At 32.5% G+C, this 144,179-nt stretch overlaps 4 protein-coding genes across 4 annotated transcripts; 1 reads left to right on the top strand and 3 right to left on the bottom strand.

The window, feature by feature from the left end:
- Positions 1 to 5,219: 5,219 nt before the first annotated feature.
- On the bottom strand, positions 5,220 to 6,011 carry Rsph9 (Radial spoke head protein 9). The gene is made up of 2 exons (XM_085960485.1): positions 5,636 to 6,011; positions 5,220 to 5,407 (listed from the first exon to the last, which is right to left on the bottom strand). The coding sequence occupies exons 1-2, from the start codon at positions 6,009 to 6,011 to the stop codon at positions 5,220 to 5,222; spliced, it is 564 nt and encodes a 187-aa protein (XP_085816611.1).
- A 1,369-nt stretch (positions 6,012 to 7,380) lies between these two features.
- On the bottom strand, positions 7,381 to 9,338 carry Coa8 (Cytochrome c oxidase assembly factor 8). Its single transcript, XM_085957333.1, has 2 exons — positions 8,825 to 9,338; positions 7,381 to 8,279 (listed from the first exon to the last, which is right to left on the bottom strand). The coding sequence occupies exons 1-2, from the start codon at positions 9,095 to 9,097 to the stop codon at positions 8,070 to 8,072; spliced, it is 483 nt and encodes a 160-aa protein (XP_085813459.1). The 5' UTR covers positions 9,098 to 9,338; the 3' UTR covers positions 7,381 to 8,069.
- Positions 9,339 to 9,829: 491 nt separating this feature from the next.
- On the top strand, positions 9,830 to 21,029 carry Dbp21E2 (putative ATP-dependent RNA helicase Dbp21E2). Its single transcript, XM_085960207.1, has 5 exons — positions 9,830 to 10,518; positions 13,492 to 13,763; positions 15,026 to 15,192; positions 17,040 to 17,316; positions 19,240 to 21,029. The coding sequence occupies exons 1-5, from the start codon at positions 9,972 to 9,974 to the stop codon at positions 19,540 to 19,542; spliced, it is 1,566 nt and encodes a 521-aa protein (XP_085816333.1). The 5' UTR covers positions 9,830 to 9,971; the 3' UTR covers positions 19,543 to 21,029.
- Positions 21,030 to 23,559: 2,530 nt separating this feature from the next.
- Positions 23,560 to 84,722, bottom strand: GABA-B-R3 (gamma-aminobutyric acid type B receptor subunit 3). The gene is made up of 14 exons (XM_085960206.1): positions 84,594 to 84,722; positions 75,687 to 75,799; positions 66,697 to 66,859; positions 65,032 to 65,097; positions 61,917 to 62,102; positions 61,275 to 61,670; positions 44,213 to 44,273; positions 33,991 to 34,231; positions 32,730 to 32,865; positions 31,165 to 31,253; positions 29,865 to 30,054; positions 28,388 to 28,706; positions 26,583 to 26,818; positions 23,560 to 24,823 (listed from the first exon to the last, which is right to left on the bottom strand). Exons 1-14 carry the CDS (start codon positions 84,672 to 84,674, stop codon positions 23,645 to 23,647), a joined length of 3,456 nt encoding a protein of 1,151 aa, XP_085816332.1. The 5' UTR covers positions 84,675 to 84,722; the 3' UTR covers positions 23,560 to 23,644.
- Between the last annotated feature and the right edge of the window lie 59,457 nt (positions 84,723 to 144,179).

Raw genomic sequence — 144,179 nt, forward strand, 5'->3', positions numbered from 1 at the left:
CGCATGAGGACCAAACGTCTATGAATATAGCCCCTCGGAATACAAAAGAAAGTTTGGAAAGCGCGGGAGTCAAAGACTGCAGCTTCGCGACCCCTCCGCTGACTAATAAAAAACGAATAAAATAACAAGAAAACATAATAAAAACAAAGTAACACAAAATAAATGTACTACATTGAAAATAAATCGAACTCTGACCTATTCAGAAGTATCGCGAAAGCATTGCTTTGAGCTGAAAATAATAATCCAAAATAAATATAGAAAATGATACGTAAAAATAGAGCTAAAGTATAGAGTTTTATGTTAGAATAGTTAGATTGTAGTTGAATTTTTTTTATAAACTGTTTATCATGCCATGTACATAACGGATGAACAAGGAATTGGATGGGTGGCCGATGAGATCAGGGCGTACCTTTTGACTTGAATCCAGATGGGGCTAATTGATACACCCCTGTTACAGGCGGGCTTCTCCCGGTGTAAAATAATCATTTAGTAGTCATAAGTCGAAACGAAACCCTGACCTTTAGAAACGGCTTCATAAAACATCTAATCTGATTCCTTGCTCAACTACGTAATTTTTTTTTTATTCATAAGTAAAGGCCTTCGTCCGGTGTGTGAAAATCATATACTGGGCGGAGGTGTAATTAAGATAAATTTAATTTGATTTAAAAAGTATAAATGATGATGGATGAAAGATATAATTTTAAGACTAAATATAATGTATAAAATATTAGTATTTAAATCTAATAAATTTTGCCGGCAACGTTAAAATCTCCGCGCGCCTGCGCCGAGGTGGTCCTCGTGATTCGTCAAATCAAAAGGATCACGCGATAAAATTTGGCCAATCACGACAGTTCTTTTTGCTGGTTTAAAATGGTGAATTTAAAAAGAGAAAAAAAAAGTTAGTAAGCGTCCCTTTTCCAATATGTACGGACCTGCGACTATAATTGTAAAAACCCAGATATAAATTTGTGAAATTAAAAATCAAAAAAAAAATATAAGACAAGACCACGTTACGAACACAAAAGACCTTGTTTTATTTCCACTCCAATCGTTTAACTTTTTTTGTGAATCCGGGGTTCGATCAACGCTTGAGCTAGCCGCTGGAACCCCGGACATCTCAAAAGGGCCCAGAAGAAATTTTGAGACTCCTTTACTCTCGGCTGTATGGATCTTATTCGTGGCTCTATCCGACTGACTTTCTCTTAGCTACGCTTACATACTGTAGCTTAAAGTTTAGAAGGGATGTTTATTTACTCGTAGCTACATATTTTTTCTGACATATACACGACATCAATGGAAACTGCCATTCTTGGTGGTATTGGCTTGTCTCTGATAATTATCTTAGGAATCGGGGCATCCGTTGTTTGTTCTTCCAAGGTGCAGAACTAACCTGCCATTAGTAATGCCAGTTGGGAGGACAATAACCATGTTTAATCAAATCGCTTTATATATTAATATAATCTACTTACGTGAGGGTGAATTTAGGTGGACGTTGTTTTGTAGGTCTTTAAGATAGGGTCTATCAACCTACTTTACTCTGTGGGCTTCTATTTACTTATTTCATTATTTACTCACATTGCCCTGTATTTTTATTTGAAAATTGTAATTAAAATTAATTTTGTATTGTTCATTATACTATCTAAAACTAAATAAATTTGAATATTGTTTTTCAATTTGTGTTTGGAGTATGGACCTAATAGGTTGAGCGAGTGGCCAACATCCATTTCTGGTAAAAACAAAATCTCTTAATACAAACTTCCACTTCGTGGATGCCCATATTGATCCTATTAGGATTGAAAATGGTTAAAGAAAATCTTTCGTTAGATGTTAGCACAGCAGGTGAATTTATTTGACGCACGTTTTATAAAACATTTTCCATTGTAGACATTAAAAAAATATTACAGGATTTTTATTCTTCAATAACTTTGTTCAACTTCCGAACAGTGCTCGATATAGAAAAGTATATGAACCGGAGCATTAAATGATTTTCGTTAAATATTAATGTGCCAGTGTTTTGATATAATATATTGAGGGCCTCCGACTTCCTGACTAGCTCAGGCACTTGGAAGTGGAGGTTCATTAATGTGGAAGAACAGGCAGGAACCTCATGGACGTGGAGTAACCAAGAAGTCACGGGGCATAAAGTCAATTAAACACCAGATGAAATCTTCAGAACTCGTATTTTATTGTTATTAGAATATGTTTGGCCTTATGGCATTCCTTCATCAAGGATTATAGTCCAAAGGTATCATTCACATTGGTATCGAAAGTCCCAAAGTTTATAATAATTAAAAGAAACTCGATTTATTGTTATTATCCATACACCACAATTAGTAAAAAAAAATAAAAGTCAAATCAATTAATATTCGAAGTCTCAATAAACAAGAGTCAACTAATATCCGAAGTCACAAAAATAGCCACATTTATTACTGATTAATTAAAAATTAATTCGAATATTATTATTTAATTATTTTAAAATTAACTTGATTATTATTAACTAATTATTTAACATTAACTTAATTATTTCTAATTAGTTATGCAGACGAGATCGTGAGGGTCCCGGGACAACAAGCCGTTGCAGAAGCGACTCCCGGAACCCACAAGTGACAAAACAGACTGATTTTGGATTTAATAATCTTGCCTTTTTATCTGTTAGGGGTGGTCGTATTTCTTACCAATTCACCGATCACCGATACCGCCATATGCTACACATTTATATAAGGTTGACGGATGTCAGTCTATCAACCAAACATATAATGATATCGATGTACATAATATGATTAATATTACTTTAATTACATTAATTCCTTAATTACTATATACCACTAACGCCCGTCTATACATCTCGCTTTATTATTTGACTAACCCATTGCATATCTATATTAAATTTACCTATTATATTACAATTTACATTACACATTACAATTACAAATCAAATCATATCTAACATTTAATCTAACTTATTTACCCTTTAACTTAACATGTATTTAATCTAAATTTAATCCTATTACCTTATATTTACATGGTCTGCGACCGACTTATCTTCCACAGTTCACTCTGAGAAGTGGTGGGACTTGCCAGAGCAAACTGCGGGACTTCTACATGTATTAAAATTGTTCTACTTTGTCGAGGGTCGTAATCATCTAACCGGTGGCACATTGACTACCAGGATCAGACCGAGCGGCTGGGAGGTACTACTCCTTATGGGAGCGCCCCCCACAGGGGCGGAAAATCATGTGTGTGTCAATATGTTACACCGAATGTGTGAAATTGCGTATTACACGAAATCGGCAATATTTTGCATAATTCATGAATAAGACAATGGGCTTGCATTATTCATGAATTAGGCAATTTATCTGCCGAGTGCGTGAATTTGGCACGGCATGGAATTCTTAAACTGTCAACATGACAGTAGAAAAAGTAAATTTTATACGGATGGTTTTATTAGTTATAATTGGACATACTATAATATTATTAGGTTATGTTAGGTTTTTTAATTCTGAATTCAACTGAATGACCATTTTGAGGTAGCTAACAAGTCTCAACAAACTATCACAAACAAACAACCGACCATTGCCTGAGACCCAAGCACGAATCAAATCGCGGAAAATCCTTTTAATAAATATCTTCCGTTATCATATTGTAGTCCTAGATTTTTTTTGGCATAGTAAATGAATATGAACGTCATCGTAGTTATTGATTGCTATATTTTTATATAATCAATGATGTTTGACACATTTGGTTAGTTTGATTAGTTGCAAAAAACACCACCGTAGCGCGATCATCTATTTTGACCAATGCATGAGCATTTAACACATTTGGTTTAGTTGCAAAAAACATCACCGTAGCGCTACTATCTAATTTACCCAATGCATGAACTAGGCAGAAAAATTACTGCCGAATTCACACACTCGGCAGATATTTTGCCTAATTCAAGAATAAAGCAAAGGGCTTGCATTTTTCATGAAATAGGCAAAATTTTGCCGATTTTAAATAATACGCAATTTCACACATTCGGCGTAACATTATACATACCTAATTGCCTTAGACCTACAAATGCAATAATAGTCTTCTACTAAAGATTTGGGCAGGACATTTTTTCAGAGCCACAGGTGAAATTTTTTTTTTTTACGAAATATGCTGTCAAAAATGATATTATTTCTCTTATGATACATATAAGCAGTGTATGGTCAGTCTGTCCTCGCGGGGTGTTATTGCTTTGTATTTATAAATAATGTATTATTTACAACAGTTTAATTAGTAAAATATCCAGATATTGAAAATGCCCGACTGTGAATCCTGGAATACTAAACTCAAATTCTAACCATATTATTGTTTGTACAAATAGGTGTGTACAACATGTCAAGTTTCTTATGAAACTTTATTAAAAAATGAAAATTAATGTAATGGTTGTCATGTAACTCCGGCGCATTCCAGTCCACTTCGAGCGCTGCTCCCGAAGATCAATTCACTTCGTTAAAATAATAAGTAGGTAGAATAAAATAAAAGTACATACTTGATGTATGTGGTTGAAACTAGTTGTGATCAAGAAACCTTGTCTCTAGAAATAATCAGTAAAGATGAATCTCAAGAAATTAATTCTCCAAAATTTTAATTCCAAGATCATTGAGAATCTCGAGATTTTTTACTATGAAAAAATAACAAAAGAAAGATGAAACAGAAAAAGAAAGCTGCCGACCGGAACCAGAATTTAAAAAAGACTTGATTTTTAACAGGAACCGAATCTCTTACATTTGCCGATGAAATATTTTTTGGTAAGAAAAAGTATCAGAGAATTTGATATCAAACAGATTCGGTCGTCTGAGAATTTGGACCGGATGGGTTAAAAAAAGAAATTTCTCGAGAATTCAATAAAGCAATATTCAATTCTGGAGAAAAAAAACCTTCTTAAATCTATAGAAACAAAAAAAAGTCGAGAAATCACAAGCTTTAGTTGAAACCAATTTACGTAAAAATAATGCTAAAATGTGTAAATAAAATAAACTTTATTGAAACACTAAAACATTTATCAATAGAATATGTCCTCAATAAATAATGAAGGACAATATAAAATAATAAATTATTTGATTTTATTGATTGTGTGAAACAAAATTAAATTACAATGGTTAGCAATCACATCATTCTCCCGATCCTACACTACACAAATAAAAGCAAGAAATGTAATATTTTAGAAAATATATACAGTGTAATGTATATTATTAAATCATAAAAGGCAGATCAAGATTCTTATTTCCGTGCCCAATGTATAAGAAACCAAAATTCATTGAATTGGGTTTCAAAAAAAATACCATTCCTGGCCACAGTAGGGATTTCAGGGTTACGATATTTTTTCCAATATCTGTATTCATTACCCAGCAACCTTTAGGTATATCCATATCGATACTATCTAAAAAATCAATAGGGTATTGGAAATCTTTTTTTGTCAAAGCGATCGTATTCCATTTGCATACAGGTTTTCTGTAATGAAAATAATTTACAAGACAAAGCGAGTTTTTATGATTGAGTCCATGAAATGCTCTATTTTCAGTAACAACATTATTAATCTTTATAAAAAAACCACGCGGTACTATCTCAGCCTCGTACGATATTGTGGCAATTATATTTGAAAGAAAACGTTCCTCCAAAAATTCCTCATTGTTCTGCGAATACGGCGACATCTTCAAATTTAACACAGGGTCTCCATTTAGAAAGATGAATGAGTTGTCCATTATTTTAGAATTCTTCTTTATTTTGTTCAGCATTACCCATTGTATTAAATCCGTGGAGTAAAAATATGTTTTATCCAAAATGCAATCGTCTTTGTGACCGAATGCAATGAAATAATTATTTTCGATACCAAGGATTTTCCCCCAAAAATAAATTTTTTTAAAATGATTTTCATGCCGTAGTAGCAAAAGGGAGTTCTTAATAATGGATAATTCTTCAAAATTCAATGTAAATCCGGCATCAGTTATGTGATTACTCAGTTCAAAGAGATTATCCAAATTCATTTTGAATTATTTCTTCATCTATTTCTCCAAACCAGTTTCATCAAAAAAATCAAAGATTCTATCTAGAATGTAATATAAAATAGTTATTATAACATAAATTGCCAATCACTGGATATGATATTCCTGGAAAACACTGTAGTAAGCGTCGATGACATTGAACTACTTTACAAGCTGCATGTTGGCGGATTTAAAAGCGGGCGAGACAGCTAGTGCGATTGTGATGATAACACACAAAACTTTCCACTCGCTCAGGAGCCACAACATAGAGGTATTAAATAAAGCCACAAGCGACTATTTTGACAGGATGTAGTTCGTTTTTTTACCAGGAGGTCGCCACCATCGCTCTACTGCACAGACGCATATCGGCCCACACGCCAGCGTGTAGCGTGTAAAGTAGACTGGCTTTCAACTTTTCTCGGTAGATTGTTTACAATCTGCTTGTTAGCTTGTTCGAGATGACACTGGGCGAGTTTACAAGCAGATTGTAAATTCGCCAACAAGTAGCTCAATGTCATTGACCCACTAGGTAAATATGTGGTTGGTGAGACTTAGATCACATAGGAGGTATGGGAAAACCAAAAAAGTCATAAATAGATTTGAATAACAGCAGATTTAAAACATAATTACGTCCAATGTGCTATAATAATATTGTGTAAAAATCTATAACACATACACTGCACTGATGCGATTGGTTATATCTCTTGAGTAGATGGTACAGAAATACTCCCACTATGTATTTGTCATCCAAATTCTAACTGGCGCATCAACAAGGATTCAACATCAATTCGCTTTTGTTTTTATATCCGAAATTGAACACCAAATATGCGTAAAATACACTGCAGATCTGCAAAAATTCAGTTTGAAATCTGCAGCTACAAAACCTGTGGTTGAGCTATTGGTCCCTTAGTCCCATGATAAATTGAGACCCATAGAAAAATATGCTGGACTTTATTGAGTCTTAGGTAAAAGATGAACTAAAGTTTAGAGTTCTGAGTGATTTCTATTCGAAATTATGTTTTTTTTACCAAATTTCTTTGTCTTACAACTTTAACACAAGAATCAGATAGCCTAGTATATAGTATATTAGTCTATGAGAATAAAAAGAAAATAGTACCACTTATACCAATTCAGAATTCTAGATATTATATTTTTTACTAATCAATTGTTTTTAATTAAAATTATTCTATTTTCAAATGGTTTATATTCACAAAATGTTGCATGTTGTATTATTTTGTTGGGATTTATAGCACATTTTGAATAAAAATGCTGTTATTTAAATATAGTAATAGATTTATTTAATTTATAACATAATTTAATTTACAAGAAAATTGTATATATTATTTCTAGTAAATTACTATTATAACACAAAATGTACAGCATGTTTGTCATCTGGTATAGAATTTAGTGGTCTAGTAATTTTTAATTAAAATTATATTTTTATCTACATAACCCCTGTACACGTGCATGGATTTACTGCCAGTAATAGTGTGCAAATTAAACATTCACGACAATAACCCTTTACACACAAAAATGCTGATTATCTCACTAATCTAATTTTTCAAATATAAGTGAGACGCACTTGTTGTGGTGTACTGTATTTTTTGTGCTTTGGTGTATTATTTTCATATATTTTGTCGCCACTATCATTCTATCGCACACATATTGCAACTATCGCGTGAAAAATCAGAAGCCGCTAAACTTTTTTGATCCATGTATGTTGCAAATTGCATGACAATTAATAAGTGTTTACACTTGTCTTTTATTTTTATGGTCACAGCAATAATTATGTACCTCCAGCAGTAAATCCACCTATATCTAAATGGGCTATTATTGCCAGTTAAGATGGTGCTTTAAGTAGTCCAGCATGTTTTGAAAATAATGTGAAAATTTTAGTCATAACTTATAGTCAAGTTAATATATTTTGTTTGCATGAAATATTTCAACTAAATACATCAGTTCTGCTGCTGTTGTTAGAGAAGAGGCTCCAAAACATCTTTATTACAGCATCAATGACAAGCATTGCAGAAAATATGTATATTTCACCGAAAAAAGTGTACATCATAAAATTTGCTTCTTTGTCAATCTCTCAATGCTAACTTGAACAGCTATGGAAAATATTTGAATATTCCTTTTGTACCATTCTAAGTTATACTTTGTATGTAATCTCCAATTATTATCCAAGAAAGACTTGTAAAACACACTCATTTCATCAGCATTAAGAGAGGTTCTATCCTCGGTCACATTTTTTGTGATAAATGCTTGTCGTTCCTGAAACAATGAAAATTTTTTGGTAGGGATGTCATGATTACGATATATTATTATCATAATAATATGTGGATATTGTCCAATTGGTGAATATAAAAATAACAGACCTACGTACAGTGTTGGGTTTAGGGTATCAGAGGCCCGAGGCAGTGACTGATTTTGAGCCCCCCCACAATAAAAAGTAAAAAAAAGACCGTGAATTCAAACTATCAACATACTAGTAAAAATAATAACAATATTTTTATTCCCTATTAAACTAGTATAGAAGATAACAGTGATGACTGACGATTTTAAGTATTCTCAATTTGTGAGAAATACATAGCAATAAAAATAGACAGAGGAAGACAGACTTGATATAAAAACTTTAATCATTTTGTGGGTAATTGGCAGCATCTTAACAATTTGTAAATATGATTTATTCTCATAGTGGAGCACTGAATTTGATTGTGTTCGGTTTAAAATTAGAATATCAAGAATTACTTTGTGCTAGCTGGAAATCAATTTGAATTGCGTTAAGGGAGCCATACATCGTGGTAAAAAATACTGACCTTTACAAATCTTTGATTATGGTTAGTCCAAAACTCCTGATTCCAATTTTGAGTTTCAGTTCTTAATTTTCTGTACGTTTGTTCTAAGGGTGTCTCATTTGGGTATTTAAAGAATTTTATTTTTCTTAAGTTAGAAATTGGGTCTGGAGGTCCTATTACATCGTATTGTGGTTCTCTGGAGACGGTTATATTTGCATACTTGGAATATGATATGGTTTGAAATTTATTTGAAAAAACGTTATAATATACACTCAATCGTTTAGTAGTATTCATATTGCTATTATTTATTATTAATAACAAAAATGTACTGCACTGACAGTACAAGAGTAATTATAAGTAGGTACAAATATAGATTAAAGCAAAATATTTGAATATTAGTATTAAATAATGAACTCTCGATCACTGATTCCTTGAATTTTTCATTAAATGTTACCTTAACCATCACAGTAGGTATAAAAATATAGTTAATACGTGAAACTTTAGTAAATTGGGATCAACGATCGTACATTAAAAGTCAAAGTCAAAATCATAGATTAATAATATACTTATCTTTGTCTATGGAGCTCAGTGTTGCCATATTTTTCTATGCTGATTATAGTACAAAGGCGTAAAAATTCTAGTATTTCTAAAAAATATAAAGTACAGGAACATTTTTCGTCTTGCATCCTTTAAAATTATAGTATTTTGGTATATTTGGCGTAAAATTATATTTTTACATTTTTCGAAGAATTAAAATTATAGTATTGTACTATAATTATAGTACGGTTGGCATCACTGATGGAGCTACCATAAACTGGGAGCAATCAAAAAATATTTTCCCAAGCACTGACTTAGTAGAATGTGATTATGGGAAATACTCTCTCCATCAACGGTTTTTTATGGATTTATTGGATCATGAATTAAAAAAATATGATATTAGTACATTTACATTATTATCAGAATATGTACCTACGAATATATCGAAATGTAGTTGAATAATTAAATAGGAGAGAATTCAATATTTTTGATAATAGAAACATTGCAAATCTCATAAACGTCAAAAAAGCCTGATGGTCGGTTTTTGTTGTGTATCTTTTTAGGTTATAAATTCCGTTTACATAAGTTTCTACTTTTTATAATGAAATAAAGAGACGTCACTTTCAAGAAAATGGGCGTAAAAGGATTTTGCAATACTTACCTATTATTACAACGCTTTAAATTAAGTCAATATCCAAAATCATATTCCACCAAAAAGATACCCATTATTAGTTGCAAGAGAAAGCAATACGACTTTTACAGCGACACACGATATAAAAATAACGAAGATGTACCGTTAGCTTCGAAGGGTTGGACTCACAAAGATTCGAGAGGGGACTATTTCATAATTCACAGGAATATTAATGATATGAATACCGTGGTGGAAGCGGAACATGACGAAACTCCAATAACTAAGAAAACATTCCTTGACTTAGGACTAAACGAAGACATTGTGAAGAGTCTCGGTAAAATTTCAGACCCCTCTGATATACAATCTCGTTGTATTCCGGTAGTATTATCTGGTAGAAATACTTTGATCGCAGCAGAGACCGGATGCGGCAAAACGTTAGCCTATTTATTACCAATTTTGCAGCAGATAATAGAATGGAAGAAAAGCGAAGGCAGACGCCCGTTGAACAGCCCTTTAGCCATAATCATTTTGCCAAGCAGGGAATTAGGTAAATATATTAAACATTGTATTATTATACTAATATCTAACAATGAATATACACATAGATCAGCAGATTGGACTCCTTTGAAAATGGCAGGTTCATGTACTTGTTCTTTCCAGATATTCAGTGGCGAATGGAGATAATTGCTTAGACTCATATCACATATTATAGACCATAATACGAGTTAATTACGGTTTGGTGGCAAACTTTTCCAGTTTGACCTTGTAGATCAGACTACACATCTCTGTGACGGTGAATCATAGGATGCCAACATCCCCTAAGATTCTTCGTAAATGTGTGCTGAAAGGGTGCAGTTATTCAAGTCAACCAACCAACTCCGTCCGACACGGTTGTCACAGAAGCCAATTAAAAAACTACATCATATAGCAAGCAGTCAGACTTAACTTCTTTGCTTTAGCTCTTTTAATATTCATTTTTATAGTTTTCCCACCACTTTCTTTACTCCTCTCACACCTTTTTAATAACCAAACTCAGTAAGCTCAGGTACATTTAAGCGGGTAACGATCTTAGTCTTAGGCAACTGCCCCCAAGACGTTCCCAGATCTAAAAAAACTGCACATGCCTCACATGCTATTTGTGTCTTGTGATACGCCCGATTTAGATTGGGTGTACATGTTGGTTGGATGACATTCTAGCAGTGGCGAAGGGTGACTTTTGGAAAGAGGTAGGCTGTGGAGATCAAAGAAAAAAAGCACACTTGTAGGGGTCAATACCCTACCATCTGCATGACTTAATTTATAATTACAATGTATCTTGCAACATAACACTGTTGAAATAGCAGAACAAGCGATTTATGTGAATAACTCAATTTTTTAACAGAAAGCTTATTTAGCAAAATAATTATATTAAACAATTATTTATAATTTACAAAACATCATGATATGCACAAAATTGTTTATATGAAAATCAATCGTGCCTAATAATTAAAAAGTGCTTAATTGTCTAAAATTAAAATCAATTATTTATAATTTACAAACAAGCCATGCATTACAAAATAAACCTAATAAGCATGATTATCAAAATATTCAAATAGTGATAGCAGCATTTTCTATTGTATCGAATCTGTATAAAACACTCAATTACATGAAATCAATATGTCAGTCAGTTATCAAAGATTTAACCGTAAGGTTATAGTTCCGCTCCGCCCGATCGACTTCGCAGTTTCTTATAACGTATACACGTGCTTCCACTCAGCTAAATTATAAATCTGTAAACTTACCTGTAATAATTAAATTGACATTTATTTGGAAGGAGATAATAAAACCATGGTTCATTTCATTCACGCACCAAATTCTGAGTTATTCATTTTTGGAGTCAACCTACCCTCCTGTTCCCTATACCATCTCACTTCCTCACACTTGTCAGGTATACTCACGGGAAATAAGACGATAATACGATATTACTACTGATGAATAGGTAAGTACACACTAATGTCAACGTCACATTAAATAGATGAAATTTCAATAGCTCATTTACTTATATGTTCTATGACTGAATTAAATGATGAATAATAATCACGAGATAAAATTATTAATTATTTTTAAAAATATTCTATTTTTATGAATGACGTTATTGAACAAATAGATTTTTTTTTTTAAATTATCGCATTATTAATTATTATATGAAGAAAGCGCCAAAGCGACAGTCCTCGACACTAAATATATAAGCGTTGCCTTATATGCCTATAGATTCGTATGAATAAAAGCAGACTTCCCCGATGCCCTTGAGAAGCAGTTCATACAATAAGCTCGGCAAATTATTGTCAAGTGAATCGATATTAATTCAATACTCGTTAGAGGCGCGGGTTTGTCACTTATTATTTATTTATTCTATATCATTCTGACGATAGATGGCTCTCATTTATATAAATATATTTTTTTAAATATTAGTTATTATTCTGACGATATATTCAATTGGTTCCCGCACATTTTTTTATTTAAGTATTTAAATTTAAATACTTTCTATCTATTTTTCTTAGAAGGTAGGCTTCAAATAATCACCTACTATGGAGGCTTCGCCACTGCATTCTAGGGAGGTTTTTTTTCCTATAGCTTATTCCACTTATACTTATTTACCTAATATTATACTATTATCACATGTCAGTATACAATTAATATACAGTAGACTCCTGATTTTCCGGCTTAATGATGGGGAGAGGCGGCACGGATAAACGAAAAACACGAATAACCTGAACTATGGTTTCTTCTTTTTAAAATACTACATAAATTATACATTTCTAAAGTAGACAATTATTTTAACACATTTAATACTCATTATTTATTAAGAAAATCTTTGATTTTGGTTTGTTTGCGGGAATCTTTCTAATATCAGTTGGAATTTTTGATTTTTTTTTAAATTAAATTTATGCACGGATAATCTGAAAACCTGATAATCTGCACACGGATAATCGGGAGTTTACTATACTTTCTATAATTTAACAGAGAGAAAAGGATACATTTCGCGGCCGCGTTGAGGTCTCCGGCTGTATAGTGTTACTCTTATATAATATATAGTATTTTAATATATTTGTATAGTAATATGATGATAATTTTGATTGATATTTGATTGCATATTGAATGTATTTAACATGTCAATGCTGAAAAGTGAAACTGACATTTCACCGCAGATTTAAATTAAAATGAGGGCACATACATAGTGCGAACCATCAAATTCTGCCTCTTTTAAGAGGTGGCTCATGTACATAAGTTGAACGAAGGACGCAAAAAGACTAACTCTCAGATGACCACAACGCAAATGAAAAATCAGTTGACCTCATACAAGATAGATGGTCATATTATTATAGTCAAATTTGATAGATTTTAGTACTCCTGTGGAGGCTTTGGACAGATCTGGAGAGAAGTGAATGCTAGAGTAAGCCAAGGATCATGAGGGATGTAGTGCTGAGAATACTTGTATTTATTTTTATTAGTGGTTAATAATGAATAAATATTGTTTTAGCTAATCAAATTGCCAATGTAGCTGAAGAGATCTGTCGGCCTTTATCGTTAAGTGTGAAATGCTTGATAGGCGGTAAAACAAAACAGATGATGTTGCATCCAGACTTTGACCAAGTCGACGTGCTCATATCGTCCCTCGGCGCTCTGAGCAAACTTGTGACGACGGGCGTTTACAAACTTAAAAACGTCCATCACATTGTTTTGGATGAGGCGGACACTCTGTTGGATGATAGTTTTAATGAAAAATTGTCATACTTTTTGAAAAATATTCAGGTAAGATATTAATGATACTTATTAGTCTAATTATCGCCCACCTACTAACCTAACCTAACCGAACCTTGCAGATATTACTTTAAATCACCAATATCTGAGGTTTTTAAATTCATAAATACTGGCTACCTAATAACCAATGAATTCCAAAGTTGTTAGCAGTGTAGCATGTACTGTCATCCATGTACTTATTATCGGCCCCTTAGGACCAAAGAAACATATCTCATTTTTCTCTACTTTACAGGAGACACCAAACACAAATAAATTTACATTCTATTGACATTAACAAGAAAGTGTTTTCAGCAGATACATATTGAACTATCTTTTATCTTTTGAATTTTTGTCAGTTTTCTTTGTCAGTTATCGTTACAGTGGAACCCCGATCTACTGTTTGTGAATTTCCATTACTTTCTGAATTTTTTTACAGAATTCTGTTTCACAATAATTGGATAATAATATAACAAACAAAAGTTGATAATTATTAGATGACAAATAACATAATTTATTATTCTTTTTCAATGAAGATTGATTTATTTTAGTTTATATAACAATATTAAATTTATTAAATTGTAGGCAGATTTAAGGTTTCCCAAGGACACAAGATATCAAATACCAGTGCCTCGTTGCAATATTTCAATATTTTTCAAGAATATCTTTTCAATACAGTAAAACCTTGATATGTATAATGGACGTTGAATATAATGGAAAAAAATGATCTATTCATCAGACAATGAAATTTAGCTATATTATACCCATTTTCGTAATTATAGAGATATTCTAAAAAAAAACTTCAAAAGTTAAAACAAAACTTGATGGGTTTTTCAAAGCAAGATTATCGAAAGCAAGTGCCTTGACATTGAACAGTAACGACGCGCCACATGTTGTGTCTAGAAATATCATCCGAAGTCGAATAAATAGGTAAACCTATTCCTCATCCAACTTAGTTATATTGAGGTTTTACTATACAAAGAATTTGAAATGTTATAATAGCCATGAATATTTGATTGTATGAAAATTTGAGGGAAGACTGTTTAGTGTAGCCACAAAGCTGACAAATAGATATTTTTTAATCAGCAACACAATGTATATATTTATGTTATGAACCAATTGATGAAGCATCGAGATGATCGAATTGATAACTGAATCATTTCATGTAATTACTATTTAGGTTGACGATTGGTCTCGATGATCGGTGTGACTCATCTCGTGTAATTAGAGCAAAAGATACAATTATGCATAATGAATGTATGTGTTTTTAATATTAGTTTCAGTACCAAATGGTGTCCCCACCTGTAGGAAGTCAGTTGACATTAGCCACTGCCACAATGCCTCATGAGCTTCCCGACGTTCTGCAGGATTTTGTGGACCCTTCCTCAATTGTGAAAGTTACGTCTAACAAGCTTCATAAAACTCTTCCAAATGTTCCTCAAAGGTTAGTTCATAATGTACTCTCCACTTCAAATTTAAATTCAAATTTAATCTTGAATGTATAAGAAAAAAGTAAATTACCATGATCGCTCCTAAGCGGAGCATATAGGTCTCCACAGAGAGGAGGTTGTATTAACAGACTTTTTTTACGAGATTTATACAAATGGTTGTTGGCCATTCGTCCAACCTGTTGAATCCTTGTACTAGATCAGGGGAGGGCAAACTGCGGCCCGTGGGCCGCATGTGGCCCGCCGGGTATTTTTTTGCGGCCCGCCATCATTAATTGTACTTCTGATTACGAATAACTTTTTTATATATTTTTTAAAAAATACTGACAATAGATTAAAATTTGAAGAATTTGTTGTTTCGTTAATGTATTATCTCAGTACATCTTACTTGCGTCTCGTCTTACACTATGTAGCCACTATTTTCTATGTTGAACATCGTGACACATTTAAATACTTTTAACTCTGCGTTGCAAGGAAAAAAATATATGCCCACGATATGGTGAGAGTTTTAATGGATTTCAATTAAAACTCAAGTTGTTCCTTCGACAAATATCGAATAACAACGTGGACCACTTTCCATCTTTGAAGTTGCTGAATATACCAGAATATAAATTTGAAGAATATGGTAAAATTATTAAAGCTCTGAATGACGATTTTTTACAAATATTTGGTGACTTCCGAAAAATTGAGACAAGCTTAGCAACAGTACGCGATCCATTTTCAATAGATATTGATAGTGTACTGACAGAGCTACAACTTGAGATTATTGGACTGCAGTGTGACACTGATTTAAGAGAATTGCATCGTCGTGAAGATATCTCCAAATTTTAATATGCTATTAATTCAAACAAATTCGACCAACTTAAAGATTATGCAAGAAAAATGTTCGTTGTTTTTGGATCAACCTATAAATGTGAACAAACATTTTCGATCATGAACCCCAATAAAAATTCTTTACGATCAAATATCTCCGATGCCCATTTACAAGCAGTTTTGAAAATATCAACCACAAAATTAACACCTGAATTTGAAAAAAATGTTGAAAAATGTACAACACTTTCATTCTTCTCATTATTTTTTTTGTAATGTTTATTTTTCGTGATAATAAATAGTGTATATCTAAAAATAGTATTTTACTTGCGGCCCGCCGCTCATTTTGAATTCTTGAATTTGGCCCTCCATCCAAAAAGTTTGCCCTCCCCTGTACTAGATCAAACAAATACTGAAGAAACAATATGCATTTTTTGTGTCCAGCCATGGGATCAAACCAGCTACCCATATCTTCATAGGAGAAAAGCATCGGAGTGCATTAGAGTGAGTGCATAGGAGAAAAAAAAATGAAACTACTATAAATAATAGTACCCACACCATAACTTGTCACAAATATTATTGTCATTCGACAAAACATTTATGAACGTAAAAAATAGAATATGTACTATGTATATTTTTTGAAAGCACATATAGTTTTTTATAATTTATAGATGCTCTCATCGTGAATGAGAACATTTGTTTCTTCAGGTGACATGTTATAAAAATTTTACTATAAGAGGCTATATGCATTTTTCGAAACGATTCTTTGCATAAATATTTATATACCTACCCTATGACTCAGGGAGGTATTAAGTGTTTCGTAGATATAAAATAAATACTGCATTTGGAAATTTTGTAGTAGGTGGTGATTTTATGTTTTATTTACAAACAAGCCAATGCGGATAATATATTAACTAGTTACCATTTAAACATTTGAAACCATGCTAATAACGTACCAAATGTAAATCAAAAAGTTCATAATACTCCCTCTATTATAGTAGTTTAATATCCTTGAAATATATCCTTTTTTTAGGTTTCTTCGTTTAGGACCCAGCCAGAAAGCCATAGAATTGCTTAAATTGGTTAGAATGGATGTCAGCAGAGGTGATCCTGTTATGGTTTTCACCAACCAGACGTCCACTTGTGACTGGGTGTCGATGTTTTTAAATGAAAACGGATTCAAATGCGCTCATCTGAATGGAAAGACACCGGTGGATATAAAAGCCGGAATGTACGAAAGATTCAAGAGCGGTGAAGTCAATATTTTTTCTTGCACCGACATCGCATCAAGAGGACTAGACACTGTCCAGGTTGGCTAGTTTCATTTTACTAGGTCTCGTCTACAGCCGTTTTCATAATATAATGTCGACTTTTTTTGGAAAAAGGGCCTAACCCTCGATTTTTCGAAAAGTGCTTTTATTAGATATTAACAATGTATACAACTAAATACACATTCTGTAAGAAGGAAGTAAGCCGCAAATGCCGATTTATTATCTAAATTCAGGTTTTAATTGAGCTTTAATTAAATTTTAATTTAAGGAAAAAAAGCATTTACCCTCAATTTTAATGATTTTCTTTAATAACTTCTTTAATGATTAGTAGATCGAAAAGATATTACACCAAATCATCATGCACCCAATGTCTGTGCTTATTTTTTTATTAATATTAAACCAAAATCATTCAAAAAATGTTTTTTGGCTCTCCTGTAAAATTTGTTCTGTGTGGGTTACGCCCTTTTTCCTAAACACGGTCGATGTGATAATAAATTAGGTCTTAGTACAGATGTATTTTGAAAGTTTTAATTTAGTCACGGAATCCTGTTGCGTGAATTGAGGTTGACAGTTTTAAAGTCAGCTATCTCCATTTTTTTTTGATATTCTTGATGCTGGTTTTCTAAATACTTTTCTATCATATTATGTATATTCATAAACTATAAATATCCAACTCCGTTTATTGGTAAAATAGGATTCAACCGAAGGTTAATTGCAATGTCGGTAATATTCATCAGCTGTCATTTTATATATTCGTCCACCAACAATAAACATGATTTTTTATTAATTTTAATAAAAAATCATGTTTATTACCTATAAGAGTTTTATGTACCTAAAATATTCTTTTTACAGTTCTAAATGACGAGTTTTTACTATTATCTCAAAACGGCGAAATACAGTGGTAACCCATTTTAAAACAACTGGTCTCATGTAACATTGTTCCGTGACAAAATTATGTTGAGAAACGCTGATGTAATTTTCACTATAGCCTCATAGCCCGTTTACACATGCATCGATTTACTGCTGACAGTATGTATCATCGCAGCCATAACAAGAAAATGCACATGTAAACACGTATTATCGTACAAGTTGCAAGATTGCATGCATGGATAAAAAAAGTTTAGAGGCTTCTGAATTTTCACACAATAATTGGTACTTGCATGGTGACCATGGTCTTGATATATCGACGGTTCCTATGTAAACTCGGACATCTACAAAAAACCATTTTTATGCCAAAACACTTAAAGTACTTCCTCCTTGAGATAAAATTAAAGAAAAAAAATCTTACTTAATTTCGGAAAAAAATGTATGTAAAAACGGACAAATACACTAATTTTAATAAATGAATCGTGTAAATGCGGGCATGTGTTAATATGTCTGTCTTTTCTTGGGCACCATATAGTCATAAACGGATAACTGCCAGTTGTTTTTATGTACTACGTGCAGGTAGCCGTTAGCGAATGTTAGAGACACAAGTGTATTATTTTGGAAGATATTATTCCTCTGAACAGTTAGAATTATGATGATTTCAATAGTATTAATTAAAGTTGCTAATAATTGATATGACTTCTTCCTACGTAAAGTGAGACATGTGGTAGTTGTCTCACTAATGAATGTTTGAAAGTCAACATAAAGTCGGACAACTACAATTCTGCCAAAAGTATATGATTTAGAAAGAATATAATAATGCGTAAATAAATTGTGAATAGTATCTATATTACTCACTAGATTTCAGGTGCCTAGTAATAAAAACATAGGAGTTCTAAGAAATCTTACTTCAAATAGCTCTCCTGTAAAATTATGTTTTTGTAGAGCCGTTAGTACTTTTTTATAGGGACCGTTAATATGTAAACCGCTTCAACAATTCCCATTCAATGCCATAAAAATGAAATCTATTAATGTTAATGAAGAGAAAATATAAATAGTTTTGTGCAGTGAAATTATTTTTTTTTCCTTTTTCAGGTCAAACACATAATCAATTATGACTTTCCATTGTTCACTGCTGATTACATACATCGGTGTGGTCGCACTGGAAGAATCGGAAGTCCGCCGGGATGCCGTGTCACCAATTTTGTCACTTCAGAGGCACAGATTCAATTGGTAAAGAAAATTGAACTGTCTGTTCGGACTATGACAGATCTTCCCAACGTTAATGCAAATATAACAAAGATTATTAAACATAACATTGAGAAGTACATCAGAAACGAAAAAGCCAAAGATGCGCAGAGGAACCACAAGGAAATGGCTATCAGAAGAAGAAATTAGTTATGTATTTAGGGTGGAATAGAAAGAATACTGAGAATGAAAAGTATCAAAGTTATAAGTACAGTGGAATCTCGATCTATTGTTGCCTCGATTATTTTTTTCTATGCAAGTCTCGATATCACATAAAACCTGTAAATGTTTTCGCATTCATTGTTTTTCCGTACTGATCCAGGGTTGTGATGCCCATATGTGCAATGTGTGCGGCGTATGCATTCGGCCGAACAAGGGGTGTCCGAAGGCATAATAATTTCTTATCGAATGTGCCTATATGTATATAATTATATGACATCAGACTAAATTAAATATAAATAAAATTTGAATTATTGCAGTGTGCGACATTAATGATTGGTAATTAATGATATTTATTGTTGTATCGGCTCAAGTAATGAATTACAAACTGTTTAGGCTGACGTTACACTCCAGACATTTTACTGTAACCAAAGTTCTCTGTAATAAAGAATATCTTCAATTAGCGTACAGTAAGTCCTCGACTTACATGATTAATTCGTTCCGAAGGTTTTCGTGTAAGTCGAAAAATCGCGTTAGTCGAATAAAACTTAAAATCATGCAATTTTTAAAATAATATGTGTTAGTTTCAAAGGATAAGTGAAAATAAAATGGACTAGACTCTTGATAAAATTCATAGCTTCCACTGTATCTGCATAACTCGGCGACTTCACCTGTTACTTTGATATTGTGTAGTTTATTACGGCTTTTAAATGTTTGAAACCGTCCGTGACTTGCAGTGAATGTATTAGTATCAACACTATCATAATTTTTACACTGTATGTCTTCTAAACGACTCAAGTCTTTATCCTGTATGATTATAAGGCTTATTGGAATTTGTTGTTGCTGCATATCTTCCATCCATATAACCATTATTCCATTTCTTCTATTAATGTTCCTCTTTTCTTTGTAATTATCGTAGATTGCATAACTCCTAATTTTTTTATATGCTCCTTATATAACATAATATTCTATGTAAACACAAGCGCAGAGAAACAAACTGCAGCGAAAAAAACACATTTGCGAATTCGCGTAAGTCGAGAACTTACTGTATATGCAGATGTACCAAAATAAAGTGTTCGAGTGTGTAGGCCGGCTTTAAATTCACGTATGTCGCTGATACATGAGTGAGATTTTTTTATTAACAGACTTAGTCTCGGCTCAGATACCGTGGATTCTACGCGGAGCCAATTTGTACAAGCATCTATATATTTTAGTATGAAGGAATTTATAGATACTTGTACAAATTGGCTCCGAATAAATCAGTCCGCACGAAATCTGTCATGTCTGAATTGAGACTACATATTTCTAACTTTGATCAGAATAATTTTTTTGCACATAGCGCCCCGACTGCTCTGTACTGATCATTTTGGAGTTTATTTTTGTATCTGTTAATCATATAATATATTATCGAGAATCCACTGCACTTTTTTATCTTATGTTTGTATTTAATTTGTAATAAAACATTGTAGTCTGTAAAATTTTGAATTATTTTTTCTCCCTTTACCCAATGCTGTTCAAAGAAATTTTCTAGAAGCTTCTTGGCTTGACCGGGGGTCCGCAAAATTATGGCGCAAGAGCCACATACGAGCAGCACAACGCTTTTGATTTTTTTCAAGAGCCTTGGGTGTATCTTTATAAACAGTAAATGACAGGAAAGCAAGAACGCCCGAATGTTGAAAATGGTTTTATCTGCATTCTGTAGATCTTTTAATCCGTTGTGAAATCAGATTGGATTTTTCTTTCTTTAGATATTCATGTTTTCAAATTTGTATGTTCGATTCTTCTTTGAGGAATATGTTGCATTAAGAGAATTTGTAACAAAAGTTAGAATCGCTTCGCATCGAGAATTTCAGAAATATTCACATAAAAGAATCTCTCCGGCTTAAATGGCTGTCCAGAAATAATAAAGAATAGATTTTGACAAGTTTTGGAAATATGGTAGTTTTATTTTTAGATAAAATATCAACCTTTCTGTGTGTTCCACCCAACATAGTCTTATCACGATATCCAGCTCTTAGCAGACATTACAACTCGGGTTAAATCGGTGGCGCCATACTCCATTTTCGCAGATTGGCTTAAATACCTACTAAAATATCATCAAATATCAAATAAAATTCAAATACCATCAGTAGATCTCATGGTAGCTTTGTTCTTCTGGTTAGTTGCACTCATTAGCGATGATTACTCTCTGTTTGATTTCATATCTTACGTTATTATTATGGTTTCAAACCAGTTTCTTGTTTATTCTACGGGTTATGAACCCATCTTCAGAATTTCTTAGTGTCGTTTTGAAGATGGGTTCATAGCACGAAATATGTTGCAATACAAATAATTCAATTATTGTAGAATTAACAAAAACTTTGTTTTAAAACCATTATATATTGGAATTCTACCACGTAAACGTGAACTGACTTCCATTATTAATACACTTTACCTATATGCAAGAGGTTAAATACGAAATAAAAATATTATGACTTTTACTAACGAGCCTTAGTAGCTCCCATATCATATTAGGAGAAAAAAAAGTGCAGTAGGTACTCCTCGAAATTAGTTTCAGAGAGTTTGTACACAATATGTAGTACGAGGGTGGGTCAATAAGTCCTTAGAAAAGCCGACAGGTGGCGCGACTAGTACTGTAAGCGGTTTGTTTTCATGCAGCGGCACTACCGATTCAGTATGCTGCGAAGTTTCAATCAGATTGGTCGGCTTGTTGTGTGTTTCTCGTACATTTAAAAAAAAAATTTGCTTGTTTACAAAAATGGAGAAAATTGAGTTTAGAGCTGTTATTAAACATTTTAATATAAAAGGGTTAACAGCAAAGGAAATAAAAAATGAGTTGGATTTAGTTCACGGCACATCTGCTCCTTCACTTGCAACTATTTATAACTGGTTAAATGAATTTAAACGTGGTCGTACATCAACAAAGGATGAACCACGCTCAGGACGTCCTGTAGAGGTGACTACACCAGAAATGATCAATAAAATCCACGATATGGTGTTAAGTGACCGAAGATTAAAGTTGAGTGAGATAATTGAGGTTACAGGGATCTCAAAAGGTAGCGTCATTTCTATTTAAATGACAAATTGGGCATGAAAAAAATTTCTGCAAGATGGGTGCCGCGTTTGCTCACAGTCGACAATAAACGCAATAGGGTGGTGGCCTCTAAAGCCCTGTTGTCGCTCATGCAACGCAATCCGGATGAATTTTTTCGTCGCTTTGTGACTGTAGATGAAACATGGATACACCACTATACTCCCGAGACGAAAGAACAGTCAAAGCAGTGGATTGCGAAAGGCGAACCATGTCCAAAGAAGGCGAAAACCGTAAAATCAGCTGGTAAGGTTATGGCTACTGTATTTTGGGATGCACGTGGAATTATTTTCGTTGACTATTTGGAAAAAGGAAAAACAATAACAGGGGATTATTATGCATCTTTATTGGACCAGCTAAAAAACAAAATTGAAGAAAAACGGCCTCATTTAAACAGGAAAAAAATCCTCTTTCATCAGGACAATGCCCGTGTTCACACAGGTTTACGATCAATGGCTAAAATTGAAGAATTGAAGTTCGAATTGGTCGACCACCCACCGTATTCGCCAGATTTAGCCCCCCCCCAGTGACTTTTTCCTTTTCCCAAACTTAAAAAAATGGCTAAGTGGACAACGTTTTTTTTCAAATGAAGAAGTCATCGATCGGACAAATGCTTATTTTGAAGACCTTCCGAAAACTTATTTTTCTGACGGTTTAAAAAAAATTGAGAAACGTCTAACCAAGTGTATTGAGCTCCAAGGAGATTATGTTGAGAAATAAAAAAAAATACAAAAATAAAAACTGTTTTAATGCTTTTTTCTAAGGAATTATTGACCCACCCTCGTATATTACTTAATACTGCATCTATTTCTTTGTTTTTAAATGTCATGTTGTGAACGTCTTAAATAAAAAAATTGTAAAAATCACTATATTATTATGTAAAATAAAATTTGATTTGATAATAAAAGTCATACCGTCAATCGAAGAGTTTTCTTATATTTTACACTAAAAGAAATTTTAGGTACATTTTTTGGTCTACACATCGAAAAGTGGTTTCATTTTTTAAGACAGAGAAGACTCGCTATCATCCTTCCGGATATATTTGGCCCGCTGCCCTTCCACCTCCACGTCCAGGCGGCTGAGAGGAATCCCGAAGTCGGCGGTGGCCCAGACGTCCCCGCCGGGGATGGTGGCAGGCCCTGCCCGGTCAGTCCGCCGGGGTCGGTACACATCGGACGGAATGTAGGACAAGGCGAGGAGACCGCTGCCGCGGCGGCTGCCTGGCAGAGTCAAAGTGGCATCCTCCATGGACTTCCAGCGGCCGCCCATCACGCGTTCCAGTGGGGCACGGGGGATCGGGGGCCGGTCAACCTGGGGCTGGTGGCTGCTTCGGCGGAACGCCGGATCTATGGAAGCGGCGCTGAGGGTGTCACCCGTGCTGCCCTTTCTCTGATCATCCAGAGTGGACAAACTACAGGTGGGGACAATTTTGTGCGGGAATCTGGGCGACCCTCTGGCTCTGTCCTTGAATGACAGGACCGGTTGCGAGATCTGATGCGTCACGGATGGTCGTCGCCGGTCAGGAGGCAGCCGGAAGTTCACTTTCGCTTCTGTCTCCTGAATGTTCTTTTGAGATTCGCGCTTGATAAGGTTGCAGAACGTCAACGGGTCATCGAAGGCTTCATCCATGCGATCATCATCGGAGAGAATGTTGATGGTGGGGCCGCTGCGTGCGAAAGACTCTCTTCTGAGATTCCTCCGGGAGCCGTGGACATCGAGTGTATTGCAGGAGAGGACCATGTTGTGCCTCTGGGCCCCCGGGACCAGTCCGGCAATCATCCCCATGTGGAGCTTGAGAGCGGCGGCGATGCCTGCCCCGCCATTTCCGGCGATGGAAGCTGACGACGTCTTTCTGCTGGCGGGTCGACTGCCGAAGAGGTTCCTGATCCGGGCCAACAGCCCGGTGTGCTCCTCTGTCCTTCTGTCGAGCAGTCTCAAGTTGTAAAAGTGGGAGGTGGGTTGGGAGTCGCCGTCATCCAGCTTGGGCTCGGAGCTGAAGGTGACGCTACGCCTCATGGGCATGTGGGCATTGTCGGCGGAGGGCCAGCTGGCCCGCGGGATAACGGGCGGCAGAACGGAGAGCAAGAGGAGTGGCAGCCCTCCGCCTATACTTGGAGTCCGCGCATATTCCTCTCTCGACGGTTTTCTTCCTTGGCCTTCTTGCGTAACTGTCAATTCCATCTGAAATCAAACATCAAACATATCATTTAGTTTTTGGTTATTTGTAATAAATAGTTTTTAAAACAATTGAAGTAATCCTGACACCATCTGTATATCAAAGTTAGTTAAATTACAAAATAGCAGCCATTTATTAACGAGATGTGAAAACCTCAAATATTATGAAATACTTGCGAAGGTGATACTTTGATCGGTAGCTTAGTGATCAAGGCTTCGACAATAGGTACGTGTGCTTGAATCCCTCGCGGTCCGTGATTTTTCTAGGGTTATTCTAATTAGTACGTTTCTGAGGATTTTCCATGTTATGTATTTTCAGTGTTTAGTATTCGGCCACAATTGTTACAGTCCTACATACTTATCTAAGGAACGGTCAAAAATGGAACTACGAACTACCATATGGACGCCATTTTGAAAACGTCATTCGAATTTCAGGTTCTGTCCAGTTGCGAGTCTTGATTGGGTAGTTTTCGACAGTGGCTCCCCCATCCATTCTTTAGATAAGTTTGTAGGTCTGTACTTGTGAATTGTACATTTATTACATTTTACCGTAGCATAGTTCACTGTGAGCTGTCTTACCGAAAAGAGATGTATACAACCATCTCTTTTGAGCTCAAAAAAATCTTCACTTTCCGTGGAACATTGCAGATGGTAATGCTCCAATTTTATTAGATTCAATAAGAATATTAATTTGATATTCAAGAGGTACGACTTGATACTTACTAGCACCTACCAGATTTTTATATAAATTATACAATATTATTGTATGTATTTATAATTTACTTACCTACCTATTTTCTTCTGTCATTCCCTTGGTGGTTTTTATTATGTATTTTATTTCGACATGCATTTGATCTTAATACTATCTATTTCTGATATAACATCTCACGGTGAACTGTGATAGGTAACGTATAAATTTCTGGACACGAGCCACAGCAGCAAAGCTCGAATTGACATAAATAAAAAGGATTTCAAGATATACATTTTTTTAAAAGAATCAATGTTTTTTTTGATTAAAATAAAATACACTAAAACAATGAATTATTAAAAAAATCTTTATCCAACATTTGAGAGAACTTACTAAACTACATTTTAATGTTAAAATAAACTCTAAAATAGTAGGTATAGTGAATTTGTTCAATGAATGCATATTTTGTGATTTGTAAGGATATATATGTTTTTTACATAATATTAACATACCTACATACTATTGAATTGATTATTTAATGATGGCCGAGCAGTTACGCGTCAGGCTTATAATGTTGTGTGTCCTGGGTTCGAATCCTGGGTCTTACAAATTTACATATTGTTTTTCAATGTGTGTTTGAACCCAAAGTATGGATATCAGGATGAGCATGTGGCTTACATTTCTTGTAAAAACAACAAAAAAAATCTGTTTACACAACCTGTATGTTTTAACAGCACCTCTCTTGGCTGTGTTAACTTTTAGAGCGAGATAGACAGTTTTGAGAGTTTAGACGGCTAGCTTATTGTAACAATAAATTATAATACCTACTCAATATATAAATATGATAAACTACCCTCGATAGCCCTCGATAGCAGTCTTGTGTATAGAATAGATGCGCTGAGGAGCACATAATATTATAATCTCAGGATCACACATGGTAAAAAATAAAAAATAAATAAAATGTAAATTATTGTAAGTTAAATGTATTAAATTTCAGTTATCGTATTCTGTCATTAGAGTTCTATTACGCTCACCGATAAGTATTGAATAAAAATTCAATGAACTGTCTTTTATCACCTTTTTGTGTTGCACTAACGAAGTGCTGGACGAGGAGTTGGAGTTGGGATTTGAATCAAGTAACAGTCTTTCAAGTCGATTGATTTCCTTATCCAAGGCGGCCATCTCTCGCCGGTAGACTTTGTTTTGTATTTCTACTCGGTATTGGAGTTCCCGCTTGTCATCCATCACGAATCTTCGAGTGTTGCACTCCAACTTTAGACCCATACTCTGAATGATTGGGTCGGTGTTGTCTTCTAAAATAAATTTGAATACACTTATGAGTCAGGAATCATTATGTGTAATAAGTAGTGTTGACAATCATCCCAGTTTATCCGAAATCGTCCCGGAAATTTAGAGGATAGGTACCAATTCGATTTTATAAAATGGACGTAATTATTTGTTTTTACAAAATGTAACGTGATATCATTTCATTCAAATCTGCTATGTCATCTAGTCCATCCAGTGTTCCTCAACTTTTTAATACTTGTGGACTGGTGAAAATATGAGAAATACCGAAGGACCATTAACGCAGCAATTTAAAAAAATAGTGCGTAATTTGCTATTGCATCTTTGCTGGAATAGTTGATAACCGTGGCTTCAGTGTTTTTTCAGATAGATGAAGCGGTGCATTGACATCCATACGGTTTCTCTGTTTGGTTTTTATTGCTGACATAACCGGAAAAAGTCTTCTCACTTGATTAAGTAGGTAGTCGAAGACGTAGACAATAAATAAGTAAATGGCATTATGACTTAGAGATGGATATTATTCTTCCAGTGATTTACAGTAATGAGACAATGTTTGTATTTTATGTCTGGATACCAGAGTGGTATCAGAAGAAAACTCGATTGGGATTGGGTTATTTTTAGAACAAAAACACGATGTGTCACCGCAGAGTATTCAATTTTAGATTGTATTTAGACAACAGGTTGCTGATTATAGGTAGTACCTATTTATTATCTTTCTTTCCCCTGTGATTATAATGAATTGTCTACCGGATGTATGCCACATGCGCGTTTACGCACTCTACAAATCCATGTAGGCAAGGCCAGCCATAGAAAATGAGCGTGTATATATGCTAGCGCTCGAAATGGAAAATTTTACAAACCGGAGCGTTCGATAATTTTACGAAAATATAAACTATATTATACAATACTACTTTAATTGTAAACGTGATTTATAAAAATAAGTGTGTTATTTTTTTATTATATGAAATATCAGCTCACACGGTCAAATTAATATTTCCACGAGACGGAGTGATAATTTTGTGGATTTTATGAACCGGAATGGCGCTCCGGTGCGTTCCGGTTCATTTCGACCCCTGATACACGCAGTACTTTACACTCACCACACTAACTCTGGTCGGTTGTTTTAAATAAATTAATACATTGTACACAATATACTGCCATCTCTTGTAATCATGGTGACATTCTTAACCGATATACAAGTCTTTTTGATATACTTTTAATATATTTCTAAATAATGATGTTTCTAAGGTTTTATTTTTTCATGGAAATTCGCGGCCCGCCGGGTACCAACATTTTAATACCTCCCGGCATTTGTATGAAGAATGAATGCAGTCAAGCGACTGTCATTATAAAAGGATACATTAAACTGGCAGTATTAACAGAGCTCGTAACCTAAGAGGTGGAACCTAACGCCTTCGACGTAACTTTCACCGTAATCGTTCAGTTGCATCGGGCTACAATATAAATATTTGGCATCACGACTGTACGGAAAGGTTTAAGATTTGATTTATCGATAGGACCAGACGGTCAGCGAGAGTCGTGTAGTTTATTAGTCTGTTAGTGTCATAATACCATACCTTTTTTAAGAATAGCGAGGAGCTTTGGCAGAAACAATAAACATAGTGTGGCAGTCGTCGAAATGAGAATCAATGTGGTGATGGAGACGTAGGCCAGGGTGGCTCTCTCTGATATAATGTTTGCCAATACGACCACGATGCCACTCGTAATGACCACGCTGTACACGCTGATTCCAATGTATTGAGAGTCGTTCAAGGCTGATATCTTGACGTGTCGCGTCTCCCATGCCATGTACACGCCGACCACCAATAGGAGGCCTTTGTAAACATAGAGTGCACCGAGCCAGCCGTTTGTATTCTGAGATTGACACACTTCCACCTGTAAATAATATAAAAGAATTATAATATGATACAGAAAAAGTATTTTTCTCGAGTTTTCCGAACGTACATCATTAAATTTATGTCATTGTAGTATGTAATATGGCTAACACATTGGCTTATAATTTCATAGGTTCCAGGTTTAAATCCTGTGTCCTGCAAATGCATATATTGGTTTTCCATGTGTGATTGGAGTCAGAGTATGAACCTAATAGGTTGAGCAAGTGGGTAGGTAACATCAGCTGTTTCCCATAAAAACAAAATCTGTTAATACAAGCCTCCACTCTGTGGAGGCCCACATGATTTTCTAGGATCGAAAATGGTCAAAAAAAAAATATTGTTACAATGTGACTTACACATTAATTTTATTATCTGCGATCTATATGACTAGATAAAATAGTTCTACATAGTGGAACCATTTTACCATGAATATACGCAGATGCGATTTGTTCTCTTGCACAGAAATTACGCAGGTCTAATGTAATTATTTTTACTTTTGTCGACTGTACTTACATAAAGCCTGTTGCATCGATTTTTATCGCTGGCCTTGCGTGTGCTTATAAGCATGCATTGATGAGTAGGGACATAATATATAATTAAATAAATAAATTAGAGTTAACTTTCATATTGACAAGTACTATTTACCTCTTCACTCCAATGCACACCTATTAATATTTACTTGTTTATGATCACCATTTTTTTCACTGGCTCTACAGTCAGATGTGAATCTAGGACGCCTCACTAAAAGGTTACTTAAACATTATTTTTATTCATATGGATTTTAACCACTTCCTCAACATATTAAATCCATTCTTAAGGTCCAAATACACATTAAAAATAGTATGTGAATTTTCCAGACCCGGTGTACGAACCCACGAATTTATAAGTGGATATGTTATCACTCTTCATTGTGGGTTCATCATAATATAATCTGTTACGTGACCATATAGCATTAGGACTTTAACGAAACTAGGGATACCTAATGTATTTATCTCACATAGATTCGCCCCACTCTCTAGTCAAAATGCGCAGCTGCAAAATTCTAATGAAAATCTGGTATGCGCACGTGGTTGGCATGGTGGGGATTAGCGTTCATGAAATGAATACACTATAATATACTAATTATTATATGATGATGATATAAAATATGACTTTTAACCTGTGGTTGATAAACAACACCTCTGTCAACGGAGCTTATTTCAAGAGTCAAGTCTCTGAGGTGACGCTGCATAGGATCAATAACAACCCAAAGAGTCACGATCAGCCCGTCGATCAATAGTAGTGCACATATTAATGATATCAGCTGTGTATCCTGGAGCAATTTGTTTTTGCATACACCACTACGATTTCTGGAAATAACAGTAAGAAAATGTATCAACCATACTGTACTGCGTTAAGGATTCAAGTAATTATAGGTGGATAAGTATATGAAAATTGATGTGTTTGGATGTCTTATTTCGCTTCTATAATAGTTTAGAATAATGGTTAGTACAATGGTTGGCAACCTACGTGAAAGATTTTGTAGTGGCATGGCCTAGACCAGGGATGGCAAACCTATCACGTGACCATTTTTGTGTGACACGCAAGCAATGTCTCAAAGTATTATGCACAAGTTAAGTAGATTTATATACATAGATACTTAATTTATCTAAAATATACTTCATCTGGAAATACTGGCTCATCGGTGTTCAAACAGATTGCGTGAAAACTTTTATCGACATACGCTTAGCAATATGTGAACAAAAAAGTAATATTATTGCAAATGGAACTCATTACATACATGATCTGTTTAATTCAATGAAAAAATTAGCAAATCACTATTTTGACTATCTAAGGAAACATATGACTGTGAACGACTATTTTCGTCGATGAATTTTTTTTAAATTGAAAGAAAAACCTCACCTTTGTAATTGTTTAACTGAACATTTGTAAGATTCTCTTATAAACCCCGTCTCCCATTATCTTCGAAAAGTCTTCAGTTATAAACAGCAAATCTCTTTAATTCGAAGAAAGTTGTTTTGTGTATTTATGTAAATTTAGAAATTAGAAAATGTAGAGTAAAGTGCCTATAAAATAAAAAGTTAAAAGGTATTTTGGTTTTTTATTTTATTTATTTGACAAGCAATTATTTTCCAAGATTTTTGAATAAAATGACGTGACACTTGTAGAAAAAGGTATCTCACTCCTGGCCTAGACTCGAGAGAATGACAATAGTGTTTTATTTCAGTAGTGTATTGTACAGCAGTGTATTTATTTTTTAATTTTTAAAATATTGTTTGGGTAACTAGTTTGATTTCAGTGCAATACTGAGTGTCCAATATTTAACCACTGGTCTACTACAAAATAAATTTAGCTTATAAGACAATCCGGAGTGTACAAAGAATTTAATTTTATGAATATTACGTAAATGAGAATTTCTCTGAAGTGTGAATGACTATGAATTCATTGGAAATACGAACCCAATGAAAATCCTATGAACTCTGTAAGTCTTGGCAAACATTGATCCAAATGCCAGTGAAAATCCTGCTGATAGTAAATAAACACGCGCCTGAAAAACATAAACAATGATTATATTTCATAGATTCAGAATCAACGTACAATAATTTACAAAAAATACCTATCTACTTACAAAGAAAACTACCTATATTTTTTTCTGTTTTATTTAAAAGATAATATAAGAATATAACAGTGGCGAAGGGTGTAGGTAGGCTCTTGTGATCAGATAGTGCACACTATAATTTTGTCAGATACACTTATTTGTTTTAATTGAACTAAGAATACAAATTGCAGATGGTGTTGGTAATTTTTTTAAATTCAATTAAACCCTGCTTAACCAAACCATAATAGAAAACGAATATCCTTACCTATATCTATAAAATATCTAAAGCTATGTATGATTTATTGGAATAATTTTAGATATTCTCAGCACTTGAAATGGAATACTTTACTATCTGGAGCGCTCGATAATTTTCCGAAAATATTAACATATTTTTTCTAATTTTATGTATAAATATACATAAAATAAGCGTTAGGTTTTTTGTAATATGACTAACCTAGCTTATATGGTCAATTTAATCGGTCGGGAATTTCATGAACCGGAACCGCGCTCCGGTTCGTTTCGGTCCATTTCGAGGCCTGGATATTTTGTAGATAGAAGAATATGTTTTCTCTTCTATCTGTTAAATTATAGTATAATTTAGTAAAAACTCACCAACTGCTATTTGTATTCTTACTTCAATGACAACAAGTCTGACAACGTTTATTAGTAGTGCACACTATTTATATCAGATATCCACAGTCTACCTCCACCATTCACCACTGTACGATAATATGAGTCATCGTCATCATGGAGTATAAAATCTGATGTAAATCTTCTCCGGCTCCAGTGGAGGTTTCCTTACAGTTATTTTACGAGACATGACTGTTTCAATCAGTTTAATGCAGTGAATCCAAGGAAACACTCAAAACACTCAAAACAATATAGGAATAAATCAAACTGGGAATTTGAACCCACAAGAAATAGATGTTCTGTCATCGCAGGCGTCTAGATAATATGTCACATACTTCATAAATACCATAAAGGCCGGTTCAGATTAGTCGAGTAATTCAGTCGAGTGGCGAATGATTTAGTTACCACTAAATGATTTAGTAACTGAAAAGTGTCCGAACACCGTACATTAGTGAGTGACGTGTCAAAATGAATAGAGCACTGTTCAGACTTGCCTCGTGGCTTGTTTGGTATTTAGTGAGAGGTGGTGAGGGTGCTACTCGACCGAAAAATTAGAACAAAATGGATTGACTCGACTAAATGATTTTACTAAATTACTCCACTAAATTTGTCTGTTCATACATGTTTAGTTAAGTACTAAATTACTCGCCACTCGACTAAATTACCTACTCGACTAATCCGAACCGGCCTTAAGTGTCAATATCTGATACTTGCTTAATTTACATGATAATAGTGGTTATCGAGGTACATTCCTTAGGTGGTGATATAATACAAAACTTTGTTTATCTAACTTACTGTGCAGATAACTGAGAAATGAACTGATGCTGGGAGTGTTGCGTGGTCAAGTCCTAAAAGTGCGACCGCCCCGTAAACTAACACGCACCCCACTATCGTCATATTGTTTAACCTTGGCGAAGACAGCTTTATTGACCTGTAAAATATTTATTACAAAAAATGTAAATTACAGTAATATTTTGTAAAATCATGAACGTGTGTTCAATATAACTCATTCTTAGAAGCACACTTGAGAGTGGGTCCAATGTCTGGGCCCCGCATCAGTTGAAGTACGACCTCATGGTAGAAAGGGTTCAGAATAATTGTTTGAGCCTCCTTTACTTTCGGCTGTATTGATATTATGCGTGGCTCTATTTGACTGACTTACAACCGCATACATACAATCGAAATTTAAGCTTGAAGAGATCTTTATTTAGCTACGTATTTTTCTGATTTATACGCAGCGTAAATCGAAACTCTACCATTCTTGGTAGTATTGATTTGTGTGTCTCTGATAATTTGTATTAGAAATCAGGAGCATTCGCTGTTTGTTCCCCGAAGTGCAGAACTAACCTGTCATTAGAAATGCCAATTGGGGGGCAATAACTATGTTCAATCAAATCGGATACTGATATATTCCACTTACGTGAGGTGAGTTTAAGTGGACGTTATTTTATATGAGTTTTTAAGATAGTCTATCAACACACTTCACTCAGTGTGCTTCCATGTACCTACAATTATTTTTATTATTTAAGTACTCATATTATATCCTGTATTTTTATTTCAATATTATTAATAATACTTATTTTTATGTCATCTCGTGAACGCTCTGAATTTATGATTTGTCATGTTCGTTATATGTAAAATAAATAATTTTAATTAAAAATTTGAAGTTAATTTTATTATTTAAGCCTAAGTTACTGACATACGTCTAGTTACTAGTAGGTTGATTTGTAAACAAAGCTATTGTTATCTTCTAACGTTTTTATAAGAAATTTGAAGCCAAAAAATGTCAGACTTAACGTTATATGCCGGATGCGTTTTTTCAAGCAAAAATGTTAGATCTGCGTTTATTGAAGTTTACGATGATGGTTATACATAGTACTTTCCTACACCATTTGATAATTGTGACCCTCTGGTGAATAGGTACTATTAAAATTATTGTATTTCAGGTAAAATCTTTCTTCATAATATTTTGCCTTACAGAGAAATGGTGATAATTTTGGATATAAAAGCTTGGGATGTAATATGGTTATATTAATATGCTGCTACTTCTACTTACTTAATCCTTCTAAAGTGCAGGTTGAAGGCGAGAAAAGCTATGGCCAAGACAATACCGACGAGTGCCAGAGAGGTAACCGCCAGAAAAGCTGCCGGGGCGATGGTCTCGATTCTTCGTTTGAAGACTCGTTTGGCCACTGGCACCTGCCCGCCTCTCCACTCCACTTCTCTGCAAGCTGGACACTCGAAGTCCAGCTGGCCCTGAGCTGGTTCGAACAAGGCCACGGGATGTGCCACCCCATCTATAAATGAAGATACATAAACATAAACCTCTTTGTTAATTGTATAGTTATGAGTTAGTTGTAGCTAGTAGTAGTATAGAATGAGTACAATGGAAGATGTTTTAATTCTTATCATACTCTATTCACTATCTACTTTGACTAAACTTGTATTAAAAAATACGGTTAATACCTACCTAAACTCGGAAAATTGATGTAATAGTTGGTAACGTTAGCTTTGTCAGACGCAAAAATAGATTGTCCCACGCGGGACAGCTAAATTCACGATTAGTCAACAAATACAAATAAGACGTTTAGGTTAAGACAAAATGCACAGCTATGTTTTATAACCATGAAGAACTAAATAAGTTTCGAAAGTATAGAGAATGCGGGGCCTATATTACATTTGACTGGAGAAGTAGATATAGGCCTGATGTATGGAGAATTTAACTTGTTGATACCTTATATTGATGTGATATTATTATAAAGTTATTCCTGGAAAAAAGAGAATAAACAATTATATTTATAAGCATATTTCATTTATTTTAAGCATACCAACATTTAATTGCTATACCGAACGGGTATTTTCTCAGATGAATTTAAAATGATCAGATGCAAGAAACCGATGTTTTATTGAGTTGATAAAATCAGAATTACTTCGGTGTTGTTTGGGCATAACCTGTTAACTGCAAAATGTTGAATTTACAGGAGAGCCATTTTAAGCTTTGAATTGCCAACATACATTTCAGTTAATTTTTTTTGTTTAAAATTGAAAAAATCATTTTAAAATAAATAACTGAAGAAGAATATGACAATACTTAGATTGTCAATTATTTCACTAATTAGGAAAATAAGGTCACTTATCAGTGATCAAACTATGATAAGGTCTTTGGTCATGTTTTGACCAAACTAATCATTGTGTTTGTTCACATATCATCATATTATTACACTAGCGTTTTGAGCATTTTAAGTGAAATATAGATATCGGGTTATTACCAAATGGAAGATAATACTATAGTGACCCAATTTTTACTCTTAACATAAAATGACCAAAAAAGTAGTTATCATGTTATGCCCAAACAACACCGACTTGTTCAATTCAACATGATTAAGCAGCAGAAAGAAATATTGAACTATGCGTTTTTTAGGTTGTGCGGGGCTTTTTGCTCCTAAATTCAGATTGTTTTTATTTCACATGGTAAGAAAAAGTTATCAATAATTACGGTCTAAACACAAAGCAGGTGTAAAAGCATTCATGATGTAATAGCTGTGAAACACGAAAAACCTATTCCTTCATCATATTCACAAAACGATATGGTTGATTCAGATTGGTTAATCTTATTCATGAACCATCACAATTCACAGTCATATTTTGTACTCCAAATGGCCCCATTAATAAGACGTTCATTTAAAACGAAATATTTATAGTTTTTCCTCCCCTGGTATAGATATTATGGTATTGTTCTACTGGAAATATTCTTTTATACCAATACTATGAAATAACACTTTATTGATTCTTATTCCCACTTGTGTGGTTTTATAAATAAAATACTTATAGAACGCTAACTCAAAATGTTACTTCGTCCCTGGTCTCCCATAACCATGATAAAAGTGGGCAGTGGACAGTGGCGTGTGCAGGATTTTCAGTCAGCGGGTACAACATCGAAAAAGCGCCAGGAAAAAAATTCAAAAATGCTTATTGAGATTTTTTAAAACTAAAATTATACATTTTCATTTTTTGAACTTATAACTTATAACTTTGTTTACACTGCCAAATCATTCTAAATTATAGCTTTGAACAAACGATTGTTAATTACTACTCCAATAATGACAACCAAGCAAAACATTTTAAAATTGCATAAACCAAAGAGTTTTGAATAAGTCACCAATATGTAGGGTACTTGACTGGTTTTTTTTAAATTTTTTAACAGTTCTATTATTATTGTGTTTTTCCGACTTACGTCTTTATTTACAGCCAGAAAATCATAAAAGCAAGTGGTAGTGGCGGTCCTTATTGCGCATCTATTCTATACACAAGGTGGCTATCGATGGTAGTTTATCATGTTTATGTACTGAGAGGGTTAATTGTAACAATTAGTTAACCGTATGAACTGTCAAAAAGTACTATGTTTTAACAGCAACTCTCTTGGCTGTGTTAACTTTTAGAGCGAGATAGACAGTTTAGACAGCTAACTTATTGTAGCAATTATAATACATCAATACACAAATATGACAAACTATCTTCGATAGCCGCTGATAGCAGTCTTGTTTATAGAATAGATGCGTTGATGTGTTTATTATCGTGTGCGCGTAAATCAGGAGCGTTCTACGAACTGATAATGTTTTGTTTCTAGCATAATATATGGTAAAGTAAGATTTTCGGTGTAGATATTTTTTTAATCTGTCACTGTTACGTGTAAAATTAATGGATTCCAAATTAAAAAATATTATCACTTATGGCTTTGGCAAACATGTTGTCTAGGAACACGCGGAGGAGACTAATTTCGCACGCTACTGAGTAAAGCGAAAGAAAGTAAAGCACATACCCGTCAAAACATTGACGGGAAAGACCTGACGTGGAAATGGAGTAGGGAGAGAAATAAATCACAGAATAGTTTGGATTCGATAAAGTTTAATCGTCACGGGAACGTGTTGGTTATTTACGCCACTGGTCCTAAAAGTATTATTTTTGTCGTCTCCTTTATGACTGTAAATAATCATTTAGTAATGATAGTTTAATGTTTGAACCTCATTACGGATGGCAAAGACTGTCTGTTACACCGAGATTGAAGAGTTTGTTAAATTTCCGTTGGATAATAATAATTGATAAAGTATTATAATCAATGTTGGCAAGTAGGTACATATCATTCTTTAAACGATTCCTGTCAAAATTTCAGTCTGATCTGATGCGTACGTTTGGCAGTCAGACAGAATCGTACCACCGCCATCTTTAGATTAATAAAGCCTGAGCATAACTTTTTGCACAAGCAACGAGTGGTCCACTTTTCAGTTGTCAAAATCAGCTTCGCCCTTTCTCGTTTCAAATTGAATTATAAAAAAACTCTGAAATCAAATATCAGTGTTATTTATGAATAATATACATTCCAGTTATTCATCAGCAGTCAAAGTCAGACTAGTCCTTCATACAAAAACCGGCGGTAATATCGATTTCCAAAAACTATGTACCATTGATCTATGCATTACATTTGTAGAAGGTGTGTTAATGATAGTGTATTATTTATCATGTAACTCATCTATCCAAATCAAACCATTCCCTGTGTGAACGCGACAGTATGAGCACTATATAGAACAATGACATAGACAACAACGGGAGGGGCGGAAAAAGTAGGACCAGTCGTTGTGAATGTATCGGCTATCTACTTGAGTCGGCAATGATCGTACACATTCGCATTTATCGCAGCAATGTTGGAAGAAGTTCACGGGGACTCTACAGTAGCGTTGAAGACTGTTTATTCATTCATTTATTTATTTAGCATTCATTGATTTGAGTAGAAACGTAACCATACTAGTTCCAAAGATGAATCTACTCCGACGCCGAATTGAGATCGCCGGTTTGTCAAGACGGTGGACATCTCAAGCGAACGGATGTATATTCACGAAAAAATGGATATGCAAAAGTTTGCGCAATTATTGAGTACCAATCTTCCAAAAACATACTTGAATGAACATTTCAGCACATTGTTTAGCTGTGTAAACTCACAATCCCAAATTTTTTTTTGTGTCAATTCGTGACCGCTGACGAATCTTATGCCAGGTCCACACTGGCAACAAGTTGCTGGCAACGTCGTTAGATTTTACGATAATTATGTTAATTGTCGTAAAATTTCTTAAGCAATTATGATAATTATCGTAAAATTTAATGAGGTTGCGAGCAACTTGTTGCCAGTGTGGACACGGCATTAGATTTATACCACATACCAGAGTCCAAAAAACAATGGACAAATGGCCAGTGACGTCCCTAGGCAAAGTGCCACCCTAAACAGACTTAGAAAGCAGTCACCTTTCATTATTAGTTTCAATTTGTCCACAAAATCGTTAGGTACCTACTTAGCTATTTTACAACGTTTTTATTAGGTCGTATTCTTGTTTGTCCGGTGGTTGTTTATCCAGTACAAATCTTGCAATCGATTTCTAACTAACTTCCCGACTAGCTAGACATTTGAAACTTTTAGAATATATCATAACACGATGCCAATCCATTCTTTTAATACTTTTATCCATCTTTAAATAGAATTGAATTCATTTTCAGTTAATTCTGTCTTGTATGAAAAGTTATTTCGGAAGAAATCCGTAAAAAATAAAACACTATTATTCACACTATTATGTCTGGGGTCCTAGCAACTAAATTATTAATATATACGTGCGTTACTATGAAAATCAATATATTATGAAATGTCAAAATGACATTTCAGTATTCTATATTTATTCAGTATTTCTATCAAGTACAATTTTTTTTGATCGTTTAATCTAGTCAAGTCAAGTTTATATGATTCAACAGAAAATTTAAAAACGTTGTATATAAAGAGTTCTCTTTATCTTGTAATTATTATTATTGATTTTCAGCTATTTTAAACGGACAAGTATACGAAAATCTTTAAATTAACGAGCACACCATGTACTGAGATTTAGAGCATTTTCACGAAACGCAATCTTAAAAATCGTTGGGTTGGTTTTAAGTATGTGGAAGTCTCTGGTGCTCACAGGTTTGGAGGCACCATTTGTAAAAATGTTGTACCTATGAGCGATAAACAGTCATTACAATACAATAACAGTTATGTTGTCAGGATTTGTATGCTTTGATTATTTTTTAAACTAATATGTGACTTTCTAATGAAGCGATAGCATCGTCTGCTTAATGGAAAACCATCACATATTTGTCTCTTCCTTCACTAGCCTTTATAATATGTCACCATTAAGCAACGCATGACCTGATTACCTCCACGGGACGTCAGTAAAAATGATGCAAGTGCACCAAAGACAATAGAAATAGCTTTGTTGGCTAGTAATGGCCACGGTTTTTGGGGATTCCCAATGAAAACTTATGATTGGTTACACGGAAAAAGGCAACACAGTAAATAGAGCCTTATTATATGGCATTATTGGGTTGTTTGCAAAACTATTCTAAACTAAACAAAATGTTCTCATCAACCAGAACACGATCAAAAGGAAAATAGTTATATTATTATCGAGGGCGCTAAGATGAAAGGGAGCTAAGAATATTTAAGGCGTTCAATTATTTAGAATTTTATATTCAGTGTATCAAAAGTTTGCCATCAAGACCTATACCGTGACGAAGTTATAATGATTTTTTAGCTGGGTATTTACTGAAAAAATATGACGGAACTAATATTTTTTTTCAACTTTGTTTTCTGTAATGTTGCAAATTATAACTTACGTATTTTTACGTAGCTTCATCTTGAGCTTGTAAAACTCCAAATAATGAAGCCATGCTCAAGAATAAAGTGGACGAAATAAGGAGTTGCAATAATAATTCTCAACTGCAAGAAACGTGAAAACGATTTTTTTTGTTTAAATTGCAATATAAATAAAATTATATTAAATTCTATAAGATATTTTTAAGTCGAGTCTAAATTGTTTGTAGCACCACTATCAAGGCTACAAAAATAAACGACTTGTTTGAGATTAAGTATAAAACTCATAGAATGAGACAGAATGATCTATCTCTCTTCATTTAAAAAATAGTACGTACCTATCTGCTTCTAAACCGTATTAATTTTTCATTTTGTAAAATGAAATTTTACCAATTACACTGCAATAACCAACTTAAACGAGCTTTCCTCGTGATAGTCCGCATTTTTACGACAAAAATAAAAAATAATCGTTAACAGTATTTAATATATATATTTTTTTGTAAGGAGGCAGGTACAATCTATTGACAATTACGTCCAGCTAAGTTAACAATTACTCATTTGTGAATAATATTAATTGTCTGCGCATTCAACGAATTCCTATGGATCAAGTGATTCATTGATATTTTAATTATTTTCAGCCCGAGACCAATACAATAAAATGTAGCGTTCTTTAGTTACTGTTAACTAAAGCTTTATTGTGTCGAAGAGTATTCGCAAATAATAAAAACACAGAACTATTTTAATGATGGAATCAAAACGAACAAGTGAAAGCATGACTCATTTGTTTTTGAATTAAATGAAAGTGCAGTAAACTGCATTACCGCTCGAGATTTTCTATGTTGTTATTTTCGCCAATAATTAATTATTGATATCACCACAAAAAAATATAATTAAATTATATTGGTCGTAGCAAAATAATTTCTGCAATATTTATATATTTTTTAATCATGACCAATCCAAATAAGATCATATCGTCACCTTACTATTAAGACCTCGTATGTCCGATATTATGGAAAAATGAAGTTTGTTCCACAAAATTAAAAAAAAAAAAAAACATTTTAAATCATAGCAAAACCTTGGTTCGCTAGACTGGTATGCTGCCCATCTATCGACAAATTAATTTGAAAAACTCGTAGTTTCAAACATGGAATTAAAACCTCGTATTTCACAACCAGTGTTAGCAGATTCATCGATTAGAGAGGGGTTAAAAATGTTGTGTTACGTTTTTTCCTACCCCTCAATATTCTTCTCATACAGACTTACGAGGTTTTCATAGTAAGGTGACGATATTGGCCTTCACAGAGTGGAGGTTTGTGTTAACAGATTTTGTTTTTTTTGCTTGCTTTCACTTTTCACTTGCTCGACCTATTAGGTCCACCCTGACTCAAACACAAATTGAAAAACAATGTGTATTTGACAGACCCAGGATTCTAACCTGGGACCTACGATGTTATAGGCTGACGCTTAAGCTGCTCGGCCATCGTGGGCGTAATATAAAGCCTAATAAAAAATAGGTACTAATTTATTCACAAAAATGGTCGGCTGAACTAGCTATTTTATGTTACTCCTCATTAATCAATATTTTTATATCTTAATATCATCTCTGTTGCTAAATATACCTATTTTAAACATAATTTTAATTTGAGACAGTGACAAGGCGGCTCTCGTGGTGCAGTGAGTAAGGCGCTGGCCTTCCCCCAAGACTTCTGGGTTCGATTCCCGGCGAGAGCACGATATTTATGTTTTTTTTCTCAAAGCCTGGGTGTTTGTAATTGCTCGAAATTACTAGCAACCACCTTGTACGAAATAGCAAGGACACGGTTATTAATAATTCAAAAAAAATTGTGAGTATAAAATATTTCCTAGGTGTCAAAGTGGGTATTATAAAGATGTATAAAAACTGTATTTTCTAATTGGAAAACTTGAAATTCTTAGTGTCACGGAATAACCACAATTTACCCTACTATGTTGATTACATTTAATATTCTCTAGAAGTAATAATATGTTATCGAATGACGAAGGTTTATATTTATACGAACAATGAATGAAATTTGAGATATTTCCGTCTTCTCTGAGGGATTGAGAATTCACGGATTTGCGTAATATTGTGTGCCGCAGAGATTTTCGGGGGTGCCAACTGTTGTATAAATTTTAACCTGCGGCTGACGGGGTGTCACAGTTATGTATTGCCGCCTGTCCGGATGAGTGAGCCGCCTTGCGGTGCCAATGTTGGAACACTCCCTCCCCACACCACATGCTTCGGTACAATGGCTCACCGAAGAGTCTACGAAATGAATACCGACAAGTTTAGTGTAAAACCGAAATCTCAGCGAATTACTTCAGTAATTGAAAAACGGTCAGATTCCTCTGTCGCTGTCCCAACGTGATTGAAATGAAAAGCCTCTTTTATAACGTTACCTCTCGTTACGTCTAAGTATTAAGTCGGCGCTCCATTGACACGCAAGTCAGACGATTTACAGTCTTCGGACTTTTTTTCGCGAGGATCTGCGGACTTTTTAATCCGGAGACCAGGCTCGTTGGATTTCAAACATGTTTGATATTTTACTCTCCGAGTTGCCAGACTTCTTTTGTCGATCACTATGCAAATTCGATTTGACATTAATACGCGATAATTTGGACCGAAAAAATCTGTAATTGTTTTAAACATTTTTATTGATTAATTTGTTGATTAGAAAATGAGTGATTTATCAATTATTTTTTTTATTTGTATTTATGAAATTCATAAAAGAAAACGTAAAACTTGTATTGTTTTCACTGCCATGTTATTTTATGCAAGTCTACGTATAAATAACACAACATTGTAGGATTATCGGAAGACATTACGATAATCGCAACTTTTGACTTTTGACAGCTCGACTTTTTTATTCGTTCGTTGATCAGTAGCAGAGCATAGACAAATCTGACGATTTATTGTCCTCGGACTTTTGGCTCGCCAGGAGCGCTGGAATTAAAGTTATCAATCGGAGCTGTTAGAACCTCAACATTTTTCTAGATTCTGTTCCCGTGGAAAAATCAAAGTTATTTTCCATCAAATCAAAAATCGGAACCCCGATTCATTAAAATCGTGTTCGGAAATTTGTAGTATAGTCAGTTTGCCGTAACACTCTTGAGATGTTCTATCGGAAATAGATGACCGTATAAAATATTGAAATCAATTCCTACCTAAATAAACCACATAAAAATATGTTATAAAAGATAGAAAAAATAGGTAAGTGAATTAGAAATCCAAACATAATATCGTATAATTTATATAAAATTCTGGTAGGTTCTCGTAGCAAGTAGTACCTACCTATCAATTATCTGATTATAATGACAACGTTATTATCAAACATTTGATGCCAATCAATATTAAATGAATGTTCTTATTGAATCTTATAACAGTACTCTCTGCAATGCTCCATGAACAATGGGTTCTGTCAATATCAATGCTATACGAGAATTTCTTTACGGCTAGACAGCTCACGGTAAACTGTGCTACGGCGAAATGTAATACGTACAATTTATGTGTAACCCATTAAAATACCTTGCCTAAATTACAGCAGTAGCGAAGGGTGGAGGTAGGTTGTGGAGATCAGATATAAATGGTGCACACTAAACTTTGTAAGTTACACTTATTTATTTTCATTAAACTAAGACTAAATAAAGTTTGCGGATAGTGCTGGTTGGTTTTCAAAATACTCCTGGCCTGCATATAGGTAACTACAAGATATTGCGACCTGTTGCATTCACTAGTGGTTGTCGATAGTGTGACCTAACGGTTATAATAAATTATCAGTATCATGTACGTTTGTCTTTTAGACATTCCACCTCATAATTTTAAAGTGAACATTGGAATTCACGAGTAGCATGGGTCATCAAGATACATGTCTTATGTGTCATAGAATGCCGAGAGGAAAGCCAAACCCTCTGAAAAGACGTTTAAATAAATCTAATTCATCCGGGTCACGATCCTTGTGATATTTCATTCACCAAAACAATTTGTATTTTTTTCGTTCCTTGGGGGTGGGTCTGGACCATGGCCCCCACAAGGGAGGGGGGGGCTGACAGGGCTCTAGCCTGGGGGCCCGGGCTCAGGAAGGGCCTAGCGTGGCAAGTCGACCAAATAAGTGAGATAAACACACATCACAAATTTGCTCTAATAGTAAAAATTATGTGGTTGGACAATGCAATTTTTAATTGTGTATACCCGACAACTCCATAATTCGAATGGATGTAGGTATAAAATATACAAAAAAACACTAAATATATTAATATAACTGTAGAGCGTCACACTGCCTTTATCCTTAGCGATAGGTAGGGGGCGCCAAAGATCCTAGCCTGGGGACCCGTTTCAGGATGTAGGGGCCATGATCTGGACCACGCGCTATATGGTTGATATGGCGAGGTGGAATAGGATGGAAAGGAATGTGTCAGAGTGAATTAAGAAAGTAGATTATACAAATTATAAGTAGTATATATTTTGTGGTGTCGTTTGGCAGCTGGTTGCAAGATTACTATACGCGATTCGTGCTGAATGTGGACACATGAAAAGAAAGGTACGTGGAACGCCACTGGTTTTGAATAAATCAATGTAACAATACTAAAATATTACCTTGAACTTGATAAAATGCCGAAGTTCCAACTCGGTCTGCTCCGCTAAATGACACTGGACCCTTAAATAAAAACAAAATCAATTATTAGTTTATAATTATTTTAATTGGAGACCGAATACACACAATGTTGTTTGAATGAATATGATTATCATTGAAATATATATAATATAGAAAACCTTATAAACACACAGTGGTAGTCTTGGAGTTGGCTTGTAATAGTTAGATTGTCAGATTTTTTATACTTAGCATGACTGTTCCATGACGGATTTTTTAAAATTAATATTGTAAAAAATATGGACTTTTAATTTCCATACTTTATGATTAGGGATTCCAATCCCGGGATCCCGAGCTATTTTCGATACCTATGAATCCCGGGATTGATTTTTTTTATCAATTTTTATGGAAAATAAAATAAAAACGAAAATAGAACAGAAAAAATAAATAACAAATAACTACATTAGAAATATACTGAGTTTTAATGAAGTTTGATTTATGCCCATGTGTAAGTTGCCAATTCATTTTATTTTTTCACATAAATTAATAAAAATTAGAAAGATTGGAAAAAACAATGCTTAGCACTATTAACAAAGCAATTCCACCATGATCTCGTATTACGTCAGTTTCATATTTGGCTGACTAATTAGATTTATGAAGCGGAAAGGCCGTAAGTACACCATGATTATTTGTTTTACTATTTTAAATCTCGCTAACCGATTCATTAAGTCTTTACTATCAGAAACAGCAATCTCATATTAAATTCACATTATTATTTATATTACATCCAAGATTGAACGTATACAATATTAACAATAAATGTCTTAAATAGTATAAATTATACTAGATTTATTTTTGACAGGTTTTATCAATTTTATTTGTAAATATAAATTTTTTATATTAACAATGGAAAAAAATGCCAATCCCGGTACCAGTCCCGGGATTGTCAAATTGTAATCCCGAAATCGCGGGATCAGAATTTTGGCTCGGGATTGGATTCCCTATTTATGATGAAGCGACCACCACATTTGCTTGATAAAAAACCACCATTTAAAACAACATAATACGAATAATCTAACAAAACAACCATGGACCGAGTGGGATTCGAACTCATGTCTCTCGATTGTTGGGTAACTGACCTGACCACTAATTTGATGGAATTTGAAAACATTCGTAGTCATAGTAGATATTATAGTAAACGTGGGTCGATAGATCAATGGTCAGAGCAGTCGCTCGATAAGCGAAAGACTTGGGTTTGAATATTTCTTGGTCCAAGGTTTTTTTTCTAAAAAGTCATATATTTCGAAAAATGAATCTCCCTTGAATTAATTTCAAAGAATAAAATGTGAAATTGTAAATAAAAAAAGCGTAGGATGTTCTACTTTTATTTAGTTTTGTGGTAAAAGCGGTTCCAAATACTCAAAATATTTCAATCCATTTTTAGATATGAATAATATAATGTAAAATCATGCATGATGATTTCTATTGATGAATAAGTTCCCTGTTAACAAATTAAATAATATTGAAATCTAGTCATTATTAGGAATTATTACACTAACATCTCGCGCCGCCACATAGGTACAGGCATACTTATATGCCATGCATAAAGGTTCGAATCCCCTTATATAAATAATTAATAAAATTCACAAGCTATTTTTCAATCAATAGATATATTGTGTATCCAGGATCTGAGTGCGATTGATGTTCATTCTTCTCCCCCTTCATTCGTATCCCCTAAATAGGGACTACGCTAATGGCTAAATAAAAATCCCTGTGACAATCTATTAACATACCTCTCACAATTCAAGGCTCAAGGTCTCCACTTTTGAATTGTCAGGATCGATGTTTCTTCCCATTTCTTGGGGGTACACCGGTACGATCATGTTACATGCAGTCGAGTTGGTGAGTAGAAGCGTCGTGACGTATGTGATACGAAGGGGCGCTTCATGTGATCTGGGAATATATTCCGGTCTTTGAGAGTGTCACAGTTCATACGTGTTATGCAAATCCTGCCTTAAAATGCACCACAATGACGATCTACGCGCTGCAGATATGACATGGCAAGAGGTGCGGGAACTGTAAATGGCGCGACTTTATACTTGCTTCGAGGCTGGAGTATAACAGGGTGAACTAAGTAAGAATACTGGTGATGTCCAACCTTTTAGCAGATGAATACCTTAGCTATTCTTCTACGCAATGCATCATTGTGAGAGTATGCTAGTTTAATTTAATTGCAACTGAAGAAAACTGCATAACAGGTCACATTTTTGCTATATACCTACCTACGAAGAGAATTGAGAGAACAATGAATAAAAATATGATTTGGAATTATTTTAGTTTATTTATTTTTTAAACGTCTCCACAGGCTACTAAGAACTCGCTAGCCACTGGTTGAGCAGTACTCTATAGTTTATACTCTATACCAGCGCTGTCCAATTTCTTTTAGGCCGCGGGCAATTTTTCCTTTATCAAACATTTCGGGGCCAAAGAGATTATTTAAATGAAAAGTCAGTTAATGTCAATTCAAAAGTTATTTTTTTATACAAAAATAACACATAACTAGAAATAATAAAAACAATAATATTATCAAGTTATTTAATTTTTTTTGTAAAATTTTTTATTCATCATAAATTAATTACGTTTACAAAACAAAGATTGTACTTATACGTACTTATAATTTATTTAATGGGAGCATTGTGGTCTTAATTGTTGAGCACCAATTTCTTTTATGTCAATATCAACATTTGTTGTGCCAAATCTATATTTTCTGGTTTCTAGTTTCTATATTTTGATATTTTGATTTTATGTATTTCATGTCAGAGAAGGCACGCTCGCAGATATATGTACTTGATATTTTAATTCTCATCAACACATTTATGTTTTTTTCAAGCTGGAAAAATTAAGCAGTATATTTCTTTGTTTTGAAAAAGTATTTTTAACATTCAGTATTATAATGAAATGTTTTCATATTTTAATGCATAGTGGGTAATTCTCTCCCCAACGTTTGATGAAAAATTTGTTGTACAGCTCGCGGGCCGCAAATTTTTTTTGGCGGGCCGCCAGTTTGACAGCGCTGCTCTATACTGTATGCTCCACATAGTGCGGATGCTAAATTTGTTAAAATATGTTATTCGAATTTTAGTAAACTAATGTATGAGGGTAGGTACGTGTAACTATTTTTACCACCTAGAATTTAAGGGGGGTGGAATTTTGCTATTCCCAGCTCCCTCTGGGAAAGCGCTAAGCTCCGAACTTAATTCTAGGCTTAGTACGTAAGTAATTGAAATAACATGTAAATACGAAACCGCACACGTAATTTTCAAATCTTTCATATCACTATCTAATTAAAATTCTAAACCGAAGACGGCAGTTTAACCGTAGCTAATTTTTGAATTTCCCGGAATTCCCCCAGCTATATTGCAAGCAGATACTATACAAGTATACACGGGATGTGAGGGAAAGATATTGTGTTCCCAGAGGATTGTGGTAAGGAAATTCTCTGACTTCCAGGTTGATATTAGGAGCCAGTGGCCCGATGCGCAGCTGGGAATACAATCGCAATGCTGTAAGGAATGAATTTCTAGAAACAGGATGTTGACACAAATGTACGCATTATTGCCGTATATGAGAGTGCAATGTACTAAGATTTGTAATAACGACAATAAGAGAATTGGCATTATTATTTATCTCATGAATACTCATGGTATGATTGCAAGCAGTGATGAGGATTCGGCAGCACACGATTACAAAATATTTAACAGTTAGCGTTTATCTTGACTCAAAGAAATCATTTCATTACGTGAATTTATTAACCATAAAATGGAATTAGTGATAGAACAAATAATATAATATTATGTGTGCATTTTCCAGACCCGGGATTCGAGCTCGGAACTCACGTTATTATAAGCTGATACGTTACCGCTAGGACATCATAGGCGTTAGTGTATGGCCTGAGTGGACAGCGTTCGGCGGGGCGTGAGCGGCGTAGTGCAGTAAACCTCGTAAGGATTCCAGATAAAGGAGCCATATTTATGAATACCGTATTAACGGCACTTAGAGTGTACGTAAGACAATTATTGAGATCTTGAATGACTTAGCTTGTCTCTTTATAAATCATAAAAGCTTGCTTATACGCAGAGAGGAATTATGTGTGAGTGAAAAGATAATATTGAGTCACACAATATCCCAAGATCTTTGATCTCAGATTCATACTTCAGTCAGCTGTTTGACGAATATCGTTGTCTATAAGTGGAGACCTTGACTTAGAAAAGCTAACACTGACTATAATATTTGTCGGTAGTCAATTCAGGTTTATTTATTTTTTGACCAAATTTAAGTTGAAATGAAATTATTTTGCAACATGTGACAATTGAGCTATCTATAATATATAACCTAGTATAATTATTATGTGTTGTTTTTGATCAATGATTTATGACATTTGCAAAACTGATATTTTATTATAACGTTTTTATTATCTCGTATTTTTATTTGTCCGGTGGTTGTTTGTCCAATACAAATATTGCAATCGATTTTTAACTAACTTCCCGACTAGCTAGACATTTGAAACTTTTAGAATATACAGAACACGATGCCAATGCATTCTTTTAATACTGTTAGCCATCTTTAAGCAGAATTGAATTAATTTTCAGTTAATTCTGTTTTGTATGGAAAGTTATTTCAGAAAAATCCGTGAAAAGTAAAAGACTATTATTGGTTGCTAAGGAGTGGTCCTAGCAACTAAATTATTAATGTATACGTGCGTTACTATGGAAAACAACATGAAATGACATTTCAGTATTCTATATTTGATTGTTTGTTTTTTATTTACTTCATATCAAGTACAAGTTTGAGCATACTGAGCATAATAATTCAATAGAAAACTTAAAAACGTTGTACATAAAAAGTTCTTTTAATCTTGTAATTATTTATATTCTAAAATTAAATATGATTTAACGCCATATTAAAAAAAATATTATCTTAAAAGCTGATGAAAAACCTTTAAGCCTTAAAACTCTAGTGCAATTTGTCGATTTGTTACAATAATTTGCCGGTAGATGTCGATAAAACGGTTAATACAAACATCCACTCTGTCGAGGCCCATATTATGATCTTAGAATCGGACATGGTCATAAAAAGATCTCAAAATATTCTATACAAAACATGATTTATTTTTATTAATGTAGGCTTTATAACGTATACCGATAAATAATTGCCTAGTAAGGAAGCTTTGCCACTGCACAAAAGAAACGACAATGATATGTATTTAAAAAAATTGAACCTGTTCAACATCTGCTATTAATGTTTCAATAGTGTGGATTGGACAAACGAAAGACCCCAAAACTTTGAAATAATTATACTTATAATGATATAAAAATTACTAAATTTGCTCGTATCACAAATTACACAAATATAATATATGTTTCTAAAATTAATTGAAATATACGGCGGCACGTACCAAGTTTAATTTCAGTAAAATGACAGATTTTGTAGTTGGACTCTTCAATCCATCACGTTTGACAAAAGGTCGTACACGGTTGTACGGGTGTACGACATAGGTAGGATGTCTTGGATGAACTTATATCAAAGGGGTTAGACGTGACCCCTCTTTTGAAACTTATTGGCTTATCTGCGCAGATCATTTCGGGTTTTATCCCGAAGCCTTAGCGTAATTGAAAACGAATAAATACATACGACACCAAAAGCGATATCGTATGAGCGTGGATTTTAAGGGTTGACTACTGATACAATTACTTATATAATATATGTAGTAATCATACCACTCAGAATTAATGGAATGACAAACTTTGCCATGTAAGTTTTGTTATTAAAACAGAACATTATAGCAATAATAATTGACAGCGTTTCCTCAAACATAACTAGATCAGAAGTGTTTGTTTTGATTGAGAATTACGACAAAATCTATGGTAATATATGTACTGCATTAATATAACTAAGAAAAACAATCTATGAATCTACACTCAAACCATCGAGTCCGTCACGAGACGCGCTGCTATTGTCACGAGTTCTTCACTCGACATAGTACACCGGTTATTCTACTCGTCCAGCCGTCGATAACTGCCTTGTGTATCGAATGCCTTCCGTGTTAATTTAGACCAATGAAAATAACGGAAACGTGCTAAAGTTCTAACTTTTAAGAATAGCTGCGTAGATGTAGGTATGAATATGAGCTTATTTCGTCGTAATTACGTAGGACGTGTGAGACTCAATGGAAAAGCATAAAGCACAAAGTAAATGTATGTCCAATAAAGAATTTTATATTCTCAAACTTTTGTTGTATTGTTCGTTGAATGAAAAAAAAATAGTTTTTAAAATTCATTTGTTTAAAAATCGGCATTTGTTTTTTGAAAATTTAAAGCACAGATCTAATAATCACGGTACCGAAAATTTTAGTTTATGGGTTATATAAACTAAGTCAAAGTTGCTACCAAAGTAACCCTTGTGTGGTAGTCATTTCAAAATATTAATTGTATGCTGAGGTTTGATCATTCAGGGATCAAAGGCTTTGAATTATCAACACACATCATACAGGTCGAAAGATGAAATAAAACCCTTTACACGAGTGAAGTAATAATATAGGAAATGAATAATTACTCAAGTACGTATTCAAATGTATGTGGGATAATATTGTATGGTTTGTATACAAACAGTAGATATACACAGCAATGAAAACTTCTATATTTATATTAATTACTTGAATTGGTTTGCTGATTAGTAGGCAGTGCACATTATATGGATAATTATATAACTGAATGATTTCCTGGCGGAGATCAAACGGTTAGTTTTCAAACAATTATTAAGTACTACAAAAAATAACCAATGGCAGTTCGACATTCATGTCAAGTATGTCATTTGTACACAATGAAGAAATATACTGATTTGAATGTAATTTATCTATTCATATGAGCAACGGGTGGATTTAGGCTCGTGTCCCTCTTGACTACTCCGCTATTGCTATCTGATCACTTACTTGGTTACATGTAAGTTGTACGTATGCAGTTCATCGTGGGACACTTATTCGTGCGCCGCAGTACGTGAAACATGAGTTCGTATAACATTTTATCAAATGATGAGTTCTTCGTTGAACATTTCACCGTGGAATACATTTGTACGTATCTTACAAAATACGGTGATAGTTTGCAAATAGTACTGTTCCAATTAGATTAACCGTAACCTAACCTAACCTAACCTAGTAAAGACATCTCATAAAATTCGCCACATGTTGTAGCATACGTACAAATATACTCCACGGTGAAATGTTCAACGAAAAACTCGCCATTTGATTAAATGTTACACGAACTCATGTTTCACGTACTGCGGCGCACGAATAAGTATCCTGCGGTGAACTGCTTACGTACAAATTTCCGGATATGCACTAACTTACCGTGATTTAATTTTGTTATTAGCTTCGAGTAAGTAGGTACGCGCGGTTGACTGAGGTTTGATGTAGGTGTGCGTGCACCTCTGCTCGCACATCACCTCACCACTCTACAGCTGCTATCTGATCAATTTATTAGTCATGATGAATTGTTGCAAGTGCTTTATATTCGAGGAAGTATTCATATATATATATATATATTATAATGATTATTTCTTTTGCAGATATGCTAGACACTTTTTGAATTTTGAGAAAATTTAGATTTTTTCTACTATTTCGCTTATTTTCTTACTCTATATAGCATATTTTTGCGAGTTGACAATACTATTTTCAGTAGATCATAATTATTGTTAGAATGATGAAAGCTTTTTTTAATATTCCAGGATTTTTTAAATGGAGTCGTTATTTATAAAAAAAATTATTAGTAACCAGATTATATTGTCGCCAAAATATGGCATCTTGATTTACGACGACATTTAAAATATAAATTTTTAATGATATGCATAATAATTGTATTTTATGTGATTATTACATTAAATGTTGATTCCCAGTTTGAAAAAATATAAAACAACCAAATGACATATTATAATATGTAAATAATTATAATGGAGGTATGTAGTCTTATTAATAGGCATACAAGGTCTACATATTTATTCATGGTTAGTTCCAAAAGATACACAAAATTCTTAATTGTCGACCTTTATACGGTACGTGTATCTACTTTTAATGAATCAATATTAAAACTATTTAGTAAGAATTCACATTTACCCAGGTATCTTAATTGAACGCTCGGATAGAATAGCACAAATAGAGCTTTAGGTTTAATTTCAGTGAAAAATAATTGGTTGTGTAATTGTTGCTAGAGTCTTCTAGCTAGTCAGTACACGGCAATGATAATATTATTATGACTGTGGTTGAGCGCAATGTAACTCCGGCGTCCATTTGAGACGTGGATGAAATTCAAATTAGTAATTCGCCATCCCCGAGAGCGTGTTTAGAAGTGTTTATCAAAGCTCGTGTTGTGCTGGGAAATGCCACAATCAGACAGGAAAAGCTCGACGATGTATTTATTGCTTTACAAATTATCAAACAACGTATGTTACATATTATGATGTTACACTTTACACTAACTACTGGACATGTTTGGGATGTATGAGATTGATAATAAACGAGTGTTATGTTTAATATAATATAAACAATGGTAATATTTTGCTTTACACTGGTGACTAAAACCAAATTAAGAGCATACTTCAGTGAAACGGCAAATAATTTTCAACTATATATAGGTGCGACGAAATTTTGGACTCGCTGGCAATCGGAGAGCAAAAGTAGAGCTGTGAACACGTTAATTTGTTTCGTGATGGCGACGGGGGTATTAATTCTTAAATCGTGTAAAGATGACTAAAAAACGTTACCCATTTACTTGAAAAGGAAAACATGCCAATGAATATATCATTATTGTTACTAATGGAACAATAAACAGAACATTAAATGGACGCATGTTTAATTTTTATGACAAATTATATTTCGTTCGGCACGCGTCATTTACACAATCCGCGGATCGCCTAGTCACGATCTTTTTAGACCGTGCCCCAGCTGAGGCATAGCCTTAAGGGGGATGCTTATACTATCAGAGGCGAAAAGAGGCACCTAACGGAAAAAATACGAAGCTTGCAATTTGAGATTTTTTTGATAATTTACAATTTCAACTGTAGTAATTAATAAATATGTATCTGAAAACACTAAAAAGATTTTTTATTTTTTTTTAATTTAAAGATAAACTGGCAATTGTAAAAAAATGTAATAAAGTGTGAATTCGTTGCAGGGTCAAATCTTATTATTTCATTATATTTTATGGCCATATTTATTATTAAAATTTAGTTTATTAAGTTTTAGATTTTATGTGGTGTAGATTTTTGACTAATTCATCGTTTTAATATTTTTTATATATATTTTAAAAAAGATCGATTTAAAAAAAAATATAAATGTGTATAACTTGAAATCCTTTTTATTTATATCAAATTTTATTTTAGGCATGGTCACAATATTGAAGCTCGAGTTGATATAAATAAAAAGGATTTCAAGTTATACACATTTATATTTTTATAAAAATCGATGTTTTTTAAAATATATATAAAAAATATTAAAACGATGAATTAGTCAAAAATCTACACCACATAAAATCTAAAGCTTAATAAACTAAATTTTAATGATAATTATGACCATAAAATATAATGCAATAATAAGATTTGACCCTGCAACGAATTCACATTTTATTACATTTTTTTACAATTGTAAGTTTATCTTTAAGTTAAAAAAAAATAAAAAATCTTTGTAATGTTTTCGGATACATATTTATTAAATAATACAGTTGAAATTGTAAATTATCAAAAAAAAATCTCAAATTGCAAGCTTCGTATATTTCCGCTAGGTTCTCTGCTGGCATGCGTCTCCCCCTTAAGTAATTGATGAAAATTTCGACCTAAGTATTTTTTTGCTTATTTAAAAAAAGATTTGTGTTGATAGATTAAATTAATAATTGAGAGGCTAAGTATTAGACTAGTACAAGTGACAAATAATTAAGAAAACAATAATTAGAAACAGTTTTTACATCACCAGATACACATTTACGCTTGAAACAGGATTCAAATAATATAATATAACTGCTTTGTGTAAAAGCTTACAAGTATTTTAGTTCTAAAATTGATTGAAGACATAGCTTATAATCAGTATCTTTAGAATTATCTTCAAATGTGTTAATCTTGCCCATTTTTTGAATAATAAAATGCGTAATTCTTGTCAAATTTGGGATTACAGAGATTATCAATATAATTTTTTATCGTAAATATTTAACTATAATAATGTCGACATAAATTATACTGATGGTTTTATAAATGCGTTTAAAAATTAATAAATGTAAAAAATCTTAACACCACTGCACATTTATGTACTGAAATATGACCATATTCTAAAACATTAGAGCGAGAGGTTTAAAAGAATACTATTTTATGTAATAAAAATACTTTATGCAGTCATCAAATGTTTGAAATAAATATAAAGAATAATAAGGCTTCAAAATTATATAAATAGATTATCTACAACGTTTAAGGAATGTCCAGGATCATGCTTTGAAAATAGAATAAAAGCTCCATTTTGACCTACGCTGAGCATGTCCTCCCTTAAGTTAACTTTACTATCGATGTCTTTTGTATTAGTTCAATCATTAGCTCCTCAGGAATAAATTTGAATTGTCATGAATCGTTTTGTTTGAATTAGCGATATGAATAACACATACCTTTCCTATCCATTCGTCTGTTACACTACTGCATATATAATACAAACGCTAGGTTTTTTAGGTTTTTAATTATATTATCTCATGATATTATATTGCAAAAAAAAAGGTAGACTTTTTTTCAAAGCTGACTTAAAAGTCCTACACGGAAGACTATTTTAGTACAGTGACGTCACATAAGTAGTGCTACAAACTTCGTACATCGCTTTATAACCATATAGAAAATTGCGACGGTATAACACTCGACCTCTGCTTAATAATTACTAACAAATCGATGAAAGCTTTTGAAAACAGCAAATATTGCAAGCAACAATTATTTGATCATCGTTGTAAATTAATAAATAATACTAGTAAGATATTATATCACAAATAGACAAAGCGTTTCTAGCATCTATACTTTATTTATGCCTTAAAGGAGTAGTAATATATACTGCCCTGCTAAGCAAAAAGACAGTGTTTTTGGTTTTAGTGAAATGAGAATACAAGTTTTAAGGCTATAATATAGCATTTTACGATCTTTTTAGACCATGCCTCAGCTGAGGTATATAATACGAGGGTGGGTCAATAAATCCTTAGAAAAGCCGACAGGTGGCGCGACTAGTACTGTAAGCGGTTTGTTTTCATGCAGCGGCACTACCGATTCAGTATGCTGCGAAGTTTCAATCAGATTGGTCGGGTTGTTGTTTTTTATTTTCGTACAATTAAAAAAAAAAATTGCTTGTTTACAAAAATGGAGAAAATTGAGTTTAGAGCTGTTATTAAACATTTTAATATAAAAGGGTTAACAGCAAAGGAAATAAAAAATGAGTTGGATTTAGTTCACGGCATATCTGCTCCTTCACTTGCAACTATTTATAACTGGTTAAATGAATTTAAACGTGGTCGTACATTAACAAAGGATGAACCACGCTCAGGACGTCCTGTAGAGGTGACTACACCAGAAATGATCAATAAAATCCACGATATGGTGTTAAGTGACCGAAGATTAAAGTTGAGTGAGATAATTGAGGTTACAGGGATCTCAAAAGGTAGCGTCATTTCTATTTTACATGACAAATTGGGCATGAAAAAAATTTCTGCAAGATGGGTGCCGCGTTTGCTCACAGTCGACAATAAACGCAATAGGGTGGTGGCCTCTAAAGCCCTGTTGTCGCTCATGCAACGCAATCCGGATGAATTTTTTCGTCGCTTTGTGACTGTAGATGAAACATGGATACACCACTATACTCCCGAGACGAATGAACAGTCAAAGCAGTGGATTGCGAAAGGCGAACCATGTCCAAAGAAGGCGAAAACCGTAAAATCAGCTGGTAAGGTTATGGCTACTGTATTTTGGGATGCACGTGGAATTATTTTCGTTGACTATTTGGAAAAAGGAAAAACAATAACAGGGGATTATTATGCATCTTTATTGGACCAGCTAAAAAACAAAATTGAAGAAAAACGGCCTCATTTAAACAGGAAAAAAATCCTCTTTCATCAGGACAATGCCCGTGTTCACACATGTTTACGATCAATGGCTAAAATTGAAGAATTGAAGTTCGAATTGGTCGACCACCCACCGTATTCGCCAGATTTAGCCCCCAGTGACTTTTTCCTTTTCCCAAACTTAAAAAAATGGCTAAGTGGACAACGTTTTTTTTCAAATGAAGAAGTCATCGATCGGACAAATGCTTATTTTGAGGACCTTCCGAAAACTTATTTTTCTGACGGTTTAAAAAAAATTGAGAAACGTCTAACCAAGTGTATTGAGCTCCAAGGAGATTATGTTGAGAAATAAAAAAAAATACAAAAATAAAAACTGTTTTAATGCTTTTTTCTAAGGAAATATTGACCCACCCTCGTATATACCTCAGCTGAGGCATGGTCTAAAAAGATCGTGATTAGGCGATGCGCGGATTGTGTAAATGACGCGAGCCGAACGAAATATAATTTGTCATAAAAATCCAAATGCGTCCATTTAATGTTATGTTTATTATTATATTACTAATAATAATAGTATATTCATTGACATGTTTTCTTTTTCAAGTACATGCGGAACGTTTTTTAGTCATCTTTACACAATTTAAGAATATATTCCTCCGACGCCATCACAAAACAAATTGACGTGCTCACAAGTCGACTTTCGCTCTCCGAATGGCAACGCGGCCGAAATTACGTCCCACATAGTGTTGAGAATTATTTGCCGTTTCATTTATGTACGCTCTTAAATTACCTTTTCTCTTATATTATGTAAAATTATTGGATGGTTTTGACATATTGTGACAAATGACAGAGTCCATTTAGAGATTATGTCAAGTCAATCCAATAATTTTACATATTATAAGAGAAAGGGTAGTTTAAAACTTGGGGTTTCATTTCACTAAAACCAAAAACACTGTGTTTTACTAAGCAGGGCAGTATATTACTTACTTTTTTCATTCTACAATGATTGCATTGAAAATAATTGATAAATTTCATTTACAACGAACTTTACACGGGATTTTATTTACAACTATCATCGGAATGTGATATTCTGCACCCCGGCCAGTAGATAGTATGGCTAAGCTTTTTTTTTTTTTAAACTTTTAACAAACATTTAGGTGTGGCAAAAACGATCAATCAGAATTCAATGAAATAAGGAAGTAATTAAAATGTACATACAAATATTTTTTTCCACCATATTGTCATATTCAGTCCGAATCTATCCATATAATATAATAGTGTAGCGCACATTTCAAACGCATTTTCTTTATATATCGCGATAATAAAAGCACCTCCCAGCAAAATAAAATGCAACTTTAGTACAAATATAAATCTTTTAAAATGAAATTCAAAATAACATACACAACAATAATATATATTTATCTTTTCTCTTATTGTAATAATAAATTTCGTTTCTTCCTGTGACGTCACATTACGTTATCGTACCAGGATTCACTGGTTCCCAACACTTTTCAAATTGCGATATCCTTTTATTAGCATAGAAAACCTCACAAGTCACACTTGTATAAAAATGCACTTCTAATAGAATGAAGAAACATTTACAAATAATCATTTCTTAATAATCTTAATTAATAATAATTATAATTAATGATAATAATAAATAATTAATAATAATTAATTAATAATCTTTCCATGTCGATTGTCAATCATCACATTTCTTTTCTTTTCATTTCATATTATATTATGTTAATTAGTTTCGACTTTTTTACTGTCAAACATAATATTTTTTTCACTATGTTTACTTCTAACTTTAAATTATTGATTGAAACTTTAGATGTTTGAATATCGCATTTTATTTCACTTAATTAGTCTTTGTTTAGTGTCAAAATCTAAATCTTATTTCAGCATTGAATATTAATATTTTTTTAATCGGTACCTAACTGTTTTTTTGTAGGTATATGTATTATAGTAGTTTATTAACAGTTTTTTCCTAGTTTCAACAAATTGTATAATTTTTGGTCGGTGATGTTAATCGCGTGGCGATTTCTAAATATATAATATTTTTAGGGTTAATTATTTAATAGTTAGCGACCCCCTAGAAAACACCTTGTAACCCCCTAGAGGTCGCATCCCATGGGTTGGGAGCCCCGGAGCCAGATTACTAGTTTACGATAATATGCTAGTACAATTTTATAACGAATATGACAACTTTCAGCTTTGATTACATATTGTATGGAATTATATACTATATTAATTCTTCAATCAATATTTTCCGTTTATTTTGACAATGATTATCGGAATTGTATACATATAGACTAGTCGAAGAAGCTGCATAACGTGACTTGACAGAACATCACAGAATGGACGTTTAAGACAAGTCAAAAACCCTTTGAACTATTTGAGTTATATAAATTACCTAAATACCCAAACACCTATGTACGAATATAAAAAAAAACCATAATGTTGTTAAGGTTGATGAGTTTGACGACAGACGGGATGATACTAATAGAATACAGCACAATCTTATGGACTGAGAAGAGTGGAAGAAGCCAAAGAAAGTCTCTATTCAGCAGTGAATTGACTCCAGCTGATGGTGACAATGATGACAACATTATGAAATGTTCCCTAATTTGATAAAATATTCTAAAAATATAAAGCAATTTTAAGAAAATATTTTATTATGCCTGGTTTATTATAATTATTTCCAAGTATTGAATGAAATTTAATAGCATGTTTTACCTTGTAGACACCGACATGAGTTTTGCGTGATATTTTGTTAAGAGTATGTGATTTAATTACCAATTTACAAACTAATCACTGTGATTTTACACGTAATTCCGGAAAATAATTTTATTACGGAAACTATTTTATAGCCGTATTTATAGTTGAGCTTGACGCTAAATTGTATACTCAATTTATCAGGATGAGAATTTGGCGCTCGTTTAATCAAGAATTTATGAAAAATCTCAGGTACCAGATGAATCATTGTTTCGTAGTGATTCTCATTAATTATTCTCCCGGCGTCAAAGGTAAAGTTTGCACAATTTCCAGAAATAAAACGTCGAGCGCTTGTTAATTCTAAAGCCCCGGATCGACACTCGAAATCGGCTCAAAGACAATTTTCACGATATAATAAAAGAATAAATGAATAAACAATTTAAAATATTTTCTGATTGACTTTGAGGAATAAACAGAGTATTTATGAAATACGAACTTTGATATTCAAATCAAACGAGATTCAAAAACTCACTGTTAATATTTATTTAAGAAAGGTCGATGAATATAAAATTAAGTGGAATATTATGTTAGGTATATGTATAATTTTAAAATAAGGAAATATTATAAACTTAATTAAAAAATAATTTAACATGATAGCCGGAAATACCGGGTACCTATAAGGTAAATTAATTTCCGGAAAGTAAACGAAATAATGAAACATACTTAAGTACACTGCCGTGTAATATGAGTAGGTATATGGAAAATTAATTTAATAAATTAGAAATAGAAAACTAACAAATAAAATGAGAAAGTATTTACATTTTTGACGATGATGATATAATATAATAATGTAGTATCTTCAAAAGTGACTCCCCTTTGTACCTTAAGCGTAAAATGTTCAATCAACTTGTGCTACCAGTACTCACAAATGCGTGTGATACATTGACTTTTAATGTAAGAGAAATCCGAAAGAAAAGCAGCATCGTAACGTAGTATGGAAAAGTGCATGTTGAATATAACGCAAAAAATCCACAAAAAAACCAATGGATAAGAAGGCAGACATAAGTACGCGATGTGATAGTGTCGTAAAAGTCGTCAAGAAGATGATGTCACTCAGCGAATGGACAACTACTGGACAAATACCGTTATACAGTGGTACTCAAGGGTGACTAAACGCCCTTACAGATAGGGATTACAATGCCGGTATTTCAAAACCGGTATTCCAGTATTTATCAATACCGAAATACCGGTTTTAAAAATCCAAAACACCGGAATTTTCGGTATTAAGAAAGCACACTCGTTTTTGAAAATGAATTATAAGTTATGTGCTGGTAAAATGCAAATATATTGAGTAAATCTCAGAGGTGAAGTGAAAAAATAATAAAACAAATTTCAACAAATATATTTATATAAGTAATTGTCGCGATGAATTATCATAATATTATTTCGAAATAGAAAATATCCGTGACAAAAATGTTCAATTATTCTATAATAATTATTATTGATGACTGTACAAGCGTTGAATTTAAAAAGATTTTTCTGCAGCTTTTTATTTGCACTTGATATATTTTTGAAGGCTTTAGTTAAAATTATCAATATATTCAAAGTATTCGTAAAAATCATTAGTTCTACAATTATGATCAATACATATTTTTAAATTTCAACATAATAAATGTAGTTATGTAGGTTTTTATTCTAAAATAATATTTTAAAAAGATTTTAATAGCTATATTTATTGATAAGCACCTACTTCTGTTTTTTTTAATGTTTTAAAAATACCGGTATTCAATAAGAAATACCGGAAAACCGGTATTGACATTTCATTCGGTATTGCAAACCCTACTTACAGACGACTAAAATCCTGGTGGATCGACGAACTCATAAAGATCGGTGGATGTACGTGAGGCATTCATACAACAGTGGATTGACACCGGTTGATGATGATGATGGTGTAAGATGGAGAATTCGTGATTTCACCGATAGCGCAGAACAAACTTCCACTTTGAATTAATTTCATTTAGGGTCCTTCTCTATAGAACACCTACAATTTTCTTCAGTATCATTGATTATTAACAAGAAAGGAATTTATTACAATGATATGTAAAAAGATATGATTATTTGTATCGAGTATCTTGAGTGAAATAATGTACATTTATAAAACAATTGAGAAATCTGTTGTATAATGTAGCATGAAAAAAAAATCAATAACTTTTAATAACAATAAAAATGAACTCACCGAAACTCCTAAAAAATTGAGATGTCCAATCTGCTGTAAGAACTCCTCAGCCATGTCTTTTCTTGTGTAATCAAAATGACCCAGACTGAAGAACGACGTAGAAGGTGTTTGATTCTTGAAATTCTTTATGGATGTTGAGTATTTGTTTCCAGTCACATTTCGTGTCTGATGCCTTCCTTCTTTTTCCGGAGCTGTGGATCCAGAGGCTGGTTTTCCAACCGACATCAGTTTTCGAGAAAAGAATGACTCCAGAGTAAGGTTTTGATATCGGGCCCAGGCTGTTTCGGCACCTCTCAGGGCTAAAGCTATTGCCCACACTGCATCGTATGTTTGCGGGGCATATCGGGAGAGAGGCACTTTCATTGACTTCATTTCAGTCATGAACATGTCGTTTGTCTGGAAACAAACAAAGATGATAATAATTAATCATGAGTATCATTATATATGTAACAATTCCAAATTCAAAACTCATTATTCTGATATCCGCCCATTTTATACGAAATTAAAAAAAAAGCAAATAAAAGAGGGTCGAAAATACTATCACTTTGATTGTAATCGTAATCATTATTTAAAAAAAAAAATCGTCAAATATTATTAAAATCAATGTTAAAAAAAAACATAATAATTAATAAATTTACTCACTAGTCCTGAGTACGAGACCATCTCTTCGCCAACGATGCTGTTATGACTCGACACCAGAATCAGCCTATCAACAGCAGACGCCAAGTTTCCTTGAGCACATTCTGAGGTGTTCTTCCACCAGGCTGGTAACGGTGGGCCTTGAAGAATCCAGGCGTAATCCGCTCCAAACATTCCTAGCTCATAAGCCTCGAAAAAATGACAAACATTATAAATTTTGGATCCCAACGTAGAAATAATATGTACTTTGGCACAGCTATAAAGTTTCAGTTGTGAAGCAAAATATTATAAAAAACTTTTAATTATTAAGTATACTGAATGTAGTAGGCAATATTTTTTTCGTAATAGGTACAATATAATATATGGACTTTGAGTTAAAATACAAAACCCGATCGCCAATAGCAACCTAATTTGGAAAGCGCTTTAGAGAATATTAATAGCCATTAGTTAAAATTTGTCGCAATTAAGTATAGTGCCTATAGCTACAGTTGGGTTTCGGGAATTTCCCGACGGGAATTTTCGAGAAATTTTCGAGATTTTCATTCCCGAATCTCGAGAATTGACATTATTAACATTTCGGGAAATCTCGGATCTCGAGAATCTTTCCTCGGGATTTGGGATTTCTTTACTATCAAATATTAATTGAAAAAAACGATTTTCTATATTTTTCTATATTTAATTTCTATTTTCTATATGAAAAAAATGAACGGAAAACACAAAACGTTCAAAGACTGATCGGGGCATTTAACACAATTAAGCCAACGTCGACTTAAAATGAGCGCAATTTTTGCAATATCACGATATTTTGTGTCTCAAAAACGTATGCGATTGTCAGATGCAGCGATTGACAGTCTGTGTTTTTTGAAATACTATTTTAATAAGTAATGTTTTGAATTATTATTGTTTCCCTTCTTCTAGTTTGTTTGTCTTCTTACATAAATAAATAAAAAAAAATATTTTTTGGAATTTGTCTGTTTTTACACTGATTTTAGGATTTTTACACTTTTTTTTTTAAATTTCCCGATATCTCGAGAATTCTCGAAAATTCTTTTCTGGAAATCCCGAATCTCGAGATTGAGATTTTCTCGGGAAATACCCAACTCTACCTATAGCATAGTGGTATATGTGCATGGGCGCGAAACCCGAGAGATGCAGGTTCGATTCCTGCTGGGTGTCTTACTTTTTCAAAAAAAAAAGATTTTTTCTATTGGTTATACTATTAACTCAGATATATCTATAGATATTTTCTCAGAAGTGTTTTCAAAATTATGTTCAATAAAATCATATATTTAAAACTATTAATTGTGTCACCAAGTTTAACGATTCTTTTATTTGATAATATATCATAATTATAATATAAGATAAATCAGAAAGTCTGCAAAGTTTTTTTGCAGATCGTCTACCTCGTAAACCATGCAATACTAATCTAGAAAATTAATCTAGAAAAAGGTTTTAGTATTCTATATTGTAAATATTATTTTTGTAATTAAAGTATTTCTTAAGTAGCCTACGTGTTAATTTCACGTATTCGTTGTGGGTTGTTACTAAAAATATATTAATTTTATGAAAGAAAGAAAGAAAAGATGATAATATTAACAACAAAACAAGAAAAAGCGGCAAAAGAAAGTAAGTGTAATGCACGTTTATTTTTGAAATTAGATATTGAACATGCTCGGACTCGTAGCCATGTGCTTTGTTTTACACGCAGGCTTACAAAATTACTGTGCTATACATAACGTTGATATTGTAGTGAATTCAGCACTACTATTAGATGAAATGAAACGAGATAGCAACATATGGGGCTTTTAATATTGGGTAATATAATAGAGACGGAAAACGGAAAATCAAAATATAGAATGTGGATTGGTTGTCTCGGTCGTTCTATTTTTAAAAAAGAAAACCGAGTTTTTACAATGTTTTATTAGCTCGTATTCTTGTTTGTCCGGTGGTTGTTTGTCCAGTACTAATCTTGCAATCGTAGTTAAACTAACTTCCCGACTAACTAGACATTTGAAATTTTTAGAATATATCAGAACACAATGCCAATGCATTCTTTTAATACGTTTAGCCATCTTTAAGCAGAATTGAATTAATTTTCAGTTAATTCTGTTTTGTATGGAAAGTTATTTCAGAAAAATCAGTAAAAAGTAAATGACTATTATTGGTTGCTAAGTGGGTCCTAGCAACGAAATTATTAATATATACATGCGTTACCATGGAAATCAAAATGAACTGTCGAAATAACATTTCAGTATTCTATATTTGTTTGTTTGTTTGTTTATTATTTACTTCATATCAAGTACAAGTTTGAGCATATTGAGCATAATAATTCAACAGAAAATTTAAAAACGTTGTATATAAAAAGTTCTTTTTATCTTGTAATTATGAATAAAATTATAACTACGATATGAAAAGTACCATACTTTAATCGATTATTATACAAACTAAAAAAAAATCCAAGTGGCAGTGTCACCTGTCAACATTCTTGGATGTCTTTCGAACACGTTAATATGTCAAACGGCGACGCTTAGCTGATGGTTTTCTTAATCCATATTTTTTGTTTGATTCTGTATTGTATATCAAATTAATTTCTTATCTAAACGCCACTTTGTTGATTTTTTAACACCTTCACTTCGATTTATCCATTTCCGAAATTTCTTCAATTTGAATTGAGCATATTCTTATAGAGATATAATTTTTAGCGTCGTGTTTCCTATTCACGACACCATACTTATTCATACCTTTCCTTTCCGTTAATCTGTCAAAAATGAATTGTAATGTGATTATGTACTCTCTATATTTGCACTGTAGTATATGTCAAACTATTACGAGAGTATCCATTGTTTTCTTTCATTTCCAGATTAAAATAAACGATTCCTTTATTTGTGTGTCAGTTTATTTTAAATTTGGAATTTGCATTTCCGCATTTTTCTCTCACCTTACCCCTTTTAATATGTCGCCTATGTGTCTAACTTTCTCCAACACATTTAGATATGTATGTAATCTGTCATGCGTTACAATCAAGAATTTTTTTATAATGTAATTATAATATTGAAGTTGTCTTTAGTATTAGTGTAATAAAAAAGTAATGTAAAACGTATAGCGTATAGCTTCTTACCTCACAAAATATTTTCGGTGCCATTTCATGAGAAAAACTTCCTATGATGATTCTCGTGTCTAATTCCTGAAAAAAATGTAACCTTAATTTGAATAGAGATTTCGTCTGCTGATTAGTTGACTAAGTGTTGTGAGCTTTCTGTTGGGTTTGCGTTTTGCTAAATGTTGCCGAATGCACACTAGCAAAATTTAATTCAGAATATTCCAGCTGCAAAACGTTATGGCAAATTTACCAGATATGTAAATATTTTCCATATCTAAATGTTTAGTTGAACGTGTTGTCCGGTTGCATATTAGCATACCGGTAAATTTATATAAATTGAAAAACGCAAAATAAAAATGTTTGAAATTTAAAAAAACGAGTGTGGGTTAGACGTTAGACGAAACAGGAGTGTAACTTTTAAAATATATTTTATAAACAGAATACACTATCAGACGAGTATCGAGGAACGCTTTGTTTTATTTTTTAAAATGACCGAACATATTATGAAATTTTATAAATGAATTCATATTTTGAATTGAACCACAGCAATGCTATAATATCTACATGTTATTTATGTATCTATATTACAAAAGCTCGGACGATTATCGTGAGCTAAGAATATTTTTCCAAAGTACTGACTGGAAAAATAGCAAAACAAAATATTTCCCCCAATTTACTGATTTCAATTGACTTGAAATTGAAATAATTGGACCTTGTAAAGAAGTTGTGTGTACTTTTGGGGTCCACAAGCTGATGTGGATCTTAACTACCGCACAAAAAGGTTTAGTAACATTTTGTATACAAGAAATGGATGTTAGCCATTTGCTCGACGTATCAGATCCATGCTCTCGGTTCAAATATGCATTGATAAATAAATATATGAATTTAAAGAACCAAGTACTCCAAACTGTAGATTACTCCATACATTCACCCAACCAATTCTATCCTTGCACTGGATTAAATACAATATAATAAAAAAACGAATTCAGTAGACATGCTAATTTACGAGAATTAATTTATTGGGTCGTATTGAAATGAATTTTGCATTATAAAATTACACTTCATAGTTGAAAATAGTTTAAATTTAAATAGTAAAATAACAGCAAAAATAGACCAGCGGGCCTAATAATTGTTAACTAAAAAAATGTGACATTATAAAATATTACATTTTAAGTCGACATTAATTGAATGCGCAAAGAAAGACCCGCCTCTATGATGGTGACGCATATACCATGTGTTTACATACAATTCTACAACATATTCTGTGATCATAATAACACCCTTGATCGCCGAGCGGTAGCGAGTCGGCTAACAAAGTCGTGGGTCTTGGGTTCAATTCCCGGATACGGTCAGTGAACATATTGATTTTTCAATATGTGTTTGAACCCAGAGCATGAACCTAAAAGCAAGTGGCTAACATATATTTCTCATAAAATAAAAATGAGTCAAGAAACCTCTTCGTGAGGCGGCCTAGGTATATAGGATTGTAGATCCAATTGAAAAAAATAATATGCAATAGCTACATACTGTTAGTTCATAATTTTCCTAATTTTGGTCCCTTCATAAGGTTAGTGTTATGAAAACTTGTTTTTATTTCATTTTAATATTTTTGCTATTAAAATATAAATAATATTAAAAATGTTTGACAACCATTTAAAGTCTACATAAATGTAAAACAGTTACCCGTAAAAGTTTGAGTTGCTCTTTGAAGTCTGTCTCAGCGAAAGTGATGGTCGCAGCACAGGTGATGTTGGCCTGCTCCAATTCTGTGACGAGATCGTTCACCGCCAGGCTGTAGACTTCTTCGTTTTGAGATAGAGCAGTAACCGTATCCCATCCGAATCTCCTGCGATAATAAATATAAAGTGGTCAGTAAACGTCATCCAGTTACAAATATTGAGGGTGAGTTTTGTGGAAATACGCGGCAGTGAAACGTTTGGGTCTGAGAAAAATGAAAGAAGTTAGCGGAGGGGAGGTCTCAATGCAGTAGATGATTTACCCCGGCAGATGAAAATGAGATCTAATTAAGAATAATCAAAAAGTATGAATAGCTTGATTGGAATATTACTTAATACTTTTTGAATTTTTATTTTCTGTTACGTACATGTCAGAATCTATACACATTAATAATTTTGTACAAAATCACGTGTTGTGGCGATTTTCAATACAACTACATTACGAAATTATATATACTAATAACACTTAATTACATTAACGAATAAGACGTATATTATATCGTCGTGTTGGTGTAATTGGAATACCATAAATATACTATTTTTGATAATGATCAATCAGGTACAAATGAAAAGTTACTGCACGGGAATGTATGTGTTCATGTAGTTCTATTTGATATTATGGATTTACATGAAAATAAATCCGTGTAGTAACATTGTTTTTTGTCTCAATCAAAATCTATTTTTTGAAGCACTCCAGCACTCGAAATGGATCAGGGCGGAACGGAGCTCAATTCCGGTTCGCTGAATATCGCTACGTTTTGTTAAAAATAATAATTGCTTTACATTTACTTTACACATTGTTTCTTAAAATATGAAACTTGTCTGACGTATGATAAAAAGATAATATTGACAACGTTTTCCTACATGTTATGTGTTATTTTGCTACAAATGTTTTTTACGTGATTTGATTTTTGCCTGCACAAGCTTGAGTAGATTAAAATGCAAAGTAAGAAGTATAAAGACATTTGTTGAATTTATTCGTTCAATGTAACTATATAACAAAAAAAAAATCGGTGTGTGTACTTATGTACGCGCGTTAGAAGTTATATTTCTTTGGCGTAAAAAAACAAAAACAAAACTTGTGATCAACTAAATTCTTTGACAAGCTCTTAATTATCTTGTTAAATTTCACACTCAAGAAAAAGGACCGTTTATTGGAACGCCGTTGGTTTATTTCTATACACCTCTAACGTTTAATCGTTTGTTTTATTTCTATACACTTTAACTTATATTACTAAATTATATAATGATTTATCGTTGTTTTTATTTTTAAAGTAACAACTGCCACCATGACGTTTAATAGTTTGTTTACGTAAGGATTTGCAAATGGCCGGCAATAATAAATTCGCTGCCTAGGCAATGGAACAATTCTAAACTATAATATTATACTGTATAATCATCACGATTGCAGTATCATACTGTGGCGTAAAGGTAGTGCGTTCGGCTGATAACCGAACAATCGGTGGTTCGAATCCAATCGAGTGCGTTTTTTTTCGTGTGAAAAAATAAATTATGTGTCACATGTCACACGCCAAAAATACACTCTGACCTGAGTTCCCAAACACGCCAAAAGAAGTATAACTTAAAAAATGAAACACATTTTAATAAATTTGAAAAATTATCGAGCGCTTCAGTTAATAAAATTGACCATATTGAGTACTGGAAATTTATTCAATTAAATGTGAGAAATCAGTTAAATATATTCGAATGTAATTTTAAATATACGTTCATTTTATTTTACAGAATCATTGGAAGGCATTGCACATCTTTTCCCGCCATTCAATTTACCGATAGGCCGTAACGTATGTAAAGGACCGGATAGACTTTTCAAATTTAATATTCATACTAGTATTAGAAGTGGCACGGTGTATCATGTTATATAGGTATATTTTGTATATCAGCGATCTATCCTAAGCATAAATTTCCCTATATATGAGATACGTGCTTTAAATACAGATATCTAAAATACTACAGGTGTATTTAACTGGAGTAACACACTGATGTTGACTGGTATGGTAGGTAACGCCGCTGCTTTATTCAGTAAAGTAGGGATGGTCAACCTTATTGACTATTATACAACATAGGCGACTAGATTATAAAACACAAGCTATTTATAATACGGTAGTTAAAACAGACATAGATTTTTGAAGTTATACTTCTTTTGGCGCGTTTGGGAAATCAGATGAAACACAATATAATTTATTTTTTCACACCATTCGATTCGAACCAACGATTGTTCGGTTATCAGCCGAACGCACAACCATTACACCACAGAATGATACTGCAATCGTGATGATTATACAGTATAATATTATAGTTTAGAATTGTTCCGATGCTAGGCAGCGAATTTATTATTGTCGGCCATTTGCAATTACTTACGTAAACAAACTATTAAACGTCATAGTGGCAGTAGTTACTTTAAACAATAAATATTTATATAATTTAGTAATATAAGTTAAAATGTATAGAAATAAACCAACGGCCTTCCAATAAGTGGTCCCTTTTCTTGAGTATGTAATTTAACAAGATAATTAAGAGCTAGTCAAATAATCTAGTTTATCACAAGTTTTGTTTTTGTTTTGTTACGCCAAAGAAGTATAACTTCTAACACGCGTACATAAGTACACACACCGTTTTTTTTCTGTTGTATTTTGATTTTGAAGGACGTTTCTTTACTTATACTGGCTAAAGTTCGAATTACAATATCAAGCTGATCGTGTGCGCTGATCGCCATCGATCGAAAAATATTATTTTGGGTTGTTCCGTGCAGTCGTAACTAAAATATAATAATCCTTATTTTTGCGCATATCACAATTATTGATGATCGTGACACAACTGTGACAGGTCGTCAATTGAGTCATGAGAGAAAAATAGGAATTACAGACCGACAAAATTATCTGTAGAATGGCCAAAAATGGAACTACGAAATACCATAGGACGCCATTTTGACAATTTCATTTGAATGTCAGATTTTGTTCAGTTACGAGTCTTGACTGGGTAGTTTTCGACAGTGGCCCCCATCCGATTCTTCAGATAAGTTTGTAGGTCTGTAATATATTTTGGTCACGACTCCAGTGAACGATCCAAAGTGATATTTCACGGTTGGAGGATACCCATACCGACTCAGACGATCACGATCGGCGTAAGATTCTGCCAGTGTAATTCGGCCTTAACGAGTATGTTTTTGTCGTGTATTAAAATTATAATAATCTTATGTAGATACTCGAAATATGCATCTTATTCAAGTATACACAATACAAGATTTTTCTAATTTTGACAAATACAATATATCAAATTATTTTACAACGTTTTTATAACTCGTATTCTTATTTGTCCCGTGGTTGTTTATCTAGTACAAATCTTTCAATCGATTTTTAACTAACTTTCCGACTAGCTAGACATTTGAAACTTTTATAATATATCAGAACACGATGCCAATGCATTCTTTTAATACTTTTAGCCATCTTTAAGTAGAATTGAATTCATTTTCAGTTAATTCTGTCTTGTATGAAAAGTTATTTCAGAATAAATCCGTAATCCAATCCACTATTATTGGTTGCTAAGTGGGTGGTCCTTGCAACTAAATTATTAATATGTACGTGCGTTACTATGGAAATCAAAATGACATTTCAGTATTCTAGATTTGTTTGTTTGTTTTTTATTTACTTCATATATATTGAGCATAATAATTCAACAGAAAATTTAAAAACGTTGTAGTTATATAAAAAGTTCTTTTTATCTTGTAATTATTTCTTATTATCTCACGGTAAAAATAATCAAGACAGTTATAAAATGTGATTACTACCCTGGTTAAAATATCATGTGTGTACTGAATGTATAAATATATATGTTGGCTACCCTTTAAACGTGTTATGTCCCTAAATGTTACTCAGTATTGATTCACAAAGAGAAATTCAATAATTTTATCGCTGTAGTCTGTTTTTTAGAGATCAAATAAACTATTTAAAAAGTCTGGTTTTGATCAGATACATCATTGAAATTAAAATAAATACTATTGAAGAATAAAACAGATTTTCAGTTGAAATTGAAAAGGTTTCATATTCTTTCATAAACAAGCGTCGAGTTAGAATGTTGCCAAGGTATAATAATTATTATCGATCAATGAGCACCGTCAAGGTCAAACGATCTGGTTAATTTGAATACTTACTAATAATTGTTTAAGCATTAAGACCTTTGTTATTAAATTATACTCCCCGAATTCAATGACTTACGACCTTATTGTACATTCGAAGAGCTGTGATGAAAACATTTACAAAAGAGATTTAATAACATTGTTAATGAAGTAAAAGGCGACGAACGAAAGGCGTATCTACCCCATTATGATTAATTTTGGTAGATATTAAATATAAGGGAGAAATAGTAGAATGATTTTTCATATTGTCTTCTGCTTACTGGTTTATTTCAAAATAAATCATTTCCATTTCGCCCCTTTCAATATATAAAGGAGTAGTGGTGCTATATTATTGTTAATTTATTTATTGAAGATATAAATATAAGATAAGATATAAGATAAATATTATATAAATATATACATTTTAAAGAATTTTATATCTAAAAATATTACGAACAAACATAACTATTTTTTACATGAAAAAATAATGGTTATAATTTAAAAAAAATCCATTACTTACTTATAATTTATTTGTTTGTTCGTTCGTATGTTCGTTTGTACGTTCGTTCATTCGTTCGTTCATTATTTCATTCGTTCATTCGTTTATGCTTTCAATAACGTATATCTCGGAAACTGTTGGGAATTCGACAAATATGTATAGAAATAATTTTATAGTAAATTTAATTAGCTTTCATTTTTTTTCTTCATGCACCGTTTCCGAGAAATAAGCGAAAAAGCAAAAAATGGGACCATTTAAAAATTCTCGCATATTCCATGCACTCTACACCCATCTTTTGAGTACTCATTGATTGGACTAAAATGATAACTTTAGAGATAAAAAAATAAAGAATGAAATAAAAGTTTCTAAACGAAACTACCAAAAAGAAACGAAATACATCACTAAAAATGTTTACGTATCTAGAAAGCGCATCGGCCAACTGGGAAACCCTCGATATCGGTGCCTGATAAGCCTGACCCGAGGAAATAGTTTTCATTTAGGGTAGGTCATGGTTGCGATGACGCATATAATTGGCGGATGCATACAAATTCAAATTTTCAAGAACACCCGGATTTGAAACCATACCACGTGAGAGCAGGGAAAAATGTTTTAATAGTAGAAGTGAACGACGGGACATCAAGAGAATGAAAAGCGAGCACGCTTTGAACATATAGTCGGAAAGTACTCATATGAGAAATTATTAAAAGGAAAATAGACGTTAAAATAAAGATGTCGAAGAAATTTTTTTGGACGCGCACTTTAAAGCGAGTTTCTAAGAAACGTCACAAGGACTCCAGATAATAGAACTAGCAGAGCGTACTAGAGACACTTGGATCTTTGAATGGCAATTCATTGAAAATCCGATTTAAATTAGTACATATATACATATTGTATGACTATTTTTGTCATAAAAGTAGTTGAGTTCTTTCAAAGTTCATACTTTTTTTGAATAGTTCATGATTTTATTGTTTTAAATATTTAATTAAAAAAAAAAAAACGATTTTTCTAACTATAACTTGATTTTAATTACATCGAATTGATCTTCGGTATTGTGGCCTTAATGAAGATACATATTTAATTAATATTTATCATACTCAATTTCGAAGAATCCATTATTTGTACTCAATGAAATAAATGAAACTTAATATATTATTAGTATATCAATTGTTCTTTTTTTACAATTTATTACACCCTAAATGTAATTCTATTGAAAGTTATGAAAAAATAATACTGACTGATTATTTATTGCCGGTGGCAAAATACTATATATATATTTAGAGATCAAGGAGCTGGAGGTGATAAAGACAACAGTGGTGTAGATCAATGTTTCATAACCTTTTTGCATCCGCGGACCACAAAAAAATCAAAACAATATTTTGTGGACCACCAATATTGGAATAAAATAATAAATATTTACATTTATTAACACTATTTTTGAAAGATATCCGATTCTATGTCATTGCCTGTAATAAAAACGCTGATGCTAGATGAAGCAATCGATAGTTAAATGACTTGTTGATTTTACGTTGTCGTAATTCATGCTGACACGGCTTAACGTTATTGACCGCTATACCACATTCAGCGGCCTAAAAGTGCGCCAGGAAGAGTTATTTGGTTTGGTAGTTAGTGAAACATATAATACGACGATCGGCGACCCATTTTTTTTCTTCAAATTAATCTCATATAAAGTTACGGATTGTCACTGATGGCCTTTTGGCTTAGCGAGGACTTCAAGTTGGCGCTCGGTATTGCAAATTGTTGTGCTAAGCGAAGTGTAAGTCACGTCAGTTGCATAAACACTACAGTTTGATGATAATTATTACAGTACACTTTGCCAAACGCTCGGATAGAGCTAAGATGCAAGTTGTATAACGGATAATGCAATTACACATTAGTTTCTTAGTTATATTAACGCTAGTGTTTGTATAAACAAGTCAAAGAAGTAACACATCTAATGGTGAGAATGAAACTTCTTTGTTAACGCAGTAGTTTGAATGTGAATGTTCTGTGAATATAAAATATATTTTGAGAAGCATTTTTGCTTGATTAAATGTATCTATATTTTAGAAAGAAAGAATTTTGCAAAAAACAAGTTCGATACGTGGTATCAGTAGTAACAATATAAATACATATATATATATATTATATCTTAAGTAGAAAATCGAATATTGTACTAATTGATGTACGTTTTGTGATATTCCATTCAAATTGTTTTCACCAATTTGTACGAGTATTTCGCCTTTTGACTTCTCATACACTATGAAATATTCAACTGGTACAGATTAGTTATTTTCTGTTATTTATGTCTGTTTATGCTGAGACCACCCGAAGGGGCTTGTAATATTATCATTATACTATTATTGTGCATAAAATATCACCCACATAAGTTAATATTTTAATTACATGAATAATAATAAAAATAAATAAAATATAAAAGTTAATTAAATTACGCCACTGTTGTGCGAAGGGAAGAAGATGGGTGAACATAATTCACACTCTCTGTTTATGAAAATAGATTAAAAGTAGCAAACGTTCTGTTTGGGTTTTTGACAGTTAGTTTTCATAATCTGTCATAATGATCGTTCTAAAAACAGGTTTATAGACCGAAACAGCTGTCAAATTAAGGCTATATCTGGCAAGGACCTCGTTGCCGGGATTTTTCTCGACATCGCGGGCGCGTTTGATACTGCGTGGTGGCCCTTGGTTCTGGCAAAGCTTCGGCTGAGACAGATCCCCGGGGACCTCTTTGCATTGGTTCAAAGCTACTTCAGCAATAGGGAGATAACCTACGACGCCGGCCTCAGCCTGATTCACAGGAGGACCACCATGGGGTGTCCTCAGGGCTCCGTCCTGGGACCCCTTTTGTGGAACATACTGTTTGACGACGTTCTGTCCCTGCCACTGCCTCCGGGCTGCACGCTCGTTGCGTACGCCAACGACTTGCTCCTGCTTGTTGGGGAGACGAGCCGACCGGCACTTGAGGGTGCAGCCACGGACGCTTTGGGCAGAATCCTCAATTGGGGGTTGCTGAACAAGCTGACCTTTGCCCCGAGCAAGATGGAAGCTTTCCTCCTCAGGGGTAGTTCTCGGGTCAACACAACTCGACGGCCGCCCACGGTTTGTTTTGGCCAGACTTCAGTGCGTTTCTCCGAAAGGGTTACGTATCTGGGAGTAATTCTTGATGACAAGCTGTCTTTCGTTCACCACGCCAGGACGGCCGTATCTAAGGCCAATTCGACCTATCAGAAAATGGCCCGAATGGCGGGCAGCAATTGACTTCGCACTGGATTAGCCAGTTCCTCACCAGCCATGGCAACTTCGCCGTCAGACTCCACGAGTTTGGCTTGATAGTAGATGGGCCGGGTTGTACCTGCGAGCATAACCACCACGATGTTGAACACATCCTCTGGGATTGCCCGCTTATGGAACTCGAACGAGCGGAGCTGTTTGCCAGGGTCCGTCCTCACACGGGCCCAATTGGTCATGGAGATCTGATAGCAACCGAGGCCAACTTTGCGGCATTCGAGAAATTTGCAGCGTCGTATGGGGAGCGGGATAATCCCGACTCTTCTGTAGACTCATCCATTTCAATTCGTGACACTTCAGACACGTTTAAAGCGTCATAGAAAGCGGCCGTGCATATCCACGGTTGTGCATATATGACGGGTGGTGGTGGGCACTTTAACGTATGTTATACAATAATAATATATTCATTGACATGTTTTCTTTTTCAAGTAAATGCGTAACGTTTTAGTCATCTTTACACGATTTAAGAATTAATACCCCCGTCGCCATCACAAAACAAATTGACGTATTCACACCTCGACGTTCACTCTCCGACTGCCAGCGAGTCCAAAATTTCGTCGCGCCTATTGTTGAAAATTATTTGCCGTTTCACTGAAGTATCGTCTTAAGTAACTCAAATATATTAACAAAAAAAATGTTTTCAAAGCTATTATAATATAGTATTACGTAAATGACAATTTATTAAATTAATATTTAACAAAACATACCTTTTTATATATTGACATTGTCAAGCAGAAATAATAAGCAGGTATTTTAAAAACTCTCATTTATCAGTAAAGTATAGCCTTTGTAAAACCAACATGAAATAATATTATTTGAAGTGTATGCCTTTGTAAGAGGTGTTTTGGGCCAGTCAACGTTAATATAAAATTTCTGGTTTATTATGCTAATCATCCGCTAACTAAGCCTTAGTTTTGTCCTTAATTTACATAATACTGAAACACCTGCCGCAGGTGAGAAGGAAAAATATTAATTAAGGTTGAAAGGCAAGGAAACCAACCTGATGAAGGCAATCCTGGCGGGGTTGTGCGAGGAATCTGGAGCCACGGTGCGGTAGAAGAGGGGAAACTCGTTGCGGTCGCTCAGCGCGGGGGAGGTCGACCCGAAAGATACCTGTGAATATCATAAATACAAATTAAGAATTTATTTAAATAATAAAATAGTCGCTTAAAGTTTTTTAAAACTTAGACAAGTATAATTTTAGAAGCCATCAACAGGAAACGTACTTATTCCCGATTATCAAATAATTATTTCTATATACCTACACTTATACAACATTTGAATTTAGAACTCGTGTTTATTATATATCTTCCAAAAATTTACATCACTACTTAGTGCCTAATGCATAGTCAAACTAAAGTGCCTTTATATTACTCCACCGGCGTCGGCGACTTAGAGGACGCGAAGAAAACAAATTATGTTATTATTATTATTATTCTCATTAAAAAAATATTTTCGTTAAGGATAACTTAGCGTTGACATCTCTGCATTTGACCTTTAGTATTTACTCGTACATAAATATATTATTATGATTTTTGGCAAGCACTCGAAAACGAAAAAAATATAATTGGAATACTTAGGGGTCGAGAAACATAACTCAAGTAAACAATAGTTCTATTTACACAAATTAATTAATACTTATTGTTGCGTAGATTTTAAATATAGTATAGTTATAACCAGCTGTGATTTTCTTTGACGCACATGATGGAACCGATTCGTCAGAATATTAGAGGATATTATATTATTAGGATTACTTATTAGGATTATTAGGATACTATTAAGATTAGGATATTATATTAGAGAATATTAGAGATTAATACAGAGGTCTTGTTCTCACAGATTGAGTACTTCTAAAATATTACCCGAAGTAAAACAAAATCCCTTCAACTAATATCAGAAAAGCCTATAACATAACCATTCAAACACATACGCACCTATACACAAAAATATAAACCACTATTATTACGTATCACCACTGTCATCTTCAATAATATATATAATGTTTTTAAGTTACGGGATGTAATTCTAGGAAACGGATACATTGATGTTATTTTTACTAGGCACGTTGATAATTGAAATTTATTATTTTTATTTAATTTTTTATCGTCAATATCAGTTAGTGTCTCGGGCCTCCACGTCCCTAAACACGTCACTGGTTACAACGTAAATAATAATGTATGTTCACTTAAGGCTATACCTCAGCTGAGGCATGGTCTAAAAAGATCGTGACTAGGCGATGCGCGGATTGTGCAAATGACGCGAGCAGGACGAAATATAATTTGTCATAAAAATTCAACATGCGTCCTTCTTATGTTATGTTTATTATTATATTCGTAATAATAATAGTATATTCATTGACATGTTTTCTTTTTCAAGTACATGCTGAACGTTTTTTATTCATCTTTACACGATTTAAGAATATATTCCCCCGACGTCATCACAAAACAAATTGACGTGCAAACACGTCGACTATCGCTCTCCGAATGGCAACGCGGCCGAAATTTCGTTCTACATACAGTTGAAAATTATTTGCCGTTTCACTTATGTACGCTCATACAAATTCATGGATATGAATAAATTTGAAATTGGAACACACGTTTATTATTTATATATCAAAATTAACAATTTATTAATTAAATGTATTTTGTTTACTCCCATTTTAAATTCACATTTTGATTGAAATTTCATCAAACCTTCTATAGTTTGTATAGGACACGCCTTGTATTCGTATGGTAAATATATATCTACCAGTTTCCACGTTATCCAGAAGGATTAGTGTATGGTTATCCTTCAGGGTTAGGTAACACTTATAATAACTAATTTCAAGTTATGTTACGTATGTATGATTATGATATATAGCAGGGGTGGCCACACTTTTTTTCTTCTAGGATCGACTCTTTGATAAAATTATTTGTGGCGATCGACTGTTATCGCTTGTAATTATATCATGCGAGAACAATAAAGCCCCAATTTTTATAATTCAAATATGTATTTATGTATTTTGAAAACAGATATTTTATACATATAAAAATAACGATACGAAAAAATCGAATTAACGACAATAATATTATTCTAATGGATTTAAGTTTTGTACTATTCCATTTAAGTCCCAGGTCGCAACCCGAAACCCGCGACCCGGGTAGCAAAAAAACGACTCAAACGGAATAGTACAAAATTTAAATCCACTAGAATTTAATTTAAAATTCCATCAAGTACATTCGGTCGATAGTATTAATATAATAATATAAATATTATGTATTTCACGTCTAAAAAAATAAGTACCTACACATTAACTGTAATTTCGACATAGTTACACAATTTACCTGTATATCGAATATTATAAATCTTAAAATTTATTTTTTATTTTGATCCGAAACTTTGCATTGCATATTTTCAGCAAATTTGTCGTATTGTACGTGATATGAAGTTACCGCTAGACGTAAGCACGCAGTCAAATTATCATTAATCAATCGTGATCGATGCTTCGCTTTGATTGCATTCATTGAAGAGAAAGCCGATTTGCACAGATATGTAGAACCAAAAAAGCAAGTTAAATATGCTGCAACTTTCCAAAGATGTTGGCTCTAAAAATTATCAAGACTTAAAGCTCTGGCTTTCAGGACCACATCGCATTTTAGTGTCAATATTTCTCCTACAAGTGCGGTAAGGTATGTTGAATCAGTATATAATAAAACACTAATTTTTATGGGTATTTATTCCGCGTTTATACTATCATTAAATGGGAACGACACAAATGTAGCAACATCTTCTAATCTAGAAAAATACTTAAATCTCACGTCAAACTCCGTAAGCAACGTTGATATGTGATTAAAATACTGACTAACCATTATATTTTGCATATTTTTACACTCGGACCTCATATTATGATATTCTTTAAAATCACATTCCTTTAGTTGTTGTTCATACAGTGAACGTTAGGTTTTAAATGTATTCACTGCACTAATCTAATCAGGGTCTAGGACGATTTGGCACCGGGAAAACTGGACGCCACGCAATTCGAAAATAAATAGACGTTAGTACTTATACGTACCTTTAAAAAATATATTTAATATTATTGTTTATATTATGATTTAATAGTTGGTGAGAATTTAAATGTGCACTCGTAAATTTAATAATGATTTAATCGTCCATATGTTTAAGTTCCAACGAAAAAATAGTTTTTATTTTTATATAAAGCCTTAGGCATGGTAATTCTCAATCCGTAATAAAAAAACATTATGTTAAGAGTGAAATGAATTAAAACTACGAAGTAGTAGATAGAAACTGAATAAAATTCATCGTCTACGTTCTGTTTACATGTCTACGATAGTGCGGCGTCCAATTTTTCTGGCGTCCAGTTATCCCATTCCCTCAAATCAGTGGTAAAACTGTTAATAATTTTCCTGAAGCAGACATATCTTCAAAAACCAATCGAATAAAAACGAATAGTTGTGCAATAATACAATATATTAATATGTCCGCGATCGACGCACTGGCCATCCCTGATATATAAGAATATAATTATATAGGTAGTACGTAAAAAATATAGATTTTCATGCGTTATCTACTAATGATCCTCATTTTATAATTGTTTCAAAATGTCGAGTAGACCAACTACAATGTACGAAGAAATAACATACTACTCAGTGTATATTTAAATGGCTACTATTCCTAGCATTGTTCAAGCATATTATTATACTTATACTTTATATCAGCATAAATCATTTAGTTAGCTAGTGCGACATAATAATATATCTTCATATATTTCACTATTTTCTCTTCCTATACATATTTTCCACTCCAAGGTTTAACAGATGCTGCTTGCTTTTACATACCATATCCATATAAAACCACGCTTTCGAGATTGATGTACTATATATTATTCTACTACGAAAGCTGGTCCTTGTATTTCCTTTTCAACTGAAGAGGACTGATTATCAATGTGAATAGTTTATTTGAAAAAATCTTTATGATTTTATAGCAGTTTAGCCGGACGTTTGATAATATAAAAAAAACTGTTTGCCTTTTTTCGACAAATTATTCATGATTATTCATATAATAAGCTCGTAACTCATTCAGTAATAATTAATTAATTAGCAGAAACATAATAATTATGTAAGAGAGTAAAATGCTGATCGTTGTTGTTCTTCATAATACGAATGACTAATGAGGTTATATTAAATGCGTTTTTCAATAGTGGTCCTGAATAGCTTTAATAAGAACATGTTTGCGTCGATTTTTCCCCCAAATATATATATAAGATTTTACTGCAAAAGGGTCCCGCGCTTAAAATGTTTTATACAAACTCTAAGAATTGCAATACCTAATGCAGCGATTTCCAAACTGGGAGGCGCGGAGTGTTGCAAAGGGAGCGCGAAAAGTTTAACACAAATGTTGCCACAGGTTTGCAGTTTGCAAATGCATAGTTTATAAAGAACCTGGGGCCCGGGCATAACAGACATCACAAATTTATTCAAATAGTTTTAAAAAAGTCGCCTGCAGCGCTACTTTGTTTCAAAACTGTTAAATATTTTAAATATGTAGTAGTGCATTGCAATTTGATGTGATACCTATATGATGATTGCTAGAGGTACTTAAATGATAACTGCCGTGTATAATTTAGGAAACACTACTTTAGAGCACCACACTGCCCTTAACCTCAGCGATAGGTAGGTGGGCCCGCCAAATATTTTGGCCTGGGGGCCCGTTTCAGGATGTGGGGCCCATGGTAGAATCCATTTGTCAATGAACGATGATGAATTTGGATTGACTACTATTGAAAAGGAAAAAAATGATAGAATTATCATGCGATAATTCATTGAAACAAAAGCACTAGTTCAATTTTGATTGAATCGAAGTGAAGAATAATATAATACTTTGTCAAGAAAAGCAATGCAAGTTGTAAGCAAAGTAGGTACAGACAGCTATACCATTCGTAACATCATATTTTTACGCGAAACGGGATTTTCTGCATTAGCTGCAATGAAATCCAAATATCGACCCCGTTTAGTAGATAAAGAGCACTTTGTGCTGAGAAACAAGCACATCAATTGCATGAAAAACAAATTAATTTAAAAATGAATATAATAAAAGTAATTAGTAAAATCTTAATACGTACTTAATTAAGCTTTTTTTCTTTGTTGTTTGTATTGGCTATTGAAAAAGGTGTCTGTATTATTTAATGAAATAAAGGGGGGAAGCGCCAAGATTAGATTTTTTTAAAAAGGAGGCGTAGTAACATAAAGTTTGGAAACCACTGACCTAATGAATATATCAATACCGGTATTTCGGTATTTCTTATTGAATACCGGTATTAACGGTATTCGTCAAAATATTAAAACGCTATTGTATTTATCAATCTAAAGTATTATGTTGACCTTTATAAATATTGTATGGATCGTAATATTTTAGAACTGTACCAGGAAAATCGGCTGTACTTACCAACATTGGATCAATATTTATAAAATAACTGGAAATATTTGTCACGAATATTTATTTTTCGAAATATGTTAATCTATCGCGACAATTCTATATTTAAATGTATTTGAGGGATTTTGTTTTAAATTTATAATATAACTTTTGTTGGCTTAAGTCAATAGATTTTCGTTTTGGCAGCATAAAATTTATACACTAAATTTAATAACAATATAGTATGTAGTAAGTAATGAAAACATAACATTTAATTAATTTTAGAAAAACATAATCGTGTATGCTTTCTTAATAGCGAAAATATCGGTATTTTGGATTTTTGAAACCGGTATTTCATATAATAATTTAATACCGGTTTTAAAATACCGATAAAATAAATAAATGTCTACCGTTTCATTTTTTTTATTGTAGCTCACTTAGGCCCTACATAGTGAGGAAATTGGTCCAGGAATAAGACCAGAGACTGTCTACTACATTATAATTGTCACGTAATTGAGTCCCATCTTAGCTATCTTTTGGCAGGTAAAGTACACGTTTTATAACATTGCACCTTGTTGCACTTTTACTATATACAGATACGATTATTTGCCTAATTATCTCGCATAAAATTAGATCAAATGATATTTACTTGTTTTCATATAACATATTATGCGGTAATATATAAATAGATAGATAATATATGCAAAAAAATATTTTTGGAATATATTACACCATTTTCATCCTAGAGCCGGAGTGCAAAGTTATGAAGTATAATACTCTATGCCGTGAAGACTCGTATCCGGAAATTTGTACGTAAACAGTTCACCGCAGGACACTTAATCGTACGCCGCAGTATGTGGAACATGAGTTCGTGTAACATTTAATCAAATGACGATTCTTCGTTGAACATTTCACCGTGTACCTAGTATATTTGTACGTATGTTACAACATGTGGCGAATTTTATGAGATGTCTTTACTACGTTAGGCTAGGGTTAATCTAATTGGAATAGTACTATTTGCAAACTATCGCCGCATTTCGTAAGATACGTACAAATGTCCACGGTGAAATGTTCAACGAAGAACTCGTCATTTGATAAAATGTTTTACGAACTCATGTTTCACCTACTGTGGCGCACGAATAAGTGTCCCACAATGAACTGCATACGTACAACTTATATGTAACAGTGAAGACTACGGCCAGCAAACAAGATGCGTGCGATTCTAGTTTCGCACATGCTTTCCAAATGTGTGCGATATATTCCAGAATTGTTTATTTTATTATTTATTTATTTGTACACATCAGTCATTTTCTGAAAGTAGACAGAGATCAATCGACAAACCACGCTCGACACTTTTTTATTATGACAAGAAAATGTGCTTGGAATATAGAAGTCACGATATTTAATCACAAATATAACTGAAGTATGCCCATTTCAAATAAGGAGCACCTCGCTTTGGATAAGAATATTTACGTTTCATCAATCAATCACCAACTTCAGGTGTATCCAGTTTGAGTTTAGGATAGCTTTAAAGAAAATTAGCGGGCTGTCCTACTATTAACACAGCATGTACCTGTTTCAAATTTATTATGAGGAACTTTCAAATTAATAGAGATTTCGTAAACAGCTTTCTGAAACTGTCTAGATAAACTTGTCAGGTCTAGTAATCCAACGATCTTAACAAAACATATTATTAGAAATATCAACTAAATAATATTAAAATTATTATTAAAGAACAATTTATTACTTATGTTGTTACCTGATATCATAAATGTAATAAATAAACAGATGTAGTATTTACATGTAAAAATACTATTAAATAGTTTAACAGGGAATTAAACCAATTCCATGAGATAACAATGCTAACATATTATTGTGCTACGAATTTTTTTCATTTTTCCATAAAGGGACAAATAAATTGTCCCACGTCCGTGCCAATAGCATGCTCATAGTTATCGCGTTTGTAATCGATCCATGCTCCGTAAATGTCATAAGAACATATTATTATTCTATTATGTTTTCTTTTTTTGATTGTTAGGATATTTCTATTTGCATATTTTATTGTCAATATTTGGTATCTCAGTCTTCAACAACAAACTGACAATATGGATGCCCGGTTTCAATTTCCGGTTCCAGTTAAATCAATATATTATACTAGAATAGCGTAAATAACTAAACAGTGAAATATGGTGAACAAATCTTTCTGAAATAAGAAATTTTGTTGCATTGGACGAGATATTGAATATAATTGAGGAGATTTTTTTATATTTCTGCAATATCATTGTTGTGTATAGTTGCATTTCGGAATAACGATATATTGTTATATTATATATGTGCAAACGAGATTGTTGTGTTTGCAAACGATTCAGAAAGATCTTCAGAACAGGATGCACTTCTAAATGAAAACCACAAAGCAGGTTAAAAGATAAATATTTCAACGATAGAAGTAATGATAAACTGCTTTGCTGAACCAAAAGCGATCCTCATCGATAGCACTCAAATCGAGCGGGTCAATAACTACGTCTATCTTAGATAACAAATGTCAATTGGCGGTGGTGTATTTGACGAGATATCTTGCAGAATCAAACTGGTATGGAGTGTATTTGGACGCCTGCATAGTATCATCAAAAGTGACCTCACACTGTGTCTTATGCGTGTGGAGTGTTCAACCAATGTGTGTTACCAACATATGCATATAAAACACTGACTCTTAATCTCAGAGAAATCCAAAAATTAGCGCAACGTGGCATGGAAAGGTGCATGTCGGGCATAACGCATAACTGTCACAAAAGAAACCAATGGATTAGAAGGCAGACAGTGATAAAGGTCGCTAAGCAGATGAAATGACAATGGGCTGGAAATATCGCTCGATGAGTGGACAACTGCTGGACAAATCTGGAATCTTTTACGTGTTCATGATGGTGTGATACATTTTTAAATTGTTTTGAAGAGTTATCTCATGTAAATAAAATAAATAATAATACTATGTTCGGCCCCACGATGGCCGAGCGGTTACCACGTTGGCTTATAATGTCGTCGGCCACGGGTTCGAATTCAGGAGACTAGCAAAATCATATGTTATTTGTCAATGTATGTTTGGACCTAGAGTATGGACCTAATAGGTAAGAAAAAAAACAAAAAATATGTTAATTCAAGTACAGTCTCGGAGGATCTTGGAGGACCATATGATTTTATTAGGATCGAACATGGTTTAAAAAATAAAATAAATTAAATGCATTGTATTCAAACACCTTTTATTCATTCTCTCTCAATATATTATCAAGTAGAGAATCAAATTTCTAGATTGCCAAACTTAACATTAACCAACTTGCGTATGCTATTACTTAATAAGTAACTAGTGAAGTAGTCAATATAGACCTCTTGTTTGTGAATAATATTATTTAAGGTATCCACTCGAGGTAACCTCAAGATGGGTAGAGTGGTGAATATATATTTGGAAGGCGTCTGACGTTGATGGTGGTTAGTGATGTTAGCATACCTGAACGATGTTCCAGTAGGGTACAACTTTCGCGAGACTCTCGGTGACTTCAGAACATGCCGACCCTAGCAGCATCACCATCCTCGTTGACGTCTGCGTGTAGAGGGCGTGGAAGAAACGGTCCACTCCTACCCCTGGATCACACTGAAACATAAATTTAATTTAGTGACATACGTACCTACCAAGGCCTGAACAAAACGAACCATAAGTGCGAGTGAGAAAGCATTCGGTACGCTTATATATCCGCAATTTGCGTTAGAGTAAGATAGAATTTCTACCGCTGAATTAAATATTTTTTTGTAAACGTCACCGGTAAATATTGATTTCAATGATTACATTCATTTAAAAACTGCGAGCACGTATTGCTGAAATTTACTGTTTTTGTGTTAAATATAAATTTAGAGGTAATTATTTTTAGTTAATTTAGAAGAAACTATGGTTAACTATGTTGTGTTTAAATTTGGCAGACTTATTGAGAAGCAACATGATGGTATACCATTGCATAGCAAAGTTAATAATAATAATAATAATTGAGGTTCTACTGTGCGTTAAACGCAAGAAACACGACTTCATTTTGCCGAACAATAGCCACTCTCTTTATATTATTACTCTGAGATACCTGCCCATATAAAGTGAACGAAGCCTTTCAAAAAAATCACTGTCACTTGTTGGTCATGATAATTTATAAGATGTATCACTTGTTATTCACCATCAGATCCGAACCAAGGTATTCAATTGCCCTCCAGTCATAAATTAAACATATGAATATTTTACATTAATTAATTATTGCATGAAGATAAAATTAATGATAAAATTTTCAGTACATATTAAGTACATTAAAAAAAATAAGTTATTAAAAAAAAATAATGTAGTGATCTCAACATTTTCCGCGATTTGAAATGTTTTGCTGGACCAAGGCGTGATCTATATTCTGTAGGATGGCTTATGGATTAATCAGTGATCGGATATTTGGCAATGTGTGGGGTACATACAGGCGGCCGATCTAAGGGGCGGCCGTGGGTTACCTTTTGATTTGGCCCTCTTCATCGGCCGCTCTTTGAATATGCGGTATTCATGGGTGGTATGTTTGTTATTAAAAATTTCAGTTAAAACTCTTAACTACTAGTACTATGTATACACCAGTGAAAACGTATTATTATATATGGTATCTTACAACTATGAGACCCGAAGACAGGTCGCCGATATATGCCACGAGACAATACTATATTATATAACAATGATAATAGTACACTGTTCTAACTATTTCCTTTTGTAATGTTACACGCAGGTGAACGGTTTAAATTTGATGATTTTTTCTTTGCATATTACGTCTGAGTTTTTTATGTGGTCATTGGCCATTTCAACAATTTGTGCAATAGTACCTGTCTTAATCAAGATTTACCTCTAATAAGTGACTGGAAAATATTGAGAGTATCGATAGTTTTAAACACTTGGGGTGTATATCATGGGAGATGGTTCTTAGCAAAGAGAGTTCTAACTGAATTGAAATACATGGAGCAACACTCAACTCGATGCAAAATGTCTGGGACACACGACTATGCTCGGTTAAAACAAAATGTCACCTATTTGAAGTTTCCATTCTAACGGTGCTGCTTTACGGTAGCGAGTTATAGCACCTTACGAAGTCTCAGAGCTACTGTATGACTGGTGTTAGAGAACATATTATTATGTATGTAGTTTTCGGTGGATAATGGGTATGTAGTGGTATAACTTTAGAAGTAACAAGGGTATAAGAGAACAGACCGAGCATCCTCTTATTACAGCAAAATAGAAAAAAAAACTATAATTATTTTCAAAACATAAGACATAAAATATAAGAGAATGAAGTTCTTAATGACTTCGATGATTTAGGGTCCGTGAATTGCAAATCTTCTTGATATCAGGCACAATATTACCGAATTCATATATTATCTGGTGTGGCGTCGAGCCTGTTCCTGGAGTCTGACTTTGTCGTAGTAAATATAAGAAAACCGATAATTATAGCTTGTTGTGATACACTGGGATACTATTCTGATTAAGTAGCGCAACATAGTTTGGTGTAGTGGTGTAGATGCTTGAATTTTACTATACTTAATAAATAATATCTTATATTCTTGAATATGGGTCGATTATCTGATGTCCTTATGAGGTTTCCTATAAGCTTATTTTAGAATGTCGAGAAGAAATTTCGTCGATGTCTTTATTTTAAGACATATAACTATTTTCCTTTCGATAATTCGTCAAACGGTTATTTTCCGACTGCCTTTCTACAAGAAATGCTTACTTTTCACTCTCTTGAATCTCGTATGTCACTTGAGACATTTTGGATGGTTTCCAATCCTGGTGTCCTAAAGCATTTGAATTTACATGCGCCTGTCAATAACCTACGTGGTTGCAGACATAATCGATTCTGGGTCGGAACCGTTTCCTAATGTCAGCAATAGCTGCAGTCATATACTCAGCAGCATATCAGGCACCATTAGCGAGGGGTGCAAGACTAGTCAATGCGCTCCCCAAAGTCATAGACATTTTCAGTGACGTGATATGTATTTTGTTTTAGAAATTTTATTTTTCTGTATACAATTGTACTTGTGTTTTTTTTAATAAGTATATAATATTTTCTTCTTTTTCCTTGTGAGGGTAATATTTGTTATAACGTAAATTTCATATTGTGAACGTCTTTAATTTAGATTTGTTACATCCACAATGTTTTATTTCCTTAATAAATACATATATTGTGGTACACGCGTTGGGAAACTCTGGCATACATTACACAAACGGAGTGAGTAAACCTGAATTTGGTATTAGCTAGTCACTTCAACGATTATTATAGGAGCTATTAAATTACGCGAAAGTAGCACAAAACACTTGTCTCTTGTGAATATAATAATATATGGAAGGCGGTTGATTTTATTGCGATTAATAAAGCAAGCATGTCCCGCGGAAGTTCCGCCTAGCGTACATTTTAATACGCCTCTGCTGTGCGCCTCTTGTAAAAGCTCGATTGTAAATATTCACCAGCTACCTATGTATCCCCCGGAGTATCTTGTGAAAATGTTATCTGGTTTCAGTAACGAACGACGAACATTTTGTGGTAATCTTTTTATAATAAATATACCTACGATTAAATTCCATTGTGCAGTAATTTATTGATTAATTAATTTTGTCGCAATATATTACATATTTCAGATAACTGAATAAAGATCAGAACACGCATTTTACAGCCATAATGCTAAAAGAGCTATAGCCCAGGTAGGGGTTTCAATACCGAATGAAAGTATCAATACCGGTTTTTCGATATTTCTTATTGAATACCGTTATTATAAAAATATAGTATCTATCAATAAATACAGCTATAAAAATTTCTTATAACATTGAAATTAGATAATATTTTACCTATATGAGAGATGTCCAAAAGCTAAGAGTCACACAGCGAGGCATGGAGAGGTGTATGTTGGGCATCACGCGAAAGGACCGTAAGAGAAACGAATGGGTTAGGAAGCAGATAGGAGAACGCGATGTAATAGTCGTTGCCAAACAGCTGAAATGAAGATGGGTTGGGCACATTGCTAGCTGAAAGGACGGCCGCTGGACAAATGCCATCATCCAGTGGTACCCAAGGGGCACGAAACGGCCACAGGGTCGCCCTAAAAGCCGCTCTATTGACGAAATGTGTAAAGTTCGGCGGAAATACGTGGCAGCGAAAGACACAGGACCGGGAGAGTTGGAAAGAGCTTGGGGAGGCATTCATACAGCAGTGGTTTGATCCCGGCTGATGATGATACCCATATGCAATGTAGGATCTAAGTACCTTCATAACATTCTATTGGCGTTTGAAAATCTTATGTACAGAGAACTGTCGATTTTTACAAATACATTGCAAATATTAAATTCGTTTTAAAAAAAGTAAATGTGTCTGCATTAAATTAACAAATATACCGGTATTTTGGATATTTAAAACGGGTATTTCGGTATCGATAAATCCTGAAATACCGGTATTGCAATCCCTAAGCCCAGAGTCTTTTCCAAACATGTAAATCGCTTTGAGATATTTTCTCAGTATACCTGCAATATTTTTCATATTGTCAGGAATTAAAAAAATATTTAAGCATCACAATTGGTCGAAATAGTTTATTTGATTTAATATAAATAATGTTATGTATCCATAAAAAATACCTTCTATATGATATAGCCCCAATGAAAATAATTTGTCTTTTGTTTAATTCATCGACACACTAAGTAACTAATTATGTACCTATTTTTAAGAATATTCGATTGGTGTGATTTCTACTATTGCAATATAGGTACCTACTCAATATTGTATTATTGATCAATCCCGACTTATCCATCTTAGCTATATTACTATACGCCAGTGGCGACGGATTCGATAAAAAATAGTGCACACTACACTTTGTCAATCAAACGTAATTATTTTTACTGGACTAAGACTACAATGAGTAGATTGTGTTTGCTAGTTTTTAAAATTCAATTAAACCTTGTCTCATCCCAGCCACAATAAAAAATAGTCAAAAAATATTCGTTTATCTATAAAATATCTAAAATGATGTATGGTTTAATGGCATAGTTTTATATATTTTATAAATAGGGGAATATTTTTATCGATTATGGTTTGGTTAGGTAGGGCTTAACGGATTAAAAAAAACTAACCAACGCCATCTGTAATATGTATTCTTAATTCAACAAAAAAATATAAGTATGGTTGAAAAAATGTGTACTGTTTTAATTGGATCGCCCATACCATATCTAAACTATTATGTTTTGTTTTAATCAGGGTTTAATTGAATTAAAAAAATAGCCAGCACCACTGCAGATTGTATTCTTAGTTCAATGAAAATAAATAAGTATAACTGTTTATACGTATATTTGTCGAATCTTAACAGCCTATCTCCACCCCTCACCACTGCTACACTCATATACACCCTAGTACATAAACTAAGTGTACTTAGTTTTTCATATTATTTATAATATTATAAATGATTTAATACCATTGAACTCAGACCATTCAATTTGTTTTAAATTAACTCAGCTCTACTCTCCGAGTTGTTTCACTGCGGATTGAACTCTCCTGGGCTCGTTCCCTTTTATTTATACAATAAACCTATACTTTGAGAGTATTTGACGAATAAATAACACTGAAGATTAACATCCACCGAGTCTTATTACCGACATACACATTCCACTGGACTACGTGAAGGATCGGTAGCCGTTGGTGAAGATTTCCGTTGTTGAATACATAACAGCATAGTGAAGGTTATTCAAAGTAATTTTGAAGAACAAAACCGGACGACTATTATTTTTAATGCTATTTAATGATATTTACATTTTTATTCAAAACATGAAAATTAATTAAATACAATATGTGAAGAAATTTCTCAAATGGTTAAAAATTAGTCACTCAAATTTATCTTCGCGAATATATTAAAATAAATAAAGTACGCCAGGCTAAATAAACTGAGTATCAATAATTAGATTTACACAAGAGTTATAAGGAATCCAATCCATTAAAATTAATTAATTTACAATATCAATTAATAGTATTTAACAAAATATTTATATTAAAACCGATAACAAAGGAACCCCGAACGTTAACTAAAAATAAATGAAGTCATTTCAACTCAGTTATATACTGAGGGGTAGGGGTTTACGTAGGGTGTTGATTTACACTTTTCCACTTATTAAAAACACTGATTCAGGGACATTAAGTATATTTCGCTCGACAAGTAACAATTAATTATTAATAACATTCGTAAACGCATGCTTTGGCGCAAAAAGGTGGCAAATCGTATTTACAGACAACGTTCAAGGCTCAAGAGTAGGATACCGATTGACCGTACCTGCCCTCGACCCTTCGTCCGCCCACAAACAGATAACGGTAACTTTATTTTTCTTTGTTCATCCTGGTCTAGCCTTGACTCATTTACAGTTACAATAATGTCATTATATTCCCAACTCTGTCGATTGGAGGATTTTTGATGGGGGATTTAGGCATTATGATAATATAATAAATATTATTTGGTATCAATACATACTCGTACTATCAATTATTTTTAATGGAATTACGTATATTATCATATATATCATTTTCATATAAAATATGGAATTTCATATATCAAAATATATTCAGCTAAATATATTTCTATAAGATTTTTTTTTATATACTTACCAGTAACTAATTTTTGTGTGTTAATAATAATCATCTTACTTGCACTCACACAGAGATTGACAAGCCATGGAGCACTGATTGCCTATGTAAAACGATTCAAACCGAGGGACGGGACGTATGTGACGGCAACACCTCTCAGACAGTTTAGCATGTCATTAACGACTCCCCAATGCTAGAAAAGTAGCGGTGGACTTTCGGACGAAATTGAACTCAAAAAACCTCACGAAATACTAAACAAAAAAATAACACAGGAACTCTATACACAAGATCAGTCAATTTAGCTCTCCCCATGTGATACCTCGGTAGATTAAATCAAATATGATAAAAATAATTAATATGTAAATAAAATGAGAAAATTTAGCATTATGAGTTCATGAAATCCTGCTACACGTTTCTGTGGCGCTGGTGAACTTTTGTATTTTGCTTCATAAATATGTTTTCTGAGTATAATTTTAAATAATAATACATTTTCTGTTGAAAATTTCAATATTTTTGTATCTAATTATTTTTTCTCCCTCTCTTTATCTCTAAAATGTGCATATTATTTGATTTTAGTATAATTTTTAAATTTGTATAAATATATTTCTGTGCGAAACAAATTTTCATTTAAAAACATTTATTTTGTTAAATAAACTTTTGTATCCATTATTTGCTGTGTCAATGAAATTTCATTTAAAAAGTTTGTATTTTTACGGGAGGTTAATATCCGGGGTGGTTTTTGATACAGGTGGTTATTTCACGGGGGGTTGTGTCCTGGAAATAATTGTCTTAGAACCATGTATAGTGATCCTTTTGCGAAAATGGGGTCACTCCGATGCGAAATCCATTTCTCAAGGACGGAAGACATTCAATTACCCAATATGTTTGTCTATAATATAACTTTAAGTAACGGAGTGTATAAATCTTCTTCTACGATAATATCCGCTCCTCAGCTGGAGCATATGGACTATACGGCGCCTCTAAGAATCCCTGTCGCTCGCCAGTCTTCTCTTGTCTTCCCAGGTCACGCCAGCAACCCGTAGCATCGCCGTGTACAATCTGTCTCAAACATGCAAGCGAAGTTGTAACTATCTTGAGGCATCCGCAGCACATGGCTGAGCCGGGTCCAACATCACCTCTTAACTCTCAGTGCGATGAGAGGCTGCTTGGTCCGCTCTCTTATATCATCAGACGGTACTTCAGTGTAACGGCAAATAATTTTCAACTATAGGTGCGACGAAATTGCGGACTGACTGGCAATCGGAGAGCGAAAGTCGAGCTGTGAACACGTCAATTTGTTTTGTGATGACGACGGGGGAATTAATTTTTAAATCGTGTAAAGATAACTAAAAAACGTTACCCATTTACTTGAAAAAGAAAACATGTCAATGAAATTGTTATTATTAGTAATAGAACAATAAACATGACATTAAATGGATGCATGTTGACTTTTTATGACAAATTATGTTTTGTTCTGCATACGTCATTTGCACAGCCTTCGCGTCGCGTAGTCACGATCGTTTTAGACCGTGCCCCAGCTGAAGTATAGCCTTAATTGGGATTATGTGGAAAGAGACACACTTTTATGTGACAAAAGAAGTATATGTAGCTTGTGATACGCGGAAGAAAGATGACAAGACGTATCCTGGAGGCGGCCAGGATCCACATTGGGTAATATTATTTTCCCGGTATGAAAGATGCAGAGAATTTTATATTTCTTACGTATTAGGTATGATGTGTTTATTGATTCTATCATAAAACGTTTCGCGCACTTCTGACAGTTTTATTAGATAACATAAAACGTGAAAATGGTAGGTATATAGGTATCGAAGACCGGTTCCAATCTACAAACAATCAACTAAAAACGCCGGTATAAATTTAATTACCAAATCATCACGTAATTAATTGTGGTCCTCAAAATAAAAGGACTATGAGTGACATGGAAGGACAATTATAATATAACCATAATAGAGTAGGAGCAGTTTTCATGTGACCAAATATCTGTTTTATACGTGGAACAGAATTCAATTATGTAACTGCTTTGTAAGTAAAGTTAGAAGCATTTTATTTCAAAAGTTTGATTCCACTTAAGGGGGGACATGCTCGTCGAAGGTCAAAATTGAGTTTTTATTGTATATTCAAACCATGATCCTGGACACTCCTTAAACGTTGTAGATGATCTATTTATATAATTTTGAAGCCTTATTATCTTTTATAGTTATTTTAAACATTTGATGACTGCATGAAGTATTTTTGTTACATAAAATAGTATTCTTTTAAACCTCTCGCTCTAATGTTTTAGAATATAGTCATATTTCGGTACATAACTGTGCAGTGGTGTTAAGATTTTTTACATTTATTAATTTTTAAAAGCATTTATAAAACCATTAGCATAATTTATTACGAGATAATTTTTGTAAAATATTCACGATAAAAAATTATATTGATAATCTCTGTGATCCCAAATTTGACAAGAATTAGGCATTTTATTATTCAAAAAATTGGCAAGATTAACACATTTGAAGATGATTCTAAAGATATTTATTATAAGCTATGTCTTTGACCATTCAAGTGTGATAAACATCTTATGAATAATGATTGCTTTATAATAATTATTGACCTAAGAATAAGGTAGTGTTTTTTTGAAATACGCCATTTCTTTTGTCATTCCCCAGTGGTTAAGCTACAACATACGGCCGTAGCGATAAATTGACAAACTATAATTGAAGTAGGGAGTAAAATGATATTGACGCGCGTGTTTGAACATGTACCGTTTAAAAAAAAATAAAAAAAAAATCGGTTAAGTACATGTTCAAACACGCGCGTTAACATAATTTTACTCCCTACTTTAATTATAGTTTGTCATTTTATGGCTACGGCCGTATGTTGTAGCTTAACCACTAGGGAATGACAAAAGAAATGGCGTATTTCAAAAAAACACTACCTTATTCTTAGGTCAATAATTATTATAAAGCAATCATTATTCATAAGATTTTTATCACACTTGAATGGTCAAAGACATAGCTTATAATAAATATCTTTAGATTCATCTTCAAATGTGTTAATCTTGCCGATTTTTTGAATAATAAAATGCCTAATTCTTGTCAAATTTGGGATCACAGAGATTATCAATATAATTTTTTATCGTGAATATTTTACAAAAATTATCTCGTAATAAATTATACTAATGGTTTTATAAATGCGTTTAAAAATTAATAAATGTAAAAAATCTTAACACCACTGCACAGTTCTGTACCGAAATATGACTATATTCTAAAACATTAGAGCGAGAGGTTTAAAAGAATACTATTTTATGTAACAAAAATACTTCAAGCAGTCATCAAATGTTTAAAATAACTATAAAGGATAATAAGGCTTCAAAATTATATAAATAGATCATCTACAACGTTTAAGGAGTGTCCAGGATCATGGTTTGAAAATACAATAAAAACTCAATTTTGACCTTCGACGAGCATGTCCCCCCTTAATCAAGGTGCTATCCATTTTACAACGTTTTTATTAGGTCGTATTCTATTTTGTCCGGTGGTTGTTTATCCGGTACAAATCTTGCAATCGATTTTTAACTAACTTCCCGACTAGCTAGACATTTGAAACTTTAAGGGGGACATGCTCAGCGTAGGTCAAAATGGAGCTTTTGTTCTATTTTCAAAGCATGATCCTGGACATACCTTAAACGTTGTAGATAATCTATTTATATATTTTTGAAGCCTTATTATCCTTTATATTTATTGTAAACATTTGATGACTAGGTATCATGGTTTGAAAATACAATAAAAACTCAATTTTGACCTTCGACGAGCATGTCCCCCCTTTATATCAGAACACGATGCCAATGCATTATTTTAATACTTTTAGCCATCTTTAAGTAGAATTGAATTCATTTTCAGTTAATTCTGTTTTGTATGAAAAGTTATTTCGGAAGAAATCCGTATCAAATCCACTATTATTGGTTGCTAGGGGTCTGGGGTCCTAGCAACTGAATTATTAGTATATAAGTGCGTTACTATGGGAATCAATATGGATATTTCAGTATTATTTCTATCAAGTACAAATTTTTTTGATCGTTTAAGCTAGTCAAGTCAAGTTTATATGATTCAACAGAAATTTTAAAAATGTTGTACATAAAAAGTTCTTTTTATCTTGTAATTATTATATAAATGTACCTACCTAACTTATTTGAACGTTTTGTTCTGAACACTTAAACAGTTTATATTTTTTTTAATATGATATAGTAATAATGAATCATTAAGAGTGATGTGCGGTCCGTATGCTGTAGCTGAGAAGCGTCCCCAGAAGCAATGAAGTCGCATGGGACCTTTTACTTAGCTTATGTCGGGATCACCATTTGTAGTTGTTTGGTATTTTAATTTGGTATAATGTGCAGATACTAAGTTTATTTTTATATGGATACACATTATTTGATTAATAAACACAAACATATTTTAATGGTTGTATATCTTCTAATATATAAAAAATAATATTTGTTTGTGTGTTTGTTTGTTTGTTTGTTTGTTCGTATTGAATGCACTGCCATACCGTTCATCCGATTGCGATAAAACTTTGTCAACTTATTGCTTGCATTTTCGCAAAGAGTATAGGCTATACTAATATATAAAAATGAATGTCTGTCTGTCTGTATGTCTGTCTGTCTGTGTGTCTGTCCCGTATGCGTTCCTATACCATTCATCCGATTGCGACGAAATTTTGGTAAGTGGTTGTATGCACACCCATGAAGGTTTCTGAATTAGAAAAATCATCATTTTCTTCTTCTTCTTCATTATATTTTCTTTTATTCATATGGTTCCTATACCATTCATCCGATTACAATGAAATTTTGGTAAGTGGTTGTATGCACACCCATGAAGGTTTCTGAATTAGAAAAATCATCATCTTCTTCTTCTTCTTCATTTTTTTTTTTTATTCATATGGTTCCTATACCATTCATCCGATTACGATGAAATTTTGGTAAGTGATTGTATGCACACCCATGAAGGTTTCTGAATTAGAAAAATCATCATCTTCTTCTTCTTCTTCATTCTATCTTCTTTTATTCGTATTGTTCCTATACCATTCATTCAATTGCGATGAAATTTTCATCAGTTGTTGTGGTAACACCCGTAAAGGTTTCTGAATTAGTACAACCATCTTCTTCTTTTTCTTCATTCTATCTTCTTTTATTCGTATGGTCCCTATATCATTCATCCGATTGCGATGAAACTTTCATCAGTGGTTGTGCCAACACCCGCGAAGGTTTCTGAATTTATACAACCATCTTCTTCTTCTTCTTCATTATATCTTCTTTTATTCGTATGGTCCCTATATCATTCATCCGATTGCGATGAAACTTTCATCAGTGGTTGTGCCAACACCCGCAAAGGTTTCTGAATTTGTACAACCATCTTCTTCTTCTTCTTCATTATATCTTCTTTTATTCGTATGGTCCCTATATCATTCATCCGATTGCGATGAAACGTTCATCAGTGGTTGTGCCAACACCCGCAAAGGTTTCTGAATTTGTACAACCATCTTCTTCTTCTTCTTCATTATATCTTCTTTTATTCGTATGGTTCCTATATCATCCATCCGATTGCGATGAAACCTTCATCAGTTGTTGTGGTAACACCCGTAAAGGTTTCTGAATTAGTACAACCATCTTCTTCTTTTTCTTCATTCTATCTTCTTTTATTCGTATGGTCCCTATATCATTCATCCGATTGCGATGAAACTTTCATCAGTGGTTGTGCCAACACCCGCAAAGGTTTCTGAATTTGTACAACCATCTTCTTCTTCTTCTTCATTATATCTTCTTTTATTCGTATGGTCCCTATATCATTCATCCGATTGCGATGAAACGTTCATCAGTGGTTGTGCCAACACCCGCGAAGGTTTCTGAATTTGTACAACCATCTTCTTCTTCTTCTTCATTATATCTTCTTTTATTCGTATGGTTCCTATATCATCCATCCGATTGCGATGAAACCTTCATCAGTTGTTGTGGTAACACCCGTAAAGGTTTCTGAATTAGTACAACCATCTTCTTCTTCTTCTTCTTCTTCATTATATCTTCTTTTATTCGTATGGTCCCTATATCATTCATCCGATTGCGATGAAACTTTCGTCAGTAGTTGTGCCAACACCCGCAAAGGTTTATGAATTTGTACAAACATCTTCTTCGTCTTCTTTATTATATCTTCTTTTATTCGTATGGTTCCTATACCATTCATCCGATTGCGATGAAACCTTCGTCAGTTGTTGTGGTAACACCCGCAAAGGTTTCTGAATTAGTACGACCATCTTCTTCTTCTATTAATTGTATGAGTTCCTATTCCATTCATCCGATTGCAATAAAACTTTCTTCAGTAATTGTGCCAACACCCGCGAAGGTTTCTGAATTAGTACAATCGTCTTCTTCTTCTTCTATTCGTATGTGTTCCTATACCATTCATCCGATTGCAATGAAATTTTGATCAAGTGTTGTGCTCACGCCCGCAAAGTTTTCTAAATTGAGACAACCATTTCTTCTTCTTTTTCATCTATTCTATCTTCTTCTATTCATATGCGTTCTTATACCATTCATCTGATTGCGATGAAATTTTTGTAAGTTGTGCGCACACCTGCGAAGGTTTCTAAATTAGTATTATATAAAATACAAAGTTTGTTCCATCCAATTTTGGTTTGTTACTGCATATTAATAACATTAATAACGTTTGCATATTTTGGATTCGATTTTAATTTAGTGTTCTTTTGTTTGACCTTTACTCCTATTAGAATTATTTTCATATTGATATATTGTATTACACAGATATTTAAATATTAAAAAAATAATTACCTCTTATTATTTTTTAAATATCTAAGATAAATATAACCACGAAGCGACCCTGTGCGAAGCCGGGTACTTCAGCTAGTTGTTTCATATATCTTTTAACATTTGAGAGATTATTTGTGAACTGCTTAATTGAAAGGTTTGATATCGATTAATTGTCGTGCGATAGACGTCATGCCGTGACTGCATATGGACGGCTTAATGAGGTTACATGTACCTGGAGAACGCACGAGTGAAATCGCGCCATCTGGACAAGCCCTTAAAACGATTATGTAGAATTTACAATCGAATATTTAATAATTTTGACTGCATTAACTCAACTTGGTCAACGGCATACATGCATTCTTTCGGTCACGAGTGTTTTACTTATTGCTGATTATTTCAACGGTATTAAAAATATTTGAGAATCATAATAAAGTCTTTGTACAAAATTATTATTACAAACTAATATGGTTTACGAGAAGAGTGACAATTTATGTTTCGTGTATGGAAATTATTTGATTAAGTTGATATGATTAATAGAGGTTTAATTTATGTACGAGCGTGGGTGTCATTTTCAACATATATTTCATTCATATCGTCAGCGTTGTTTGCAGAGTTTGACAAAGATATTTATTCTACTATATTTAAAGCGATACTACAAGGGAATGGGTCAACTACACGCCAGGATAATTGGGCGCCGCACTTTTGAGTGAAATAAATAGACTTCGGTACGATTTTATACAGAGAGTAGACAAAGAATTTTAATCAGTTTCTATATACACTACTTAGTAGTTTTAATTAATTTTGCTCTTAACATAATTTTTTCATTGTTACCTAACGAAAATAGTTGTACAGTCATCTGTTTAAGCAAAGATGGTCGAAATAGCGGTTTGCAACATTTTTCAAACACAGGTTTTGAGATTTTTTTCTTCCAAAGTAGGTACATTCTGCAATAATATTATTTATGAAGATACATAATATTACTGCTGACGGTACCTATATCGATAAAATACCCTTGAGACCGAAATGAATAAGTATAATCATAATAATACGCCAATAAAATTTGATTTTTTTATTATTTCATCATGGGCACGTCTGAATCGATTATAACCGCTGTATGGCAAAGATGAGTTTTGGTCCAATACGATAATTATTTGTTTTGTTATTTTTATTGCAGATTGAGAATTATCATGCATGAGGCTTTATATAAAAATAAAAGAACTCTTTCCTCGTTGGAACTTAAACATATGCAAAATTAAATCATTATTTACGTGTCCATATTTAAATTCTCACCAAATATTAATTAATAATAATTTTAATAAAAATAATAATATTAAATATACATTTTTAAAATACATATAATTCACGAACGTCTATATATTTTAGAATTTCATTCAATTGCGTGGCGCTCAGTTGTCCCGGCGCTGAATCGTCCTAGACGCTATTGCGACGTGGTTATAAATCTATCTGCGCGTTACATTTCATATTTCGTGTAATTTCAGAGTACCTCTCCCTTTGTGAAAATTCCGTCGGACCGGGGCATAATACTTACGACTTTGTTGAATAATTAATAGCGCAAGAGAAAGAAAAAAAAGAGCGCTTTGATATCTCTACCATAATAAAACTTTTGATGTGGACGTAAAAAATGAGAAAAACTGTCATATATCATGGGTTAAGGATCCGAATAAAATTTTCATACAGCTATGTGTAACTAAATGATGTATTCGTTGGCTTTCTGAATTAAAAATTTATACGCTACCTCGATAGCCAAGGAGCAGCTCGGGTTTTATGTATGTACCTTTAAAAATACTATCATAGTGGGTATGTTTTTGAAATTATATCGACGTGGTTAAAAAGAAAGTCGTAAATACGCGAAGTGTTATTTGAAATAGGCATAACTTGATAGTAAATATAAACTATAAACTGTTTGTTTTTTTTTTTGAGTTTCGAACAATAAACGTCTATTTCTAAATAAAATTCGCACTTTTAAAATATAGAAAATAATTATTTAACCATAATAAAAACAGTGTGTAAATGATGTAATATATTCTAAATATATATATTTTTTACATATATTATCTATTTATTTATTCATTACTACATTCATTATTACAAGAGAATATCATTTGATCTAATTTTATGCGAGGTAATCTGGCAAAGAGGCGCATCAGTGTAGTAAAAATTGCAAAAAAGTGCAAAGTTATAAAACATATAGGTAGGTACTCTATTGCAAGGAGATTTTTAAAATACGATATCTTTGGGTGGGTGTATATTTTTTTGAAAATTAGATAATCTGTAAAAAAATGATGAATGTGAATAAATCTAAGCGGAAGTGTAAAATTTTAAAATATCTATAAAAATCGTCTTTACGCTTGAAATTCGCGTGTTCTTCAAAATCCACTGGCGTAATAATGCGTTTTAGATTTATTTTTTAATTATCTTTGGTGTGAATTCAAGAAAGAATTTGTAAAATTCTAATGTGTGAAAAAATTGTATGGTACCTAATACGGTGATAACAAGTTATTCCATAAATTACTAGAGATGAGCAAAACCCTTCCTAGTTATCTAATTTCAATTTAAAATAACCTATCTCAAATATTTTTATCATTGTGTTCCTAGCATATAATTTACCTGAGTATTTCTTATTAAAAAGTAAAATTATCATGACCTCCACAGAAGGGATTTTATTAAAAAATATGTTATTAGTCATTCTCCCAATCCATTTGGGGCTCTTGCAATTGATAAGACAAACACTGAAAAAGAAACATGATTTTTTTTTGTGTCCATTTCAGAGATCGAACCCGCGACTCACACACAGCTGCACCGCCATCGCAGTTCTACCGACCTGCCCACCGTGGTTATTATTATGGGTATATTGTGGTATTACAGTAATTTTATCACGGTAACACAACGAGTTAAATTTAATATGTTTCGATTAATACCTACAAAGGGTAATTATTATAAATCATATATTTATTACCTATCTAAGTAATTTTATCACGAAATTTAAATCTATTGGTAAAAGCATGTCAGTTATTGTTAGTGCCAAATGTTTAAGAAATTTCCAATAATTAAAACATTCCAATTCCCCAATAAATTCTAATATTTATGAGTATATTATATACTTACTTATATATTTAGATTTGCGATCATTTACTTAATTATATGATGACAGTTTAGACAGCTTTGATCTTTGTCAGTTGTAAGGATTACCGCATAGGTACAATAGTTAGATACTTTTACATATATCCCGAAGATGGCAAAATGCGAATGTCGATTAGTATGGAGTAAAGCAAAACTCTCATCAATTAGGATTAAAATTTAACTTTCACGAAGAACTTACTCTCAGTCGATATTAATTGGTAAAATTATTGATCGAAGAATACTATTCCCAATACAATAAATTAAGGCCTGAAGATGATGGTTGAAATTTTTGAAATTTGAGTTAGGCATATAATGAAAACTTCCAAACTTAATCAGAAAATATGTTATTTTTATAAAAAATATTGATTTATAATAAATTTATATAATCATTTAAAAAAATAGATGTCAATCCATTCACCATATATAAAGTAGTTTCTACGACACGTGTGTCGCTCATATGAACACACAAATAATAAGTCGTAAATTTTAACACATTTTAATTAACTATTTTTTCTATTCAACGAATAATTATTCACAAGATTTAAGAATGTAATATTCTAAGTATTGAACATACATAATTTTGAAAATACTTCTGTAAAATGTATTATAACCGATAGAAAAAATCTTTTTGAAAAAATTAATACACCCCGCAGGAATCGAACCTGCATCTCTCGGGTATCGCGCCCGCCGCGCATAGACCACTACGCTAAATCTATCATACAAATTACGACAAATTTCAACTATTGGCTCTTATAATACTCTCTGAAGCGCTTCCCAAATTGAGCTACGATTGGCTATATCAACTTTTGTATTTTAAATCAAAGTAGGTATTACTTTAAAAAGTAATTTAAATATTGACGAATTGATTACTAGCCGACGTCATGGATTACTCCAAGATATTTTTGTGTTGTAACTTACTTGAACTTAGTAATAATTTAATTAACTATTTTTTTTTCAACGAATAATTCACAAGATTAAGGATGTAATATTCTAAGTATTGAACATACATCATTTTGAAAACACTTGTGAAAAAATCTATACAAAAGAAAAATCTTTTTGAAAAAAGTAAGACACCCCGCGGTGTTATAATATGTGTACATATTATGTTAAATATCGTCTATAGTAATTTTTAAATATGAAGCTTGCGATTTGATAATTTATATTTTAAAGTGGGTGTTATAATTATTAAAACTATGAATCAGTCAAAAATATTCAATATATTAGAAAAAAATTAACCTAAATTATAATAATAAACATGATCATAAAATAATATCTAATAATAAGATGAAATCTTTTAACGAATTTACATTTTATAACATTTTTTTTAAATTGTAAGTTTATCTTTGACTTTTAATAGAAAATATTTTTCTTTGTAATGTTTCTAGATAGGTACATATTTATTAATTAAAACATCTATCAAAAAAAAGAAAGAAATTTCAAGTTTCGTAATTTTTCGCCAGGTGAGATAGTTCTAAATTTAAAATTCATAGACATGTGTAGTGTGTAACAAAAAACTAGTGAATCAACAATTTCAAGTTATAAAATAGATACCTAGTTGTACTTATTTATAGTAAATTATTAATACTAATCGTATGTATAGTGCAGTATGTAGAAAATACACATAGGTAAATTATAGTATTTTATCTTCGAGAGTGTTTTCATAATATACAAATATTGACCAGTCAAGATGATTGATGCACGTATCCCTGTTGTGTCAGTGCAAAATTTCAAATCTCTAATAATTATAAGCAACGCCAAAATTGTATCGGTATTAGCCGATCAGCAAGTTGTGTAAACATAGCAAAATAATGAAATTAATATATTATTAAAATATATATTATATATTCATATAAAATGTGATATTATGTTTCCTTTGGGTGTGTGCGGGTTCGCGTTAACGACCGCAAAAGATAACTTACCGGCGGAAATTAACGAAACCATTTGCTTGAGTAAAAACCGTTAATGTTAAAAAACTGATGCCTTTTCCGGAAAACCTAATGAGAATTGATCACCATTGAATCTAATGCTTACTAGTATTGTGAATAATTGTAACACTGATAACCTTTGTTTTGAAAAAAGAATATATTATTGTACCTATCTACTTAAAAAAAATTGGGCAAAATTAGGTTTAATTGTTTTGAAAGCGTAATACAAGTTGGTAGTACTCGAACTCGAGTTTTATGTTCGTTCTTTCGGAAGTTTTCAAATTTAGAACAATATGTACATTAATACTGTTTCGAGAAAATGTTCTCATTTGTTATTAAAATTGTATTATTACATACGTCAAGTCTATTTTTTTTTGAAAAACTGTAGTTTAATTATAGTTTGTCAATTTATGGCTACGGCCGTATGTTGTAGCTTAACCACTAGGGAATGACAAAAGAAATGGCGTATTTCAAAAAAACACTACCTTATTCTTAGGTCAATAATTATTATAAAGCAATGATTATTCATAAGATGTTTATCACACTTGAATGGTCAAAGACATAGATTATAATAAATATCTTTAGAATCATCTTCAAATGTGTTAATCTTGCCGATTTTTTGAATAATAAAATGCCCAATTCTTGTCAAATTTGGGATCACAGAGATTATCAATATAATTTTTTATCGTGAATATTTTACAAAAATTATCTCGTAATAAATTATACTAATGGTTTTATAAATGCGTTTAAAAATTAATAAATGTAAAAAATCTTAACACCACTGCACAGTTATGTACCGAAATATGACTATATTCTAAAACATTAGAGCGAGAGGTTTAAAAGAATACTATTTTATGTAACAAAAATACTTTATGCAGTCATCAAATCTTTAAAATAACTATAAAGGATAATAAGGCTTCAAAATTATAAAAATAGATTATATACAACGTTTAAGGAGTGTCCAGGATCATGGTTTGAAAATACAATAAAAACTCAATTTTGACCTACGACGAGCACGTGTGCCGTTAAAAGTGAGCCTCGAATCAGTTTAAACCAGTCAAAATCATTAAATTAAACCAAAATGTAAAAAAATTTAAAAAAGGCGTATTTTTCATAAGGTATAATAAAATCCCTCTAACTAGCACAAAGGGGGGCCGTAACATAATCACCCAAGCATATAGAACCATCACTGTCATGATCAATACTGATTAGTTTTAGTTACAAGATGTAATTCTAGAAAAGCAATACATTATTATTTTTACTAGGTTCGTTGGTATATGGCTTTTTTTTTTATTGTGAGAAGCTTTAAAATCAGTCAGTGCCTCAGGCTTTCAAGTCCCTAAGCCCACCACTGTAATAAGACTGTGGAAAGAGTTTTTGGAATATTTTTTTTCATATTTTCGTGGCTCTTCTAAATTGCATATCTTGCGTATTTCCATATTTAAGTGAAATATGTTTATCAATTCAAGGAAAAACACTTTAAATGCGAGTGATACAATATTTCAACTGTGTTGTTAGTTTAAAATCAGGATTTTAGTTTCAATTTATATATTTTTAGTGCGTTCAATCACTGTACCCAACTCTTTCCACAATACCCACCATAGAAAACTTTTCTTGTTGGAATAATAAAATAATTTATAAAAGTTTTCGAATAACTCTTAAACCCTACCGCGTATGTAAGCGCTTAATGTCGTAAAGTAGGTGAGTATCCCGAGCAATCTATCTTCTCGGCACACTTTGACTTGGTTCTGAGGAAATTTGCTGATTTTGCACACCTTGTAAAGGTGAGATGCAAATTTTAAGTGGGGGATGGATCAATGAAGTGCACTTTGGCGTTTCATCACTGGCGACTTAGCAAAGCAAACCGAAGCAATAAAAAATCTTGAATTATAAGAGGAACCTACTTGCTTTCATAGGCAAAATTTAAACATAAATTAATTTGAATTTATGCACATACAAACTCGACACCACCGTAACTCTTCAGTTTTACCAACGTAATAAGTACCTACATAAATTAATTTTATTTTAAACAAAAACTCAGATACCCTACATTGATTATAAATATATAATTTAAAAACACCTCAAATATATATCTACCTATAACCACTGGATTTAAGTCAATGTGCTTTACAATTTAAACGACGGTCATCCTACTTAATTACGAATTTAACAAACTAGTAGTTCTTACATGAAATGCTTATCAAATTGTGTTAATGTTGGCTATCAGGTTTTATGTTTTAGATCAACGTAGCCCTAATTACTAACCGATGTCCGGATCACTCCAAATTTTAGTTATAACGTACTTGCACTTGCTAATAATTTATAATTTTTTAATAATTAATAACGTATATTCAATATATAATATAATGTTTCATTCTTAAATCTTATATAAAGAATATAAATATCGTAAAATGTAAGGAATCCAGAAAAGAAATATAGTAGGTCTATATATAAGTAGTATATAATAAAATGAATCATAAAATATAATGGAGCATTTTTTTAGTAATATGGATAGTGAATTTCATAAATTACTGCTAATGTAAATAAAATTTATAGCCGTTTTGACTTTTATACTACACATAAGTTTATTATACATGTGTTTTAAAAAAATAAACTCGCTTAGTTTTTATCGATGAATAATTAGGCAGTTCTATGAGCATGCTGTTAATAATTGTCGTTTGCATGTGTTTCTGCCAGTCGATGAATATAAATATTTTAGTGACGGAGGGCAAAGTTGATTCTTGTATGAATTGTTGATTCATATATCCAATTGTTGTTTCAACAGAATACGATAGAGGTCAACTATCAAATATTTATTTTTAGCCCATTTATGATCTGTGTCCACACTTGCCTCATGTTCACACTTACCAGCCTTTACCTTACTGGTAATATATTGAAATTTATTCATACATAGCAGTGTAAGAAAACTCAGAAGAGGAAAAGAGAACATTAAAGAGAGAAAGCATACAATTTAATTGCAATTCTATAATGTTGGAAATGACGCGTTTAAAAGAAGCAAGTGAGTTATTAAATATATCGATGGTGGAGAAATATCTAGCATAATATTTGCAAGAGCGCCTGTAAGATATTTTTCGTTTAACATGTTACATAGCTTGATATTGCGTAAATCTCGATGTTCAATGGAAACTCACACTTTGAAGTAGGTTTGGCGAGTCGATGTAGTTGATATATTTATATGGAGAATAAAATTAAACTATTTTTCTTATTCAATGAATAAGTTTAAGAACGTAGCATTCGTTATTTTTGAGTGGAGAGTTTTGAGAAGAATCTTTAGGGCTATTTAAGAAGATGGCATTTGGAGGTTAAGTGATAATGAGGAGCTGTACATCAATTTATGAGAGTGAAAAGATCACGTGGCATATGAAAAGGAGGATACACCAGGAAGGCGGGCGAGAGAAAGAGAAGATATGGACGACCTTAATTGAGATGGATTAACTGCGCCACAGGAGATTTAAGAATGTTCAGTCAAAGCAACTGGAGAGTGTCGGCGCTGGATCGTCCAGGATGGAGGAAGTTTTTGTAGTTGGCCAAGATCCGCAAATGGTTGTAGTGGCATACATGATGAGTATTTGTTATTGAATATATATAATTTAGAACACCACAGAACCATGCATTAGAATTCAAAGGGGGGGCAAACTTTTTGGATGGAGGGCCAAATTCAAGAATTCAAAATGAGCGGCGGGCCGCAAGTAAAATACCATTAATTTTAGATATACACTATTTATTATCACGAAAAATAAACATTACAAAAAAAATAATGAGAAGAATGAAACTGTTGTACATTTTTTTAAATTCAGGTGTTAATTTTGTAGTTGATATTCTCAAAACTGCTTGTAAATGGGCATCGGAGATATTTGATCGAAAAGAATTTTTATTGAGGTTCATGATCGAAAATGTTTGTTCACATATATAGGTTGATTTAAAAATAACGAACATTATTCTTGCATAATCTTTAAGTTGGTCGAATTTGTCTGAATTAAGGGCATTGTAAAATTTTGAGATTTCTTCACGACGATGCAATTCTCTTAAACCAGTGTCACACTTCAGATCAATAATCTCAAGTTGTAGCTTTGTTGGCACACTATCAATATCTATTGAAATCGATGTTCAACGTAGAAAATAGTGGTTACATAGTGTGAGACGACACGCAAGGAAGACGTATTGAGATAATTCATTTACGAAACAACAAAATCTTCAAATTTTAATCTATTGTCAATATTTTTTATAAAATTATAAAACAAGTTATTCGTGATCAGAAATACAATTAATGATGGTGGGCCGCAAAAAAATACCCGGCGGGCCACATGAGGCCCGCGGGCCGCAGTTTGCCCCCCCCTGCATTAGATAGATAAAATATTTTGAATAGTGCAAGCGAGATTCGAACCCACATCCACGGGATTCCGGCGAATATACTTTAGTAGATATTGTGTACCTACTTCTTCAAACATGTATATGAGTAATGAATCATATACAACATATTGAAAACAGTTACCTATGTCGACTTTAGGATGGAATAATTATTAATTTTGAAATTAATTTAGTCCCTAATTTGCAAGTACTTGAATCTTTATAGTACTTATGGCTTCAACGATGATAATATTATAAGGTTGTGACGTTTTTATTACATTTTGAAATTATTAAAAACGAAATATCTTATCTCGATATAAGGGAATATCTTTTCTTATGAGCATGGAGTATGCCGCAATTCGTTTAACTTAATTGAGTTAGCAATAAAAATCATATTCAATCTTCCTACACCGTGTTGATTCGCACTAGCTTCATTACCTAGAATGTTGTGATACTTCGTATTCGCCCCGCGGGATGTTTTTAAATTGGTTTCCGGCGTGAAAAATGACAGGAAAGAATGAATTCAAAAATAAAGAAAGAATATAATTCTCGCTCAAAAATGACACAATGCTGTCAACAGTGAAAAGTTTATCCGACCGGTCGTTGTAGATTTAGAGCGATGCTCATTTTGAAATACTGTTTTAATTCGAAAATTAAATTACGAAACAAGTGAAGAGTAAAATTATTATCAAATAAAGTTCTAGGAAATTGTCAAAAGTAATTGTGCAAATTAATGACATCGAGTCCTATTACATTTATTGCATTTTGTTAATCAAATTGTTTAAATAAATATTTTAGTATAGTATTAATATATCAGAATTTATTATAATATCTAAAGAAAGCAGAGAAGTGAAAAATATAGCTATGTCAAGAGATTTTTACGACGTTTTTTATTAGAATTCATCCAGTGAGTTTTATATATTACTTGGCTTTATGCCTTGGAATGCATCAGGAGCAGATACCCAACACTGAGGTAGCCACGCACTCTAATATTGTTGTAATGACAGAATTTACAGAGACTATCTAATAAAAAGTGCCCATGAGAGAGAAGCGTGGTGAACTAACGAAAAACAAATGATTCTAATTAATAAATATAAAGTATAAAAAACCAAAGGTTGTAAAAAAAGTTGTGAGAGTTTAACCAGCGCTCGAAATAGAAAATGTTGTGAACCGCAGCGCTCAGTAATTTTCCGAAAATATAATCAAATTTATCTGTGTGTATATCTTATAAAAATAGTTGTCTTTGATTTTTGTTGTTATATGGGCCATCTAGCTCAGATAGTCGAATTAATATAACTTATAAAAAAAGAAAGCTCACGGTTGTAACTCATTCAACTGACTGTAAATTCAAATAATTGAAAAATTCTAAATACACTCCAATCTGCACCTACTATTAAAGGTTATTTGTATTGAATGCAGTTAAATTGTATATGTGCGTATGGCATAATAATTTGTCAAAATTAACGAAAAATGATTACCTTGGTGTCGTTGGTGAGTAGGTGTAAGTAGTATCCAGGCAGTAATCGGCGCTCATTGACATGTTTGACTGCAAGTAGGGCAGCCGCGAGTTCGGATCTGCCTTCGGGACGGTCCCCCCACCTCGTGCTCAACTCAAATAGGCCAAGTAGCGACACTCGCCGCATTCCCGCCGGCCCTGTACAGCAATTTGACACGGAATTAGTCTATGGTATGTAGTTTTCATAATCGGATGTGATTATGCACTGTCTAACTATAAATTATGCTTTAAGTAATTCAGATTAAATGATGAGAAATTATTTAAATAAAATATCGTTTAAAGATGTAAGAATGTACGATTCGTTCATATCGATAATTTTGATAAATCTAGAACTGTCATCCTTGCACATAATAACAAATTAGATCTCATCTGAGGTGATTAAAATTCTGCCAAGAAAATAATGGCTACCAACTTTAATCAAAGTAAATAATATTAATAACATCAATATGTATATTTCTGATAAATATGCAGTAAAAGAATTATTAATTATGTTACTGTTAATAAATAATTCATATAGAAAGACAAGGTATTAGCAATAACCAACACTTAAATATTTATGTTTAATTTATTTTTTGTGTTTTTCCACAGTTATAAATTAATTATGGATAAAGTACCGACAAAAAATAAATTATAGGTTACATTGAATCCTGGTCCACGATGATCGAGCAGTTACGTATCGAATTATAATATTGTGGGTCCCAAGACTGAATCTCAGATCTGAGAAATTCATATGTTGTTTTTCCATATATGTTTGGACCCAGAGTATGGAAATATTAGGTTAAGCATGTGGATAAATAACTATTTTTTACAACGTTTTTATTAGGTCGTATTCTTATTTGTCCGGTGGTTGTTTATCCAGTACAAATCATGCAATCGATTTTTAACTAACTTTCCGACTAGCTAGACATTTGAAACTTTTAGAATATATCAGAACACAATGCCAATGCATTTTTTAAATATTTTTTAGCCATCTTTAAGTAGAATTGAATTTATTTTCAGTTAATTCTGTTTTGTATGAAAAGTTATTTCGGAAGAAATCCGTTAAAAGTAAAACACTATTATTGGTTGCTAGGGGTCTGGGGTCCTAGCAACTAAATTATTAATATATACGTGCGTTACTATGGAAATCAATATGAAATGTCAAAATGACATTTCAGTATTCTATATTTATTCAGTATTTCTATCAAGTACAAATTTTTTCGATCGCTTAAGCTAGTCAAGTCAAGTTTATATGATTCAACAGAAAATTAAAAAACGTTGTATATAAAAAGTTCTTTTTATCTTATAATTATTTATTTTGAAACGATTAAGGCAAAAGTGTAGATATTGTACATATTTAAAAGGCCACTTGTCTTTTTAGCGTTAACATGAATCCATGATAATTTTCTAAAATGTATTTAGGTATCACACATAAAAAATATTTAACACTGCATGTATTTTGTTCATATAGTAAGGTTTATTAAGCATATATAATATATAAGTACTAACATTTTATGTTTGATTATAATTTTATAACATACACTCATATTATATTATATCAAGTCTCACATAAAACGTTGTTACTTATGGTTGATATAAATAATACTATGGAACCAAAGTACGTGAAGTATTAAATATTTTGATGTGTGGTATACTTACCAAGTGCTCTTTTTTTCAAAATAATTTTACTTACAGAAAAGGATTTTATGTTATACCTACCTACACATTTTTTTAAAATGAATATAATAAAAATATTAAAACTATGAGATGACCACAAAATAAATTAAATTTTGTAACGTTTTTTTATATTTATTGTTTATCTTTGACTAGTTTATTTTTATGTTTAATGTTTTTAGATACGTATTTATTAATGCTTTAAAATGTTAAATTATCAAATTGCAAGTTTCATGTTTTACCGCTAGGTGGAGTAATCACATAAGAGAGGTGTATACATATTCAGTTTTGAACACAAAATAATTACTTAAATACAATTACACGGGCATTTAATTAAATAAGGAAATATTGATTTCATGTTAATAAATTGGCACGTTTCTGTAAATTCTGCTGTTCATTCGTATTATTATGTGATAATAATATATAATAAGTATGGTAAATGAGAAACCTGTGTACCTATATTCAAAGAATATATTTAAAAAATATATTAATTTAGTCATAAGTAGTGAATTTACATATAATATCATACGCATTTAAAGATGATAAGATTTTCCGGTTAACATTGTAATTACAACTTTCGGTTGAATTATAATAAAATTATTCTCATAGCTTAATGCGGGAATCTAAGTACGAATAATAACTTTACACATCTACTCAGTTATTAAACGAGTAGGTGTAAAACAAACATTTCGAGCTTAAAGCGCGCACCGCGTCAATACGCTGTCATAAAGAAATGAAAGCTATTCCTGAGCAAAGTGTTCATACATATTTTACTGGATAAGCGAAATTACTTCGCTTTGTTCAAACGAGCAAAAACGTATCCACTTGAATCAACAAAAATAACTCACCCCTCTCTTCAGGCATTCTCTTGGAGGATCTCGCCTTCACCCCTCGTGCAGCCGGTGTTACCGCGGTAGCCTCCTGATTGACAACACGCCTGCTTGCCGGGCCCGACCCTGGATATATTTTAGTAACAATTCCGTCTCGCGCAGATGTTAGTTTTTTACCTTTATCACCGCTTTCACGTGGTGTGCTATTGTTTTTGTTAACATTAACGCTGTATACGATATCGTCACGTTTTCCAATGTACCTAAAGCGGGGGTAATCAAACTTTTCACTGTATTTACTATAATTTCTCTTAACGTAAAACTTACTATTCACCAAACGATCGTTTTTATTGCGAGCTACTGTTTTTAGAGTTTTGTGTTTGGCTTTTACAAAAAAATTGTCGTTTATTTCAGAAATATGAGTCTTTTTCTGAGACGAAAATACAGCACTTTCATTAATAAATTTGCCTGTCTTTAAAAAGATTTTTTCTATACTAGGCAAAGTTGTTGTAAATACTTCACTATTATAGTTATTGCCTTTATAAAACAAATATTTTTTAAATGTCTTTATATTAGTATTACGATAAATATTACTTATGTTTGTATATTTAGATTGTTCTATTGTCTGACTACGTAATACCGTAGAATTATTATCACTAATATTAACGGAGCATTCTTTTGGCACAGAGCACTTTATATTATCTACGTTTTTATTTATATTAGAATTGGGCATAAGCCGTTTATTGCTTTTATTCAAGAATAATACGAAGTTTGTAAAGTTATTATTATTAGAGTTGTAATAATTATTTACCACGGCATTCGACACGGGAAATGTCAATATATTATTGGAAGTTTCCGCCGGTTGGGTGAGACTGTCATCAGAATTGTTTTTATATAACCCCAAAGGATCATTGCGTGTGTTGTTGGGATCAACGCGGTGAAGCAAAAGCGAAGCGCTCAAAGACGGAATTATTTGTAAGCAAAGCAATAAATATATTAAGGTGAAACAGGTGGCGCTTTGATGAAAAGGGGTGGAAGTTTTTAGGATATTGCAGCGGTGAGTCTTACCCGCAACGATTGAAGAAATATTAGATTTATTGGGTGGTTTTTCCGCGGGGGTTGGTTTTAACTGTTGTACGTTTTGAATTATCGCCGTTGAGAATGGTTCAAAGGGATGGCGTAAGCAGCAAATGAGTGTGGCGTTTGAGAGGGTCCAGAAGTGGTTGGAGGGATTGGTAGGTGAAGAGGGCGAGAAAAAAGTCGAGTTTTTGGAGATCGGCGCGGAGACACTCATGCCAGTCGACGTCAACAGCGCGCCGTTTCGGAGTGGTCGTATACTCCGCGAATCTCTCTTTGGTTCTGAAATTAAAAGAAATAAATGTATATTAATTACAATCACAATTTTATGATTTTAAAATATAATAAGAAGTGATTCTAATAATTTCAAACGAAACTCCTTTAATCGGCACTCTTGTTTAAATTATGATAGCCATTTACCGTTGATCCATTCAATAACTCATATGCATTATTTAAACGCGCCATTTCCAACATATTATATAATCGGCCCTAATCGCAATTCAAATATATGCATTCTCTCTTTAGGTATTATACTATTTATTTTCTCTTCTATATTCTCTCTTACACTAATATTTACAAATTTTAATTATACCTATCAACGATATATCTATATTACTTATTATATAAATGATACATTTTTGTCACTAATATCTTTTTGTTTTATGTTATCGCGATCTTGCCAGGGTTTGCTATATTGTTATTTGGTTAATTGGTTGCAATATTTTCTTAAACACATTGACTGCTGATTAGATAATTACATTTTAATTACCACATTTAAATAACATGCTAATTATATCGAATGACCTCCTTATCGTTTAGCGTCCAATGTATAAATGTATTGTTGTATAATTTACTTACATATTTATAATTAAACTGTCGTGTCATTTCGTTATCTTAGGCCCCCTGTCCAGGCGTGCACACCAAAGAGGTAGGGGGGGAAGGGTTGGATCCGGAATTTCCCTCCCTCCATTGTCACACAATTTTTTTCCACACTCTCTAATTTTTTTCACATTTTAAGACAAGTAATAGGTTCATTGAAAACGACTGGTTTCAGTTTCACCATTTCCCCCCCCCCCCCAGAAATAACGAGTTTATTTATTTTTCGTATTGTGGCGTTACATATTACATAAGCTTGTACACCCTTCGTTATAAATCATTACATTAGATCAGACTACCTCCCCCCATTCGGTCGTGATGTACGATCCCCTAGTGCTTATTTAGTTAAACAATGAAAATATAACTAACGAAAAAGAAAATGGAAAAGTGTAAATGAATGGATAAGAAATTAAAAAGAAAAAACGAGGTGTATATTGTTTCCGCAGTTGTATTTGTCCAGATTATAAAAAAATACCTTTTAATGTTCGGCTTTGCCGCGTTTATTACGGTTTTTGTGTAACGAAAAGACCTCAAGGTTCAAAAGGAAAATTTTCTCTAGAAACCAGTATTAAAGGATAATTGATTTTGATGCTAGAATGTATTATTTATTATACCGCTAAACAAACACACGTCTACGCTATAACTTGTAATATAATATGAGAATTAATGCAGTGTGAGCAAATATGACGTGGCAGAAATATTAAATGTAGGCCTTTGATTGCATATTAAAATCTAAGCCCACTATAATCAGGTCGTGACACGAAACTGTAAACTTTGATGATAGTACTAGATGCTAGTTTTCAATGCAATTTGGTAAAAAAACTGTTTGTAGAAAATGATAATTATTACAGATGGTAATAATTTGAACGAAATATGCGATCGAAAATTGTCATTTATTGCAAACAAGTTGCCGCATTTCATTCGAAGATAACCAATAACTAACACTACTATCGTAATTCGCAATTCACTACTACAGCCTTAATATAGACAAACTTGTTTAAAATACACAAAGATTACTGAGCAGTTTCCTTTAGCGTATTTCGGTGGCTTTGTTTGTACTCGTACGTTCTGTTTTTACATAAATTGAGTTTTATACCTTTAAGACATTCTACGACCAAATAGGATATTTTTTCAAATATAATTTTTAGCCCCACATCTTTTTACTACTAACCTATTACAAATTCACATGTATTCAAGCAATATCGGGTACTATTATCCGGTAGCTCGACCTCTGCAGACCTATGAATCATCATAGTGATCGAGTGGAATTGTTTTGGTCTCTTTCACATTTCAAAATATGTTGCTTATCACTCTTATCAGTCTTATCACTCATATAATTGAATACATGTATTTAACTGTATTTTGAGACTTATCAAAACGCACGCCACTCCGAGCAACCACTATAGGCAATTTTCCAAGCCAAAAAGGATTACTGGCGGAACTTCGTCGCCATTGAGGTGGCTCAGACCCTTGTGGTCCTCCATACCGTGAAATGGCGCCTGGACTCAGACCGAGCAGCATTATGTGCGGCATCGAATGGCCAGATGGTGGACACATCAGTACAGTATCTGTAACCGCTACGGTCCTTCATGAGGCGCTCATCCCTCAAGATGACGACACCGCGAGACTGATCCGCTTTGAGACTGCTCTTCCTAGTATCAACATGGAGCATTCATCGCTGCCATTCAGGAGATCAATAAAATCATCTGTGCGTTAAACTATTCTATAGGAGTACTAAGAAAACCGAGGTGACACTGTTTACATGTATTATAAAAAATATAATTATTATGTATCAAGTAAAATTTTTGTAGAGCTGACCTGATGAACTTCAAAATTATGCTTTTTGCACACAAACTTTATAAAGTCATTTAATTCCATGTTATTATGAAATTAAAATAAACATGAATCAACTACTTTTGCTGTCATTCATAAATTCTATGTCTCTCCCTTTTTCTTTCCTATGTCAAAGTCTCTTTTTATTTACGTTATATATTTTTTCGGGTAATAATTAATTAGTTTTTCTTCGTTCAGTTTCTCTCTGTTGTATGTTATTGTTTTCTTATAATTATGGAACAATATTACTACACTAAATAAGATATTATAGGGGTTGGAATTCCAGGATCTCACATGATTACTAACCCTAAATTATTTTTCAAACCAGTGTATTTTTTTCGACAAAATAATGTACTTACAAAATTTAAAAAACTGATAATTTAAAAATATTAATTAAAAAATCTATACAAAATGTAAAAGAAGTCTTACAAATTTCATATTTATGGCAAAATAACGTCAATTTTATTTTATTTCATAGTTTTACGATATGTTCGTTAAAAAAATTATATTATTTTTTATCTAGCGTAAAATTAGTAACTATTAGGTATTTATTACTTTTCGTCATAATAGTGTAGAAATTGCAGCTTGGAGATTATTCAAAAGCTTGAATAAAGCAAACATTTATTCTAGCACTATATCAGCTCCTCGAAGCTACTTCTTCAATCGATCACTCCAAGTGCTTGCAAGTTTCTCTGTAGGACAATTTTGCATATACGTATCACGTAGTTAGCCCATCGCAGACGGTGAATTATGATAAATCTAACGACGTCAAGCTCATCAAGGAGTTTATAAAGCTTCTGATTACAGCAACATCGCCAGATGAGACCAATGATCTTTCTATCTCTAATATAAATGTATGGATTTATATTATTGTTGATGTATAGCCGTCTAATATAACAACATACTTAAATATTATAAGTAATAATATAAGAATAAAATAAATACGTGTTTAACTCTAGCACTGGCTGCGCGACGCTGCTAAATACTAATTACTGTTTTATGTTAACTTGTGTGTACGGCGTGACACCAGTTAGTACTCGAAGGTCAATTGTAACGCGCGCATAATAAAATGTAATCTGTTATAATAACTCTGTATATTATTATTCATGAAGTTGATAATAGTTAATCATATATATAAAACTACGTTGATAATTTACGATCCTTAAACGATCCACTATTACCAACAATTATATTCTATACTTATTTGTTACACAACACAATTATTTTTTGATTTTACTAAGTGGGATCGAAATCGAGATTACCAATCCAGAAATCTTGCGATTAGAAGATTTGTACAGTATTGCAATTATTAAAGAACGATGTAGTTAATGCATACATTTCATTAGTTGTAATGTGTTTGTAAATTGTTTTTTTTTAAAATTGTATCTTAATGAAAAAAAATGTCATGGATCCTGGGCATTGATATCAATGGTCCTGGGTTCGAATCCTGGATCTGGTAAATTATCATGTTATTTTCCAATGTATAAATATACCTAGAGTATGGACTTAATAGGTAGAGCAAGAGGCTAACATCCATTTCTACTAAAAAAAATATCTGTGAAATTTAATTCACAATAATAATGGGGCTTGGCTCGTTAATAAAAAAACTCAGTTCATTGTTTCAATTATTTAAGAAATACTGGAGATTTTTTAATATGGTAAATATAATAAAGTAATATAATATGTCTTGGAAAGACGCATATTATATTGTTTTGTCCGTAGGAAAACATTTTCAAGCGCGCACATATGATTTAACTTTCCTCGTTTTTCACCATAATATATAAACCGGCAGATTCACAAATATATGGGAAATTGGCAACACGTATATAGGTTTTGATATCGACAACTTTGCCTCGGTTGCTTTCGATTCTACTGAAATATTTATGTTAAAAAACGTAAATAAAAATGAGATTTATATTTTGAAAATGTATTTCACCAAAAAAAATGTGGTCCAAACGAGATATCAGAATTGTATCACGCAAAATATATTCAGAGTCTGAACATTTCTGGTTACTACATTAGAAAATATTCACGAAGCTTAAATATAAAACAATTTACCATATATAAATTATTGAATTGGTACCTATATATATATACTTACAAAAAACAAAAAAAAACTTATTAATTAAAAACAAAACTAAGACGACAGAAAATTAAATGTTTCTAGGCTGAGAGAAATCGCTCATTAAATCAGTGTACGAATTTATCGATGGTTACGATATTAAAATAATAGAATAAAGAATATCATTTTAAATTTAAATCAATAAACAAAAATATTGTGATAGATTAGTATTGTAATTAACTATTTCTTATATTGTATAATTATCAATCAAAACAAACACTACTGATCTTTTTTGTCATTGAAGAAACGCTGACAATTATTATTGTTCTAATGTTTTATTTTAACAAAAAAAAAACTACATATTAAAGTGTGTCACTAATTTTAATGCTAAGTAATATGATTGCTACGTATTATATAATGAGATCCGAAAATAAAGTACTGAAGAAAGCTTGCGTGAAAAGAGAAGTGAAAACAGTTCCTGGATGCGGTCAAGACCAATATTAACCTATGATAATATCTACTATACTTACAGAAATGCGATGTCAATGGGAAGTGTTTAAGAATACTACTGTACATTAAAAAGCAATCTATTGACAGGCCGTGGCATAAAAGTACGATTTCCAATGGTAGTGCTAGATATTGATATCTTCGAATATAATGCGATAAAATGTTCGCAGTAAATGAAGATTTTCGATTAGATATTATGTTCATATTAATTTCTTTTTTTACCATATTGAATTTAAAGAATCAGCAATAACCAGAACTTCAATCTAAATTCATAGTTTCGTGCCACAGCCTGAATATAATGAGCCATATATGCATAATGAGAGTAAGTAACGCTAAAACCTCTTTAGCTGAGGTTCACGGGGTCAAGTCCCGCATCTGATAGAGGTATATAAAAATCGTTAATTGTGTCACTTTATAATAATATAATAAAACGTATAGCAATTAATTGCTTCACTTGGGTAATTTAAAAAAATGGTAACATATTTATTTTTACTGTACACGCCCGTTTTTAATACTTTTTTGTGAATGGAAGTTCGAAAAGCCGGTATAAAATAATAAAAATATTAAATATCCAGATAGCTATTTGATATAAAAAGAGTTGAATATTTCTCCCCAGTTGATAGTAGGCTGTGTCTAATCCGAATCGAATCTTTCCAGAGCCTGCATATTTAATAAGGAAGGTCTTCGAAGGCGGGTAGACATCTGTTCACCAATTTAACCATTTTGAGGCAATGTCGAACTGACCCAAAACATCGGAAACCTACGTACTATGTTGTATATTAGGAAAAGCTCCACTCCCTTTGCCATTGGCAGAAGCCATATTAATTACTTACAAGTTTTCGTTGTATACCATATATCAAAGTCCCTACTTATTATATTGTAAGGAATTAGTTTTCTTTCATAGTGACTGAATTCATTACGCTTTGCTTGATAGTAACATAAATTGGGAAAATATGTTGTATACTGTTTTTATCTCATTATTAACATCTAACTAGTATCTATCTGGTAAATTTAGATGAATCACTAATCGGACACAGCTTTTATCCGTACCTATATTAAAAGTAGTATTTTCAAATTTTATTCGATGTTACTACTAAAATAAATATATAGCAAATAATTATTGATTTATCAGTTAAACGTAAGAATGTTTTTATAAATTGAAAAAGAAAAGTAAAACAAAACATTTTTTTATTCTAAGCGAAGCATGTAAGTCTCCCATTTGTGTAGGTTATATTAACAGACTTTTTATGGTTGTTAGCCATTCATCCAACACATTGGGTCTTCGCTCTCGATTAAAAAAATGCAAAAATAACAAGAAGTGATAACCATAGTCCAGCGTCAACGTGTCGGAATGCCGGGATCAAATATCAAATAATTTTTGTTTAATAACGTATTTTTCGATTCAGATTCAGAGTATGGACCTAATGGGTTGAGCAAAAACAAAATCTGTTAATAAAACCTCTACTCTGTGGAGGCTCATAGTATAATATTATAATCATCTTAGGATTGAACATGGTAATTTAGTAGTCTACTTTTAAAAAACTTGGATTAGCTTTCTACCTAGTTAAACATTATTGATGGTGCTGTTTCATATGTATTTTTCAAATAATACGGAAACGTATAAGTAAAAATAAATTGAACGGAAAAATACGTCATCGTGTTCCCACTTTATTCCTAAAATTTTAAGCCTACATAAAAAAATCGTATCTTTTCCGTCAAACCTCTGGAGTACTCAATGAAAATGCAAAGGATGCGAATGTGGGAAGTAAAGTTGTATTTCTCTTGACGCCGAAAAATTCTATAGCCGACCGATACACTCGACAGTTTTAAGTGGACCGATCATGAATGGGGGGGGGGCTCGATACCTGGAACTGGTCGCCATATTGAGGCTTTTGTTCATCTTCCTTAGATTGTCGTATCCACCCCGCTTTATTGTCAACTATATAACTCGCTTCCTCAAAGGTATCGACGCTCGTGCGACAGTAAGCTTTTCATATAGTACAAGAGAGTATTATCTGGCGACTCAGCGGGAAATATTGTGAAATGCTACTTGATTGGATAATCATCAAAAAATATCGCACAAAAGACCGAAGCCAAGAAATATTGCTGAGTTTTATATCTACAGATACGTCAAATTATAATAATACAAAAAAGTACTACGCCTACTAATACAAAAAGATAAAATAATGAACGGTTGTGCACATACGAAAGCTTTTAATTGATACAAGCGTTTGTTTTATATAATACTAGTTGACAGTGGCGAAGGGTGACTTTTGGAAAAAGATAGGCTGTGGAGATCAGAGAAGAAGAGCATACTTGTCAAGTATACTTACACGATATTACTACTGATGAATAGGTGCACACTAAAATGACAACGACACACTGAATCATTTTACAACTGCCAGTTAAAAACGAATATTTGTCATATAAATTGTTGTGATAATATCTAATATAAGTTTTTTTTTGCACTGTGCAAATCTAAACGAACCCCTGACCTTCAAGCTTTGATAATATATGATTTTTTAACAAACGTCAAACTCGAGAATGATATTCTTAAAATTTGGTCTGTCGTACTTCAAAATCAATCGGAAAACTAGACATTTAATAAATACTTATATATTTAAAGCACTGACAAATGACTTATAACACAATAAATAACTGAATTTTGTCTAACAAAATAAAACTCTACCACCGTGTTCGGAACAACAATCTGACTGAATTAAACTGATATAAATTATGTTTGTCTATGACTGAACTAATCTAAATAATAATCACGAGATACAATTATTTGTTATTTTTAAAAACAGTTAATAATTATATCTGATTGAACCCAATAGACATTATTTCTTTTAAATCATCTTAACTGTTTATTATTTGCTTAAAGCGGCAGGCATAGACAATAAAATTTGCATAAATAGTTATAAGCGGTGTCTTGAGCGCTTACCAAATGAGACGAAATTTGTAGACTTGCCTGAAGAGATGAGTCATCATAAGAATAGAAAACAATTTTCGATTATGATGTCGATAATCGTCATTCATAGAACAAAAACAGATGTCGCTACTCGCGTGTAATTTTTTGTTTGATTCTAAACTTGACTAATAAACAGTCGCTAAATTCAAATTCTGACCATAGATGACTCAATATTTTAAAATATTCCACATTATATTAATGTATATAAATTTGAAATAAATACTTGAAGATATAGTTTTCTTGAAGGTAGGCTTTAAATAATCGCTTAGTATGGAACCTTCGCCACTGCTAGTTGAAGTACTCGGCTTCGCATAATGTCGCTTCATTGATTGATATACATTTTATCTTACTTAACAAAACAACAATAATTTTGACAGCCAAGTCAAACAAAATAAATTAAAATCGAATCTAAAAGATGGAAACTTTATCTGCCGTGTAAATTCAAAATTAGATTTGGCAGAAAAAGTAATTTGAACAAACAAACAAACTTTGAATTTTTTAAAGTCGAAAGATGTCAGTTGAGGCCAAGTAGGCAATGAAAATAAAACAAACATATTTTGATGTATATATCTAATATATATATATAGATTTGTTTATTTAAAGCAGTGCTGCACAACCTGTTTGAAAGAGGAGTCAATTAATCCATTGCCTACATTTTCACGGGCCGCAGTGTGTAAAAATAATGATTTGTTCAACTTGACGAGACATAGGTACATTTCATTATTTTAAATTTATATATTTACATATCAGCTATTCCAATCACTCTCCACTCTGCATTACGTACATATTATATATTTGCACGATAGAACTTAGTACCTATATAGGAAATTAGATTTTTGTCGTATTCAATGAAAAATTTGGTGATGAAGTACTTGTTATTTTGAGTTGTATACGGCCCACGGGCCGATCAAAATCACTGATTTAAAGGAATTATTTAGAAATGAATAGAAACATATTTTCCCCACAGAACAGATAATAATAATATGTTACGAACCAAAGATGAAAATTTTGAACCGAATGAATTTGATTTTTGACTTAATGGCGGTCTAGCCATAAAATGTAAGAAATACAAAGCCTCTCAAATCTTACATTATGTTTACGTGACAAACTTTAATGCATTATGATATATATGTAACCGTTGGAAATAACATATTTTAAAAAGAATTAATAATGTAAAAGTGTTGAAACACGTTTTGAAGTTTATCCTATATTTCTACAAACTCAAAAATTGTATCTTCTTATAGCCATACTCAGAAGCTATCCCATTTTCCTTATTTCTATGTATACGTTATTTTAACCGTCTCACGAAAAGGTTTTAAATTGTATTTATGAGAAATTAATGTTTATCATTTGCTAAATCTATTTGGACCATGTTTTTGTTTGACCCAAACACAAAAAACAACATGTCAATTTGGTAAATTCAGTATTCAAACCCGAGACCCACGACAAACGGACACGTTACCAATCATCCATCGAAGGCGCTATTAAAGAAAAATCTATAGGTGTAACCCAATTCATATTATTAAATATTATCTATGGTAAATAAAAGTGTGTCAGGAAATTGGTACGTAACCAATTGGCCGTACAGAGACAGTTTACAGAGAGGTGTTGTGATGGAAATATATGGTATAGTATTGATACCAAATTCATATCTAAATAAAACGCTTACAAAATACGTAAAAAAAAACCATCGGAATATCAGGGAAATACAGAAGAAAATAGATATTTAAGTAAATTAGAAATACAATCATTTCACATCTAATATATAAAAATCAATATTTGTTTGTTTGTTTGTTTATTTGTTTGTTCGTATTGTATGCGCTGCCATACCGTTCATCCGATTGCGATAAAACTTTGTAAACTTATTGCTTGCACTTTTGCAAAGAGTATAGGCTATATCTTATATATAAAAATGAATGTCTGCCTGTCTGTTTGTCTGTCTGTCTGTCTGTCTGTCTGCTTGTCTGTCCCGTATGCGTTCCTATACCATTCATCCGATTGCGATGAAATTTTGGTAAGTGGTTATGGTATGCACACCTGCGAAGGTTTCTAAATTAGAAAAATCATCATCTTCTTCTTCTTTTTCATTATATTTTCTTTTATTCGTATGGTTCCTATACCATTCATCCGATTGTCACAAAACCTTTGACAGTTGTTGTAGTAACACCCGCAAAGGTTTCTGAATTAGTACAACCATCTTATTTTTCTCCTTCTTCTTCTTCATTATATCTTCTTTTATTCATATGGTCCCTATACCATTCATCCGATTGCGATGAAACTTTTGTCAGTGGTTGTACCAACATCCGCGAAGGTTTCTGAATTAGTACAACCATCTTTTTCTTCTTATATTCGTATCGTATGCGTTCCTATACCATTCATCCGATTGCAATGAAACTTTGGTAAGTTGTCGTGCGCATGCCCACGAAGATGTCTGAATTAGAAAATCATCTTCTTCTTCTATTCGTATGCGTTCCTATACCATTTATCCAATTGCGATGAAGCTTTGTCAGTTGTTGTGGGCACACCTGCGAAGGTTTCCAAATTAGTATTATATAAAATACAAAGTTTGTTGTCTATTTATTCCATCCAATTTTGATTTTTTTTTTACTACATATTAATAACATTAATAACGTTTGCATATTTTGGATTCGATTTTAATTAAGTGTCTTTTGTTTAACTTTTACTCCTATTAGAATTATTTTCATATTGCTATCATACAGATATTTTAATATTAAAAAAATAATTACCCCTTATTATTTTTTAAATATCTAAAATAAATATAACCACGAAGCGACCCTGTGCGAAGCCGGGTATTTCAGCTAGTAATTTATATTTAATTCTAGTAGGTGCTCGTACGTATTATTATTATCAAAAATATCAAATTAATCTTATTAGCGAGCAAATCATTTTTTATTAATTTCATTGTCATACGACCATCTCTTTCCGGTAAGAATTAGTTGGATTCATGTCTCACGCATACATTTTATCCGGTGATGTGAAACTGCTTTCATTATATTTTACATATTATATTATGTCATTTTTACTCATTTAATTCTCAGCACGTGAAAAAATTTGAATATGCTTGTGAATCTTTCCTCGCACCAAATTGCTCGCACGGTGAGTGGGTACGATAAAACAGGGTGCATTAAAAATTTTACATTTTTGTTATTAATAATTTTTATTTTCAAACATGTTTTCATTTTAATGTTTCCATCAACGTCACTAACAGACTGAAGTGGTTGTGCTTGTTACTGCTTATCTACCGTTAATATACATATGTTAAATTATTTCATTTTCTGAATGTAGTACCTAATTAGGTTTCGTTTCTAATTATTTTATTTTTAATATTATAATGCCCAACCGTATTAAAATTTTCATCTAGATTCTAGGTACACAAAATTTAGCCAGGATTCAAAGACTCTAAAAGGCAATTGGCTAACGTTAAGATCAACAGGCACTAGGGATTGCAATACCGGTATTTCAAAATCGGTATTCCAGTATTTATTAATACCGAAATACCGGTTTTAAAAATCCAAAACACCGGAATTTTCGGTATTAAGAAAGCACACTCGTTTACGTTTTTGAAAATGAATTATACGTTATGTGCTGCTAAAATGCAAATATATTGAGTGAATCCAACAGAGGTTAAAAAATAATAAAACAAATTTCATCATACATATATATTTATATAAGTAATTGTCGTGATGAATTATCATAATATTATTTCGAAATATAAAACATCCGTGACAAAAATGTTCAATTATTCTACAATTATTGATGACTGTACAAGCGTTGTATTTAAGAAGTTTTTCCTGCAGTCGGACTTATTTGCACTTGATGAACTTTTGAGGGCTTTAGTTAAAATTATCAATATATTCAAATTATTTGTAAAAAATACTAGTTCTACAATTATGATCAATATATATTTTAAATGTCAACCTAATAAATGTAGGTTTTTGCTATAAATTATTATTTTAAAGAAATTTTAATAGCTATATTTATTGATAAGCATCTACTTCTATTTATTTTAATATTTAAGAAATACCGAAAAACCGGTATTGACATTTTCATTCGGTATTGCAATCCCTAGCAGGCACCTTTGTTGAGTTTCTTGTGTGGATTAATTCACGAGATATGAACCTTTGAAGTTTCCCATACATTACTAATTCATTTTTAATTTCTTTAAAAATCGGTATCCATGGTAACGAAACAATAAAATGGTCCGAAGACATAATCGAAGTAAAAAATATCTCGGTTTGAATTCAGAATTCGCCGAAAGTAAATCTGGCCCCGCAAATCTTAGAGTCTCTGTCTGCGTAAATTCGGTCCAGATTTTCAGAATCAATTTTTTTCAACAAAGAAAATGCTATATTATTGAATATGGTGTATTGCCTTTAGTAAAAAGTAATTTAAATTTCATTCCAGGTTGACTAGGAGATAAATATGAATAAATTGTTATAAATAATGTACGTACCTATATGTAATTTAAATGTAATTTTATAACATGAATGTCATGTTTACATTTTTGAAATAGGTGTCTAGAAATGTGACAGAGTTGACAGCAAATGAAAATTCTTAAATAAAAACATAACACAAACTTAGAATGGAAGAAAGCTAAAAATAAAATATGTCCCACATTTATGTTACATTGTGTATTTTTGAATGTTGTTTTTTGTTCAATCAGCCTCATGTCATACAACTATGAAAGAAAAGTCACCGGTAATCCCAGTAGCGGTATATTTTCACATTTTCTTCGAAGAAAACTTCTGTAATTGATCCGGAAAAAGAGTTTTCCGCCGGCAACTTTGTCGCATACTTCATGCCAAACTTTTAAGTGAATTAGTGGAATGTAAAAAAAAATCGTACATTCGGAAACAAATAATCCTCGATTTGTTAGGCGAATGGCTAATTATTTTATTAAATATATATATATATCTCTTTAACAGCGACTCTACAGCGACTCAACAACTACTTATATCTTCGACAACAAATAATATTGTTAGTCGACGGTGATATGTGTGACGAGATTGCTCGCCGAACCAAACTGACATAGAGTGCATTTGGGTATCTGAGTAGTATCTTTAAAAGTGATCTCCAACTGTGTTCAACCAATGTGTGCCACCAGTGCTCACGTATGCGTGTGAAACATGGACTCTTAATGTAAGATACCTGCATAAAAATAATTACAAGATAAAAAGAACTTTTTATATACAACGTTTTTAAATTTTCTGTTGAATTATTATGCTCAATATGCTCAAACTTGTACTTGATATGAAATAAATAAAAAACAAACAAACCAATATAGAATACTGAAATGTCATTTTGACATTTCATTTTGATTTCCATAGTAACGTACGTATATATTAATAATTTAGTTGCTAGGACCACCTCCTTAGCAACCAATAATAGTCTTTTACTTTTTACGGATTTTTCTGAAATAACTTTCCATACAAAACAGAATTAACAGAAAATGAATTCAATTCTGCTTAAAGATGGCTAAAAGTATTAAAAGAATGCTTTAGCATAGTGTTCTGATATATTCTAAAAGTTTCAAATGTCTAGCTAGTCGGGAAGTTAGTTAAAAATCGATTGCAAGATTTGTACTGAACAAACAACCACCGGACAAACAAGAATACGAGCTAATAAAAACGTTGTAAAATACGAATAGCGCAACGTAGCATGGAAATTGGACACATAACATGGAAAGACCACAAAATTGGAGTGACTTGGCGAGTGATTAGGATTATATTTGCATAATATATTAAAATATAACTAACATAATATTTTTTTAATTTCAATAAGCATTGGATAATATTTCAGTGTTCGAAAAAAACTACAGAAAATATATCAATTCGTACAAGATTGTTGATTGTATCAGTTATAGTACTAATTATTAAGAAATGAATATACTATAAATGTACTATAAGGCAGGGGTAGTGAACATTTTTATGTTTAATGGTAATGGTAAAATTAAGAACAGTATTTTTAGCTTTGACCTAGAGCTTTTCACTCAAAATTTTTTTCGTTTAGAATCCAGGTTGGGAAATTAAAAAATACATATCCACATAAAATAAAAAGCCTAAACCTTTTTAAACCTTCATTCAAAAAAGATTAGATTTTCCACTGTTGCCAGATGCTACATATCGTCAATCCATTTATCAGAATTTTCGCACTTGCCAAACTTAGCACGCGTGTCGTAGATTTGCCACGGCTGTAAAAAGGTCCACGTACGAGCACGTAATATTTTATGACAAATAGAGTATAACTAAAACAGTTCTTACAGCTGATATTAATGCGTCTGGTGCCCAATCGTCATTGCTCTGTCTACAGTTCTATGAGTTACCATAAACATAATACCACCCTTATATTCTAAAGAAATTATTTCAAGTAATCGAGTAAGATATAGGCTATATTAGGTAGTACTATATACTGTGCTGAAAGGATCCAGTCATTATAATTATTAAAGTAATATATTCATAAATAATGCCTTATATTCTAATGGATTTAGGTTTTGTACTATTGCATTTGAGTCGTTTTCTGCGACCCTGGGTTCGCCTTTCGGCATCTTCAGGCACTATGTGCACTCTCCAACAGGCGAATACACAATGGCAACGAATATAATTAATTATAACTAATAAAGTAAATTAAAACAATAAAGCAGGTACAAATTTATCACCTACCTATGAAGTATTTGAATCACAATAAAATATAACAAACAAATTATGACGTGTTTGTAAAAAAATCCCCTATCACTAATAATACAATCAATAGGCGTATACATTGTCAAACCCTAATAATAGATCATTGAATAATAATCGATTAATACTACATTCAAGAGGTGTAAAATCCAATACTGGAAAACAATGGCAACATTTTATTGGAAATTTAATGGAGTTAACTAATGAGATATATCAATAATACTTATCAGTCTTTAAAAAGTTAAACAAATATTCTTACATTACTTTTTTATTTTTAAATAACAAATCTACAAATAAACACACATAAATACCCAGATACACACACTATATATACTTAAATAAGGTCTTCGTGCGTAAAAATAGTAATATAATATACTTTGCATTTCGAAATGAAATAGTTTTTGAATTAATCTTATCTGATTTCTTTCATTAATAATTACAATTCGTGTAAAATGTGAGTAAGTATGTTTTTACCAGTTGAAAATGTCCATTTGAAGCGGAAAACACTGGTCCTGTTTATTATTAAACTGAGAAATTATATCTGCTATATAATATATTGTGTTTTATTTCAACGAATACATTTCATTTCATCAAGAATTGACAGTTAACATCATAAAGAAGTTTGTAAGTACTGTTAACGTGGGTTAGATAATCTACTATTACTACTACTGACTAGCTCCATTTACAGTTACTTTGGATTCATATATCCAATTATAGGTCGACCCGCTGAGCTTTTACCTTAATGGGGCCTTAGATAGATTTGAAAACGGGTAATTTAACAGTTAATTTGGGTCATTTAGAATTCGCTCGTGTGACAATATGTTGAAAAAATAATGGGTCGTCTCTTTCGGCCGTTAAACAAAATGTTCCGGAGATTGCATAAACTTATCGTACGAAGGAGGACACTTTACCTCCAATCCTAGCGTGAAGAATTTTATGGAGAGGTATACGAGGTTCCAGGGGCGGATTTGTACGAGTACTGATACATTTGAAACTAACTAAAGAACTATTACGACATTCCTATGGTAAAACACTATAATTCGTTATTCACAAGAACAAGAACGTCATAATAAAATTTGGTTATCATGGGACGTTGGCTACAATGAAGTTAACTTTGTCATTTACCTTACTTACTTACAGAATTCGAAATAATTTAAATGTGTAGTTATAAAAATATGCCCACGATGGTCGAGCGACTTAAGCGTCGGCTTATAACGTCGTGGGTCCCAGGTTCGAATTCTGGGTCTGGAAAATGCACATAATGTTTTTCAATTTGTGTATGACCTAATAGGTTGAACAATTGGCTAACATACATTTCTCGTAAACACGAAATATGTTAATACAAACCTTCACTCTGTGGAGGCCCATTAATCGTATTAGGATCGGATATGGTTTGAAAAAATATATATTCCACAATTATTGTTTTGCTTCGACCAAAACAATATAATTATATTTTTTGTAGTGATATCAATTGGCGAAAAAACAAATTAGTCATGCTTAATTTAAATAATATACCATAAAATAATTCGAATGGATCATGTATACACAGAGCACTCACGTTAGTTCAAGTATCACTCGGTTTTTTCTAGATTTTTTCTTCTGATAAGTATATTTTTTGAGGTTTTTTAAAATTATGTATATTCTATATGAAAGAATCCATCTCCAATCTTCAATATTGCGTATATTCAGAATTTAATCATTTTCTTTTACAATTATATCCGCTTATATGTACACCACACGCTGATTTAAAGAATCCCTGTCGATCGCCATTCTTCTCGCATTTTCCCAGGTTATGTCAGGACATGTAGCTCCGCCGTATATACTTTGTGGATAATATTTAGCGGTTTTCCATGATGCCCGTGTACGGTTCGCTTGAAGAACAGGAAAACCAGGTTAAAATTATCAGTATTGATAAATAAAACAATATTATATCCATGAATTTCACCGTTTGTTGGTTTAATAATACTTTTAAAATATTAAAATATTACCTCAGTAGGTAATTTTCAGCTTCAAACATTTTGATTAATACAATAGTTATCTGATGATTTTTTTTCAATGGACTTTGGTTTGCTTAATAGTAAGTCATGATAATATATAAAAAAAATATTTCTAGTAGAGTGCATTATATATTAATCAAAAAATAATTACAAGATAAAAAGAACTTTTTGTTTACAAAGTTTTTAAATTTTCTGTTGAATCATATAAACTTGACTTGACTTGACTAGCTTAAACGATCAAAAAAAATCTATTTGATAGAAATAATACTGAAATGTCTGACACTCATATTGAGTTCCATAGTAACACACGTATATATTAATAATTTAGTTGTTAGGACCTAGCAACCAAAAATAGTGGATTGGATTACGGATTTCTTCCGAAATAACTTTTCATACAAAACAGAATTACCTGAAAATGAATTTAATTCTACTTAAAAATGGCTAAAAGATGCATTGGCAGCGTGTTCTGATATATTCTAAAAGTTTCAAATGTCTAGCTAGTCGGGAAGTTAGTTAAAAATTGATTGCAAGATTTGTACCGGACAAATAAGAATATGACCTGATAAAAACGTTGTAATATACAGACAACTGTAGCAGTTTGCTAGAAACAGAATATTATAATATAAGTATGTGCAACTTTTGCAAAGTTCTTGATAATTTTTATTTGTATATTTTATATTAATAATATCATGCCCTAATTATCTAAAAGATGAAAGAATTTTCAACAATAAAATAAAAATTTTGTTTAAAAAAACAGTTATTAAACAGATCTTAATCAAATTATATATAATATGATGTACTTCTAAAATACAAAGTTTGTGTGGAATTCAGAGGCTCAAAAAATGACAGGTTATAAAGCGCTGATTTTTTTCTGAAGATTTTTTGGCCAACATTAGGATCAACGCACATAATTTGAGCTTTTTGTGTGGTTTAATTAACGAGTTATGAACATTCAAAGTTTTGAATACATTATCAAAATTTGAATGGAATATGAGGAATACCTTATTTACATATTCCTTTAATTATGGGTAACCTAGGTAACGGAACAACAAAAGTGTCTAAAGAGACCATTCGACGTCAAAAATATTTCGATTTAATTTAGAAATCATCAATAATATCTACAGTTTTCCAATCAAGTGGTGACGTATGATGATATTTTCTAAACTGCAGTAATTGACATCATCAAAGAAACTGAATTCATTAATTTGTGTTTCGTTAAGTACGTACCTACCTTTTAAAAAAGATTTATAATCTAAGAAGATTACGACAGAGAACAGTAAAAATATACAACCGTCAAGGAAAAACCCAGAAAAATGCTGGGTACAAACACTTATATTATATAATAAACATTTTTATTACTTGTACAAATTTTACGAATATATTTTAATGAAAAGTTTATCCTTGTTGTGAAAAAAATGTCTTTTTTAAATATACATGATATTGCAAAAATTTCTGTCTATGAAAAAAAACTATAACCACTTCAATAGATGCATAAAAATACGATGCCTTTCTAGGGATCACTTCACCTTTATGTGCACAAGTTGTTAAACATTTCTGGTATAAATATTGCAAATCTGCTCCTGTTGGCTGCCAGGTAAAATTATGAACGAGGGAGTTTGTCGGTGGCGGACATGTTCGTGAAAATAATGACACGTTAGGGCGGAAATTCATTAAAAGGCTTGTGGAACAATCAGAATCATTATTTTATCCTGTCAGATAACTTACGACTAACATTTTCGTTAAATTGTTTATGAATCCTTTGCGATATGACAGAAGGTTTTCTTTTAATTGTTATCCATAAAGGTAACAGATTTTATAAATTAGTATTTTAATTTGAGTTAATAAATAAAATAGAGCTTAAATCAGAAATGAATAACCATATATGAATAACCATGAAATATAACCATATGGTTGCTAAACCTTACCAATGATTAACCCAACAAAATGATTGCTAAAGTTAACCAATTAATGTTCCACATCTTTTATATTATATTGAGTTGTACCATCATTTGAAACAATAATGCAATGAAAAAAAAATATGTCTAAATTCATATGCGTCACTGAGAAAATTATTGTTTTCAAAAGGTTTTATTAATGTATAATCACACTGATATACACGTCACTTACGAAAAACGACTAATTTATAGAAATCAGGTATCAGATTATTGAGTTTGTACCAGGATTGAACAACCTGGACACCCAAAATGATTGGCGAGGACAGAAGCCAGTGAAGGAGGGCAAATCCCGAGATAATCATAATATAGGTACAGATCATTGGGAAATAGATTTATTAAATTATTAATATTATTTGTATGGAATTTCTCCAATATTAAAATCATCAACAATTGTTTTAAAATAGTTTGGATGAATATTTCGAAAGATTGATATACTTATTCACGATGTCAGAATAATAGCGAAATAATAAAGATATAGTGAAATAATAATCATTTATAATTCTACCGAAACCTATAGCGAGTAATATTGTTTATATTATATAATAGAATTACTATTTTAAGCAAAGGCTATCTCCTTTGCAAAGAATACATAATAATAAGGACTAAATACTAAATAGGGAATTAATTTTATTATAAAGCAATTAGTGGACTAACAATAATTGATAGACAAAATACTTACATAATATTAAAGTTCCATTATGTATTATGTATCTTAATACTGTATACAATGTGGCAAGCATTATTGAAACAATTTAAACTATCTCCAGATGCAAACAACGATTAAGTCCCTTTGTATGGAGACAACGTATTGTTTTCGTTCATTAGTCCGCAATCACGATAATAAATCATTTTATTGCCACAATAACATACGAAATAATGCCGTCGTAAAGATGAATCTCTACTGGACACGGTTGAATAGGTAGTGATAATAAACTCCTACAGAACCCCATTAGAGATTCTTTGAAACATACCATGGATGGAGATAGTGGGAATCTCACATTTTCTTTAAAGTGCTGTAAGTAAATTGCAAATGAATAATTCATTTGAATACAATGAACATTCTTTTACGATCGGTTAAGTAAATGCAGTTTCAAAAAGACGGAAACTGTAAAATTTTCTTGATAGACTAAGTTGATAGACGAAGAAAGTGAAAATGTGTAAGTCGTTCTGCTTGTAAATACATGGCAAACTTTTTGACTTATTTTTGACTTATTGGTATTTCAGAATGAAACTAAGTTTAATCGTTAATCTTTCTTGATGTTTGTTAATAGGATCGGATATATTTCTGTCTATACATATGGGGTATTCAAAATGACTATAGCATGGTAGGTATATTTATTTTTAATAAGACTATTCTTAATTTTTAATTAGATAATCACTTATCTATTAAGTTTAACATTTGAGGTTATTATTTTAAATGTCAGTCATTTTTTACAACGTTTTTATTGGCTCGTATTCTTGTTTGTCCGGTGGTCGTTTCTCCAACACAATTATTGCAATCGATTTTTAACTAACTTCTCGACTAGCTAGACATTTGAAACTTTTAGAATATATCAGAACACAATGTCAATGCATTCTTTTAATACTTTTAGCCATCTTTAAGCAGAATTGAATTCATTTTCAGTTAATTCTGTTTTGTATGAAAAGTTATTTCTGAAAAATCCGTAAAAAGTAAAAGACTATTATTGGTTGCTAAGGGGGTGGTCCTAGCAACTAAATTATTAATATATACATACTTGCGTTACTATGGAAATCAAAATGACATTTCATTTGTTTGTTTGCTTGTTTTTTATTTACTTCATATCAAGTACAAGTTTGAGCATAATAATTCAACAGAAAATTTAAAAACATTGTAAATAAAAAGTTCTTTTTATCTTGTAATTATTGATATTTTCCTTGATTCTGATTATGATAGTATTTTTCCATCTTATTTACCTATATTAATAAATTATCAAATCCAGATCAAATCCAATTTGTTAGTTTAATATAATTAAACCGGAGATTGATTGCAATTGAGTTTATATCAGTTGCCAATTTTTATACGAATAAGATTTAACGTAGTTTTTGTCAATGTTGTAATAGCACGGTTTAACCAAGCTGCTATAAAAAGTTCAAAATTAGTAATTACGGTTTTATCTTATTAAAATACTTAGATTAGACAAGCAAGACAATATTAGACAGCTGTATAATCGGATATTTAACATACATAACTTAACAGTATGGCTTCTGATACAACAGTCTCTAGTATATTGGCTACATACGCAATTGGATACGGGATACAGACTAGGGTTAAGGGGAAAATATGGACGAGCCCTAAACAGCAGATGTTCCACAAAAACATCATAGCTATCGAGGACATGATGCAAACTTGACTATTCATATTATTACACCATGCACAACATTACGGAAACTCTAGTATCTAGAAGTCCTCTAGTAGGAACTAGTCTAGAATTAGTACTTATTATAAAAGGATCTAAAAAATATTCTATCTGTAGTCCTAAATGTGCTTAACAATTTTTTGCTATTATTTCAAAATGGCGGAATGAGGAGGTAGCCATTAGAGAAACTGATTAACATACCTAAATAATTCTGAAAACACTCATTAGAAAATATAGCCAATAGAAAAAATCTTTTTTATAAAAAGTAAGACACTCGGCAGGAATCGAACCTGCGTCTCTTGGGTATAGCGCCCTGTCAAGAGACGCGGGTTCGATTCCTACCGGGTGTCTTACTTTTTTCAAAAAAAGATTTTTTCTATTGCCTATATTGTCTCATTGTTTTCAGAATTATGTATGTTCAATAATTAGAATGGTAAATTCTTAAAATCTTGTGAATTACTCGTTGAATAAAAGAAATAGTTAATTAATATCGGTATTTAATCATACTTGGAAGATTTTTGCGCCAATTATTTGTAACACATCGTTTAATATAAGAATTGATTCCATAATGCGGCCATCGTAGTCCAAGATGCATGCACTGACTTCTTATCGAGGGGCTACGGGTTCGATTGGTTCCCGATAAGGTCACAATACATTTATATATTTTTTAGTCAGGATGAGTTAATGTTATTGTTTCATTTCTACTAATCCAACACTCTTTCATTACACTGCTGTCATTGGACCGGATTACCTGTTGTAGAGTCGAAAAGAATAATATAATTATTCATTATTGAATATTATATTATAGTATATCTTATATATTATATATAATCATTAAATTATTATAATGGTATACAAAGCTTCAAAATATATATATATATATATATCTATAGAAAGCGACATCAAATTTTCTCACAGTTTAAAACCGAGATACATCCATTAAACAAGAGATTTTTGGAGATGAGTGGAGTTGATATCTGATTTGTTTACGCGAGCTACACTACATACAACATTTTGTTATACATATAAGTATATATTATGAAAGGCAATGGTTTCTAATATTATCTGGGATCATTCATTAGTTTAGTATACATAATTTAATAATTGCATAACTGGTTTGAACTGTTTCAAGACCACCTTATAAATTTTCTGATGAATCATCATTTGCGTCATGGAAAATCGCCGTTCTAAGAAGTGACGACGTTCCCCGGGGGCGTCTAAGATTCACATTGCGTTGCAAAGCCAATAAACGTGACGAATACTATTGTAAATTTGTTTAAATGTTTAAATTATTACCAAAGTTAGAAATATTATCAATACATTTAAGATATGATATACTTACTTAGTACGAGAGTGACATCTATTATAATGATTTTTCAAAATTTGACTGATTTATTGATATACGAAGTACAGGTAGGTATAACCACAATATTTTACCCGTCTGTGCTCTGAGAGGATGCTGGTTTAAAATGTCAAAACGCACAACTTTCAAAATAAATCTTTTCACTCTGCGATAAATATTTTTTTGGAAAATAAAAATGGCTCGATATCTAATGATTAATGGTGAAACCTGCTGAATATCTAATGTGACATTTTGACCACATTAATGAATCAAATTCACCTTTATTGACACATCTCGACTAGAGAGATATACTGAGCTGTTCGAAAAACACATTTTTTCGTTTTTGTTTTCGTTAAATTACCCATACACATTGACGTGTAAAATAGTGTGACACGATATGAGTTTTGAATAAATAATATATATATATTATTTTTAACACTAGGTACAAAAAGATTATAGGGCCTATGGCAGCAGCGTAGTTTAACAGCAGTGTATTTAGTAATATAAGTGAAACAATCACAAACACCCAGGCTTTGAGAAAATCACAGAGATATATTATTGTTTCCTCACTGGTAATCAAACCCGGAGTTTCCGGATGAAAAGCCTCCGCCTTACACACTACATAATCGAAATAAACATACAGATTATTTGCTTATTACTGTGACCTTGCGTAAGAGCTTTAGAATTATTTTCAGGAAACATTTGTATTTAAATTTGAACCAAGGTAAACAGTAAATAATCGCATAATATAAACTAATGAATGAATAAATAATAAGTCATTCGTTCATATTGTGTTCATATTCAATAGCCAATATTCAATAGTTTACTGACGTAAGACTATATCAAACAAAATTTGTCAACCCCAAATAGGCCGTTGAATATTATATCTCAAATAAAATTGACCTTTGACCCTATCCCCATCTGGAAACGACCCGCGACCGTCTACAGGTTAATGCATGAATAATGGGAAATTATTAGAGACCTCTCGCTTCCTTTGCGGTCCGCTCCAAGATAAGAAAAGGTCCTCTGTGAAGTGAAAACTGTTTAAGGCGTAGTGTATTTTGAAAGTTTGTAAATCTAGAGCCTTAATATACCCATATAGACCCTTAAAAGCCTTAATATACCCGTTTTGGCGATAAGGTCCGGGTATTGTGCCGGAATGGATTACGTTCTTTTTTCGTAATAATCTCGCGCATTGAATGAAAAGAGAATGTGAAAATAAGTACGTGTCATGTATGCGTAAAGTATGTTTATGTATTCGAATAATTCTTTCAAGGCTTAGGCTTTTTGCACACATACACTGGAGGCGACCCTGACTTAATCTTAACTGAACAAAATCATTTTCCGATCGCGTACACAGATGCGATTTATTTCATAGTCAGAAAGTCAAATCTAAAATGATGTCAACAAACTCAAAACGTTATTGAAGAAAAATATGTATATTTGACGACTAGGCAATGAGTTAGAATTGGTGTTTAATAAAAATAAGAAATATTAATATGTTCATCCATAAATGATATACATAATATGTACAATGATTCATTTAAGTCTAAAATAGTTTAAAAAATATTTTGTACAGAAAAAATTGTTGGCATTGTTTTGCTGTGCTATTTCGCCAGCTATTGAAAGTGACATGCATGCCTGATCATTACGAATTTCGTGTGTTTTGTGAAAAAAAATCGGTTACTGCAACTATTAGAAAGAGTTGAAAGACAACAGGTTTGTTTCTAAACAACAATGTTGTATCAACTCTGTGTGCGGTAGTCATTTGTATAATAAGGATTACATACTATCATAAAAAAATAACAATATTAAAGTGTACACGATTTGAGAATGGGACGACTGGACTCCGGACAATTGGACGCCGCACTGTCGTAGACACGTATAAATACAGAACGTAGATGAGGTATTTTAATCAGTTTCTTTCGACTACTTAAGTAGTTTTAACTCATTTTACTCTTAACATAATGTATTCTTTATTGCAGATTGAGAATTACCATGCTTAAGGCTTTATATGGCTTCAGAAAAGATGCCAGAAGAGTGGAAGGATGGGCTGATTTGTCCCCTGCACAAGAAAGGAGACCAACTAGAATGTAGTAACTACAGAGGGGTGACACTCCTTAACTCTGCATATAAACTGTTGTCGATTCTGATATTCCAGCGGCTGGAACCCGTTGTAGAAGGAATACTCGGGCACTATCAAGGAGGCTTTCGACAAGGGAGATCATGTGTTACTCAAATATTCACTCTAAGGCAGATTCTAGAAAAGACCACTGAATTCAATATTAACACATATCACCTGTTCATCGATTTTAAGGCAGCTTATGATAGCACTAATCGATACCGGCTATACGAAGCAATGCGAGAATTTGAAATTCCGACGAAAATAATTAAACTTGTAGAGATGACAATGACACCAGTACAATGCCGGGTAAAGCTTCAAGCGGAAATATCCGAGCCATTTGTATCACTGAATGGCCTAAGGCAAGGTGACTCTCTGGCATGCCTTCTTTTCAATATTGCGCTAGAAAAGGCGATACGGGATGCAAAGATTGATGCCCGTGGCAGCGGCACGATATTTACTAAGCCTGTGCAGCTGCTGGCGTATGCCGATGATATCGACATTATTGCCATATCAGAATTGGCGCTGAAAAAGGCATTCACAGCACTAGAAGCCTCTGCCAAAAGAATGGGTTTACAAATAAACGAGGCAAAAACTAAATACATGCCTGTCTATGTCACACCACGAGAAGTCGCACCAAAGTTAGATATTGGTGCATACAAGTTTGATACGGTCGACAATTTTCATATACCTTGGATCTCTTGTAACTCGAAATAATGATATTACAGAAGAAATCAACAAGAGAATCATGTCTGCGAATAAATGCTACTTTGGTCTGTTAAGACATTTTAAGTCCCGCTTACTATCTCGTCGAACTAAAAGCACTCTTTACAAGACACTTGTAAAGCCAGTGCTCACCTACGCATCGGAAACCTGGACATTAACTCTGCGAAATGAACGAGCCCTGAACATCTTTGAAAGAAAAATTCTCCGCCGTATATATGGACCGATCAGGGATGGCACCAATTGGAGGAGAAGATATAATGCTGAGCTCTACGGACTGTACGAAGATTGCAGCGCAGTTCAATCAATTAAGATTGGGAGACTGCGATGGCTAGGTCATGTGCACCGTATGAATGACAATGAACCGGCAAAGAGAGTGATGTCCAGCAATCCAATAGGACATAGAAGAAGAGGGAGGCCAAAGATTCGCTGGTTAGATGGAGCTGCCAGTGACTGCCGTATTCTGGGGGTACCAAATTGGAAAGCGGCCACACTGGATAGGGACAGGTGGAGGGAGCTGTTGGAGGAGGCCAGGACCCACACCGGGTTGTCGCGCCCCTGATGATGATGAAGGCTTTATATAAAATAAAAAACTCTTTTTTCGTTGAAACTTAAACATATGCACGATTAAATCATTATTTACGTCTGCATATTTACATTCTCGCCAACTATTAAATCATAATATAATCATTTAAATATAAATAATAATATTACATATTTTTTTAAAGTACCTATAAGTACCTAACGTCTATTTATTTTCGAATTCCGTGGCGTCCAGTTGTCCGGTGCCAAATTGTCCTAGACTCCACGATTTGTAGAATAGATAAAAGACATCTGACAATAGTTTTGAAAAATCATCCTTATTACAAAATAAATAGAGCTCACTATTAATTACATAATATTATGTTTTTACAAAATTATTTGGCAGTGAGCCGTAGACGGCGTTAGCAGAATAAGAAAATAATGGTATAAAGATGAAAGGATATTTGTTGACATGACATTTATTTCAATGCGTTATAGTTAATTTGTCAGAGTAATCGTGTATGCGTGTATCTGTTTTTTGATTTTAACTTATATCAGTGTACACTGGCAGACTGAAAATTAAATGTGCAGATTAGTTTATAAGAGTGTTTTTATTTATCACATAGTTAATTCAGTTATTATATAAATTATCTGCAGTACATAAAGTTACATGCGTTTAAGTAAAATTGTCGAGTTGCAGTCGCCTGGAGTGTATAATATTATGTGCGAGGTGGCTTAGGGATAGTAAGCACACTGATCATCTACTTTAGTTTGGAACGAACGAAACACACTCAACAGATAAGGCGCACGAGCCGATGTCATATTCCGATGTTCTGTCGTATTCTGGTTCGGCGGAGGATAGGTATTGCAGATGGAAGATGGTAGTAGTAGTTTGTGATGATGGAGGAGGAGGAATTTATTTACTGTTTCAAATAACTACAAGGGTACAATCGATGCTATATAATAAATATAACGGCAATTCGGTGCGATGTATCTTGTATGACCCGCTATGTATTGACCGGCGCACTATGGAATAATATGTTGAAATGATTATGAAATAATATTAATTCGTAATGTTATGACATTGCGGACCCGCTATTTCATAACTTTAGGATTTTTAGGTGCTAAAAAATGAATAATAGGTACCTAAAATGAGTAGTTATAATTGTAAAATATGTTATTAAAATTTTATATATAGGTGTTAAAAAAACAAAAATAGGTGCTAAAAATTTAAGTAAGTGTTAAAATAAATCATATATATATTTCAACAGTTATTTAAAAACAACAATCAACAATTTATTATTTATTCACAAACAGAAAACGCTTTATTACAATAAATAGTAAAATAAAGCTTCAAATTTTCGAAAGTGAATCTTTGACGATTCGATGTTGGAAAATTGTTATACATGAGAAAACTTCTTTCAAACACTTCTACAGATGTTATTGTTGCGTATGTAAATGAAATTATTTCTGAAGTAGAAAAAATTGAAACAGATATTTCAATTTTTCTAATTCAGCCACATTCAAAAGAAATTGTTGTTTAGAGAGGTTTTCATCTACATCCAAAATACCAATGATAACAATGGCAATATATCGTCCTTTAACCTATGTTGTTTCGTCAATTGATATCCATAGATTCCTGTTGTAGACCGATTTTTTTATTTCAGAGATTTGCAAATCATACAAACTTTTCGTATATTTTTTTCTGATTGTCGATTCATCTTGCACCTTTTCATTAGTGTATTTTTCCAAAAATGAAACGAAATGTTTGTTTTGCACAGTTTTGTTATAGAAATATCAGCCGCCATGAACGCCAAGCACAAAAATTCACAAAATTTGAAAGAATTAGGTCCACATAAGCGCGGAGAGGCTGAGTCAAAGATTAAAATTTTTGTGTTTTGAAATTGAAATTTCGTATTTATGTAAAAATACGTGCTTAAACCTTGAATATCTTAAAATAGGTAATTATTAAAAAATATGTAAAAATAGGTGCTAACAAATAGGGCTTAAATGTTTCAAAATTATCTGAAACAGATAGATATTTTTGATACTTTGTTGTGGGGCCGCTCAAAAAAATTATTTAAATACTTAAGATTCCTAAGTCTACTCATAACATTACAAAATAATTTTATAAATAGGTACTAACTAGGGAATACAATCCCGAGCCAAAATTTTGATCCCGGGATTTCGGGATTACAATTTGACAATCCCGGGATTGGCATTTTTTCCATAATTAATATAATTTTTTTATATATACAAATAACATTGATAAAATCAGTAAAAAATAAATATATCTAGTATAATTTATACTATTTAAGACATTTTTATTGTTAATATTGTGTACGTTCAATCTTGGAAACACATAAGTTTAATGGAGAAAATAATATTGTAATATACTTAAATAAAATAAAAAAATAACATATTGTGTTGTTAAGATTTAAGTAGGTACTTAATTAAAACATTATTCTGAATAATATGCCCGAAGTTATCTCCAGAATAGCATTTTCTGGAGTGCGCAATGGTTTACTTTCTATAAACAAAAGACAGCCTAGGTGTAAATGATTGAAACGTCTAACTAAATGTTTCATGATTTATTTATTCTATTTCTCAAATTCACTTTACGGATGTTACATGTATCGTACATAATATGTATAATAATGTGTAATAATATTATTATGTGGAATTTTTAATTTATACGTTAAACTATTTACAAATCTAAACGATTTTCATTTATAAAATTTTGTAAAATCAATATTGTGTTCATTGTTAACATATATGATATTCCTGTTTCTGATAGTAAAGACTTAATGAATGGGTTAGAGAAATTTAAAATAGTAAAGCTAATCATGGTGTATGGCCTTTCCACTTCATAAATCTAATTAGTCAGCCAAATATGAAACTGCCGTAAAACGTATGAAACCATGGTGGAATTACTTTGTTAAAAGTTCGAAGCATTGTTTTTTCCAATCTTTCTCATTTTTATTAATTTATGTGAAAAAATATAATGAATTATCAACTTACACATGAGTAATAAATCAAACTTCATTCAAACTCAGTTTATTTCTAATGTAGTTATTTGTTATTAAAGGTATTTTTCTGTTATATTTTCGTTTTTATTTTATTTTCCATAAAAAAATGATAAAAAAGTCAATCCCGAAAGTTTCGGGATTATGTTTACCAATTCCGGGATTCATAGGTATCGAAAATAGTTCGGGATCTCGGGATCCCGGGATTGGAATCTCTGGTACTGACTGATTGTCCGTGAAAAATGAATATTTAATAAATCATATTATAATTATTGGGATCTATGTCACAGGAATCCGATGACAGCCACCGTCGTCGCTGTGGCTATACCTGTTATTAGTAATAAAAAAAAAACAAAAAAGGTGAATTTTCCTAAACCGCGTAAGAGTGCCGCGTAAATCAACGGATAAGTGTACACTTATTTGGTAATACCATGAAGGAAATGAGTAGTAATTATTATTTAACAGGTAAGTGTAATTGAATTTAAAGTTACATAATAAAAGTGCCTACCTATTGCTAAAAAGGTTGAAAATAAACATGCTTTTATTATTACATTATCACCATTAAAAGAAATATCCATGGGGGGAAATACATTTAAAAGGGATGAAAACAAGAAGTAATGAATGAAAAACCTGACGGTTATGCACTTAAATGCCCCACTCGTGATGGTTCGGCGTTGTTACAAAAGAATAAAGACATTACTTTTTAGTTTATTTGAAAAAAGGTACAATTAAAAAAAGTCGGCATAATAAATTTGTTAAAATGTTAGAGCGAAAAACACTGTTTGCTTTTGTTTAAAGCAACTGAAAAGTGTCACGCGCTTCTGTTTACGAGACAAAGTTGAATGGATATTAAAATTTATTATTTTGCCGTACCAAAGTAAATGAGTGTGTACCTATTCTCACCGACAACGGGTTTAATTTTTAAGCCACGACTTTATAATGTAATAACGTACAATACATTGTTGTATATTTTTTTATAACATATTATTCCACATCGGACGTATTATTAAGAATAATTTAGGAGATTTAATTTTGACAATTAAGCATTTTTTTATACCATGTTCGGGCCTTCACAGAGTGGAGCTTTATTTTTACGTGAAATAAATGTTAGCCACTTTCTCAATCCATTAGGTCCATACTCTTACTCCAAACACACATTAAAAAAATAATATGTGCATTTACCAGACGCAGGATTCGAACCTGGGACCCACAACATTATAAGCCGACAAGTTAGCTGCTCAGCCATCGTGGGCAATTAAGTTTATTGTAGTAAAATACTATTTTCTTTTATGGTGTAAACTGTCAATTCTATGTGGAAATTCATTGTATTAATAATTAAGTAAAACAAAATATTTTTAATACTAATTCCACTTTTTCAATATTATTGTGGACCGGCTTCGTCCGCTTCTTAGGGACATTGTCAACTAGTGAAGAACTTATAATAATGCAGATCATGGCCCCCATATCCTAAAGCGGGCCCTCAGGTTAGGATCTTTGACGATCCCCTACCTATCGCCAAAGATAAAGGCAGTGTGACGCTCTACAGTAGCGTTTTATAAATTTTGTATGCGGTAAAATTAATGTGTATTGTACGACAACATCTTTTTGGCTACGCGTTAATACTGTGGACTAACATGCTCCGCCCATTTTTACCCTGAATTCCATTATACATTAATAAGCTCCTCCCATTTAGTAGACATCAGCGCCTAGAAGCGTAGCCAAGAAGATGTTGTCGTACAATACCTATATTTAGTGTTTTTTGTATATTTGAATTATGGAGTTGTCGAGTATCGATACACAATTAAAAATTGTATCGAACAATCGCATAATTTTAAATAATAATAATATTGAAGATAAAGATATTTAAATCACTTATCTGGTCGATACGCTACGCCGGGCCCTTCCTGAACCCGGGCCCCCAGGCTAGAGCCCTGTCAGTCCGACCTTTGTGGGGGCCATGACGCAGATATTTATACTTTTCTTCTTCTTTCGACCGACAAACCAATTTATAAAAAGTCAAAAAGTGAAAAAATGTTTAAATTTTTAAATTATTAATAATAATAAATATACTTCTAAGAAATCCATTGTTCAAAATAAATCAAATACATTTATTTACTTAGCTTATCAGAAAAATATTAATAAATTCAAGATAATTACAATGAAAAATCCACTTAATACTAACAAGTTTAATATATTAAGTAAATTACTATGTTAACGTATACAATATAAATAATATAATTATTTTTTTTCTCATAAAATAATACAAGTTTTAATACTATCTTAACAAAAATGAATATTTGCAGAATATAATTAAATTTTAAATAAAACTAGTTATAAATATTTCATTTGTTATAGATTAAAGGCAACTAATTGCCAAAAAGGGACCATAAAATATAACTAATATTTATTACGAAACAGAACACCAGAAAGCTTTTAATTATATATACACCAATAGACCGATGAGAATTATTAAAGATTTTTAACTACATATTATATATGCCTGATATTTTTGGTTTAATTGAATAGAAAAAATCTCTAGCGAAGCCTATTTGTGAGGGGGCCAAGGTCCATATTGGATTGTAGAAATCGTTAAAAAATATATAAAATATGAATGTAACTTTTCAATATGTAAAAAAATAATTGAAGTCATGTTTTTTTTAATGTAAATAAATCAATATACTGTTCGAATGTATATTATCGATAACAATATAAAAAAATGTTTGTACGAAAAAGTAAACTGGGGAAATCTAATACAAACAAATCAAAAAGATACCAAGTCCTAATCAACACTTAAATATTCCTTTCAGAAGCGTCACGTTCGGAAATCCTGATGCTCACACAAAGGAAACAAATCGAGGATTCTGCCTAAACTCTATTAGAATATTGCTCGAGTAGATTTGAGGCGGTGAACGTGCCACGTGAAAGAAAATATATCCGAGGAGCCCCGGAGGTATAACACGGTCATCAGTCTGTATAAGCGTGCTAAAGTACCTTTTATCCGAGCAGAAAGACCTACGAGTGGCTCGTCGAGTGTGTTTTCCCGAAGATTCCCGACGAACGCCGAGGAAAATGTAC

The sequence above is a fragment of the Rhyacophila brunnea genome, unplaced genomic scaffold, assembly GCF_057557595.1.
Source record: "Rhyacophila brunnea isolate RB1 unplaced genomic scaffold, BYU_Rbru_1.0 scaffold_11, whole genome shotgun sequence".
In the NCBI taxonomy this organism is placed as follows: Eukaryota; Metazoa; Arthropoda; class Insecta; order Trichoptera; family Rhyacophilidae; genus Rhyacophila; species Rhyacophila brunnea.

Bases quoted from the DNA above. Each gene is read 5' to 3' on its own strand.
- Rsph9 (XM_085960485.1), bottom strand. From the start codon at position 6,011: ATGAATTTGGATAATCTCTTTGAACTGAGTAATCACATAACTGATGCC. The intron at 5,408-5,635 runs GTTTTCTTTCAA...TTGATTTTTTAG, and splicing joins TGAGGAATTTTTGGAGGAAC to ATAGTATCGATATGGATATA.
- Coa8 (XM_085957333.1), bottom strand. From the start codon at position 9,097: ATGAATACTACTAAACGATTGAGTGTATATTATAACGTTTTTTCAAAT. The intron at 8,280-8,824 runs GTCAGTATTTTT...TCATTGTTTCAG, and splicing joins ATAATCAAAGATTTGTAAAG to GAACGACAAGCATTTATCAC.
- Dbp21E2 (XM_085960207.1), top strand. From the start codon at position 9,972: ATGGGCGTAAAAGGATTTTGCAATACTTACCTATTATTACAACGCTTT. The intron at 10,519-13,491 runs GTAAATATATTA...ATATTGTTTTAG, and splicing joins TTTGCCAAGCAGGGAATTAG to CTAATCAAATTGCCAATGTA. The intron at 13,764-15,025 runs GTAAGATATTAA...TTTTAATATTAG, and splicing joins ACTTTTTGAAAAATATTCAG to TTTCAGTACCAAATGGTGTC.
- GABA-B-R3 (XM_085960206.1), bottom strand. From the start codon at position 84,674: ATGGTGATGCTGCTAGGGTCGGCATGTTCTGAAGTCACCGAGAGTCTC. The intron at 65,098-66,696 runs GTAACTGTTTTA...CATTTTTTTCAG, and splicing joins AGCAACTCAAACTTTTACGG to GAATTAGACACGAGAATCAT. The intron at 62,103-65,031 runs GTAAGAAGCTAT...CATTTTTTCGAG, and splicing joins CACCGAAAATATTTTGTGAG to GCTTATGAGCTAGGAATGTT.